General features: G+C 40.1%; 2 protein-coding genes across 11 annotated transcripts; both read right to left on the bottom strand.

The window, feature by feature from the left end:
• Positions 1-24,363: 24,363 nt before the first annotated feature.
• Positions 24,364-32,025, bottom strand: KCNJ8 (potassium inwardly rectifying channel subfamily J member 8). Of its 2 annotated transcripts, XM_074902326.1 has the most exons (3): positions 31,638-32,025; positions 30,930-31,376; positions 24,364-27,191 (listed from the first exon to the last, which is right to left on the bottom strand). In XM_074902326.1, the coding sequence occupies exons 2-3, from the start codon at positions 31,292-31,294 to the stop codon at positions 26,291-26,293; spliced, it is 1,266 nt and encodes a 421-aa protein (XP_074758427.1). In that variant the 5' UTR covers positions 31,295-31,376; positions 31,638-32,025; the 3' UTR covers positions 24,364-26,290. The 2 variants fall into 2 exon arrangements, with proteins under 2 accessions (XP_074758427.1, XP_074758428.1); XM_074902327.1 differs by lacking the exon at positions 31,638-32,025 and having other exon boundaries at positions 30,930-31,552.
• Positions 32,026-44,091: 12,066 nt separating this feature from the next.
• Positions 44,092-120,435, bottom strand: ABCC9 (ATP binding cassette subfamily C member 9). 9 transcript variants are annotated; one of them, XM_074902318.1, is made up of 42 exons: positions 120,307-120,435; positions 113,663-113,737; positions 111,927-112,092; positions 108,861-109,002; positions 108,370-108,491; positions 107,433-107,599; positions 106,502-106,744; positions 100,133-100,327; positions 97,441-97,605; positions 95,763-95,918; positions 92,918-93,052; positions 91,479-91,641; positions 90,769-90,809; positions 89,694-89,836; positions 86,827-86,935; positions 85,319-85,429; positions 84,286-84,358; positions 82,573-82,678; positions 80,982-81,020; positions 77,465-77,503; positions 75,802-75,900; positions 74,299-74,383; positions 73,723-73,803; positions 72,621-72,758; positions 72,017-72,142; positions 71,379-71,475; positions 69,069-69,316; positions 66,962-67,110; positions 66,101-66,170; positions 65,135-65,292; positions 62,384-62,476; positions 59,582-59,684; positions 57,265-57,366; positions 54,314-54,434; positions 53,207-53,337; positions 52,573-52,651; positions 49,571-49,679; positions 49,231-49,334; positions 48,385-48,518; positions 47,957-48,019; positions 46,633-46,802; positions 45,676-45,815 (listed from the first exon to the last, which is right to left on the bottom strand). In XM_074902318.1, the coding sequence occupies exons 3-41, from the start codon at positions 112,069-112,071 to the stop codon at positions 46,665-46,667; spliced, it is 4,722 nt and encodes a 1,573-aa protein (XP_074758419.1). In that variant the 5' UTR covers positions 112,072-112,092; positions 113,663-113,737; positions 120,307-120,435; the 3' UTR covers positions 45,676-45,815; positions 46,633-46,664. The 9 variants fall into 9 exon arrangements, with proteins under 9 accessions (XP_074758417.1, XP_074758421.1, XP_074758424.1 ...); XM_074902316.1 differs by lacking the exon at positions 46,633-46,802 and having other exon boundaries at positions 44,092-45,815; XM_074902322.1 differs by lacking the exon at positions 57,265-57,366.
• Positions 120,436-144,179: the final 23,744 nt, after the last annotated feature.

Genomic DNA, 144,179 nt, shown 5'->3' with positions numbered 1-144,179 from the left:
CCTGTGTCAAATGCACTTGGATGATGCCACAGGAATTAAGCTGAGTGTAAATATCTTCCACAAAACCTCTCTCAATAACATCAAAGCAAACTTAGAGGAAATGAGCCCTTCCTGTAAATACCACTGAAAACCCCATTTTATTAGCTGTTTGTGGTATTAAACATTGTGTTTCTAGAACATTTACACCACAGCTAGTAACAAATAAACCAGATTACACTGAAGCTTTATCATTTGTCATTGCCTTTGCCAGGTAAATTAGGCTTTTGCTCAACAACAGCAGCTCTACAAGTTGACAGAGAGTTTACAGGTTCAACAACAATGGAGGGCCATCCCCATGCTGCAAGTTCATGGGAGATAAGAGGTTGTAGGGGCACAGGACCTGGGTATGGGTGGGCAGTGTGGGACCCCTTAACAGGGTCCCTGCACCCCCTCGGGGATGAAGTGAGGTGGCGCAGCGGGGCCGGCGCCTGCTTGCTTGTGCCAATGCTGCTGTATTGCACCCATCTCGGAGCTGTTGAGGCTGATAAACTGGGCAGAAAAGTACCCCTCTCCCCTGCTCTTTAGAGAAAGTCCCCCTTTTTCTTTTAACTCACTGTGCTGTCAGAGAGCTGATTCAAGAAGTGATTAATGCAGCTCAAACCATTGTTTGTCACTTTGCCCTGACTCTGACTAGCATGGGAAGTAGAAAGCATGGGTTTAATTACCTTGTCTCTGTAGATTTTATTCAAAACCGTCAGATCCAGGCTTTAACTCTTTGAGTACCTAATGATGTTGGTAGGCAAGCAGTGAGGGTTCGAAAACTCCAAACCTGTTTCACTTCTTTACAAGGGAATTTGAACCTGAACTTAGGTTTTCAAAGATAGAAGAGAGAGAGTTTGAATTTCCTGTTAATCAGTTCACACAGCTGCCACTCAAACTGTTGATGGAAAAGGATAGTTATTACTTGCAAAGTCCTCACCCCTTGATTCTGGCATGTCACGAACACAGATCACAGCATCCTTACTGTATACCTGTGCAAAAGATTCTCCCTAGCACCTGGATGTTTGTAATCATTAGAAGAAAACAGAGACCATCATGATGTCCCTGTATCGGTCCATGGTGTACCTTGAACACTGCCTACTGTTCTGGTCCTCTCAGTTCAGAAAAGACCTGGTAGAACCAAAAGGGTCAGAAACACAACAAGGATGATCAGTAAAGTGGGAAGACTAAATGAGGTAGGACCCCTGAGCCTGGAAAAGCAGTGCCCAAAGGAGCATATGACAGATGTTTAGAAGACCTGTGTTGGCTGGCTAAGAAATTGCTTCTCACTGTCTCTTTAATGCAAACTAATGGGCATCACCTCAAACGTCAGAATGGGTTCAGAACAAACAAACAGATGTGAGAGAGGCTGAAAGAACTGGTACTGTTCACCTTAGAGGAGAGAAGGCTTGGGGAGGAGGAACTTATCAATGTATATGAATATCTGAAGGGAAGGTGCAAATTGGATGGAGCCAGGCTCTTTTCAGTGGTGTCCACTGACAGGACCAGGGGCAATGCACCCAAGCTGAAACACAGGAGGTTACGTCTGAACATCAGGAAACACTTTTTCACTGTAAGGGTCATCAAGCATTAGAACATGTTGCCCGGGAAAGTTGTGGAGTCTCCATCCTTGGAGATGTTCAAAAGCCATTTGGGCCTGAGCCTGGGTAACAGGCTCTAGGTGGCCCTGCTTGAGCAGTGGGGTTGAACAAGATGACTTCCAGAGGTTACTTCCAACCTTAACCATTCTGTGATTCTGTGACCCTTCAAAAAAAATATAGTTAAGCTGTCATTCCCTGCTGCAGCATCTAGTGGATTCTATCAATGTATACATATTCAGAAAGTGATTTGACAAATTCAGAGAAAAAAAGTCCATCAAAAACTGGGGTTGTGAGACCACATGTCTGCCTCAGAAGGCCTTTGGACAGCAAAATATAGATGCTGGTAGATCTTCCTGGGGGTGTGTACCATTATCCTCTCCTATACACCCTTTATGGGCCACATTCAGGACACTTTCCTCTGGAAAAACGCCAGTGTTCTACTGGATAATAAATAGGCCGAGTGTGGTTCCATCTCCCAGCTCAACAAAACCTTTTAATGGCAATTCCTCACAGCAGGCATCTGTTGTATTAAGCCATTAAGAAGAGATACCACATTTGATCATAACTAAACCTCCCCTAACCTACCAAGTTAGAGGAACATTTGGTCTGATTGAGTACATATGCCCTTTTGTTCTTATACAGTGTACTTATGTTTTGTTAAGCAAAGCTCCTGGCTGCCCTAGCTATGCCCAAACTCACAGCAGGAAACCATAAACAGAAAAGCAGATTGAGGAGACACTGCAAGCCCTTACCAAATGCTGAGGTTCGTGGGGACAAAACCTGAATGCCATCTGTCACCACAGTAAAAGGACGAACAATGACCCACAGACATAGGAATAGGACTGCAGTAAGTAGCAGCAAGGAGCTACAGTTGTATTGTTATTTGACAGTTGTAAATCCAACATGGGAATAAGTCAGAGATGTTTGTCTTTAAAAAGAAAACTGAAAATCTGGGGCGATTGAACCAGTGTCACAAAAACTGCTAAATAAAATAAGGAGCCTAAGGAAAACTTAAATCTATTCAGTTTATTGTAGTGTGGCTTTAAAAGGCATACAGGTAATTTCTGAAAGAAAAGTAGTCAAAGATTACATTAAAGTGATCCTTAATCTGACAAAGTCAGGACAAGAGCTGGTAGCTAACATTAAAGAAACACACATTCAAGTGAGAAATAGAACAAGGATGCCTGATGATGATAGTGATTACCCACAGAAGCAAACTCCCTCAACAGCTGTGACACTTGTGCCTGTAGACTGGAGGTCCCAGCAGGGAGATCTGGGCCCTAGCATTCCTCCACATTGTCAGGGCAAAGGATGCTATACTCCTTCCTTGTAGGCTTGGGAAAACAGGCTAGAGATATCTTCCACTTTACTAAAGTCTGACAAATTTGCCTCTTCCCAGGTATATTGTTTCTGTTACTTGAAACTCATACTTTTGTGTTGCCTTAGTCCAAGATCATTGAGTCTTTCCAAAGATGAAGCTAATTTTCATCCTTTCTTTCACTTTTCTCCTCAGATTAATTAAAAAAAAAAAAAAAAGTGCAAATCTAATTGTTCTTCATGCCTGAAAATATGTTACACCTGGAACTATGTTACAGAGTTTTTGCAGATGAAAACAAGGTGTGTGTCCATTTCTTCCTCCTCTCTCCTTAGTAATTTTTGAATCCTTTGGCTACCATCAACCACAAATGATAGAGGTTTCAAGGATAATAAAGACACTGCAAGTTTTGTGAAAATAAGTATCCAAGTAGAAGAGAGACTATTAGTATTTTTACTGAGGAAAGAGTTGTAGTGTAAGCCTATATCCTTTTAGTAAGTAGAGAACCTGCATAATAGAGTGCCTGTATAAATAAATGCATGGATATGCCCTGGAAATCTTACAACCTTGGACGCCAAAGTAAAGTAACTAAAACCATAAAATCCTTATGAAAGGAGGTGTCATTAACTTGGCTACTCAGGGAATTGCTTGTTTCGCTTTGAAATCCTGTCTCTCAAAAATGGCAATAATTTAGATTATTGTTACAATCTCTGATCATGTCAAGAAGTCTTTTTTTACATATTCATATTTGATGTATATATTAAAATAGCTCTTCTGTAAAATGGTAGAGAGCATGGCTTTCTGATTGTGAGTTTTTACATACTTTTTTCTATTATAAACTCCATGCCTTTATAAGCAGATTTGTTGACTAGAACTTCTGCAATGTTTTCTGCTTCCCAACCAGAAGAATAGACTTTCTAGTCTCCTTTCTTTCCTTGTGGAAAAGGACTCAAGCAATGAAAAAGTATCCTCAAAGCCCCAGAACCACCTCCACTGGGTTTTATTTGCTGCAGGAGACAAGGGAAGCAGACTCTTACTGGCATGTATGGTTTGCCAGTTGAACCAGCTCAGGACCTGGTGTCGATGAGAAAGTCAGCTACTGAGCCCATGCATAGCATAGGCTAAACTGAGGGTCTTTTTCTTGATAAGAGAAATCTACACTTACAGGATCAAAGAACTGGACAAGGCTGTGCAGTCTTAACCCTTTTTTCTAGGATTTGAATGGGGCAGTTGAAACATGACAAAAATTCTCTGTATCAGGTTGAATGATCATTTAAAAAAAAAGTATCTCTTCTTCCCTCAACTGCTCAACCGCAGACTGCTCACCAATTTTTGTCTGAGAAGTGCCACTGGTTTTGATCTAGTGGTTTACCCTCTCCAATCTCTGTTTTCCTGGGGTTACAGGACATACAAGAGCTGGTCCCTCAGGACTGGCCAGGACAGATTCAGAGCTCCCTCCCTCAGCCCCACCCATCATGTATATACTGCAGATCCCATTTTCAGAGAGACTCCTCTAGCATGCTACATCCTGGAAGAAAATATTTGTGTGTGTGTGTATTATGAATTAGTTAAAGTTGGCACATAAATTGCTTTTGGAACATTAACTTATGACAACCATTACTTTTTAAAATTTTAAAGCTTGCTTTCTTTCTTTCTTTCTTTCTTTCTTTCTTTCTTTCTTTCTTTCTTTCTTTCTTTCTTTTCTTGCTTTCTTGCTTTCTCTCTCACTTTCTCTCTCTCCTTCTCTCTCCTCTCTCTTTCTCTCTTTCTCTCCTTCTTTCTCTCTTTCTCTCTCTCTTTCTCTCCTTCTTTCTCTCTTTCTCTCTTTCTCTGTCCTTCTTTCTCTCTTTCCGTTTTCCTTCCTTCCTTCCTTCCTTCCTTCCTTCCTTCCTTCCTTCCTTCCTTTTTTTTTAAGAAAAAAACAAAACAAAACAAAACCTGGATGTGTTTAACAGGCAAGTTAACTTTGAAATTGTACTTAGCAATGCTGTCTTTTTGTTGTTTGGAAATAACTGCCTCTAACCTGAATAGATGTAAACCTGTGTTTTCTTTATGTTTCCCCTGCCCCCACTGCTCTTTAAACAAACTGTGGCCAAATGGTTGTGCTAGTGCAGTGTTTCATAACAAAGTAGACTTTCACATGGTGTTGGCTATTTCTAGATCAACACATGTGTGAAAGCACTCCTTTTTATTTCTGTTGGAATCAGATTGAGCCCCTGTTACCAAGTGACTTGGGGGCTCCAGTACTAGGTATATGGGTAACCATAAAAAACCTCACAGATTTGGGTTCATCAAGCTTAGGGCAGGTACTAGGAAGTTGCTTAATGCTCAGCCAGATCTTTCCTTTTTTTCACCTATTTTTTAAAGGTTCACTGATTTCCATCTAAGACCTAGTTTAGAAAGACAAATGATCCAAACAACAAACTATAGACATGTTGCATATAATCTGTCCTTGTTAAGGCAAAGTTCTGCATTATTTCTACAAAGAACATAAAAAGAAACAGAAAGTTTATTTAATGGCTGTTTCGATGACATATTGAACAAAGACAAATCTATGTCTTGATCACTTCAGCCAGTGGCTTTGGAGTACAGAGAAACATTTTTGTTCACAGATGTTGTACACAGAAAAATCCATAAAAACCTTCAAGTTTTAGTGGTGCAACAGAAGGGGAAAGGGACTTGTGGCAAGAAGCTGAGGTTAGAGAGTTCAAGTCTGAATACCCGTAAATATCGGGAGGGTCTATTGCTGTGTTATTTCTGTACCTTAATTTAAGAGCCTCAGTCTGACCATGAGCTGGCAGTTCACCAATATGAACTCTCAGACCCAACCTTATAACTCTCTTGTTTACCGTCAGTGACTCCAGCTTTATTTTACTGAAACAAGGACTATTGGCTGGGAGTTTTTATCTCCTCCTCCTTTCTCCTCCTTCTCCTTCTCCTTCTCCTTCTCCTTCTCCTTCTCCTTCTCCTTCTCCTTCTCCTTCTCCTTCTCCTTCTCCTCCTTCTCCTTCTCCTTCTCCTCCTCCTCATCCTTCTCCTCCTCCTCCTCCTTCTCCTTCTAGATGTAACAAATTTTTAACCAGATCAGCACAGTGCTGTCATTTGTGTGCTTTATGAAATCTTCCCACACACATTTACCTCACCACTTCCTTGAGTATGCATGGAGCCACAAGGAGAATAACAAGCTTCAGCATCTGCTAGGTTAGAATTTTTCTTTCTCCTAGTCATATTTTCTTGTTACTGGGTTAGCCTAGTCCTTAATATGTTTTAAAACTCTCAAGGATCCATCTGCTGAAATGCATGTTAGCTTAATCAAAAAACAAATAAACAGCAAAGATGTGTGGGAAAGGGACCAACCGTACTCACTGTAAACACAGCAGTGTGCAGGATGGACATCTTTTTCCTCTAGTTCTTCTTGTGATTCAAAGTTTTTTTAACCATGAACCAGAGAGTAACATTTGATCTCAGTTTGACTTCTGAAATAGGTCACTGTGTGGTTGGGGAGCAGAGATACGCAGAGATGATGCGTCTGCTTGGAGATCAGCTTATTGTGGCTAAGAAGGAGAAGATAAAAAAGTATAAATCAAAATAAATATCTTTGTCCCTTCTGTGGCTGAAATGGTCTCCCATGGCGTCCACAGACAGCAGAGGATTTGGACAGAAAGGCTGCACTGTGATAATATTTTTCCCTTTGTGGATTACTCAGAGTCTCACATGGGAAGATGAGGAACTTCTCTGAGCACAGACTAATTAGGATGAGTCAACGTTTCTAATTCCACATAGAATAGCCTCTGTGAGAACTGGACAGGTTAGTGTCAAAAGAGGGAGTGCTGGTGATAGAAACATTGCTGGTCAAGGGGAGTGAGAATAAATAATGCACACAAACAGACTCTGGGATCTCATTACAAGTAAAAGCACAAAGAACAACATTAAAATTGTTTAATCTCCTGTTCTTCATGTTTTAGAAACTAGAATACCTTGAGACATGAAGCAGAGAGTGAAGCCTGATGTGTGGAAGAATTGAAGTCTCTAACTTCTGACTCCATTAATGGGATCGTGGGTGGACTTAAAAATTTGCAAACTGTGAGATGACAAGTTCAGCACCAGTATTTCTAGAAGTAAAACAGATAAATAAGTCAAAACCCAATGAAAACAAATGAGTAAATGTTGATATTTTCCTTCCCTAAGAAGAAATACTTGTATTTAAACAAAATGGACATATACAAGTCCAAAGGCCTGATGGGTTGCTCCCACAAGAGCTGGGCAATGTCATTGTGAGGTCACTTTTTATTATCTTTGCTTACAGTAAAAGGACGAACAACTAATCCTGGAAATAATTTCCAAACATATTAATGACAAGAAGGTGATTAAGAATTGTCAGCACAGACCTCCAAAGGGAAAATCATGCCTGCCCAACCTCATAACCTTTTGTAATGAGATGTCCAACTTGGTAGATGAGGGAAGGTAAGTAGATACTGTTTATCTTGGCTTCAGCAAAGCATTTGACACTGTCTCCCATAACATCCTCATAGACACTGATAAAGTATGGGTTAGATGGGTGGACAGTGAGGTGAACTGAAAACTGTCTGACCTGCCAGGATCAAACAGTTGTGATCAGTGACATGAAGTCCAGTGGAGGCCAGTCACTAGTGGTGCACCCCAGGAGTTATTACTGAGGCAAATACTGTTTAAAAATCCTGTTAGTGGTCTGGATGACACAGTCTGGAAGGCACAGTTGTGTCACCCTCGAAAAGTTTGCAGACAATGCAGAACTGGTAGGAGTGGTTGATAGACCAGATAGTTGTGCTGCCATTCAGAGGGACCTCAATAGGCTGGAGAACTGGGCTGAGAGGAATATCATGAAGTTCCACAGAGGGACATGCAAAGTCCTGCCTCTGGGGTGGAAGAACCCCATGCACCAATACACTCTGGAGTCTGACTGGCTGGAGAACAGCTCTGTAGAAAAGAATCTGAGGGTGGTGGTGGACAAGTTGACCAGGAGCCAACAACGTAGTCTTGTGTCAAAGAAGGCCCACAGCATCCTGGGCTGCATTAGGCAGACCACTGCCAGCAGATTGAGGGAGGGGATTCCCCTCTACTCAGCCCTGGTGAGGCACATCTTGAGTGCTAGGTCCAGGTGTATACTTCCCAGTACAAGAGAGACATGGACATATGGGAGCAAGTCCACTGAAGGGCTGTGAATATAGTTAACAGACTGGAGCATCTTTTATTTGAGGAAAAGCTGAGAGAACTGGGACTGTTCAGCCTGGGAGAGAGAAGGCTTGGGGGATCGGATCCATATCTATAAATACCTGATGGGAGGGGATGAGGAAGAGGGAGCCAGACTCTTTTCAGTGATGCCCTGTGACAGGACAAGAGGCAATGGGCACAAATTGAAATACAAGAAATTCCACTTAAGCATTTTCTTACTGTGACGGTGACTGAATATTGAAATGGGTTGCCTGAAGAGGTTGTGGAGCCTGTATCCTTGGAGATACTCAAAACCCAACTGAACATGTCCTGTGTTGTGGTAAGGCATTAGCTGTCTTTTTCTATCTGCTAAGCCACAGAAATGCGGCGTTCAGATCACAGCTAACCCCTGCAGGAGGTTAAAACCTTCACGGGAACAAAAGCACAAATGCCAATACGGTGGCTGCTATTTGTTCAGTTTATTAACTGCCCAATTGCTTTATATACGCCTTTCTGTACATCGCAAGATCTTTAGTTCCCTGTTCTTTCTGTGCATCGTGAGATCTTTCATGTGCCTCTATTTCTTCCTCTACATCGCGAGATCTTCCAAGCGCCTCTCCCTACACTCCTGGGCAACCTGCTGTAGTTCACCCTGCTTTAAACAAAGGGTTTAGACTGGGTGATCTCCAGAGGTGACTTCCAATCTCAACCCTTCAGTGATTCTGTATACTGTCTTATATTGTAGGATTTTGAGAGGGCTATGATATATTGCAAGTGGGGTTTTTTTTCATCGACCAGTGAAAAAATACAAAATAAGCTTGAGAGGAGGAATAATGGCAAAGGAGATCAAAGACCTGATGAAAGTATCACTTGCTTATTGAAATGTTTGCAGTTCCTGTTTGTGATACCTTTGGTAATCCCCAGGGGTGACATGCTATTAAAGTGCTGATAGTTCACTGCTTTCTTATATTTTTAATCGGAAATAATGAATTATCGTGGATCCTGTTTTACTTTCCATTGCAAAAGTCCCCATGAAGATACAACGTATCAAAGGCTGAATCAAACATACCATACCCATCAAAGTCCATATTGGAGATACTATTACACTCCAGATGAAAATTTTCCCCTCAGCATTGAAAAGTAGTGGGAATTGCTTGAATTGTCATAAGCCAGAGGTTTATATGTACTTCAAGTGTTTTGTTTCTTCTTAACTACTCTAAAAAAAAACCTACAAAAGTTGAAACATAACAAATGTAAGGAAAATAACTGCAAAAAAGCACTGTGGGATTTTTTCTCTCAGTGTAAACTATACCAAGCTCACAGGAAAAGAAAAAAATTCTTCAGTAATTACCCTTGAAGTAAACCCAGCCTGAGCTGGAGTAATCAGACTAATATTTTCTATCTATCCTACCATGGGAAACAAGATTAAAAAATGTTGAACTGTAGTGTGGTCTGTTTGTTTATTTAGCACAACAATTTCAGATCTTTAGTAGGTGTCTACCTGCTCCAATTTTGGGGTGCTCCTAGTCTTCTGCCCCTCCACCGCCTCACCAGCTGCTGCCCTGGGAGGGGCAGGATGACTGCCCCCATCTCAGCACTCTCCAATATTTGCCTGTCAGAAAATCCAACATGGTGCAAACCAAGTAGCTCTGTGCTGACGGCAAGGTCCACACCGGTGGGTCCCAGAAGAATGGGAGGACATCCGCCTGGGCCCATACCTCTGCAGGCAGCTAGCTAAGGACATGCTGCCTTCTCAGTGCCTAGGAAAAATCTGTGTAGCTCTGGACTACAGTGAGCTGAAAGGTAGGGATATCTGCAAGACCCTAGGGAAAAATAGAAAGTGAGGCAAACTGACAGTAGAGGTGCACCCATACTTTTGTACTTGTGTGAATGCTTGCCTGGCCTTCTGATGTCAGGAACAGCTGGAAACCTCCTTCAGTACCATGAGGGTTTAGAAGAAATTAGACTTTGGTGGCCTGATGTTGGTCAGTCAGTTACTCACACATCTGTGGTGCTCTCAGCCATGAGACAGCTGTAGTATTTTCATTGCAAAATTGTGGTAGGGAAGATGTCCCACCACCCCAAGAGCTCTGTGGCTTCACTTCCATTCCTGCAGATTAATGGGGCTTCTTTCAGTCCTAGCTAGAAAAAACAGGGATTTTTTTCCTACTTCCTGCTGCATCAGTGAGTGGCCTGGCACACCTGAACAAAAGAAGGCCATTTAATGGTTGGAAGAAACAGTAGACCATGCTCAAAATCTCTCAGAAGGCTCTACTGGAAGGTAACTAGCCATCACCCTCTGGCAGATGAGGGGACCAAGACTGCCCAAGGAGCTAGTGTGTGGCACAAAATTCCCTTCATGTACAGACAGGTGAGGAGATGCTGGTCTGATTGCTCCATGTCATGCTGGAGGAAGAAGGACCTGCAATGCAGAAGGAGACTGCAAGCCAGACCACAGGGGTACAATGAGCCTGCAGCTGTGCAAACAACATCAACCTGTGTTCACTGACTTTCATAAGCACAGTCTGCATAAATACACAAACCCACTGACTCAAGGCTTGAGGCCAGCCAGGACATGATATGGTTGCATTTGGCCAGGACCGGATTCAGAGCTGGTGTAAGCAGAGATGATCCATGGGCTTAGACAAGCCAACTTGCACAATCTGAAGAACTAGGCTCTGCTAAATAAAAACTGAATCAGGTCTTATGATGGTTTTGTGTAGCTTCTTCTGGCTTTCCATCTTAACATAGACTACAGATTCTGTGTTAAGAAGCTCCATGATTTAAGTTATGCAGTTGAAGCTGAGTCCTTATGAGTTTATCTGATGGGGACAGACATTTTTCCATACCTGCATAGAAAATGGCATGGATTGACTTGAGAATTATAGTTCTTCCCTGGCCCTTTACTTGTGTGAATCCCTTTGTCAAGGAAAACCTCTCTGTGTGTGTGTGTGTGTGGTCTCTGTGTCTGTCTGTGTTCAGCTGCATGTGTGTATGTGTGTTCAGCTGCATGACAGACCAGCCACCACGGAGGCTGCTGTCTGCCTGGCTCTGCACTGGTGCAAATCCAGAATAATTCTGGTAACTTCAGCAGAGTTGGTCAGGAAAGACATATGCAGTTAAGGCCAAGATCTGTTCTACTTAATTAAATAAATAAAGGTTAAATATCCTGGAAGACCCATTTTCCAGTGTCCTTAACCTTGTCTTTGCTAGTGACCTCCTTATTTATTTAATTACTTATTTTTGAACTGAGCTTTTCATGGCCATTGACATAAATTTTCCAGCTTTTCTAATACAGAACATCTGTGGTCCCTATGCAGTGTCCTCTATAGGTCATGGGAAAGCTTTATCTTACTAATAAGCTCCATTCCTCTATATATTCAAGCCCAATTGATGGGGCCAAGTGTGTTTATAAATAAATATTGTCTTGTAATGACCATTTCCATATGTCCCAGAGGAATAGAGACTCAGTCCTTTTGAGCTGGCCAGCTGCCTCCTATGTAACAGTGAGAACATTATTACCCGGTCTGGTTAATGTTTGGTTTATGTGGAAATGAACTCCCCAGGGTGACAGGCCAGTGATACTGAAGAATGCAGTGCTCCCAACTACCCTTAATAATCGTGGAAGTTTGTTCACCCATCCACCATTTTTCTCTTCATCAGAGAAAATGATGGGTGTGTTTATTGAATATCAATATTTGTGCCTCACTATCTCTGTCTGCTACAGCCAAAACAGGGATGAAAGCATGAGGAAGGCAAGTGAGTTTCATCTGAACGCTATCCAATATCTTCCAGTACGAGAAATGACCATTGATGTAGGACATTGGTAAGTTATGGAACAATACATTTTCTGGGAAATTCAGAGAATGGATAGCAAAAATATCTGGCGAATGTTTGGCCCTTCTTACTGATGAGTGCAACAAGAAATACGCTGCAATATGCCTTTTCTTCTGAATGAAGCATGACCTAATAGTTCCTTGTCACTGAAGGATGACATACTGTCTCGGTGTCTTATTAACACTGTTCCATCAGAGAGAATATGTTTTTTCTCTTAAACCAGTCTTGATCTGCTCTGCATTCTCTTCCATCCAGGCAGTGGTGCAGCTTCTTTTAAAGGTTTTCAGAAGAAATCCATTGCAGTTTTTAGAAGATGAACTAATGTAGCATATCTGTTAATCTTCACTGCTTAAATTATTCCTTTAGCTACATATATTCATGTGTTTATGTAGATATATACAGACAGAGTAAAGAATGTTTATTCTAATTTTGCATTCTCCCCAAGTTTTGTAGTGTGTGGAAAGGAATGAATGTCTGTAGATTTCTGTGGTTTGATTTCTTGTAAAGCCAGTCTGACAAACAGCATCCAGGCTTGATCACTAGTAAAAATTTATTTCGATGGCTATAATTTCATCCTATCTTATAGTTCTGTCAGAAACAGTTTCAGCTGGCTGTTTCAATTGGTGTGATAAACATATTTCTGGCAAGATTTGGCATGAATCCAATGAAAGATGCCATTAAGAGAAAGACAAATGTAAAGTATCTCTGTTTCAACTTCTGTGATTCCTTGATTTCAGATAGAAAGAAAAGTATGAAAAGTTTAATAGTAGTGTCTTGCCATGACATTAAAATCTAGGTTAAGTCTTTAGATTAAACAGAAAAAGTCTACCATCTTCAGTCAAATTTCAGGCAACAAATATTTAAGAATGAATACACTTCTGGGAGTGGTCAGACGTTCGTATCTCAGAGAGAAATAAACCCCAAACCCACTGATCCTGGAAACCTCAACAGTGAAAGAGGTAAGACATGGAATTTAAACCTTAACTCCCCTGTCTTCTCACAGTCTATTTTATACAGCTTGTCAATAGTATTTTGTTTTTAATATTTCTTGGAATTCAATTGCATCTCTGATTTTTTGCCAGGCTGATCACCAGAGAAGACTGACAGTGCTGGGTTGCTGTGTGGCACCATGGTCATATTGCCTCCAGACAAAGGGTGAAATGAGCCAGGCTGTGGCTCCAGACCAGGAGCTCCATGATGACACTGAGTTGCTCACATGGAGAAAAGAAGTGGGGGATGACAGGGCTGATGATAGATAAAAAAAGGAGGTGTGCACGTGTATGTGGGGGTAACCAAAACTTATGTCTAGATTGACAAAAGAAGAGTCACTTTCCAGGGCTTCATTTTCTTATACATAGAAAACTAAGAATGATCCTTCTCCTTAGCAGGTTGGGGTTTAGCACTCAGTAAAGAAAGTTTATATCAAAATAGGGCATCTATTTTGGGTATCTGGGTGTTGCTTCTTTTTTGTGACAAATCCAATTTTGGCTGATACATGAAGGACTAGATAGATCCTCCCTTTACCATACTCTGGGACATATTCTAGAGGACAATTCAACAGTAAACCAATTCCTGTGAATTAAGTTATTACAACCTCGTTATGTTTTCCAATTTCTTTCATATAATATAACAATGTATGTTAGAAGGGGATGTGTGCACTGCAGTTTGGTTTTGATAGTAATAAGATCTTGCATTGCAATCCTGGTTCTTTTGTTTTAAATGGCAAAGAGAAAGCTGTATCACCAGGAAAAGAATATAAAATACTGTTTGTAAATATTTAATTTCAGGTTTATGAACTAGATAAAAACAGCAAAAAAACCCCAATCACACCCCCAAAATGCTCAATTGATCTATTAATACTGGGATCTGTTCAATTTTTTGTTATGTAAACTGCATGATGGTCTTGTTTTCTGCCAGTGGGAAAAATCTCCTGCGAAGAAATGTGTCTCTTGTTTCCTCTGGGAATGCTCAGTACCCTGGAGATGCTTCTTCGTTGACATTTTGTTTCTCAAGTGATTACTGGGCCTTTGCTCAGATGAGAGAAGTCATTTTTCTTTCCCTGACTTCAAGTAGTACATGTAATTATGTAATTGTAAGGCTCTTTCCTTTATGCTTAAGGCTAAACTGGCCTATGACAGTGGGTGTACGGGGTTTGTCCTCACAGTGTTTTGCTGAGCAAGACTGAGATGGGCTGGAATACTTTGTCTACCTTTTGGTGGCAGGGAGTGTGGCAAGCTCAGAAAACCCCAATTCAGTATTGGTCCATTGTCCATCCCTGTTTTTATACATTCTCCCACAGAGTATTTGGGGGACAGAGCCAACACACTTGAGTGCGAACCAGGGCAGCATCCATGGCATAAGGGGTCAGTGATGATTTGTGCCTGCTGTAACTATGGTGTATTTATTACGGAGCTGAACAAGAAACAAATTCTGTTTTGTTTATAAAATAAAAACACGTATTTGTTCTATCTTCTCTAAATACAGCATAGTTAGTGTGAATAATCTTGTAAAATAACATTGGAATTGCATCTGGAAAACCTAAAGTCCTCCACAGAAGACAGTTAGGAGTTAGGATTTGCAAGATTCAGACTGTGTTCAGATTAAGTCTGAACTAATCACAAATTTTAGCTAACCTGAACCTCTACTTTCTACATGATACTGTTTCCTGATATGAGCTGCTTGCAATCACAGCATTTGGAAGGCACTTTGCTGATACACAGGAAGGACAGATCTAGTAAATGCACATAGGTGATCCAAACAGTGTACCTAAATTTATTTTCATTGTACAGTTTTTACATCTGTCATTTCAAATACCCTTCAGTGTCTGGAGTTCTGTCTCTATCAAAAAGGAGACAATTCTTTCAGAAACAGGGAAAAACGAATCTTGTTTGCTTACTTGATTACGGATTTTTTTTTTTTGTTGTTGTTATTAATTGAGATCCTGTTTCTACATAATCTTTTTTTTACCAGAAACCCATGAAACTTAAGTACACTGCTGCCATATGGAAAGGGCAGCTAGAACCTTACAGACATTTTCTTTTCCATGAGAGGCTGCATTGAAATGTCTAAACAAAGATTCTTCTGTTTGTATGTAAATTTAGGGTTAAATAACTCCCTGGGGCGGGAAGACATGCACCCATGTGGCCTGGGAAGGGCTGCTTTAGGATTAGAAAGACTCCCCTGCTAGACAGATTTATGCTCTGGATACCCTGACAATTTTCACTTTGAGTGCTCTTCCTGCCTGGACTCTGGACACTTTAGCATATATTTAACTTCAGAGGCTTCCTTGAGTATCCTCGTAATTTGGAGGGGACTTCAAGCAAGTGTACAGAGATTCCTGAACTGTTTAGGATTTCAGAGGTGCTCAGGTGTTTCTGTCTATCTCAGTGGGTAACAGCACCCATAGTGTTTTAATTCTGTTCACATTTATTAACAGATGATACTCTATATTTCATGCTTTATTAGGTATCTATGTCTTATCATGTCCCACCCAGCATAGCAACTGGAATCCAGTACTTGCAGATCTCCCTTTCAGAAGTCGTTGCTCTGAAATAAACCACAATCACATTTACTTTAACAAAAAACAACAGTATATTTAGTAGTTTTTAAAACTGAACAGCTAACATCCACTTCTGCTTTCCTTAAAAGCCATCCATCCCTTGACTTCTTCAGTGCATTCCCACATTAGCCTGGTTCCCTAGAGCAGCTGTCTTCTCCCATGAATGATGTGTTCCTTAAAGTCTACAGCAGTAGTTTGGTCTTGGGTATGCCTGGAGTCCTTTGTGCCCTGTTGGTGTCTCTTTACAATACTCCATGTGTACTGAAGATGGCTTGTCCTGCCATTCTTGGGTTTTCTCCTTCTTTTGCCCAGCAGACCTCTGTTGAGCTTATTCATGACAGTGGCACAGCTGACACCATAGGAACTGTTTCAGCTTTGACTTTCCACTATTTATAACAGAGAATCTGGGTCGTTAATGCTCAGTCAGAGGACACAAGGGACTATTCCAGTTCAGAGTGTGTATAAGACACTTACATTCAATAATCAATTGTTTAGCAAGAGGAAAATAAAAAGCCAGGGAAGGGAATCTGGAATCTGGTTTGTCTTTCACAGTTCTTTGAACTGTTCTCTGGTAGCTCCAAGCAAGCCTTCCCCAGGGGGACATTAGACACATGTGCTTTTGAGAGCAAGAAGATCCAGGGCTGATCTTCACTGCTGCTGTGAGGTTCACATGGCCACAGCTTGCGACCCCGCTGGAAGTGAGTCCCTGTCTGATGTGAACGGGGAGGCACATAGCTGTGTGGTCGCTACTGCTTTTCATGACTGAAAGCGCATGTCCTGCACAGCGTGTGCAGCTCCATCTATGGCATCATCTGTGGCTGTGAGTGCTCGTGGAGCTCCCAGGGGCTCCAAGAGTAGGTACCGAGAGTTGAGTCTTTAAAAGCTCAGACTGCTGAATGAAGCCATTTGGTAAGCCTGCCGTGTCTTTGCTAATAAATATTTCACCCCTTGGAAGGTGTATTTGTACCCTCTTTTGTGTGTGTGTCATGACTGATGCTGTTGGGTATATGGATCCACATGTATGGCAGTTTTACTGAGTTGAACTGCCACAGCCTCTTGATGATTTCATGAGCCAAATTACTATGGGCAAGCTTTTCAAAGGGAGGTCTGAAATCTGTTTCTACTAAAACAACCCTTCCTTTCTGACAAAAAGTTCAGGAACAAAACATCAATGATCTTTGCATGTGTGTTTGCACACGCACACTCATACATGCACACATTTTTCCATTACAGTTTATTTCTCCATTACAGTTTATTTCCCCTGTGTAATACTCCCAGTGACATTTCTGAAGTACCCATATGAAATGCCTGGAAATACTAATGGGGAAAGAAAAATAAGTTTCACTTCATAACTATCCTGCCCTGTTTTCTGTCCAGATGGCATGTACCAGTCTTTCTCCACCACTGCATACATATGTAAGTCAAGTTGAAAACTTCAAAGAGGAAAGCGGTCATGTGAAACTCTCTGAGACACTTGACAGAAATCTAAACCAACACACTGCAAAGAGTTACAAACAGAAATCAATCTCGAAACCAATGCTTCTCCTGTGACATCATGTCACATTAATCACTGCTAGGTTGCCCTAATAAGGATGAAAATTCCCCCTTCACAGCCTGTTCTTCCAAACAAAAAATGCATTTTCTGCTGTGTCGGACCTTCCTTAATGTCTGCCAGAACAGATGGAGCTGGTAGCTTTGCTCAAAGGTCAATGTAGTTAGTCAAGGCCCTGGATGGGAGAAAAATCCATCGAAGTAATGACCTTTTCCTCTCTAAAGCACATGAATGGGTCTCTGAGACATGAGGATTCATGACATATATATATAGATATATATAGATAGATATATAAAAATATATGTAATTTGTGTGTGTGGCCGGAGACTAAGCTTTAAATGGAAACTTGGCTGAAAAAACAAAGTAACAATAACCTGGAGAATCCCTACCACCAAATCTGGCTTACCTCTTTATATAAATTTATAGAGATATATATACCTATTTATATAAATACCAAGTTAAACAAGCTTTTCTCCTTTGATTTGCTAATGTACACAAGAAGAATTTAAGTTTAAGGATTTTACTGATTAATTAATAATCCTGTGCTTGAAGAGGAATAGGAAAGAATGTATTAATATACACAGATGTATTATGTTGGAAAGACATAAGGAGTTATCACTAGTTGGTAGCTGTGTGATTTGCAGTGAACTGTGAGCACTGTGCAAGGTGTGCCTACCTACTTAAGATGATCTCTCTATTTTGTGGGCATCGTTAGCAGCCTCTCAATGGGTGAATGTTTAGATTTGAGGTTTGTTCAGTGTTGAGATTTGAAATGGGAAAGATATGGTTGACTTAGTCTACATGTTCCCATGCTAAATTATTATACTTGTATGTGTCTGTGTATGGTCTCACTTTAAATGTCTCCATCAGTAGAGTTTCTGCCACCTCTGCTTTGAAGATTGTTCCACTGACCATTCAGTGCACAGTCAGGAAATCTTTATTTTGGTCATCTTAAATTCTCATTTCTCTGATTTTGTGGCTTTACTCTAATAATTGATATGACTGAAATACATTAGCCCTGGACCTTCTCCAACTCCTCCTGAAAGCAATGTGCAGCATAGCTCTTAGCATTTTAAACATAAGTTTTTCCATTGCTTATAAACATGAGAGGCTTTAAACTATTTTGATGAAATGTTTCAGGAGTTTGTGTATGATTTGGGTTGCATGGTTTCCAGGTTTAATTAAACAGGGGTGAAACATTTGTTAGGATTGAAGCAAGGAAAGAAAACCAAACCAGAAGAGGGCCCATTTTGCCTGTAGCCTTCATTGTCAGAAGGGGTACAAATAAGGGTCATATGGTTCCACTGGGGCAGCTGCTTTGTGGCCTTACGTGGTCATCTTACTATGCTTGGTTTAATTCTGTCAATGTCATATGGGTGACATATGTAGGTTTTCTGTATCATCCTGGTGTTCATAACTTAGGCTGTGACTGAACAAACAAAGCACCTGAGTGTTAACTTGAAATCCTGTGTGATTCAATCCTGGCCTACAGACAGCAAGGGTGTAGATAGAAAAAATGCAGTTGGGTCCATGTTATCACTCCCATGCTCCTAAGGGAATGATGTCAACCTCTTACTCCACATTATTGCTTTTGCAGAGATTGTCTGGCCTCAGTGAAAGTGGGGAAACTTTGTTATTCTAACAAAAAATAAACACATTTTATTGAAGCTTTACATGCTCGGTGATGGGACAGCTTTCCTTCAAAGTTGAGCACTAGTTGAGGTGTAGTACTGAGCTGAACCTCAGTAGCAAATGTAGTCATGATGAACTATATGTTTTCTTGGAATCATTCCTCAAGATGTACCATAATAAATTAGACTGTGGAAGACTTTTTTTTTTTTTTTTTTTAAAAAAAAAACCCATGATGCAATATCAGAAGCACTTTTGTTGTATTTGAACAGTTGATCAAAATGTAAACATACTCTTTGCTTGTGCCTGTTACTTTTTATCTTTAACCAGAATATCTGAATTGATATTTGAACAGATTACTATCCCTGAATGAAAAAACCCCATGACTGATAATGACATACTTAATACCAATATAAACTGAAGGATACTTGTGTCTTTAAAATTAGGCTAAATTAAATATTTTAAGAAGCACATTCAGACTGGTATTCCATTATTCATATTGATATTTAAAGAGTATAAAGGGGATGACTATAAGGAGAGCTTCAGTTCAGAAATCTTACTCTCTTAATTAAACACAAAAGATTTAGAGAATATGGTGAGATATTGTATCTGGAAAAAACAGCACATCACAAACAATTTAATCTTATCTGCCAGGAATAGTATGTGTTTATAACATAATTTAAAACACTAGCTAAGGCTGCGCATAGAACATCTTTTATTATCTGATATTTTTTGAAATGCTGTGAGATGCAAAGCTGGCCTCCCAAGGGGTTAGCAATTATGACTTGCTCTCGCTTAAACTCTTCAGAGTTTCTTTTACTGGGTGTTGCAACCCTTCAGTTTTGTGTCCTGGCCTTGACTGAATCTGAAAACCATGAGAGTCAGCAGAAGCAACCCCTTTTTGACAGACCAACCCAGATCACCCAGCATCAAAGACCTAACATCAAAAAATTTACCCTAAAGGATAATGAGGCTGGGCCATGGAAGGATGCAACTAATTTTCGTGGCTATGGTGGTTACAAAAATAGCGTTTGAGGAGAGCAGTGATGTTCCCTGGGTGAGTAAGACACGGAGTCCCAAACTGTGACAGGCCTTTGCAATCACTCCAGTTCCATTCCTCAATTTACTGATCTTTGCAGTAGACCTCAGACCATAAAACCAAGAATTATAATTTTACTTTGGCCCACACAGAATCTGGCTTTCTCATCCTTGCTACTAAGCCAAAATTTAACAACAGCAGGAAGAAAAGTAAACTCCTGTAATGATAAGATACCCTAATTTTTACAAATTATCCCCAGGGACATTTGTCAGTACTGTTTGAAGGATCCATAATTAGCACTGAAATGCATTTGTCAAAATAAATCAACAATTTGGGAATGCCTAACCCTGTGTTGTTTGGGGTTTTTTTTCATGTTTGCTTGTTTCCTCAGTGGGAGCTTAATTTAAGACTTTTGAATCAGAGGAAACCTTTCTCCACCAAAACTCATTAAGCCTCCCTATTCATAAATTTGGAGTGCAGAAGGGACCATTATATCATCCCATTTGACTTCCTGAGCAGCAAGGCCATGACATCATACACAGCTACTCCTGCGCTGAGCCCAGAAAAGTGTGTTGAGACTAAGACATATCCTCCAGAAAACTACAGTGAGTTTGTTGGTAGAACCAATGTCTTCAGTTGGATCAAGCATTTTTTAGAGTAGGAAAAAAAAAAAAAAAAAAAAAAAAAAAGTAGGTGTTAAATCTTTATAAAGGTGAAGAGAGAATATATCACATTTTTTTGTTTGCCTTTGAATTTTTAACAACCTACATGTTAAAATTATTGGTAGCAATAACTAAATTATGTACAATGTTTTCCTTGAATGCATAGTTTTTTTCTTTCTTACATTGTAGTATGTCTTGAACAGCCCTAGCACATTCCCTTCACTGTTAACTCCTAACTCATCAGTGGTCCGAAAGAAGAGTCCTCAGCCAGAAACCTACTGAATACTTAGTATTTTAAAATATTTCCTTTAATCCAAGCCCCTTGGTGATGTGTCCTAACTGTGAGCACCTCAATCTCAGTGGCTATTTCTCTTGGACAGCACTGATCTCATCTCTGAGAGCTAAATCTCTCTACATTGTCCAATAAGGGAATGTGGGAATATATTTTATCTTTACTGTCCAGTTATCACATGAGAAATCTTTTTTTTTCCAAGTTCAAAGAATTCTTAAGGGAAAGTAGGAGACATAATTCAGAGAGATAGGGCTGAGAAGCATTATTAATATGCTAGGGGTATTAGCAATTCTTGCCTATCACCTTGGATTAATCTGGATGTGATGTAAACACACATATTTGGAAAATATATTTTAACATAAACATTTTTGGGGGAAAAAGTTAACTCTCACCTGACTATGCAAGCAACCCAGACCAGGAATTCAGGTTTAGAGAAGTGGGAATTTACTCCATCATTTTGTATTTCACTGCCATCCGTCACACACGAGTGTCCTTCATTAGCTTGACATGAAGAACAATACCTACCTGTGAAAGACACTGTCCAAAGCACCTGAGGAGCCACACCACTTCCAACTCTGCTCCTAGAGAAAAGTCACCAACCCAGGACACTGACACCAGGGCCCTTGCTGCCTCCAGCCCCAACCCTGCAGCCATGAGCCCCAGCATCGCCCCCCATAGAGTCTAGTGACCACAGCTCCTGGAGTGAGCCACCACTCAGCTCACCGTGAATCCCCAGAATCATGTTTGGTGACTGCAAGCATCTGGAGACCAGGCTGATTCACACTTGTAAGATGCCATGTTGGGGATACGAAACCCTGTTGCTAATAGTAGCACAGCACAGAATCGGAGTCTAGCAGGACATGATTTATTGCTTGATGGTGCCTTCCAAACCTCCACCAGTGTTTTGAAAATATCAGGCTCCACGGGGAATATAATTTGTCAAAAATGATGAAAGCTTTTTTCCTTTCATCATATAATATCTAATGTTCTTTTCTCCAGCCAAAGTTCCTTTCTGGTCTTGGACTAACTACTTTTTCATCTTACAGCAACAAGCATTTGCTAATAATAATCACTGGAGTGTTTGGACACTGATTTCACAAAATGTCCTCAATCTCTAGTTTGTGAAAGAAGAAAAGATACGCAGAATTAGCCATTCAGTCAGCAAGAATGATGTGTGCATACTGCTTTCCAGAGGAAAAAACATAAGCATGATTCCTTGCCTGAACTTTATGCAATATAGATAAAGGTATGTGCTTTTGTGAAGTACATTCAAGATGGCTGTGAGTTAAGTCAAGTCCTGTGCCTCTGAAATGACCTGAGGGACTAGAGTGAGACATGGCATTAGGGCAAAGGCATATTGTATGCATGAGGTATTAACTAAAGCTGAATATATTTCTGGCTCTCTTGCCAGATGTCTTGAGTAGGATGTCTTGAGTATCCCAGAAAACTTGGGTTAACCCTTCTGTGGATGGAGCCAAGCAGCTGTATTCGCAAGGGCAAATTGCTGTGGTGCAACACATGCCCATGAAGCAATATTCAGGAGGGGGATCATTTTACAAGGCCACAGTGATGCCAAGTGTTACAGAGGGGTTCAAAGTGTGGCTTGCAGCAGGCTTTAGGGGGGGGTTGGTACACAGAGAAAGATGCAGCTGGGTGCACTGGAGGGTGTCCAAGGGGAGTGCTTTGAGCAGGCAGGCATGTCATAGCCCTGATGGGAGACCAGTGGCCTTCCTCGCAGTTGTGGGGGTGCCCCAGGGCACCCAAAATACACCCAGTTATTACTCGTTAAGTCATGATCCCACTTCCATGAGCTTTTAATGCTTAGGTGCCTATCCTAACTGCATCTTCAGCAGCCCTGGTCCAACCTAGGCTTGAAGGGCAACCCCGCTGCCTTGCCTGCAGTGTAGACCACCCCAGCAGCCCCACTCAGCCAGGTTATCGCCTCCAGCAGGCATCCCCAAACCCCACATAGAGCCCTGTCTGGTTCAGCAGCACTCTCCTTCATGCCATGGGCACTGAGGGCTCCTCCCTGGATACAGACTTTTTTGGCTCTGGGCAGCACTCAGTGACTATAGGTTGCACATTGTGGCAAGGCTTGGCTGCAGCTGTGTGTCCCCAGTATCTGGCTTCACTGTGGAGTTTGATGGCATCGGTCTGAGTGGGAGGAAAGGAAGAGCCTTGGTGTTTGCGGTCTGCCAGCCCTCCTGCAGAGACCTAATCTACCCACCCTGCTTAGGGTGTGCCCATGCCAGTGTCCTGCCTCTGTCCCTGGCTCACACCAGACCTTTCAAAAGAGAGCTCAAGAAATCCTGAAGGTGACAGCTGCAGAGTAACCTGCCAGAAGGAAAAGTTTCCTCCAAACCCCATTACTCAGAGGCTAGCTTGGACCCTGGAGCATTAAGCTTTATATCACCTGTAAGCACTGTCTGTGTTTGTTTCCTTTCCATGTCCCCACCACAGTAACTCAGAATCTTCTGGGTGTCCAGAGAGAGGACAAAGGGTCTCACTGCCATTTTTCTGTTTAAAATAGAGAAGTTCTCTGAGTTAAGGCTAGAAAGAAAAATTAAAGTGCAGTCCCAGATATTATGCCTGTTCTGGAATGACTTTATAATCACTTTTCTACTCCTAGGAAATAGTTTTGCTCCCCAGTGACATCTGCCTGATAGGCTGTTCAAAGAGCCAATGTTCATTAAATGTGCAGAATAAGCGATGCTGATTAATACAGTTCCAGTTACATCATGTTACAGGGGGATGGGAATGGTAGGGACAAAAATAAGTGTGAAGAGATGGCAGTGGGATGATGCTTATACATTGTTGCTTCTAATTTTCTAAATTATTATCAATGAGAAATATAGACAGTTAAATGCCAGCATGAACTGTCAGCAGTATTTTGTAGAAATCTCAACTGTCTTTCTTAACTTGGCAGTGTACTTTAAACACAGAAAACTTCAAATTTAAAATAAAGCCCCTTTCATCTGATAAAGTTGCTAGGGAGAATAAATAACTACACATATTGAACCGTGGTGCTGCCAGCTTATCCGCTCCTGGCAGGCACGAGGCTGCAAAGCTGGGGCTGAAACCTGTCCTTCAGTGAGGAATGCATCTCCCAGCCCTGAAACCTCCCCACTGCTCTCCATGGCCACTGGGGTGGCTTACTCCAGCTGCTTCTGCTGCTGGCCTCTTCCAGGACTGCAAAACTTGCTCAGGAAAGGGTCTTTGCACTAAGGGGGTTTCTGCAAGGAACAGGAGCACAGCACATATGAACATGATATTCATGACACAAGGGTCTGTCTTGTGTATCTGTTCAGCATCCTTGCACATGACTGAGGTATCTTAGTGCTATCTCAAAAATACCAGTATCTCTACAATAGCCTTACAGGAAAGAGAGTACACAAGGTGTAAAGCAGAGAGAGAGATGAAGGCAAAATAAAAATTGGAAGGAAGAATGTACTTAAGGAGAAAATGAGAAAATTATTTTGGTTAAAAACATCTCAGCTGAAATACTGAGAGAGTATTGAGATAATTTAAAATTATTATTGAAAAGGACTGTGGAAAAGGCTGGGACACAAGAAGGACTAAGAATATAGAAGAATGGATGGAGAATACAAAGGAAAAAAGGGAAAGAAATACGGAAAAATTAGAGGCAGAAAAAATAATTACTGTCACCTTTTTATTTTGTAGTAAATTTGCTTTTGTACAGCATCTGATAGAACCATATCTCAGACAGAAATTCACAGCCCTGGAAATGGAGGCCTGAGACAAGTTGTATATGCTTTACTCTGACTCTTCTTGGAAGTTACAAATGTTCATTGTCTGGACACACAATGGACAGATTAATATCTCCAGATGTTCACCATCCATCCTCTCAGAACATTAACAGGCAGGCCAGGGAATGAATGCTTTTAGCAGAAACTTCAGTTTCCGTTACTGCTTCAGATGAAGTGTTTTGTCAGTGTTTATGTTCTGGGGATCACCTGCTCGAAATGTAGGGAGCCTACACTTCAGAACAATGCCCCTTCGTGCCACCACCTAACAGCACACGTAGCCTGCAAACCTTCCATACAAGTGCTGATGAACTGAATTCCAAAGAGAATGAGAATTCAGCATTGCTTTTGACTATTTTACCCAACAGGAATAAGCAAATAGTTAAAATCACAAAAGCATTTAAGTGGTTGAGTGGATTGGATAGTATAGCGATAGTACTTCTTTCGAGCCACAGACATAATAAGGCAACTTTTGTAAGAAATTTGAACAGGAATTTCCATAATTATACTTCTTATTCACAAAGGAAAAAAGCATGCATCAATTTAGCATTATCAAATGTGATACAATTAGTTGTCATACATTTATTTATTCTCATAGAAAAACTTGTAATGACATTTTTGGGAAGGGTCTAGATAAAAAATGCCCATTTTAATTTGAAGAGAAAAGCTGCTTACCACCAATTCTCAATGCCGTATTATATAAAAAACACAGGTGAGACACTGCTGAAAATTAGTAATTCAGCAGCAGCACCCAAGTCCCCCTGAAAAGTATTCAGATAGTTTTGAAAATACTATTTTTGATATTATTGGCATGGTTCCCTCTCATTCCCATTCATGAATTCTCACTGGCAAAAAGTAACCTTCTGCTGAAGCAAGCAGACTTAATCCTATGAAAAATACTGTAAGTAAAGTAAGTATACTTGTTGCCTTCAGTGTATGAATCTATAAGAGAAAACAAAACAGTATTTGGTCTTCCAAGGATATGAAGAGGATGTTAAAGAGGCATGTGCTTTTTTCAACTTGAATAATTTCAGTGAAATGGGTGCTCAGGTGGCAGCTGGGAAGACTTGAGTTTCTCAGCTTGGGCTACAGATACATTACAGGTTCATGCTTGAGTATCTCACCCTTATCTCAGTCTTGCAGTGCTCTGCAAAAGGCCATGCTGTTTTGCTGTTTTTTTCTGCCAGTGCTGCCCAGAGCAGCACCAGTTTTCCAGTGGAATGGTCAGGTTCCTTCAGCTGACCTGAATTTGCTCTGAAAATGCCTTTATCATAAAGCAACAGAAAGATAAGATACTGGCTCTTCTCCAGTAAAATCATGGAGGAGTTTAGCTACTCCTTTCAAGGGAACAAGGAATTCACCCCAAAAAGATTAATATCCAAATATCCCACACAAAATCTGCGGGAATTGTTGTTTGCAGCAGCTTTGAAAAAACACTCACTGCTGCCTGCAGGTGGGTAACCCACTGATATAAGGAAAAAAACATATTTTGTGACAGCCAGCAGAAGAAGGTAAGAAAGAGACTCTTGGTAGGAAAAATACAATTTAAAAAATTAGGATGCCATTAAAACAAGTATAAATACACATTATATTACATAAGCAAACTGTGTTTTCTTTAGTGTACACGCCATTTTTTATTAATTCATACACTAAGTGCTAAAGTGTTTCCTAATGCCATTAGGTGGTGCTTTCAGTAAGTAATAGAATAAGTAGTTCTCACACAGTTCTTTTCTTCGCTGTGTTCTAATTTTCTTAAGTAAAAGAAAATTTAAACAAAACACCATGGTTGCTTCCTCCTTCTGAAACCCACCAACCTTGCACAAGGCTGTGTATCATGTTTCTGAGGCATTCTGGCTCCCCTCGGGCGTGATAAACTGCACTTTGGGCACGATGAGGGAGGGATTGGTTCTCCGCATGGAGTTGCTCCTCCGGATGGAGTTGTTTCTCCTCATGGAGTTGCGTTTCCGCAGGGAGTTTTGGTGGGACAGCTCACTCTTCTGCAGGGTCTGGATGAGAATGGATGGCTTCTCATCAAGCTCTCTAGCGCTGCAACGTGGCGCTGCCACTTTGATGGTGTTGCCAAACTTGGAGTAGTCGACTGCATACACGCCTTCCTCTTCGGTGACGATGGGCACAAAGCGGTGACCCCACAGTATCTCTTCTGCTATGTAGGAGGTTCTTGCCTGCGTCGTGATGCCAGTTGTTTCTACGACTCCTTCAAGTATCACGATGAGCTCCAGGTCCTGGAGCGCCAGGTCAGCAGCAGAGATATCATAAAGAGGGCTCCGCTTGTCTATGACATGACAAATGATTAAGGGAGCCACAAGGAAAATATTGTTGCTTTCAATGGGGTTATCCACAGGGATGTCTACTTGGTGAATGGGTATGACTTCTCCTTCAGGGGTCGTAGTCTTCCTCACAACCTGTATTCTCACTGAGGCGCTAATGATCATGCTCTTCCTCAGGTCTCCCACTCGAAACATGAAGCAAAGTTTGCCGTTTCGAACCGCAATGACTGCCTGTCGGCTGAAAATCAAGGTCTCAGCCCGCCTGTGAGCTTGTGCAGTTTTCATGAATATGCAGCCCAGCATGACAGCATTGATGATCAGACCCACAATGTTCTGCAGGATCAAGACTGTGATGGCCAAGGGACATTCCTCTGTCATCATCCTGCCCCCAAAACCAATGGTCACCTGAACTTCAATGGAGAAGAGGAAAGCAGAGGTGAAAGACCTGGAGAAGAAGATTGCACAAAATTAACTCTAAGGACACCGAACACAAACTGAGAAGCTAGTAACTTATACTTTCCAGAAACAAACTTAAGGACCTATTTGTACAGTCTGGGTAAACTTAAGCCTTCTGTTAAAACCAGCAAAAGCACTGCATATACAGTGACTGTTTCTGTATGACTGGTGCAGCGTCTGATGGTGACAGAGAAGACCTCAGAGCCTGAGGTCCTAATAGACCATCTGTAACACTAGGTGACTCTGAGAAACTCACTAGATCCTCTGTTCAGGAACACATGTTGCCCACTGTGTTAGCTGGCAGTGTTGTAACAGCTGGGCTTTCCACCTTCTCCATCCCAGGAAGCTCTTGGTGGAGAGTGGTGGTTTTGGCAATAATGAGTAATTGGCTAGCACACCAAGATTCTTCCACCAGTCTGTGCAGAAAAAGGAAACAGGGAAAACTGCATCATTTCACCCATATGATCTGAGTTGTGACCCCCTTTAGTAGGATTTCCTGGAGGGGAAAGGAGCACTCCCAGATTTGTGACACTTCCAAAATCCTTGCTTGCCTTGTGACTGAGCCCACAGGATCAGGCTGCAGAGAGAGGCCAGTGGCTTCCAGGGTCCACTCTGCACATCCTGGCAGGAGGACCACGCTGTGACCCAGAATTTGGGTTTAGCTCACTGTTGTGGCAAGACTAGCTGGAAAATTTCAATACAGAAGTGGGTTGTAGAAGTTTGGGTTAAGTTAAATGTCCCTAATACGTTATAGTGATGGACATTAGAGGATGCTGTCCACAGACTTTTCCAAAACACATTATTTATAGTAGTCCACAATGTCATATCCCCTGTATATACCAGGGTCTTTAATTTCCTTTTGTAAAAAGATACATCCTTCACCAGTCTCTTACATGTAAAATCATTACCTTGGAGTTTATCAGGTAGAATTGAAGTACCCTGGGTCTCATATGAACCAATATCATAGTCACCCTTTTAACACAGTGCAATCTACAAACGTTCGAAGAATTACCATGCTCAACATGGCTTTACCTATGGAAAATATGTCCTGCCCATGAAGATGCTTCTAAACCATTCACTGGATCTGGTTTGCTTTTAAATTAATCTGCTTTTAAATAATATTTTCTTTTTTTCCCTAACCATATTTTCAGTGAACCTGGGGTCATGAGGAGACATTAAAATAGCATAGGCAATATCAGGGATAATTTTCTAAAAAATGAGAAAGTTCATCTTTCAGAAAACCACTCAGTCTCTGCAGAGATATCTTTGAAAGAACTTAGTCTTTTCTTTTTTTTTTTTTTTTCTATATTTTTAATCTTTGGCAGATTCCCTTGTAGTGAGGGATTTTTGCATTTCACTCTGAAGAAGTCAGGGACAAAGGAGTCAATTAATAGAATCCATTGAATGATGTTTTATGTTCATGAATATTTAGTTACATGCAGAATGAAACTTCTAGTTTAAACTTAATTCAGCTTAATTCAACTTAAAGCTCTGTGGTGTAAGTATTCTGATTTCCTTAACAGTACTCCTTAAAAGAAAAAAAAAAAAAAAGGAAAAGAGAATCTACCTTTTTACAGTGGAAGCATCTGAAGCAGCAAATTTGTACAGCATTATGACAATGTGAAGAAGGAGCCAGAAAGTCCAAATCATACTGTTCCCAGGTCCTTCCCCTTAGAGCTCTGTAACAGTTTTCCTCTTTGGGTAATGTTTGCTTTGTATGGCCAAGAGCTGTAAGACTTAGAAATTTCTGCAGTACTTTGAAAAATTAAAGTGCTGTGTATGTTCTGGGAACTGGTTAAAAACCCTGTTTCCTGCATATCTGTAATGACACCTAACCAAGAAAACTCTCCCAAAATATCTGTGGGCCTAAATCTCAGGAAAGTAGGTTAAAAAATATTTGCCATTATTTTGGCATATGTAGCACTGCAATATTAAATATATTTTACATCCAACAACTCACCATTCTTAAAAATGTCAGCAACCATACTGCTTTTCACAACTTTGTCCAAAGTGGTAGCCAGATTTAACAGGATGAAGTATTTCACTATGAATAGAAAAGATTTTCCATGGCTTGGACATGGACGCTTGAGCAGCTGTTGGCTGAAGTACCACCAGGTACATGCACGAGGGAGTGATATGTATTCTTTGTCAGGGGCTAAACCAGAAAGTTACACTGATTCATCTGCGCTACTTTTTGACACCTCTCTAGGCTGTCCTTGCAGCAGAGGTTAGCAGCCATCCTGGAAGAACCATGGATTTGGGTCTGCTTCATCCCAGTGGCACAAAGACCTTGGGAAGATGGTTCAGGCTCTGCAGGGTGGTCCAGGAGCCCCATGGGGAGCCCCATGGGGTGGGCCAAGCTGAGGGGGCCACCAACCAAGTGGAGGGATGTCCTGCTGGCTGACCCTGAAGAGCTGGTGGGGTGTAGCTGCTCACTAATTTAGGTTGGACAAATCCCACAAATCCCAGAAATGCCAGGGGTGACACCCCAGTGGGTGCAAGCTGGGTCATGATGTCTTATTTCAGAGGCAACTGCTTGTGGTCAGTTATTGGAAAAGAAATAAAGCAGCAACAACCCCTCCCTGCCTTAACCTCACAACATAATGAAGGCTAGCTTGGAAAAATCCCCATCTCCTTTAGCTTGGAAAATCCTCATTTAGCACAAGAGTGTCAAAACAAAGGGAGAATGAAATCTCGTCTCCCTCATGAACCAGATACAGTGTTCCTTCAAACCTGGTGAGGTGCCTTCAAACTACATGCAGGAGAAAAGAGGAAAGGGAAGTGGATAGTCCAACATCTCAGCAGACCTTGCAGCCCCCCTCCCAGTCCCTCACAGAACTGCAATGTGTAAAGGCAGCTGATCTGGGGCAGTCTGGTGGTACCAAATCAGGATTTTTCTGCTTAAAAACCTAGTGCTATAAAAAGATTTTTTACTGATGAGATGATGAAGCAATCTTATTGCTTGCCCTGCCTCCAATTAACAACCACTATGTATGTATGTGTCAGTTTATCGGTGCGTTGAAAACTGTCACAGCTTCAGGGACGGAGGGTAACATTTAACAGGTGACATTTAATCTAATTTAAGCTTTCACTGTCTGACACATCATGCACACAGCAGAAACTCTTCCTCTGTCAAACTGCTGGCTTATGGCTTCATCAAGGTATTTTGAAGCACCTGTATTTAGCTGTCGCATGAAAGACATCTTGGAAAACATATAGTTTTGCTCTAAACTGCACTCTTCTTGCTAGCCCTGCCTGATACCCATGGCCAGTGCTCTGCCAGACACCCATGGCTGGTATCTTGCCTCTCAGGCACCGGTCTCAGGATTATCACCTTTTGCCGGCACGGTGAGTGGCTCGCACCACACTGGGGATTCTCCCGCTGCCATAGACAACGTTACAATACATATAACACATACCCACTCTTGTAGCAGGCTCTTATCTCGACAGGCAAGGTATGTTACCCACAGAGTATGGAGACACATGAAAAGCAGCAGGTCTCCCTCTCTTTCAGATCCTGTAAGGAATCAAAGAAATCTACAGTACAGTATTTTCCAAGCCCAGAAGGCTTGCTGAGTTTATGTAATCTAGAGGAAAACACTGCACTTTTCAACTGTCTCAACCAAACATAACAGTTCATGTAAACTGAAAGCTGCATCTTAGGCATTGGCACGACAGCAGGCAGCTCTGTTTCCCCCCTTTCTTCATCCCACCAACTGTACTTTACCTGACACATGTCACACACGGTGTCCACTTTGTGCTGTTCATAGTGCTTTCTGTGCTTGGGTCCATGTCTCCATGGGCGAAAGCCACCAGCCACCACATCATGGCGAAGAGCAGCCAGCTGCACAGGAAGGACATAGTAAAGATGACCAGTGTGTGACGCCACTTCAGGTCCACTAAGGTGGTGAAAATGTCTTGCAGGAATCGCCCCTGCTCACGGATGTTCTTGTGTGCCAGGTTGCACGCCCCGTTCTTGGCGATGAAGCGGGCTTTGCGGGGCCGGTCTCGGATGCGCGGCTTGCGCAGGTTCTCGGCAGCAATCCGTGCCAATACATACTCTTCAGGGATGATACTCTTCCGAGCCAACATCTTCCTGCCACCATAGTCCACTCGGCGAGATGTGAAATGGGGGGTGGTCTCTCTAGCGTGTCTCTGCAGGGCTCACTCTACCCTGCAAAAAGAGAGAACCTGGTCAGATTTGTCACGGATGCAGTACGGCAAGAATTCGCGATTAGGTACCCCCTACCAATAACTATTACATTAAATGTCACTGTATGATTCTACAGTGACCTCTCTCTTTCAGATTATCATTTTTATATGGGCAATTGGTATCAGCTCATAACAGAAACGAAACATGCTATTTTGACACTCCTTGCAGGAAGGGAGGCTGCGGAACAGTCTTGCAAATTTGGTGTAAAGTAACATGACGTACGACAGGTCGGTTCCTCGGGCTGTTTCTCCAGGAGACAGCAGTGCCCAGGTGGGTACCACAACACTGAGCACTAAGTTATTCGCATCCTTCAGGACCCGAAGAATCAGACTTCTCTGGCTGGAACCAAGGCTGCTCTGCGGAGAGACCACGGAGCCTCATTTCTCACGGCGCTCGCCTCGCCGTGCAGCCAGGAGCCCCGCCAAAAGCCCCCGTCCGGTCCCTCGAAAGCATCACCAGAAGGAGCTGAGCCGGAGGTGCGGGACGCGGGGAACGGGACTCCACGGAGCAGGCGGTCGCATTTCCCCTTCGCAGCTCTCCTTCCTTTCCGGGATTAGGCTGGGAACCCTCCCTTTATTCCCAAAGTTTGTTCCCAAACGGGTGACAGCACAAGCCTACGGAAAGCCCGGCTCCCCCGCGTCTCCCCTCCGGCTGGCCCGGCCCACCGGGGAGGGCAGGGACCCCCCGCCCCGGCACGGGGCTCAACCAGCCCCCGCCCCGCCCCGAACCGCCGCCAATTACCGCGGCGGGGCGCGGCCGGGCCGGTTGGGCCGGGCCGGTTGAGTTCGGGCCGGTTGGGCCGGGCCGGTTGGGCCGGGCCGGTTGGGTTCGGGCCGGTTGGGCCGGGCCGGTTGGGCCGGGCCGGTTGGGTTCGGGCCGGTTGGGCCGGGCCGGTTGGGCCGGGCCGGTTGGGTTCGGGCCGGCGCGGCGCACTGAGAGGCACTGGCTTCCTTGCGCGGAGCGATACCCGCCGCGGCAGAGGGGTGATGGGAGTTCCAGGCTCGGCGTGGCCGGTTTAGCGGGGGGCAAGTTGCTCCCACCGTTTGCTTGTACCTTCTCTGTCGGGGCGCGCAAAGCCAACCCCGGGCTACAGCCCGGCAGTGGCACGGCCGCTTGCTTCCTCCGGTAAACCAGGAGTTGTGCCTTTTTAACTTTATCTCGCCGAGACAGCTTGCAGGCGAAGCAAGTGCCTAAGTGTTTGGAGGTCCCAAGCCACAATCTCATGGCCTTTACTGCTTTTGCAAACTTAATTACCTGTTTCTGCAAGAAAAGAAAAAATACATTCCTTTTTATGGGTCACAACTCTTGCTGGGCACAGAGTCAGGGCCGTTGTAATGATCAGGCATTGGCAGATGGGTATTTGTGTATGGGGTGGGTATAGGGGAAATGATACACAATGACAAAAACCAGCAAAACTGCAGCACTTCATTCTTTTTCCCACAGGTCAAGCTTTACAGTTTTGGCTCTTGTGTTTAATAAAAACTTGCATTCTTGGAAATTGCAGGTTTTCTCCAAAGTTTTAGGGTTTGCAGGAGGAAGAATAAATGGTACACCAACTTTATGAAAAGATTTAAATTTATATTTTAACAAAGCAAAGTGCAGAGATTTCATTGTGTCAGATTAACTCCCCCATGTCCAAAGAATGTGTGTGTGTACAGTAGGGAGGTTTCTAAACTGTTCTTCATATTGCTCAAGTGAATGACCTATATGCTATAAAATTTATACAGAACAAAACACCTTACTTTCTCTGTAAACTCGAGAAAGAAAGGAAACGCTTGACAGGCCTGCTTGTGATCGGGAAAGTTTTAAGAGCATTAGGGCTTGGAAAAATTAAGAAGGCACATTTGACAGGCAGTGTAATCCTCAGCTTGAAGATATCCACCCTGTTGAACACATGCACGTGCTCAACTTAAAATAGTTGAGCGATTCCTGGAAATTTTCTAGCACTCTTCTTTTCTAATACCAGATACCGAGTAGTCAGAAAAGAGACAGCCTCAAAGCCCCAGTCATATTAGGTAATTGCTAAACAAATGAAATTAACTTTAGGGAGATGATCAGCTCCAGTCTGAAAAACCAAGATCTAAATTCCCTGTAGATTCTAACCAGAATCTGGGTACGCATCCACAAGGTCACTTGGGTGGGTGTCTGCAGGATCGGCATCACTGGTGCCAGCTATGGCATTTCATGGGCTGGGCTGACATCACTCGGGACGTTGCTCTGCTACAAATGGGGTGGCAGAGACTGGTCTTAGGGGGCTGACTCGTTTGATGCAGCCTCCAAAAGTGCATCTCACTTGGGTGTAACTATTAGAAATAAGATTTAATACACATTAAAAAAAAATCCCTTTTCCTTTTTTATTTTATCATTTTCCTCATCCTTTCTTCCTTTTAAGCTCCTCTGGAGTATTTGTTCCATGGTAGGGCTAGAAACAAGACTGATATTCCCCAGTATAGCTGCTAGATGCATCTGAAAAAAAAAAGAACTGTCTGGGAACTGCATGGAAACCCCCCTCCTTTTTCATAAGATCCTTGAATTGTATTATTTTCTTCTGACATAAATTTACTCACATGTCAAATTGCATGGTTTCCTCTGAAATTATTGAAATCCACAGCTTTAAAAACAGGAACACAGAAATATAAAAAAATGTCACTTTTATTTACTTGCCACCTTAGAGCATAACCCACCACTGTGGCTGTATTCAGGCTTACCCTCCCATTGCTCTGCCAGGGACCCCTCAGGTCTGGTGTGCTTGCTCCTTGCTGGCAGTGACTGGGCCTGTGTGACACAGTTAGTGTGTGGATTAGCAGCTGGGTTGGCAAAATGGAACCAAATCATCACTGAAGGCAGGTGGGAGGAAGGAGGACCATCCTCAAGCTGGTCAGGTGGAACAGAAACTGATGCCAGTGCTGGTGCTGTCAGTGCCCTCTACGATCTCTCAGTCCCCCCTTGTTCCCTGCTTAGCTGCTAGAGGTTTCTTCCCCCTTAATTGGGCACCATGCAGAGGCTGGATTTTTTGTAGCTGAGATAGGAAGGGGTCCCATCAAACACACACAAAGAGTCTTGGCACAACACCAATGTGTCTAAACAAAAGATATTCATCATTTTACCCATCATTGTATTTGGGAGAAAAGTGCTTATGAAATCCCATCTTTCCATCTCTGCCTGTTCAATATTGAAAGAGCTTCCCCCTCACAGGAGGGAATGCCTTCCTCCTCTCTTGAGATTAGCTTCAAGGAAGCCTGCTGGGCCATGACCGCCAGGATGTGAAGATCAGAAGCACCAGAACTATTCCCTTTCCCTGGTTAAGAATTATGAAGCATGATTTTGAGCACAGCATCCACTTCCTCAAGTTACAGTGTATGAATATGCTCTGGAGAGTGACAGCTACTAAAAATGTGCCCCTTTGCCCTTTTAAATACTTGCTTGGTTGCCACATGCACATTTTAGTCTGAGATTTAAGTAATAGCTGGGAAAATCTTCCAAAATGTCTCCTAACCCATTTTGTAAGGAACATAGTGTCTGAGTGCTGTGAACACAGACTTTTCAGGCAAAAAATAATCAGAATTGATGGTGGGTTTGGGTCCAGTTTTTTTATAGCTCATCATGCATCTCCCTTCTTGCTGCTTCATTTCCCCTCCACCCACAAGAGTTACTGATATTATGGTAAATATCACTTTACAATGATGCATATCTAGAAAAGGATTAAATAATGTGCTTAGACATGAATCTGAAATATCTACATTATAGCTGTGTCCAGCACTTTCAGAAAATCCTGGTTTGTAATAAGTTTTGTTTGAAATTCTAATCTTAGCTTAGAGATAGGATGACTTTGCAGGCATCCAGAGATGTCATGCTCTCAGCATGAGGCTTCCACAAAGACACAAATCTGATAAACCATATTCAGATAGCATGGATGAACTCTTCCCTAGCTAAACTGGCAGTAGATCCATCAAACATGAAAGAGCAGAAACTGCAAACTAAGGGCATCTGTTACCCTGAACCAGCTTTTTTTTTTTTTTTTTTTTTTTTTTTCTGTTTCATGCAAAAGCAGCAGACAAAAATAGTCTTTATCATCAAAATACATGGAACCAGTACTCCTCATCCAATATTACTAAATTGCATGGTGAAGTTTGTAGATGTTCTGGGGGTTTTCTGGCAGAGGGATTTTTTGCCATTAAAACTATCTGGTTTGGAAATGATACATCAGCCTTGTTTGATGAAATCTGGTACATATCTGACTTCTCTGTGCATGTCAAGCTATGGGGTGCAGGCTATTGACTCTCTGCAAAGCTAGCAATATGTTGGCAGTTCTCTAAATCTCTGTTATGCTACTTCCAGTGCCAACAAATGGGGCCTGGTGCATTTTTCACCAGGAGTTTAGTATTTTCTAACCCCCTGCATGTAGTCATCAGGTAGTAGATGGGGTCATATGTTGTGGCTTAGCTTCTGTAGTTCAGTGAGCTGAGGGGCACTGCTGGCCATGGCGAAGGTCTCCCCTACCTTTGTATCTGCTCCCTGTGGAGCATGGGGGAGAAAGAGAGACCCACACCATCTTGGGTGAACATCTTGACTGACAGCAGCTATATCCCTAGGGCATGTCCTTAGCTGTTCAACAAAGTCTGAGCTTGCTACAGCTTGAACAGCATTAGGCTGACTGCAGACTATCTGCTCACATCTGGCTCCGTGGGCTTGGTGGGCAGTGATACTCCAGCCACACCTGCCCGGAGATGGGCCCTTGCTGCTGCTTGCAATGCAACACACGCTTCCCAGCTGGCTCCCACGGCCTCTCCTAAGAAATGCTGCTGTCCTCTGAGGGCTCACCTGGTACTGCAGAGGGTCAGCACATGGGCCACTAGCTGGCATCGGTGAGAGAGGGCACTGTCCTAGAGAAATGTATTCAGCCCCATAGTGTGAGAGAGCAGGCGGGGCACAGTTTTGGGCTGGGACTGCAGCCCCTGGCCTCCTGCACAGTCAGCAGTGTGGGAGGAGGAGGGGGGAGAGGAGAGGGAAGATTATCACACCCAAACTACATGGTTCCTACAGTTGTCTCATTTATAAAATCCAATGTCGTTTAGCCTCTGTTTCCCTAACAGCACCTCTGCTCCAGGGACATGCATGAGCCAAGAAAAGGGTAGTTGAAAGAAATGCCTTGTGCTCCAGGGTATATCTTATATTCACTCTGTGCCATAAGCTCTAGCCTCATTTCCCTCTAGAGATGACCACATCATATTAAATCCCTACACAAAACTCAGCAAAATTTCTTGCAGCCCCACACTACTTATCGATCTCCCTATCTTCGTCTTTAATTTTGGCTGTGTGTTTGTTTCTTCCCAGATCTCTTGTTTATAGTGCTGGCTGAAAACCAAAGACTGCACTTTGTGAAGCCTCAGTGCTACAGAGACTCAGGCTGTCACAACACCTCCAGATCAGGGACGCTGGCACCACTTTTACCCAGTCTACCTTTTAGGTCATGGTATCCCTGACCAGAAAAGCAAGGTAATCCTCTTGTTTTTCAGTTCACAGCAGATATTTGCTCCCACGTGATTCGGTTTAAACCTTAGCTTAAAAATACAGAAATACTGTACTGTCACATCTGGGACTTTACCCAAGTCAGTCCCTGCTACAAGATGATATGGCAACAGTCAAAGTGGTACAGCCTTTTTCTGATACCTGGTGCTCTGAAGTACATCTGTCATGTTACGTGCCCCTTCCTGAAGCAGGAGTTTCTTCTAAGGTTCTGGGAAGAGAACAGTTTGGGATTGTTTCTTTGCCTTCCTGTGCCATGATTTATGGAAAGGCTGTAAATCAGTTTCTAGGTAGGCTGAACATGGTTACAGTAAGTCTCTAGCTGTGTTGCTAATTCACCGGAGTGTTCTTTCCCTTAGATGCTTCTCCCCTCTGGCTCACTGTCTATTTCCCTGGTAACTTTTTTCTGTGGAAAAACTGTCTGCTGATCCATCTCTCTATGATGACTCACATTTCTGAGTTTGAGTTTACTGGCCAGACTAACCTCTGAATAGGCTGAATAGAGATGTGAAATCTTTGACTCCTCTAGATGGGTGGGAGTGGTGGCTGCTCCTCCTCCCACTCTTATGATCAGTCATCAGATGGAGGCATCAAATGATTTGAGTTCACTGAGGGGTGAAATCAGTGTAGAAGGACTTCCTACAAGCTCCTAACCTTCTGCACAGTGCCAAGGTGGCTCCCTGCAGCTGGGGTGGAAGAGCTGGTGGGAAGCTTCAGTCCTGTACTTCATTCATATCACCAGGGCATTGGAGAAAACATGAATGAGGGTTTGGACTCCTTAGCATTCTCTTTTTGCATTCCTCCATTTTTTCCCCACAGGTCTACTCAGCAGACTACACTCAAAACAACAGAGCTGTTTGAATGCCTGAGCTGTTCCCAAACTCAAGAGAGTCTCAGAGCTAGGTCTGCTAACCTGCTCCTCAGTGACCAGGCATGGCTCTGTACTTTTCTTGGTGTCATTGCCCTCTTCTTTCTGCTCAATCTCATCTCATATTTCCATACAACATTTGGATTTTAAGTCTAAAATTTCCTCGCTAAATGATATGTCAAAGTGTATAACAAATTTTTAAAATCATCTTCCACTGAAATGTTTTTCCAATTCTTCCATGGTAGGATTTTGGCTTGTGTCAGGTGGCATCTTCCCACCCAGTAGCCAGGCATGGCTTGGATGTGGGATGCCCCAAGCATGGTCCAGAGACTGTTCTAAATGCACAGGATAGATAAGACAACCTTATTTTGGGTTAGCTGTGGTTTTAGACACTTGGGTACTCTCACAGGTGGGCCATGCCACTTTTCCCATTTTATTTAGCAGTGTAGGTGGAGCCTAAGATTTGGATCTAGGAACAGATAAAGCTGCCTCTGGTGGCAAAATCCTGGAGGCAGCCAAAACCCCATAAACTAAGAGTACTGTATACTCCTACAGGTGGGACAAATGATAGCTGCCATTTCTCTTCTTCCGGTGGTATCTGAAGCTTTGTTGCTTCAGATACCAAAGGCATTGAGGGTATCAAGGGATTTTCACTCCATCTCCTTATCCAAACTGTGCTTATACCTCTTGTGTAGCAGGGGCCAGAAGGTTGCTGGCTGGCTTCAGCCTTGGAGTAGTAGAATTTTGTCACTTGTTCTGAGAAGCTCAGAGCTGGCTCAGAGAGCCACACCACCAGCTGAAGGAGATTTTTCTTCTAATTTGTGAAATGGAATTTTTTTTTATATCTCCATCTTTTGTTTCTAGGTCCCCTTGCCTACAACTGAATGATATCTCTGCTGGCTGCGAGGATGAGATTATGCCATTGATGGAAGATAGATGCCATCTCTCATTTTAAGATCATATCACAGAATAACTGGCAACTCTGAGCCCTCCGATCTCAACGCTGTGGTGAGACCTGGAGAAGTAGATAGCCCCAAACCTGAATGATTCAGCCATGAAAATCTGCAGTACTCTGAGCCTCTTAGAACCTCACGTTCCTGCTTCTGATGGAGAGGTCTAATGGTCATAGTGATATTACTGAAAGAGTTAAGGGCTTAATCTAGCTAGTACGATAAAACCACATATAAACATCAAATACGAATCTCTAAGTTTCTGCTTTTCAAAGAATTTGCTGCTTTGGGTCATCTGTAACTGTGATACTGAAGGGTGGTGGTTCTGGACCATGTCATTTACACTAAGCTGCATTAGTTCCTTAGTTACATGGTTAAATATTTCACTGGACATTTAAGTGATATTTATGGTTCTACAGCCAGAAAACCCTCAAGTAAATTAAAGGGAGAGTTAAGAAATGTCATGGGAATAGCTCTGAGACACTCTTATGGGCAGTGGTAGTTGGCACTATTCATTACTTATTTATACCTTTTATCCAGAGGATGTATAACTCTGTAATGTGTTTATATATTAAATGAACTAATACACATACACAGGAATTAATGCACTGGGCAGTGAAATGTGCAACATGGTAATGTAAAGTGAATACTGCTTTATTATGTAGTAATTCATAGGATAAAAATCTGTGTGTTCAATGAAAACGAAAGAAGGCATCTTGCACATGATGAATTTCAATTACACCAAATAGAAACAAATTTATATATGTGTATGTGTATATATATATATATTTTTATATATATATATATATAAAAAATGCTTGTTTATAGTCCTTTCAGAGTGTGACTTATTATATTAGATAAATAAACAGCTCCTGCCAGGAATGTATGTTGTGTTTGCATGGGTACTGTCTAGCAGCAGACAGATGCTATCAATAGTGAATAACTGACAATAACTATGTAGTAAATAGATTAAGACTTTTCTAAAAATTTCTATTCTCTTGAAGGATTACATTTGGAAACTTCTCTAACGGCACAGCATCATACAAGCCAATACTCTAAGCTGTGCTGCCAAGACAGCATCAGCACATTGCTAATTTGTAAGAGTCGGAGAACTTTTACCTCACAACAGTTTTTTGATAATTTGAAAACCTGATAATTTTTCCCCACAATTCCACACAGAGGTCAGTTCTGGAGGAGAAAAACCAGAGCAGTAAAAAGCAATGTGGAAATGATTGGGATGTTTGCATGGCAACGAAGAATTTGATTTACAGTTTTGTTTTTAGACTTTTTTTAGTACTCTCTTAGTTTTGCCTTTGGAAGAATTTATATGCAAAGAAACTAAAGAGCTCTTCACATGCCATCATTGAATTCATATCACAGAATTTACGTAATATATTTTGAATTTAAATTAGGTTTTCAAAAGATACTACTTGAGGTTATAAAATAGTAAATATGCTGAATTAATTTTTGATTTAAAACACGTTTTATGGGAGAATCATTGCTCCAGAGAGATTTTAACAAGTAGTGGTGTGGTTTCACTACATATTTTAGAACTGATTTCTATTGGCGGTATCACACTGGGGATGCTGGGCCATAGTGCTTGCAATAGAAACATATTCCAGCTTTTGCCACTAGGTAATGGAAACATAATAATGAAAACATGGCCCCTGTCCACAGCTTTTTATGAAGGTGGCTGTTTGCCTCAATATATTATATCTCCATTTGTGATAAAATGCCTGCATAGCTTGTTTAAAATGTACATGTGCTGTTTCCTTCAGCTTCTCGTAACACATTAGCAAAACAGCATGTGAATGTATTGTCATCTTTTCACAACAAAGAATGACAGCACGTTACTTTAGGAAGCAAAAAGAACACATATAATTAAATCAAACAATTTATTGTATAAGAAGTTTGGAGAGACCTACTTGACCACATTCAAAATTGACGTCATCTGTATTTTAAGAACAGATAATACAATTACTTTTTGCTGACAGAGGTTTTACATATAATGAGATGCCAAATCCTTTAGACCATGTTCATGTTGTTGCTAATTGAATTCAGTGGAAGTGTATTAATTTATAGTAGAGGCGTTCTGCTTAGTTTACACTAACCTAAAAAGGGCTCATCCAAGTGCTTGAGAAACTTTTGATAATAGTTCTTTCAGCTGAATGATACAGTTGGGAAAATCAGGCATGCTCTAGCAGATAAAGAACTTTTTCAGGTCTGCAACAAAACTGGAATTTATAAACACTTGAGATACCACTTCTGCATATCAATTTGCCTAACAAAGAAAGGATCTCCCCCTGCAGACTTTGCCTTGCTTATGCCCCTGGCTTATCATATCTATCCCAAACTTCTATAGGGAAGTTTCCTGCCTTGCAGGAAATGCTGGTGGATCAGTTTGTCCTCTTCAATTTATACATGGCTAAAATTCCACTGATTGTCTAACTCTCAGAGGCTCCCTGAGGCTATAAAATTAGCAATCAAAAAGGCAGACATCTGATTCAAGCTCATTGCCTGGACTCCTGCAGAGGTGGGTGAGAGACAGGCACCTCCAGTGAGTGAATCATCCCATCGAATGATGTGACATGTATCTTTTCAGAAGAAATCTTTCTTCTGAACAGAAGGAAATGAACCTTGAGTTGCTTGTACCACACACTTCTTTAGAATAAAAGACCACGTGTTTTTGTGTATAAGCACACACACATACAGACAACATACTGTGTATCAAAGAGAAAACTTAGCCAGGTGGTTTTAAGCAGTCTTCATAACAAAGCAAAAGGAGTGTGAACAGTTAGTTGTAAGGAACTCTTTGAAATAACATATAATATTAATCTAAATCAAGTTTGAAATTACAAAAAATCAGCAACCAGCTCAGCCAGCTCAGAATTAGGAATCCTCACAGTCACTGACTTATTTCATTTTTTTTTATTTTTTTTAAAAAAAAGCAACTTTCCTATTTGGTAACTGTATTGTTTGAAATGTTAAGTCTAAATAATTGTCATGCTCCCCAAATCCCTGAAGCATAAATAATAATTAGCAGAACACAAATGGTTCAGGCAAAGCTACTCTTAAAGAGATTCTCATTGTCTTTCAAGCTGCAATTGCCTGGAAAACATCATCAAAATAATTCACCTTAGATGAATCCCAGCATCCACTGTGCTGATGTAGATCCCCAGCAAAGTGAATAAATGGAGAAATCTGTTTTAAGCACTGGATCTTGAGGAAGAAAAAGCTTCCCCTTGCTACCTGTTAAAGGCAGAGGCTTGTGGACCTGCTTTAAGAACTAAAGACCCCCACAGTGTGTTTCCTAGCACAATTAAGTTTTGGCTCAGTAATAAACACAAAGGTTGTATGGGATATTTCTAGTTCAGAAGAAGCAGTAAGTTAGAACTTGTCTTTCTTTGTTGAAAGGCAACATATAGGAAGGGAGCAGTCTCATCCATGCCAACCATTATACATTACTCAAGGAGTGGGAAAGATAACCCACTGGTTGCAAGTTAAAGGTTGAGAAACACTGTTGCGGCTCCACTTTAAAGGGGGTCTACAAGGAAGGATGGGGGGAACTCTTTTTCAGGGAATGTAGTGATAGGACGAGGGGTAAGAGTTTTAAACTGAAAGAGGGTACATTTAGATTAGATATAAGGAAGAAAATCTTCAGGATGCCCAGAGAAGTTGTGGCTGCCCCCTCCCTGGAAGTGTTCAAGGGCAGGTTGGACGGGGCTTTGAACAACCAGGTGTCCCTGCTCATGGCAGGGGGTTGGAGCTAGATGATCTTTAATGTCCCTTCCAACCCAAACCATTCTATGATTCTATAATTGGCAACAAGGGATCCTACTCCTATTTTGCTGCTTCTGTCAGAGAAACACTTAACAGAAAAAGAAATGCAGATGAGATGAGAAATATGATTCAGGATCTCTCACAGAGATGTCCATAGTTAGAAATGTATACATGGCCAGTGTTGCATTCAAAGGTCATTTTTAAAAGGAAGAACTTAATAGTTCTAGAGTATATCATCACAATAATAAAAGCTTGCTTAGTTCAATGCTTGGAAAAAACAACCAACCAACCCCAAAACAAGATGATGCTAGAGTAAGCGTCCCCCTGAACAGGAGGGTGTTATCACAGAAAGCTAAAGCAAGCCAGGGGAATAAGGAGAGTGACGCAGACCTGTGTCAGAGAGAAAATGGAGCAGAGGGTATGGACCTAAATCAGGAAGAATGGGAGACTGTAGACTGAATAAGGAGCATTCAGAGATACAAGAAAGAGCCTCAAAGAGGGTATGATATAAAGAGATGATGAAGAAAAAGAAGGAGGCTGTGGCAAGAGAGTAAGGGCTAACCAGCAGAAGAGGCAGTGTGACAATAGTCAAAGAAGTAAAATTTCCAGACTGATGTTTCCTTTACAATGTATATGTCACAACCTAGGGAAACTGCTCCTAAGGAGTTGTTCACATTTGTGAACTTTACATGAAATTAAATTTGCTTCAAAGACTTTGTCCCTTCTGTACCATTCTTAGTAACAAAACATCTGTGCAACTGTTGGGATTACCCTCCTCCATTAGAGGAAAACACAAAAAAGCAAAGTTCAGCCTAAGCACTTGGTGAGTATATAACATCATATGCACAGTGGCTATAATGCAATGGGATCTAGTATATCTACAGCAGTTGATTTATGTTTGCTATCTCTCTTAGGATTTGTGTATGTTGAATAGGATGAATTGCTTCAGGAACCAAATTGTGCTTTTAAACCTGCTAGGCAGCTGTGGGATACTCTACAATGATCATCAAACATTTTGACCATAGTTAATGTAATACTAGGGCCAATATTCCTGCAAACCTCCCTCAGAATGAATGAAACATGCTGGTAGGTTTTTTCTCATTCCATAATATATTTTCTTTTCTACATGTTTAAACAGCAGTGTAAAGTTCTATAGCTCTGGAGGGATGAATGAGCAAAGAAGGTACTTCTTAAACCTGGGTGCTCCTTAAACCCTGGCTCTGGGACAAATGTAAGAGGAAAGAGGAACTAATTATTGGTCCCTCTTAAGTACTACAAGATACATGAAACAATCCCAGACCCATGTCAGCCATTTAATGTAATGGGAACCAGGAGCACACTTAACTACTTGGAACCACTTAAAATACATCAGGATTGCATTGTCATCAAAGATACACAATTAAACAAAGTTATTTGTACTTCATCTTTATACTGAGTCTGACAGCAATTAATCCAATTAGCTTTTCACTGAAGACAATGAAGTTAAATCAACAAGGATTTTGGCCTTTTGGCTCTGAAATCTGTGTAACAACATGCACTTCCGCTGCAAACATCTGCTTTATTTTTTTATTTTCTTTGTATGACAAAGGTCAACACAGGGAATTAATCCAGAAAAGAGCAAAATCTTTTCACAGCAGTAGACAGGGTAATCACAGAAGTACTTCCCCTCATAAAATGTTCAAGACTGAGCTTTTTTGTTTAGTTGTGTCACACAGCTTTTTTTTTCAATAGTTAAGATAGAAAAATAAAAAGATAAACCACTGTACCATTTTTACACTACCAAACTAAATGTAATCCCAATTTTAAGTCCTTTAACTTCTCCAAATTTCATAGCATTATTTTTTTGCCAAGTACTGTGCCTTATGTTCTTTTAATTACACTAGAAATAGGCTTAAGTGAACCTAGTGTTCTTCCTAAATCTTATAACAGTAGATGAATAATAATCACATTGAATACTACTAGTGAAGATGATTTCTCAAGACATGCCTTTGGAAGTGTGTCTGTAAAACTCCTTCTGGAGGTTTACTGTCCATTGTGCAGTTATCATGGTTCAGAATCTAGCCATATGCGTTAGTCAAGTGCAAGCAACATTTTCAAAGCTGTGTGATATAAATATGTATCCAAATTCACCTAAATTCTTGAAGATATAGTAATAATTTGAAAATGATACCTTCTTGGACTAGATCTGTTTTAGAGATAAGCCAGAAATGTGTAATAGGAAAAGAAAGGTTGTCCCATGATAAAAATTATGTGAAGGACTAAAGACATACAAAACAATTAGTGGTTGGCTAATTACATGCCATTTTAAGTAGAATATTTTAGTGGACATGTTTAAAAGATTGGCTAATATTAAGTTTATAAATTCAGATTAATATAAAGTCTTAAGATACTGGACAAAATTCCTCTATAAGCCTATCGAAGCATGCATAATCATAGAATGATTAGCATCTTTGAATGAAGAAAATCTGCAGAATAAATATGGATTTAGAGACTGACTATAGCAATAAGCCATCATTGCACTGAAAAACAGTAGTGACAACTATAGTGTGCTAACTAAAGTGAAGGACAAGAAGATTTTCCTTATTTCTGATTAAATCCTTTCCCTCTTTCACTGCTTCTCCATTACACTTTATGAACAAAGTTTATGCCTTTGAAATGCGGCAGATTGCCCCAGGTGTTAACAGTTTGGATTTGTTTGGTTGTGTTTTTTTAATTTTTCCCCACTGGGGATAGAATGCTTCTGGGGATCTCTTGTTTCCTTGACAAACTGCACGATTTGATTGCTGGTTCCAGCATAACATATGCAGTTTATAAGAGCAGTGCATTCTTTCACTCTCTATAAAAGAAAATAAAGCCACTAAAAAGTCTAAGAAAAATGCCAAATTCCCAAGAAATAAAACCTTCTGATTCTGTGTGTACATGAGCATGTGTGTGTGCAGTTTAATAGCTTTTGAATGAAGTGACGTTTTTATTGCTTTGAGGCATATGTGTATTGCAATTGGTTTTATTATTTTGGAAGATGGAAGTGTGAAGAAGAAAGCTCTAAAAAAAAGAGATAAAAGTGATGTTACATTGAATAGAAAATATTTGCATTTCATTTGTTTAAAAATAAGCTATTAAAATGCATCATACGATTCTTCACATGTCAGCCCGGACAAATGAAGCAAAGATGCCATCTTCTTGAGAAAGTAGGTTCTCAGGCGTATCATATTCTAAAATGTTCCCTCGCTTCATGACGATGACCAGGTCTGCAGTTAGAATGGTGTGAACCCGATGCTGCCATAAAGAAAAGCAGACAGAAGTTTTCATTATGATAATTCTCACTGCAGTTCATTAATGGAATTCACTAATGCAAGGCACATGAAGTTGGTGAAAGGCTATCCTTGTTTGTAGTGGTATTTGGAGTGGGTTCTTGTTCTTCTTTAATCTGAAGAGATCTCCAATTACTTTTACAGCCTCTGCCACAAACCCTGAAAATACTTAAACATGCACTTCACTTTAGGTCTGTTAATTGCCGTTATGAACAGCACAGCTGCTGGAATAAACCCTACAGTGCCACTAAAATACATCTTCCCCTTTAGGAAATATGGGTGAGAAACATCCTGGGTATGCATGCACTGTCAGGTGGCTTAGTGTTCTGCCCTGCTCCTTGGTACCCCGACTGACTACTCTGCATTTATTTTAGGGCACTTCTGGGTTGTCTCCTTCTGTAAATAAATTTGCTCCCCCTGAGATTAACTTTGTACTACAGGCAATAGCCCCACAGGCAACAGGAATGTAAACAGGCTGAGTTTGTTTTCAGTTCTGTATGAATACAGCCAGTCAGGTATAGGCAGGACAAACTCTAAAAGTGTGATATTTCACTATAAAGGCTGAAGGTCAGGGATTACTTCATGGGATGGATTCCTTTGACATGATAGATTCAGTATTAGCTCTATACCTAAGCTTTAGTTAAATATGATTAGCATAAATAGTCATGAAATTAAACAAACCCAGGAACTACATGATAAACACCTTCTTGCACTGTCATCTCAGAAGCTGTGCAGTAGAAAGGAAGTAGAGTGAAAGGAAACTAAAGAGGTAAAATAACTACCAAAGAGCCAGGAGTCTCGTGACTGAGAGATTCTACTTGTGAGTCTTCACCAAAGTGGTGAACAGGCCGTCCTCTTTGAGGAGTAAGTTTGAGGCAGTGTCACATTCAACTAGAAAGCCCTCAGAAAGGACTAGGACAATATTGGCATCCAAGATGTGAGATACACGATGCTGGAAAACAGAAAAGAAAAACAGGTGGGTGACGGAAGGATCAGCCATGAATGAAGAGAGGAAGGAAATGAAGCCAGCTCTGTGAGGAAAGCTAAATATTGAAGTGTGCCATTTGTCTTGGGACACCAACTTTAGAAAGGCAAAGCAAAAGAAAAGTGAGATTCCAGTCAGAAGGACAATACTGAAAATTTGAACAGCATGTAACTGAAGGAGAATATGCTTACTGTTAGCATCTTCAGCATTTACATATCCAAGAACCTTAGAGCCTATTGTAAATGAGCTAGGTTTGCCTGACACAAACTCGTCACTGACAGACTTGAGACCACAGTCCAGGAGGCATAACGCTAATCTCTAACCGCAGGACTGGATTCCAGACAAAGTAAATGAACTAGCTGTTAAAACATGTATTTATCTCATGGATAAAACATCTGTTTGTTGAGTAAGCCTGCTGTCACAAGGTGGAAGTACTCTTAATGTTATCTAATGTATGTCTGTGCATGTGTATGCATGTACATGTGCATACATATAAAAAAGTTATATGGAACTTTTGGGCACTAGGAGTGGCAGGAAAACAGGAAAAAATATCATAAACTTTAATTGAACAGATATTCATTTTCTGAGCAATTCCCATTGATTCAAATTTTTAAAACCTTTACCATAAACCCAACTTTTTATTCTGAAAGAGAGAAAAGATAATCCAACTTGAGAAACCATACCAAAAAGATTTTGAAATCTCATCTCCTTTTATAAATCTGTGCCATGATTGTACACACTATGCACAGACTTCAGAGGCTAAATTCAAATCTAGATTTTGATGGAACTTTCAATAATGGTTTAAACTATGGATTTGGTTTCGGTTTTTTAGCGAGAATGACTCAAATTTTCCTGGAGACGATGTAGATGCTGAAGTTTGCCTGTAAAGTCCTTCCTCAGACCTAAGTATTTTAGTTTGGCCTACTTGGTAGCAAGATAGCATTTACTGCAAAATTTCATGTTGATAGTATGTATGACTTGTTCTAGTATCTGGGAATATTCTGACCTTGTGTTTTAGGTTTATTTTGTGATGTTTTTAGTTTTATACAGTGTTTAACTGGTGAAAGGCAAGATTAACTGAGGAATAAGGAAAGAGACCTTTTGCTGGCATCAATACTTACTGCTATTGTTACAACTGTGCGGTCCGCAAAGGCAGTCATCACAACCTTCTGCAAAATGTTTTCCTACCAAAGGAAAAGGCTTTCTTTAGTTACTACATCCTTTTACATTTTAATTCGTGTGTCTTCAAGCACATGACAGAGGATCATGTTCCATACTATCTCTGATCTGCGCACCAGATTCTCAGTAATGAAATGCCATATCTGTGAAAGCAGTGATTTTCTAAAACATTTCATTTTGTCTTTTTTCCCTTCACCATAGACATCAATCCCCAAAACACATCAATAGCAATGGCTGAAACCACACACAAGAGAAAAGCAAAAAAGCTGTCAGGTTTTTTTGGCTAAAGAGATTTCATGGCTGAAATTTATGGGAGATGCCTCTTCTCCGTGTAGATCCATGCATCAGTGGTGCTAATTGATATACTCACTGTGGCCATGTCAATAGATGCTGTGGCTTCATCCATGATGAGAATGCTACTCTTACGAACAAAGGCTCGGGCCAGACAGAAGAGTTGCCTTTGCCCTACACTGAAGTTCTCTCCTCCTTCTGTGACCATTGCATCTGTAATAAAATCAGTTACTTTGAATGTTGACCCACTAAAATGAGGTATGTTCGTACAATCAGGACCCAGTGAGTTTGAGTGGGCACCATGAAAGCTCTGCTTGTGCACTATTCCAGGGACAAGCAAAATCCTTGTAAAAGCCAATAAACATGATCTTGAACGAACACTGGAATAGAGTGATACCAAGAAAAGTGAGCACAACTTTTTGGAAAAGGAGAAATATATCATTAAACAAATAGTTGGCACAAATAGTTAGCAAGTCTGGTAGACTGAAGGATAATACCTTAGTAATATGAAATACACATAATGTGGAAGGAAATATGTGAGTTTTCTTCATGATTCAGATCTGAAATTATAAGGAAAATGCTCTGTCAGTGTTCTAGACAAGAGCCACAACTCTGCTGGCAGAGTCAGATTCTGCTTATGGAGTGGAGGTAAAACTGCTCTTTTTTAACTCTTTGCTGACTAGTCACCTCACTATGATGCTGAGGTGCTGCAGGATTTTTCTGCAATGAGTGGAAGACTACTCTTTACCTTTTCAGTGAGAACGTTCTCTCCAGCATAGAGACAAGAATATTCATCAGGTGCCTGTGAACTTCTACCTGATGGTTCAAAGTGTAAGATTCTATGTATTTGTTTATATGTGTGCATGCTCATGCATGCATAATTTCATTATTGGCCTATGTTCTCAGAGACTTCGTTCAGACATACCAAGGCCTCCTGGCAATGACTTGACCATGTTCTTCAATTGAGCAATCTCCAAAGCTTCCCACAGTCTATCATCGGTGCACTTGCATTCTGGATCCAAATTAAAGCTGCAAGCAAAACCATAATAGGAGTCTTAATATTGCAATTACAGCTCTTTCAGGTCTTGTGCAAAGGAATATTTTGGCATTGTGTATGTTACTTGACTTCCCTTGGACAGACTGTGTAGATAGATTGGACTGAGCTAGGAAGGTTCCTGCCCTTTTCCATGCCTTCCTGTTCCACAGTGCCCATCACAAACATGCCATGAAATGCTGCTTGTCACCCCCCAGTGACTTACACCTACCGGATGGAACCACTGAACAATATTGGATCCTGGAGAATAATGGAGAGTCGGGAACGGAGAGTATGAAGAGGCAATTTGCTGATGTCTATTCCATCAATCACTATCCTCCCTGTTTAAAATAACACGCAGAAGACATGTGAAGGAATTGCACAAAGTGTGTGATCTGCAGGTAGCAGACAGAAAGATAAAACAGCTAGTCTGGGCTGGACTCCACATGATGAGGCAGCTTGTCATATAAACCTGATGAGTCTCTCAGCACTGTCATATAAACACTTGGAAGGTGAATGTATGTAGTAACACAAGCCAGAGTGAACCCAGCTTATTAGTGACACTGTTGCCTTACTCTCTTTATTTTTCTCCCCTGCCCCCTCCCTTAAAAGAAATATATGGCTTCCATGCTATGTGATTAATGATAGCACCAGAAGAATAATTTATTATGGGGCAACCTGAGCTTTACAGTCAAACAAAGTGAAAACAAGAGCAATTTATGTAATTAGCCACATCCTGTGCCTTTCTCTGTTCCCCTTGACTTCAACAGTTACAGAAGATATTTGAGACTGTGCACAATTTCTTTTACATTATGTATGTATGCGTCTGCAGTCCATACATCAGAAGCCAAAACTATCCTTTGAACTCTAGAAGGAATGAAGTAGCATTAACTTTTTAACAAGAGGCAGATTAGAAAAACAAAAAAGGATGTCCTACACCAAGGCATTTTAATACCATTCATGCTGGTTCCTACAGCTCAGTTTTATTTCAGTTTTGGTTGTGAATTAGCCACATACTGTTCTGCTAGCATAAGATTACTGGAAGCAGTCACGTTAATCACTCCTTACCCTAGTGTTCATTCCCCAACAAGAAGTTGCTGCAACAGCTGGGATACTTTTCCTTTTCTAGTCACTAGTTCAGGTCAAAAGCATATGGATCTCATCTGAAAATCTGATTTATGATGTACTGGGTGTGGCAACTGCTGGTATTCAGGCAAGGGAGATGGGGGAAATGTGTAAAAGAAACTTGGTTGGCTGCTCTCTTCCCTTGAATCCTCAAACAAAAGCAAGGAACTACTGACTCCACTGGCTTTCCCTGAACACAGAAACTTCCTTCAGGTTATGGGGAAGGGATGGGCCAGGGCAAACTGAATGAGGGTATCATAAAGGGTATTTTCATCAGGCTCACTTCTGCAGTTTCCCTGTGGATTACTTCACTGGGCAGTTGCGTTCTTCCCTGGGAAGTACCTAACATTAAGTTCATCAATTATCTCTCCCAACAGCAAGAATCTAACTGTGAACTGGCAAATACACAGATGTTCAAAGCTGTTCACATATGCCTCTTCTGTCATTCCCAATTGTCATGATACTGCATTTTGTAGGTTCCTCTGATTGGCCCAATTCCAATGAAAGACTTAATCCCCACCTAGATGGACTACCAATAGTCTTACACTTTTATTAGCTGGTGAGAGAAACCAGGATTTAGTTTGTAATGTGCAAAGCCCAATTATTTTCAGACTTTCATAAAGCCTGAATCAGATCATGACTTCAGCATGAGACATTAGTGTTTGCATAAACTTAAGCAATTCCTTTTCTTCACAAATGAAGACATGAGAGAAGGTTAGCAGGAGATGAGGTGGAATAAATTAATATGACATGCTTTGGGAATAGGGGAATGCATTTTTGATAGAAGCCATGGTGCTCAAGGAAAAGAAAAGAGCAGATGAGGAGACCTAAGGAAAAAAGTAAATTAGAGAGGAGCTGAGAAAGTGGGAAAGTAATGAGGGTGACCAAACAAGACAGAAGAGGAATGAGAGGTAGTTTGAACAGAGGGAAGAAAAAGGAAACACTAAAGAAAAAAGAAGGAAGCGAGAATAGGGGAGTAAAACAGAACATGTACAAATTTAAAGACATAATAGAGACATAATGGGCCAAGATGGACAACATGAATGAAATCTTGGCTCTAGAAGAGTTCCTGTAACTTTTATTAGAGCCAGGGCTCCACCCAGAAGTGGACCAGCATAAAGGCCAAATATGGGTCTAGCTGAGAGAGAGAGGGATGCTCACAAAGGATAAACAGATCTTGATTAGAAAAGACTTAGGCATTCCCATTGGGAAAAATCAGGGATACAGAAGGAACAGGCAAAGAAAAGATACAGAAAGAAGATTAAAGTAGAAGGAAGCTTAAAATTGACCATAAACATAATTATTATTGTTTGCACTATTTATATACCCAGGAACCCCAGTCATGAATCAGAAACCTATTACCATAGATATGTATAGGCACAGAACCACAACAAAAGCAAATATTAGCTGCATCAGACTTGTCTTCCCACATCCTACAGGCATTTTCCTAGAAAATGTTCCTTATGCAATGGCTAAATTAGAAACATCTTTGAAACAAAAAGATGACTTTCCAGTCGGTTTCCATATTCCCGCAACAACACACACGTATATCTGTTATAAATGCCAGGATGCATATTGCTGCATACCAGTCCACGCCAATTAGCTGGGAGAGTGAAATGCTGCAGGAGTGAAACCAGCAAAATATTTCCAAAACCTTTAGTCAATTTCTGCTGTAGTTGTGGGAAACCACAATAAAATAAAAATAAATATCAAGGGAATGGACTTGTGGAGATCTAGTTTCTATTCTGCTACTATTTTGACAGCTATTATAAGATAATGCAGTTATTCTTTCGGAGAAATTTAGAGGCTCCAAAGGGTTGCATATTTTTTCCGACTATCTCAAAAATGGCATATTATTTTGTCAGACCATACACACAAAAAATTTTAAAAATTAGGAGTATAATCTGTGTGTAACATTCCCTGGAAGAACAAAGCGCTACTCACAATAGGACACCGTACTTTGAAGGATCAGGCATAACAAGCCTCATTCTAATCAAGTATCTTCTGAGCCTGAGAGCCATATAAACTATCAAAAAGTCTCCTCACTTCTTCTGAAGAAATAAGGGGGAAGCAGGTCAGGACAGACAACATACTCCAGTGAAAACTAACCATCAAATATGTCCACCATTCTGAAGAATGCCAAAGACAGGGATGACTTGCCGCTGCCAGTACGACCACAGATCCCAACCTGCAAAAGAACACAAGATGTTACTTACAGGGGGAAGCTGTAAATCAGACTAGCAACTGATTTTGGGAAAGCAGGACTGGATCACCCTAGTGGTGAGTAGAAAGGTCCTTCCTAATGGCTGGTGGCAGACCAGCACAGCAAGCACACTCCCCTTTTCTGCTTCTCAGCATCATAAGGACTTGTCCCAGGAAATTTTTGAAACTTCAGCATTTTGATCTGGACTCCAATGTCACTATATGCTGAAATGTGAGATATTCTTACATTTTTACCCAGTTCCAGTCTGGTGTTCATCTAACCTCATTTGGCCACCTAGGCTCACTCTATGCGAGGGAGATGGACTTGGAAAGAAGTGGGACGCTCAGAGGGAAAACTGATCCCAGCCTAAAATAAAATGTCATCAGTTTAAGTTTCTCGACTCATGTCCAGGGACCTCAGAGAGGACCATCAAGGTATATAGCTGTCACTACAAGTTGTTGCTATTCTTGCTCTTCTGCCATCTTAGAAAAGAAAACACAATAAGGAATGAGGATGATAGGTAATTGCTTAACTTGGTACCTTTTGTCCTGGTTTGATATATGCCTTAACATGCTTAAGAACAGGTTTCAGGTTGTTTTCATATCGAACACATAAATTTTCAATCTTGATTTCTCCTTCCTGGGGCCAGTCTTTGGGGACTTGAGAGGGATCTGAAATACCAAACCAAACCAAACCAAATTCAATCAGAGGGTCACCCTTTATGACATTCCCTTTTCCCCCTCTCTCCTGCCTGGGCACTTTCCTGAAGCCACTCCAGAAATGGACTCCCTTTTCCCTGCCAAGAGGGAGCTAGGAACTGCCCGGCAGGTGCATTAGCACTTAGCTTCCAGATCTCAACACGTAAGAAGAGAGGGCAGATGCTGAAATGGCTCTTGGCAACAAAATGGAGAGAAGCTAAATGAGCAGAGAAGAATGTAGTGTCAGTGCAGTGTTAACATGCTCTTTGGTCAGTAACTGGCACAGGAAGGGCAGCACAAGGAAGGATGTTGTTACTGCTGTGCAATACGAGCTGTTGACATTATCACAGCTCATATTTCATCCTGATTTGTAAATACACAGGCAGGTTTTGTCTCCAGACTAAGGGGCTTGTCTTTCCAGGGAAACTTGCTGACCTGTGAGCCTTTTTGGTCTTGCATTTCAAGCACTTCTAAAATACCAGTCAAAGCCAATTTGAAATATGTGGAGTATGAACACCAATGTGCAGTTCAGGAAAGAGTTGGTGAGGTCTGATTGCCAGTGTGACCCAGTCTTGAAGTCCCCATTTGCTGCAAAGATGAGAGATTCTGAAGCATGTGACTGATGGTGCATTTACAATTTTTACCCATATTTTTATTTTCTAAATAACTACATGGATGTTTTGTTCATCCCATCTATAACTGTGCCCTGGTACTTTCTGATTGTGTAGGGCCATGCTCTGTCTTCTTGGCATTTGGTAGTTTTGGGTTTTTTTATGTTGACTAGCATGGGCTACATATCTCATAGCCGCTTTTGGCTGTCCTTGTCACTCAGATCAGAGGGAGTTCCAACACGTCAATGAGAACAGATTTTGGCCACCAAAGATGTGTATACATTTTGCATGCTTTCACAATTACCACATTAAAACCCCAAAAGATTAGAGTGCAATACCCAAGTAGCCATCATAGTTTTCTGACTCCATGTTCAGGAAGCTGTGGACTTTCTTTACTGCACCCATCTGCACCTCCAGATCAGCCAGATTCCTCACCACCCAGTTCAGATAGTTGGTTATCTGCATCACAAAATGAAAGCAAGGACAGGGTTCAGCCTTCTGTCTATTCACCTACCTGTTTGCAAATAAAGGTTGGGTAAATTTGTAAAAGTCTTTGTCCTGACTCAGCACAGTGGGTTTGTTACTGACTTTACAACAGTTCAAGACTCAGTGCAACAGCATCAACTACCTAATAAGCCAGTTGTACTCCAACACAAACAACCCTGACATAGTAATTTAGTGTTCAGTATTCTCATCCTTTTTTTTTGAAGGAGCACTATGGAAAGGTTGTACCTACTGTCTGAAGATGTGGCTGATTAAGGGAATCTCTTGTTCTCAGCATCTAGTAATCAGTACTGAAAGGCATCTTTAAGCACACAAACAGAAAATGAATAAAAATTTGAAGTGTTGTTTGGAAATATGACATTTTCTAATCTTTCAAAGACTGTAACTAAGGATTAAGAAAGTTCACTTTGCGAATATATTGAAAATAATTGATGGGAATTTAATTTCTGTTTCTGTGTGCATATTTAGATAATTAATTTCTCTCTGTGGAAAATGTGAGGTTTTTTAGCATAGAAATATACAACAAAAAACGTATTATCAGCTCAGTGGTATTTCCTTCTTGGTTTTTATTCCCATCTGTAATGAAAAGGATTTGATCAATAGTAAAGGTACTACCTGTAGTAGATAATAGTTGATAATTAGTTGTCTAACAATGCCCAGTGACTTAGACAAACTGATCCCTAGTCAGGACTGACTATTTAAAGCTGAAAATTGTAAAGCAATTTCCTAAACATTTCCTAAATGTGCCTAAGTCTGTACTTAGGTGCTCATGTAAAAAAACCCTGATCTTATTAGGAACAGCTGATTGACAATCACCTTCAAAAACTGAGATACTTTACATAACTGATTAAAGGTCTAGAAACTTAACACAGTGAAAACAACTCGTACACAAATATATTCAGAGAAAGGTTTTGCCGTTTGTTTGTGGGAAATTGCTGAATCTGCCAAGTAAGAACTTTATTATGAATAAATCACCCAGCCCCACTTCTTTTTCACTAACTTAAAAAACTGGTCCAACAGGCATACAGTATATAATTTTCACTGAGATTCAGCAATAACGTTTGTTGTCAATTTAGAGGATTTAGTTGCTTGATTTATCCTTAAATAGAGTTACTTAAGGGGATATTATTTTCTTTGTTGTTTAGAAACCTGTTCATTCAGTGTCCAGCTTTTGAGTCAGGAAGTTACAGAAATGGGTTTGCAGGTAAGATAAACACTGCAGAACTGCTGCTTGAGGAATAGCAGGCTGCAATCACAGACCTGGCAGATTTCATAACAGAGCCTGGCATCTGAAAGGCTCTACCCATTATTTCAACCTTCATCACTGCTGTGCAAGGGAGTTGGCAGTGTTTGTACAAGGGGAGAGAATAAGTTTATGGATGTCTACTGTAAACACAATGTTGGTACAAACAGTTTGCTCTCATTTGGGTCCAAACATAAGCCCTCTCTTAGCTCCAAAGAGAAATGATAGAAAAACCTGTGTCAAGGGACATAGGTAATGATCCAACTGCATTCTAAATTTCATCAGTGTCACTGTGGGGCAGGAGAGAGAGACAGGTAATCACTTGGTGACTGCAGCATTTTTTCCTCTGATATGCCAGACTTCAGCACATGGCTAAATTTACACTAATAATCTGTTTGCAAACACAGACTAAATACAAAGAAGGCAAAGATGATGCAGACATCCTGGTGCTTCCAGATCTCTGCTAACGAAGCAGTATTATCAGGAATGTTTTCAGAGTGCAGCTGAAGCAGTGGGACTGATTCCCAGTTGCTGGCAGATTCTTACACTGCTGCAACAGCGGCACAAAGGGGATCTAAGGTCACCCTAAGGCAACGGCTGAGAACTTTCTGTTGTAACCATGGGCTTGCCAGCATTTACGTGCAAAGCCAGATCTCAGTATTAGACACCAGTATTAGACCCATACCCATATCCCTCCCTCAGACCAGTGCCATAAAGCAGCCAGATTTTTGCTGTGCCAGCCATGATTTCAGAAACTCTTCCTGCCACTATCCTCATCATGCTTTTGTCCCCACTCTCATGGTTAATTCAGTGATATTTCTATTCTCTATTGGTGATTGTACTCACTCTGTGCTCATGATGCACTCTCAGCTTCTCTTACAGCCTAGTACACTAAAACACTGTTCCTTCTCCATGATTCAGCTCAAATAGTTCACTGCTAAGTATAGTGTCAAAATGCCAGCATGCCCCCAAAATCTCGTTGTTCCTAACCCCATCTCCTCTGCTTTTCTACTGCTCCCTGTCATGATGATGCCATGCCCACCAGCCCCAAAAGTCTCAATCCCCAGATCCATTCAGAATTGCATGGGCAGTATTGGGCATCTGAGTAGTTTCCCTCCAAAGGCAGAACTGGTATTTTTGGTTCTTCAGTAATTATTTTATTTGGTCTTTGGTTAAAGATTACCCAGGTTATGACAGTCTGTGGAACAGTATTTTCTGGCAGGCTTTGCTATATACAGGCGGAACCAACATTGTGTTGTGCAAAACAGAGTGCACAGCAGGTCTTCTTACGCATTTTTAATTTTCCTGCTCTGCTTGAGAGCATGCAGGGCCTGGGAATGGTTGTGTTTTTTTAATTGGCTCATAAAACCTGAAGCAAGTCCAAGTTGCCCTGAACTCTCTCAGCTTTGGCTCAAATCCATTATTTGCAAGATTGTTTTTTTCAAGATTAAGAAGGCTGGAAGATAACCATGTATATTTAAAAAAATACTGTAAAATTAATACATTGGTCTGAAAGTTCTTATGCTTTGCCTTGATACATACCGTCAGAGCATACAGGAGACCTAGCCCCACAAACCCCGAGTTAGGCCCTTCAGTGATGGAAGTGACAGCTGCAGTCAGAACTATACAAGCACCAAGGTAATCCTAGAATGAGAGAGATGGGGAGAGAAAGATTCTAGGCAACATTAAAATGCAGCAACAAGAAAATTTATTTCATTGCACAGCAGGTCCACTTTACTGAGGATTATTTCTATACTGATGTCTAGTCCTTAATTCACTCCAAAACTAGGGGAGATAAAAAAAATCGAATGAGCACATAAAAAAATTTAAAATCGTAAGAATGGCGTAATAATGACACCCTTAATTCTACCACTAAAACAAATCAGTTCCACTCTCTCCACTGTCCTTCAGGTCTTCTCAGACATGGGTTTGTGCCCCCCAAAAGAGAAGTATCAGTGACTTCACAAAATCCATGAAGAATTTTGGTAGAATTTATACAGGTCATGCACATGTTTTATTGGCACAAGTGGGCAGACTGACAGACAGTGTTTATGTCATGCAATGGGACACCATGCATGGTGAAGGCATCCCTAAGCCTGCTATATGCTCACAGCCTGCAGTGAATCACCATGTGGGTGCTGGCAGTGTGGACTCTGAAAGCAGTAGAGCTGTGTAGTTGTGGTGCTGCAGTAAGCCTTGCTCTGGCCACAGCACTTTGAGTTTCAGAGTTATTCTGTGGTAGATACCTAAAGGCTCTCAGCTCTGTTGCATGGTGATGACTTGCTTTACAGAAATTGCTGTGTAGGCTGTATTAGAAAGATCTAACTTCTAACAACCTTTGCAGGAGCTTGAACCCATCTTCTTGATGTGTACCTCAGTTTTGAAGTGAATGCCACATGTGATGTCATGTAGTTGTCAAGGTGCCTGATTCACGAGACTGCTGGTATTTCCACTCTCCCACTGCTCCCTGCATTATGTTTACTTTGGATTACAGAATTAGCATTTTCCATCCATTTCTTCTCCTCCTCTCTGATAATATCCTGCCTGGAATCTTTCCTTCTAAGATTTGAAATGAGGGCTTCCTAGTTCAACTGTCTGTAAAAAGTATGATGAGTAGATGACAGACTCAAACTTAACATCTACAGGGAAGTAGAAGCACAATGTTCTTGAGTCTCCATCAGCAGCTGAGACAGAACTTCACAGTCGCTATTAAATCCTACAGACTTTTGAGTGATCTTAGTACCCCTGTGCCAGTAGGCTGAGCTAAATGATAGTTTCCTTGGAAAGACCACATTATTTATAATTCTATGATGAAGCAATGCATATTCTTGTATCAAATTCATTATGCACGTAAGCAAGGCTAAGACCATGAGACATTAACAGGCATTGCCACAGCTTATTCCAGGACTGGCTATTGCTCTGTTATTTATATGTCTTGATTTGGAAGCAAGTAGAGTTGATCTTGGATGCTGTAGGAAGCCAAAAGTTTCATGTACAAGAGCAAGCTTTGCCATCATAAGAAATGGAGCACAGCCAGCATACCAGGAAAAGAAGGTGAGCATACAGCCTTTGATATGAGGATGAATCATGCCCATTACTATTTGTGTCTAGCAGAAGCAGGTCACTGCTCTGTTTATTCACTGCTCTTTTAGTGTCAGATGAATAAGGAAATCACAGTGACTTTGCTTGCCTCTTCTCACCTTGCTGATCAGGAAAGTTCCTGATGTACTGTCCCTGGAGAGCCCCCATAAAAGCCAGGAGCCTATCTCACTGGCAATATCTGCATTGTGCCCGATTGTCATTTGGTTTTCTGTTGGAGTCTAGTTCTACCACCTTTTGTGATACTGAACACTAAAATCACAAACATTACGGCCTCACAGCTGAAGTAGGGTCTTAAATTACAGCTATGGGATTAAAACTGGTGCTGGAGAGATACCTCAGGACCTGGAAGCTCAGCGGTGCTTAAAACAGCCCTGTCAGAATGATGGCATAGTTCATGAAACTACTAGAAAGCCATGCTCTGGTTTGAAAGTAGTTCTTGCAGCAGCAGTTCTGCAGATGCCACACAGTAGTAGAGAAAGCCTTGCTTCAAATTATGTAAATGTTTGTTTTTGCACTCTCTTCAGATGCTAGACATCAAAACAGCAAAAGATGAGGGAGACTTGTATTTTCTTAATCCTGGCCAAGAAAGCTGAAAAACCCCTATGGGTTTAACATAAACAATCCCGATCTATTTTAAGGAACAGTGTGTATAATCTCATTGTGAGATTATTTCTCATCATTATCTTCTCTGCATCAGACGAAGTCTCTGTTTGCTTCCAAGGTTTCAAAACCATGGCTGGGATGAAACTGAACGTACCGTCCTGACCTCCAGCCATCTGTTGGCAGCCGATAGAAATAAATAGGCAATGTTGTTCGTGTCTGTTAGTTCCAGCATACGTTGTTTAAATCTGGCTTCATGCCTGCCAAGAGCAAAATTGTTATATTACAACATGTTACACACTCATACACAAAAGGATGAAGCATTAAACTCTTATCTCCCTCCCCTCCTTCCAAACCAAAACTTTTTGCTCTTCTGCTTTTGTAAATTTTGTGTTAAAAACTCTTCCCTAAGGACCCATACCTGCTGCCAGGGCTTTCCTTAACCAGGCATTGGTTACAATGGAGAGGAATTTGTTAGACAAGAAATTATATTGGACTAGATTTTGGATCAGAGCCTGTCCCCTCAAATGGGGTGAGAGGGCCGAGTTATACTTCCCAGAGCATATCTGCTTTTATAGCTGTGGACTGTGGCTGCTGTTGCCCTCTGGTCCTCTCACTGGTGAGCACTGCTGTGGCCCCTCACTTCTTCCTCGCAAGCTTCTAGCAGGAGCAGAGAGCTTACCAGTCAGCTTAAAATCTGATTTCAGAAGTTACCCGGCCAGCTGCGGAAGTCTTCACCAGTAGTGACATTTCTAAGGTTTCAGCTAACGTAGACTGTAGATTGATCAGTAGATCAATACCTTTCTGCTACTCGGCTCAGCTGTTTTCTCAGCCAGTCACACCTTGCCTAAGCAACTTGGAAAAACTATGAGGGAGAGATATAGATCATTTCCAAGTTACAGAAATGAGTGTCGTTACCTCCACCATCACTTGTTTCCCTCTCACCCACGTAATGCCAGTCAGATTTGAAAAACAGTGCAAGGATGCCAGAGAGCCTAAGAGCCCAGGTACGCTTTGGGAGGGCAGAGGGAAATCTCTGTTGGTCTAAGTGTAGTAAATTCATGGTGCCTTGCAGTACTTTAGGTCAAATGGAAACCATTTTGTTTTTTCATATTCTATTGTCTCCCTCACTTGAATAAACTAGCTGAACTTCACTCAGCAGTTTATCATCTGTTTTACCATGGCAAGCTCTTCCATTCTGGTCTGAGGGCCCTGCTGTGAAGCACCTGTAAATCCTGTTCTGCCAGAAACTTCTTTCTTTCTTTTTTTTTTTTTTTTTCCTTTTCCCACTGATACTTTATTTCCCTCTGTACAGCTTGTAAATACGTCAAGTAACCTCCCCAAAACAACAAATGGTAACAGTAATGACACAGGAAGGAGCAGAGATGCACTGACTATTTTGCTCATCTGCCTTTCTGACAGCAAAACTCCCATTTTTCTAATGGAAAATCTGACATGCTCAATCTGTATCTTTTCATCCACGTCCAGCTGATCTTCTGGGCAGTTTTAGACTTTTATCCTGTCAGATGACAAACAGCAAAGGTCACTGAAATCGCTTTCTGATCCAACTGTACTACTTTGTGGTAAATTATGTGACAAGCTGCTCTATTTTATCCTGGAACATACTGAACTCAAACTGCAGAGGATGACTAACAGGACTATTAGTAAATACAAGCTTGCTGACAGAAAACACTGGAGATTTCAGGTTTGGTTGACAGTGGAGAACAGACAGGGAAATGAAATGGCTTTGATTAGCACCAGAGATCATGGAAAGCTCAAGTGATGGTTATGATGCCTACTCCTTCCCTAGGACTGCCTTTTGCTCTCTGCCATCCAAGACCACATTGCCTTTTTGTAAGGTAAAGAAGAGTTGAACTGCTCCTTAGAAGTGCTAAGCTCCTCTTTCTCAGGAGATAAACGTGATGAAAGGCCACTTTCAACCTCTCAAGATGCATTCAGCATACATCAGCATCAGGCCTTATTTATGACAGTGTTTCAATACATCATTCTGGTTGTTAAAGCTTGTTAGAATATTTCTTGTTGAATATAAGCTTGTTAAAGTATTTCCTGTTGACCACTGGCTCACATGTCTTCCACTCAACATTTTTGCTTTTTCTGCCACAGTCCTTACCATAGCACTCTGTACTAATAGCCTAGGCCCTAAAGCTAGCTTGAACTCATGAAACAGTCTTAAGCTGATCAGATAGATGTGTAAACAGCATTGCAGTGATATCTGCACTGGTTCAAAATTCTACATTGTACAGAATGACTGCAAGTTACGCTTACTGGGGAGCAACATCAAGCCGGCACTTTAACAGTCATGCTAGCTATAATGTAGTGAATATACAAGGAGAATTTGGTCTATATTTCATGTAGTAAGTAGAGAAAAAAATATAAGCATGGAAATTTGGAAAAATTCTTTTAATCTTCTGGAATTTATTTTTCAGTTTTGGTTGACAAGGTTACTGTTGTAGTTTTCTTGGCAAGTCTCTCAAATTTCATACTGACTTTCAGTTGGAGACTGCTATAATGATGTTTCTCTGCTTGAGGAGTGTGTTAAATACAGAAATGATTTAGGGGCACTTGGATAGCACAGCTTGTAGGATAGAGCAAGGAGGTTTGAAGGAGTGGTGCCTGTGCCTGCCTGACAAAGGAGAGCTCCCTGCTGTCCAACTAAGGCATGGTTAAACTAGAGACACTGAAAGTTTAAATATCATATCCTAAAAAATTCATCATCTTAAATTCAGCAGAAAACCAATAGATAAATTTTTGCGTAACTGAAAATATACACAAGTGTTTAAAGGCATGGCAAATCAACACAAAACCAAAATCTCTTCCCTTTTCTGAGACAACATTCAAAGTCCACCAAATTCAACAGTCTTCCCTCAGACATACTTCAAGTAAGCTCCGTGTGCCAGACCAAAACCCAAGCCTCCCTCCAATCATTTGTTTTACTAACCTGAATGCTCTAATGGTGGTGAGGCCTTCAGCTGTCTCAGAGAAGTGACAGAGTAAAGGTAGCTGGGTGCTGTCGTCAAGTTCCTGGAGGTCCCTGGGAGTACGAAAAACAACAGACAGCCCTTACAATGTAAACATCTCCGTAGAATTTGACTGCATAACAGACAAGAACAGACATTTTATGTATTGCACATATTCTTTTCAAGATCACACAAAATAGTATTTCTATAGTATAGAAAGACACTGACGTGGGAATGTCACATTTCAAACATTCTGATTTATTAATAAAATTAATATCATTAAATTCAGAGCAGTTGATTTTAAACTGTTATTTGTGGATCTTCCATCAGGTATTTGTGTATCTGCAAGTTCATCTATTTTATTGCAACTGTAGCAGCCAGCCTAACAAATAGGGTGCCTTTGAATATAAAGCTTGCCTCATTTTGAGAATCTGTAAGTTCCACAATATGCTGAATATAGAATATAACAGACTATAGTAGACCTTCTATTTGTAGTACTAACATTATCACATTGGTTGATATAGAGATATCACTGACAAAGAAATAATATGAATGAGAAATTTCCTCAATTATTCAGCAATGGTATTTTCAAGACCTGCACGGAGCAATGATATTTAGGTCTAAAAAGCTCCAGTCTCCTGAAACAGCAATGTTTTCCAAACCACAGAGACAAATACATCTTTCTGTAACACTGCTATTGGCATAGCAGCCAGTTGTATAAACAGAAGAGAGGCCAGACCATTGATATTTAAAATCTTTATTAAAATCCTACTATGTTTGCACACTGTACTAGATAGGCCAGGAGAAATAACAGCTCCATGATGATGAATGTTACAGTATACAGAACTGAATTTGATGCTTATGTTTTGCTGATAAATATGTTCTCTTTCAAATTTATGATGGAAAATTCACATAAGTTTTTGAGAGATGTAATGGAAAATACAACAAAGGGTCAAAGTGCTGCAAGGAATACTGTAAATATTTGCATTTCTAAAAATTAATGAAGCTTATATGCCTGGAAAGTACTCCATGTAAGTTATAAATACTGGCTGAAGCAATTCCTTCATCCTACACTTCCCAAAACTATTATTTCTACAAATAAATTTGATTTATTAATTTCTATTGTGGATTAAAATAACACAAGTCAACCCTGAATGCTTCATAAGTGATTTAAAAGAGTTTAATTTAAACAGATTTTAAGAAAAACACTTGCTGATACACATTTTCTCAGAAAACTGTAAGGGAATAAAATGAATTAAGTACTTATGGACTTGCAGAGCCAATGGGTGCATGTGTATGTGTGTGCTGATTTACAGAGGAGATCAACCTCTTGCTAGCTTGCATGGTATGGCTATCAGTATAGCATGTGGGAAAACCAGGTTTGGAGATGGATGGAGACTTTACTTTCACATATAAAATACAGAGAGAAACTGTAGCAGTCCCCTGGGGTCTAATATATCAGATTTTGCCCACTCTTCTGTATTTTAAGTAATAAGTTTAAACAGTGTGCACTGCTATGTGTAGAAGACAGGGTGACACTCAGAAGACCACAATGGATTTAACAATGAAAACCAGGTCTCCTAGATTCCTCAGCCACCTTGAGACTGGTGTACTCCCACATACAGCTTTAGTTTGGAAACCTAGTGGTGAAAGAACAAGGTTTCTGAAAAATCTCAGAGAATTTAAGAAAATTATTTCAGAATTAAACATTTTTGTTTTGTGAATTCTGAATATAGAGTTTTCTTACGAATAAATCTCCTTGGATATTCTGAGGAAAGCAGATGAAAAGTAGGGTAAAGTGAAGCTAAATTATTGATATGTTGCTCTGTGCCCATCCTGCTTCATTAAGGGGAATAATTGACACAATTCTTTCTCAGGCTATGTAAGTAAGGGTATTATCTGTGAAGCCAGCTGTACTGGTATGCTCAGTTGAAAATCACCGTGTCTCTTAAAGGGTTACTGAAAAACAGCAGCTAATGCTTTACCATTAAATATACAATGGTACTGGCAACTGCAGAGACAGGGCCAGAAGTGACAGTTGCTAATGATCATAGGTTGTTCTGGCCTTCCTGCAGGTCAGCAGGCAGCTTGATGGGCATATTTAAGTACCAGAAAGTGGAATAAATCCAGCCAGAAATATGGCTGATAAAAAAAAAAAAAGCATGACTGATTGAATTTAAGAACACACTTCAGTGGCTTGCTTAAGATGTTTTACTAAATTATATGAAGAATTTCGCACTAGAAGCACGACTCTAAGAAATCATCACACTCTTTTTGCTGAAAAATTATATATATTATAACCAGCCAAACTGTTCGGAATGTGGAATGTTGCTGTACAGCGTAAATTACTTTCTGTGGAGTTTTTCCCAATATGAAAAAAAAAAAAAGCAGTGACTGACGTTAAGCCAGGAAGTTATTTTCCATTCTCTACTAACCCTCAAAAGGTCAAAGAAGAGCTGGCTCAGTTGATTAAAAAACTTCATGCTTATCCGAATTGAGCCAACAGTGTACAAAAGTGATGCAACTAATGTTACTTCCCCAAATATCCCATTTGTAGTCAGATCAGCTGGAAACATCCTCCAATGTGTGTCTCAAACTCATACCTCAGGATCAAAAGCAGGACTCCACGGCAATTTTCCCATCATTCTAGCTCCTATAAACTCACATTTCATCACAATTCTTATGTACAATTTTTTTAGAAGAAATTTTCAGAACAGTTTTTTAATACATACTTGGAAGCAACTCTGAAGTATTTCTGGATGAAATAAAATGCTATACCAAGAGGCACGAGGGCAACAAGGAACCATGGAGTGGCATAGGAAATCATTCCAATGGCTGACAGGCAGAGTAAGGTGGACCGGGTAAGAGACTCCAGTGTAGGAGGAATATGCTAGAGTGAAACAAAAACCATACATAAGGTGAAAATCACGAGCAGTACCACTATATGCTTTTTCCTATAGAGGACCATAGGGAAAGTGGAATGATACCACTGTGCACTCATTGATATTCTCCTTATTTAAGGGACCTTTATGTTTCTGTGGGCCTACTACTCAAATGTCCAGAGGTTAACAAATGAGACAGTAAGTTTTTTTCTAAAAGTCACTGTTTCAAAGATCATGGGGGAATAGGAGCAATTTCCACCTCATTTATATAACAGGCAAGAAAGAGATAACTGTTGTTCATATCCCAAATATTTAGAGAAACAGAATCCTCTTTTTCATAGCCTCTTAATTTTCCTTCCATGTTCCCATCACCCTTACATTCCGGATTATTGCTCATTCATATATTTTAACTCACAGCCATAGTGAAAGCATCTCTATCTGAAAGCTCTAAATTCACACGTGCTACAGCCAGGGTGGAACATCTATTTGTCATGTGTACTCCCATGTAGTTAAAGTCATTATATTCTACCCTGTTTCCAGTTTGAGCCCAAAATCTGGTGTTTTGCTAATCTACATCTTCCAACAGAAGGAACCAGTCTGCATATGACTAAATTAAAAGCCACCATCTCCCATCATGTTTGTTCTAATGGCTACCTGCCCTCATTACTACAAATGTGAGTTTGTTTATTATCATTCTCAGAGCCTGTTTTTGATGCCTTTCTCTACCAAATGTTTTAATGCATCATCTTATTCAGTAGCAAAGTGAAAATTTACAAAGCCAAGATTTAATAAGCCAGAGTATATTGATAGGTCTACCTGATCAATGATATTTGTATCAGCAGAGAAGCGATTTAGAATTAGCCCCAATGGAGTCATATCGAAGAATCTGTGGAACAAATTAAAAACAAAAAGTTACCTGAAAGAAATTCCAGTTTGGGGTAAAAAGTCCAGTCAGACAGAACACACAGCTGTGTCCATCTATTTTCTAAAACCAAGCAGTAAATATGAATAACATAACAGATCATAATGTCCACATCCTGACCCTCTAGATACTTCTCTTGGCATTTCCCCCTCAAAAAACTTTTAAGTCTCCCCTTCCAAAAACATACCATCTTGCCTCCTGCTCTTTCATCTATGCTCCCTCAAGACTTAAGATCCCTTCCAAAGATCACAGCCTGTCCCTGGTTGCTACTCAGCCTCCAGGATACCAGGACTCAGCTGATTCATGAAAGCACCATGATAACTGTGTTTGTAATGTAGGCACCCTTTTGGCCATCTTGCTGCCTGTGAGAGACTGTCGTTATTGTGCACAGAACCTGTCCCCAGCCATCAGAAGAAGTCTGGTGTCCACATTTTTTGACATCATACCTACTAGTCAGAGTGGGATCAGGGTGCTCTGGAGCTAGAACTGCACTCAAAGTTATCCTTGACACTCTAGCTTTGAAGGTGGTGACAGCTATTGGACACATTTCAGCCAGATAAAAAAAGGGATAAAATTTCACATGTTTTGACATGGATTTTTTTTTCCCTTAATTACCTCACTAGTTATTTTCACTTTTTGAGGTCTTGAAGGAAACAGGGAAAATACAAGAGCTTTTCACAGGAGTATCCTCCAGTTACAAAGAGGACAGGTTTTGATCATGTAGCTTTTCAGGAGGAATGTTATTTTTGCTGTACCTGATTGGTCCAAGGATGATCTTGTTTAGGAGATTATGGTGTAGGTTCTTGGCTGCTGTGAGGCCCATCCACTCCACAGTCAGAGATGTGATGAGGCAAAGGACAATCCCTGCTCCAGAGAGGATGCTGAAGACAGCTACATGATAAGTCTAATAAAATGACAAATACATAAATTCTAGAAATAAACACCCATTTCTCTTTTCTACTGGGAAGTTCCCAAGGTACTTGCTACCAATCAGCTATTATGTCATATCACTTATATTACATAATTATACTAATATAATCTTTGGGAAATAAAAGAACTATGATGGAACTGCTATTCATTAAGTTCACATAATTAGAAGATCTGGCAGTTCTAAGATCCCTCAACATAGTGATGAGTACCCTTCACGATCTTGAAGTGATAGAACTGTGAAGATATACTAACTGGAAAAATACAAAAGTATGCAGATTTTTAGTCAAGAAACTCAGACAACCGAAGTAGAACATCTCAAGAATTAAGACCTTTGAGAGATGTTGGAAAGTTCCACTTTACTAAGTTCAAGCACCACTAAAATTTCCAGAGGAAATCCTAAACAAATCTGCCAGGCCTATAACACATTTAAACCTTCTGAAAGTTCACTAAATGTATTCCACTGAGATATTTGTATACGAGTCAAATTTACAGATATAAGCAGATTGTATTTAAGTAGTACATTTGAAGAATTTATTTATTTTTTTTTCTGGCAGGACATTACTGGACAGCCAGTACTGATGAAAATGGGGTCATTGACTTAGGTGTTAAAAAAATCCAAATGGAAAAGTTTAGTATGAGATTCCTTCCTTTGAAAGGCCAAAATTTTTTCTAACCTCAAACATGCGTCTGTTTCAGTTTTGCATGTTTGAAAAGACTGATAAAATTTGATTTATCATGTTTTAGCATGAAAAATTCACAGAATCACAGAATCATCTAGGTTGGAAAAGACCTAGAAGATCATCCAGTCCAACCATTAACCTCACACTGACCGTTCTTAACTCCACCATATCCCTCAGCACTATGTCAACCCGACTCTTGAACACCTCCAGGTATGGGGACTCCACCACCTCCCTGGGCAGCCCATTCCAACGCCCAACAACCCGTTCTGTAAATAAATGCTTCCTAATATATAGTCTAAACCTTAGCTGGCACAACTTGAGGCCATTACCTCTTGTCCTGTCACTTATTACTTGGTTAAAGAGACTTATCCCCAGCTCTCTGCACCCTCCTTTCAGGGAGCTGTAGAGGGCGATGAGGTCTCCCCTCAGCCTCCTCTTCTCCAGACTAAACCCCCCCAGTTCCCTCAGCCGCTCCTCGTACGACCTGTGCTCCAGACCTTGCACCAGCTTCGTTGCCCTTCTCTGGACACGCTCGAGTAATTCAATGTCCTTTTTGTAGTGAGGGGCCCAAAACTGAACACAGGAATTGAGGTGCGGCCTCACCAGTGCTGAGTACAGGGGTCAGATCCCTTCCCTGTCCCTGCTGGCCACGCGATTGCTGACACAAGCCAGGATGCCATTGGCCTTCTTGGCCACCTGGGCACACTGCTGGCTCCTGTTCAGCCAGCTGTCAATCAATCCCCCCAGGTCCCTCTCTGACTGGCAGCTCTCCAGCCACTCCTCCCCAAGCCTGTAGCGCTGCTGGGGGTTGTTGTGGCCCAAGTGCAGCCCCCGGCATTTGGCTTTATTGAAACTCCTCCAGCTGGGCTCAGCCCATGGCTCCAGCCTGTCCAGGTCTCTCTGCAGAGCCTCCCTACCCGCGAGCAGATCAACACTCCCACCCAACTTGGTGTCATCTGCAAACTGACTGAGGGTGCACTCGATCCCCTCGTCTAGATCATCAATAAAGTTGTTAAACAAGAGTGGCCTCAAAACTGAGCCCTGGGGGACACCACTCGTGACCGGCCGCCAGCTGGATTTAACTCCCTTCACTACAACTCCTTGGGCCCAATTAATCAACCCAATATAATAATCAGTTTCACTATATCTCTGTCTTTCCAATCTAGCTGGCTTCTGTATGAACAGCAAATAATTACTATAAAACATTCTTTTTTTTTTTTTTCCCCCCGTCAAGCTCCAAGATATGGCCCACCTTATTTGTGCTCTTAACATCGTCAACGTTCCTGACTTCATTTGCGTTGTCCATGGATGTCCACGTAGCAAGCCAGTAATCTATGGCTACTATAACTGAGTGTTTCAGCAACTTTGAGAAAATCATCAGAAAGAGCAAGAAAAATCCTCCAGAGGTTAGATATCTCCAGCAGGTTTTCCACGGCATCTTTGTCCTGAGCCTCAAGACAGTTGACATATTATCATCTTCATCTTCTTCCTCTTCTTCCTCTGTGACTCAGACATTTGATCAAGTTAGCTTGGATTCAGTATTAAGAATTATACCTGGTTTTACTGGGTTTGGTTGACTTTTTTTTTTAATTATTATTTTTTAATTTTAACAGCAAAATTCAGTTTGTCATTTAAAAACAGCAGACACTTCAGACATATTTTCATAGGCTTCCTCTGTGCTCTTTGAGGAACTTTATACTGTTAGTCTGACTTTTTCCAGTTTATTTAATAAAATATTTTTGTAAATCAGGTCTTCAGTACTGACTATTTGTAGTAGAGTAGGCCTTTCCCAATCTAGTCAGCTGCTTTTATTACATAGTCAGCAGAGCACTTTGGATCACATGGAAGATTCCAGAAAGATCTCCAAAGCTCTCCATCCAGAGGCTCTGTCATCTGTCACATGAAAAAGTTGAATTTTCCCTTCATTCAAGAGTACTAAAGTTTTGTCTATGATAAAATGGTAATTGTCCACGTTACACTGAAATCTAATTGGTGGGAGACTTCTGTTATGGGAAATATATATTTTGTAGGTGCATAAACATGAGATTTAATTTTTATTTTTTTTCCAGGTAGTAACAATATGCATCTCACAGCCTTGCAGGTCGCACCTGGGGAGGAGAAATGTTGACCTGCTCTTGATAGCCCTGAATGAATTAAATTCTGGTTTTGAACATTAAAAATGAGTTAGTAAGTGATTTTTTGAAAGTTTAAATTCTACACTTTTTGGGACACAGAGACTTTGTGTACATTCCCTAGGTCACATATGGATAACCTAGAATGCACTGTCAGGTTATATTTCTGTCCTGAAGTTACTGATATGTGGTTTTTGATCTGAATGATGTCTGCTTTTTGAAGGCATTCTGTGGAATATATGGACACACCTTTTTTCCCTGTTTTCTGTTATCTCACAAAGAAGATAAAGGTTTTTAGCAAGACTTTCTTGCACAGACCAAAAGGAGGAGATTGGGAATGACCTCAATTTAATCTCCTCCAAGAATTTAACTGATAAAGTGTACTGATGACTGCACGTAGTAAGAGGTGTTCTGCTCAGTTCTGCCAAAGTATGAAGCCAACATAATATTTCAATCTCATGGGCTTTGAGGTCCAACTCTGCCTATTGTACAGTGATTGGGAATCTCATAAAAATGGAGCAATCCAGGACCTACAGACCTATAATTAAGATGACAATCCATCATGAGCATTGCAAGGTGAAACAGAAGGCAGCAGTAAAGAGCCTGTTAGTAGCCAGTATGTATTCTGTGGTCGCTCCAGCCAACATCACCATAATAATTCCTGCAATTAGTGCTCCTGTTGAGCTAAAGTGAAGCCTGCAGTTCACTTCTTCTCTTTCCTGGCACAAATTTACTGCTTGCCAGGCTGACTACTCCCTTTAGGCCTGTCTAGCATCCCAGGAAAGTTTTTGATGGGTCTTGTTGTCAGCTGCCAATATCCAACCATTCTGTCCCCTACCCCACTTTAAAAGTGATGTGAATCTCAATCTGCACTTCTAAAAGCATCAAGACCTGGGGGAAAGAAGAAGCCAAGCTTGAGAACAAAACCTAAAGCTTCTCCCATAAATAGTCTCAGCTAGAAAAATAGCAGGTTAACTCCATATTCAAAAAGGAATTGAAAATAACTACATTTGATCACATGATATTTCAAAATCCCAGAACAAACCATTCACAGATATCTCATGAGGAATAGAGCTACATGTGATCTAACATTATCGTGCCAATGACTAGGCAAAGCTACCTCAATTTGCTTTAAGTACAATTCTTACTGTTGTTTTACTTCCATCTTACCCCTCGATACCTCCAGGCAGTATGAGTTAGCAAAGAAATTAATTTTAGTACACCCTTATCTCTGTACAATGTTTAGAGAAATCTATGGAGACTCTCTTAAACAAGCATATTGTAAACATGTCGAAGTATTGGACTTTCCACTGCTATTACCAAGTGTCATCAGTGTCTTCATACTTTGTTGCTAAGAACTACCAGCTATTCAAGTGGAAAGGCAATGAAGTGTGGTAATAGACTAAATAAAGCAAAATTATAAACCATACCTTCATCTTCATCTTCCAGTTGTGACTTGGATTCTCTAGGGTACATGGCCCTTCTAAGGGTTTTTCTCTCAAGAGTAGTCTGGTCAGCTTCCATATCCTGTAATAAGGAAACTTAATTATTAATTTGAGAGTTTAGCTGTCTGCCACTGTGGTAGCACCAACAGTAACCTCGGAGAGACATTATTTGGATCATTTACCTCACAGAATGCAAAAGCACAGTATTTTAGGATTTATTTTTCAGAAAAGCCTGTTTTATCCACTTCCTTCCCTCTCTCTTTCATTCTTTCATTCCCTCTCTTCTGGAATGATAAAAACATCAAAAGAAGTATTTAAAGAATCCTAAATTTTCATGGCAATAGCTGAATAAAAGCCCATCCCTTGCCTCAGCAAAGGATCACTCGTGTACCACATTTCAGAAGGATGTTTGCCTAATGTATCCTTACAAACCACCCACGGCAGATACACCACACACTTCCTAGACAATCTATTCTGGTCCTTAAAATTTCTTACAGTTCATGTGTTTTTTCCCTAATTAAGGGAAGTTTAAAACTTGTTTTCTGAATGGTTTGGGTTTTTTGAAACCAACTTAAAAATATTTCTTTCAGAAAGGTCATCCTTGCCCAAATGCTCCTATTTACCTTTTCCAATTCTTGATCTTGGCGATTCATTAGAGTTTTCCAGTGTTCATACAGCTCAATATCCTTGTTTTGGATATCCTTTAGTGTCCCTTCTCTAAGTACCATTCCATCCTTCATTGCTATGATCTAGGGGAGAAAGAATTCAACAGGTCTACTCAGAAACATAGACACTACCTGGACCCTACAAGACATTTCTCAGTATTGGTGAGATTACCATTATACAAATTTCTGTGTTAATTTTATTCCATATTTTATTAATAATTTCTCAAGTTTGTTGACACAGCTCATAAACTGAGACTTCTATAAGCCATGCTTACCTGTACTTGTAAAAAGCATGGACAAGACATAGTAAGTAATAGTCATGTCTGCAATTAAGTTATAATTCTCTGGTGGCTTTAAATTTAAAAAAAAAAAAAAAAGTAAAAATATAATTGTTCCTTCTACTATAAAATCCATATTATGTAAAGTGGCAGCCACATGACACATGGAATTAAGGAGGGACTCTATTACAGAGAAAAGTAGTGATCTCATTAAGCATTATGGTGCTAACTTCAAGTGTATATTTTTCATTAGCAAATCTGCATCGTGGTATCTCTTCTCTTACCCAGTCAGCATGTGGTAGATATTGTAACTTATGTGTCACCAGAACAAGGGTCCTCTTGTCTTCTTGCAGAAACTTCAAAATGCCTTCCTGCATTAAATGATCACTTAAATGAATATCCAGTGCAGAGAATGGGTCATCCTGCAATCAAATCAAATTTAAAAATATTAGAACAGAATACAATATTAGTTTTATTTCTTTCAAGAATTTTTTAAAAGTAGAAAGCATCTGCCATTATTAACATTTCATCTGTCTCTTATGACTAAGACCTAGTCAGAGGGCTGTACTACAAAACAGTGAGGTAGAATCCATTGCTCTTCAGTTCATAGCAATGGACTCAGTCAATTTTTTTGTGGCTAGATATGTGCAGTGCTGGTGCCACACTGACAGTGTGGAATAATCTTGATCAAGAACACCAGAACTGAAATTTTTCATCCAAATTTGAAAATGCCAGGATCCAGAGCCAAACCTGGGCCTAATTTTGATGGGAAGCTGGCATGGGAAAGTAAAACAGAGTTAGGAACTGTTCTGATTTTGTCCAAACTAAACTGCACGTGTGCTTGGTCTTCACTTTGAGTGAGTGTGGCTAGCAACAAGACAACATTCAGATAAGGATATTAATGTGCAAACACTTTTTCTCTAAGAACAGAAGTCCTTGGTTAATTCTGAAGAGGCTCAAACAGCCCCTTCATGAACAGTAGCCTTCTGAAATTCCTGACATGCTTTGAAACTAGTAACAGAGAAGGGAATGTTGTTCCAACCCACAGCACTCTGCAGGAGAGCACTGAACCCTCAGTCTGTTCATTGCTCTCAAGGTGCTTTTCCTGGTCAGAAGTCCTGCTGATTTCAGTGGGGCTATGTTATAGTAGGTCACCACTGACAGCGAGCAGAAGTCAGGCAATCTGTTCTATTCTTCCACTGTTAATCTCTGTAGGAAATCTCACCTCTGTCAGTCTCCCAGTATGTTTTGATGCTGCCTCTGGTGGATGTTTATTTCCCATCTCTATAATTTGGATTTAGAGTTGAATACAAATCCCTATAGTCTCAAGGAATGACAGCTTTATTACTAATTTTCCATGCTCCATGTGAAAAAGAAAAATCTTACCAAGAAGACGATGTTGGTGTTCTGATAGAGTGCTCGAGCTACACAGATTCTCTGTCGTTGGCCGCCACTTAAATTAATCCCCTAATGAGTATAATGGATCAGAAATGTGCATCTTTGAATAAACATTATGATAACACTTTGGAAATATAATTTTTTTACAATTATACAGAGTTCCAATTAAAAAAAAAAACTTTGTTAAAATGCTAATCCTGTTGATAAACAAGCATAATCCTCATATACTATCAGAAGAAAAATTGCTATTCATCAACAAATCATGGGTAAGTGTAAATTATCCAGAGCTTCTCTAAGCACAGTAGGATTCTTAGACTGAAAAATGCACCCAATACTAGCATCAAATTCTGCAAGCAAAATATAGGAGACTTTAATCAAAAAATCTCACTTGAGAAACAGCTGAAGAAGGAAAAAATTTTCAAATTTTTTTGCAGTAACCCCTGGTGAATTACAATTATTTACCAGTCTGACAGCCCAATACAGACTAGATCTGTCTGAGTGACATCAGAGCGTGCCTTCTTAATACATAGGCTAAGCAGACATAAAAGGATTCATATCATTTACCCTTTCTCCAATTTCTGTCTGATCACCAAATGGTAGTAAGTCAATGTCAGGCTGCAGAGAGCATGCATCTGTAACAGCTTTGTACCTGTTAAAACAATAAAGTAATTGCAAATATTTAACCAGCAACTTTGCTAAAACAAAAACCTTCAGTTGGAATTCACTGCTAAGCTATTATGGCTCCGTAATGGTTGGATAATTGCAAAAATAAGTAGGGCAGAATGATTATACAGCAACTAATCATGGAGCATTGTAAACTAAGCACTGTAAACGGACATATTTATTAGAGATCTTTATTGGCAAGCTTACTTTTTAAAGATTCAATTACGCAAATTATTGAATACATTCCTCCCTATCATGGAGCTGTTTTGCTGGACTCTGGAGTATTTGAAGCCATTTTCCAACAAGATATTATTGTTCCCCCTTTTAGTGCCTCTTCATTTACTTCAGTGGGATATTACAGGACAAAGGATCCTTACAGTGCTTCTGATCTTGCCAGAACCAGGAAACCACATGCAAAACCTTGAAATTTGTTGTTGAGATTTTTAGGTCTGTGGGGTATCACAGATGATCTGCTAATAAGCAGCTGGGATCAGACTATTCAAGTGGTGTAATTCAGCCTTGCCCCTTTGATATGAGTGAAGTTATGCTGATGGATGCAGTAGCTGAAGAATCTGGTCCCTGAAATTTTAGATGATGATTATCTGGATTTTGAGATTTTTGGTCATTGCTAAGTTTTATTAAGCGGGAATGGAGTCATACATCTTAAAAAAAACACACACTGAGAGGAATAGGATATGGTTTTAATAACTTAAAACAAAGAGACTGTTGCCTTTGAAAACACCAGCAATTTGCTTTCCTTAAGTCAGGTCACTTTTTCCACTGTATTTGTTGCTGGCCTTTTAGAATGACACAAGAAGCAAGTGCTGGATAGGTACAACTGAAGCTGTACACATCAACCTTCACATTCCCTTCTCCTGTATTTCTAAAGGAAGAATTAAGGTTACTTCCTTGAGGCAACCCATCTTCATACATGAAGTGCTTTTGGTAGAGTGGCTTCTCCAGTAATTTGATCACAGCAAAATTAGCACATAAACTCAGTAGGAGCACATCTAGAATCCCTATTTCCAGAGTCCTTTGGCAACCTCAGGCTCCATTAAACCAAATGAAAATATGTCAGTAGTCTCCAAAGAAGGGATTAATCCCACCTAACTTTAGCTGCTTGAAAACTACACATATGGCTTCTGCTGTATTTCATGGAGAGTCAGCTGCTGCTGTGTGATTTCTTACAAACATCTTTGCACTCTGGCTGAAGGGGTAGCCTTGAAAAACTGATTTAAAACAGAAACCTTCCTTTGAGATGGCTGAAGTCAGGTTAGCTAAATCCACCCCAGGGTTAATGTGCCTTGACTTTTTTCAGAATCTACAAACTTCCTTCAGAAGGAGAAGCCAAAAACCTCATTGAAAGAAGCTGCCAGGTGTTTTTGCAAGGGGGTTGATATTTACCTCTGTTTATTAAATGGGCTCCCAAAGATAATGTTCTCCTCCACGGTTGCATTCAGCAGCCACGGCTTCTGGGCTGCATAAGCCACTGAGTATCTGTTTCTATGTAGAAGATAAAGAGCATTAGTAAAAAACAAAGCACCCACATTATGAAATGTCCGAGGATCAGATTTTTAAAAATTAATTTTATGAATGTGCATTTATAAAAATACAGGGAAACACATAGGCAAGGCAACTGTTACAAAGGTGAAGGGAAGAATTTTAAATTAGATGCTTTTGTTAGAACAGCACCCACTCTCTCCCCTGATGGCAAAATCTACGCTCTAGGTTGTAATCTATTCTGCTGTAAATGGCTGATACCTACCTCAATCTAGCAACTGTAATTTCAATCCAAAGGTAAATTATAAGTAATAAAAATTATTAAATTCTCACAGAAATAGTTATTTGGTATTTTTTTCTCTAACATCAAAACAGATAGTGAAAAGGCACTGTTTAAATGGCATCAGTAAGCTTGTTGCTTTCTGAAGATTTAGATTATTTCATGTGGCCCTACACACAAAATACTTTTTTCTTTGAATGCTTTTTTCCTTTAAGTCTATTAGATCCTCAGTAGACCGACATGATATTGGAAAAAAAGGCAGTTTAATACAGACTGGGGAGGAATCACTGCAGTCTCCATAGTATTTATTAGTCATACTTTAAATGTGTCTAAATACCTAATGATGTGTACAATAGGGATATGAACGTTCTTCACTTCTGGCTGTTTTGCCTTTGTACAGCAGCAAAAAAAGGTCCTGTATTTTCAGACATTTTTCTGAGGTGCCCAAGATGTGTGAGGAAGGAGATGTGAACTGGTACCAGCTTGTGGATCAGAACACTTATCTTCCTTCTCAGTTTCTTTGATGGTGTTGGTTCAAATCAAACATTTGATATAACTTTGTATGTAAGCATCTAGGATTTGCTGTTGAGAGAGAGGGTGCTATAGTATGAGAAATAGCTGGTTAGAAGCAGTCAATAGTATTCCCAAAATTATAGGAGTTTTAGCAGTTCAGTATGCACTAATATGAAATATGTCCTCAGGATTATCAGGTAGTAAATCATGGTGCGGCTCCCAACCACAGCTATGTGTGCCACTACTTCTCTATCATTTATGACGTGTTTTTCGTACAGCTTGTCCTTTTAAACCTGCAGGCCCTTTCCCTGAAGCCAGGGGTGGAGTCACTGCTTGATTTCAGTTGGAGAACTGCCAGCTCCCTTCACATGCTTGTGCCTTGCTCCATCACACAGCCATCAAGCTGTGTTGCAAGAAACATGAAAACCAGTGCTGATCAGAAAACATGCAAACACATGGGAGGGTACATGTAATGATGTCTTATATCTAGAGTCCCTGTCTTGCAAGATATGGAGCACACTAAACACCCAGTGATATCAAATGGGAACTGGGAGCACTGAACATCTTTCAGACTGGACTGAGGTAGTGGTACAATGGCTTGAGAAGATTGGGATCCACTGGATTTAACACAGTACATCAGTTAATCCTACAGTAAATTATTATGGACATGGTAAGAAAACACAGAGATGGCTGAAGGGTATAAAGATGAGGGTTTGAGGAAGCTCTGAAGAAATGAATGAGTATATTATGATACACTAAAAACAGAAATAATACCTTCTGGATGCTTCAAAAGAAGGTTCACTTTCATTTACACTGTAAGTTATGGTAAATGACATTTAGTAAGCAGGAAATAACATTTTGTGCTAGCTCTATATATGGGAAAACTGGAGTTAAGTGCACATTTTAAGAACTCAACATCACTTTGGGGGGTTTTGGTTTTTGTTTTTTTTGTTGTTCTTAAAGAGAAAATAAACAAAGTCTAGTTAAAAATATATAACTTTTCTAAATACAACAGTTTCATATATATGTAGTGCATAGTGGCTAAACAGGCAATCTATGTTCTTAGAAAATGTATTTAAAATGAAAAATGTATTGTAAAACCTATCAAAAATGAAATTATTAATATTGCCCAGGCATATAAAAGGTTGACAAGCAATAAGCTTCTCCACACAGTTCCATCAATGACCTGCAAAAGCTGGTAACTACTCTAATGTCAAATTTCTCCCAGAGCAAAGATTAGTTTTGCAGATATGATTTTGCAAACACACTTTTGAATCAGAACTGATTTTCAACCTGTTTATAGCAGTAAGACTGCATCAAGCCATGCATGGCACCACAACACACAGGCTTTTCTTGTCAACCTCCACTTCTTAAGGATTATATCCATGAAATACATTTTGAAGAACATGCAATGTCAGTAATGATAGGAAAGATTTTGCAGTTCCCTCTGTTTGTTAACTGACTTATGGAATGGCAGCCAAAGCAGTTCTGGACCAGCGATGGTGCTCATGTCCAGGCATGGCAACACATCCCTGCAAAGTGCAAAACCTAGAAGAGTAAGTTTATGCTAGGTAAATGCAAATGGGCATTAGAAGGGAATAGAAAAATGACATTAATGTGTTATTCGCCTGACTTGAAAAAAACGCAGATAAAAAAATCTTCCCCTCCCAAGCCTACAAATCCTCCAGATGAAATATTTTACTGCTGAGACAGAAACATCTGCTTGCCTGCTGGGATACGGGTAACTGCAGCTACACTCATAAGCAGACGATCCAAGTCTGGCAAAGGGCATAAAAATTCTAATAGCAGGCCCCTCATAATGCCAGACTCACATATTAAACATCTTCCCAAAATGCTAGAACTAAGACATGTTGCTTTCTGTGCTTCACATCATCTTTCTAAGAACTTTGATAATTCATGCCTCCTAAAGTGTGTTTCCTTCATGCACCTATCACCAGAGAAGATGTTGCATCAGAAGTGAATAAACCCTGTGGATTATCTCAGAAGGGTCAGAGAGCCATAAACTGAGGCTCAAAACAGACATCGCTTCACCAGAGTTGGTCCTTTATTCAGCAGAAGCTTCCAGTCTTCTCTACAGTGGAAAAAGTTACAAGAAAGCAAAATATGGAGTTTAATGAGAGATTAAAAAGAGATCAGAAATTAGGTCAAACAAAAAAAAAAGAAGAAAGCCTAAATACCCTCTATTAAAAAACCCAAACTTTTATCAGCAGAGCATTGCAACAGTAGAGAAAGGGATAATGCGTTCATGTGTAAGTTTGGGAATGGCCTTTGAAGTACTGTTTAACAAAAACTGTACACAAGCCTTGCGAGACCTCTTGCAATTCAATACCAGATTTAACGTGCTTGTGTTTATGATCATATAGAATATCTGAATGAGCAAAGACTAATTTTAGGATCTCAATTTCTTAAACTCTTCTTCCTTGGTTAGAAATTTCATTCCATGCTTAGCTTGACAAATACACTTTAATTCTTTCAAATTCTGAGTGAAGTTTCTGTGAGAACCCATGTCCATTAATAATCTCATGAATAAACACATAAAATACCTTTGCTGAGCTGGGACCTTCACAAATAAAGGGATTAATGTATTTGGTCTTATACTTTATAATCCTACTGAATCTGAAAGAGTGATGCAACTGGAGGGCATGGGAGTGGGCTGAAACTGAAGCTCCTGAGATTTCTAAAGAGAGTATTTTATTTGCCCACTGGGATTAGTAATCTTTGCTCTAATTTCTTTATTTATTGAAATGTGTATATTTATACTGATTTTTATTCTGTACTATAAAATACACATATTCCCTAAAATGGGGTGTGTTAAGTTCAAGTCTGAAATGGTAGGAAAGATCAAACTGATTAGATTGATTAGATATTTTTATAAGATTTTGAATATATAAAATGATCTGTCAGAAATGTATTTAAATCAAAGTTTGAAGGAAAAATTAAAAAGAAACCTTGTTGAAGTTTGGACAACTTTTATGCTAACTCTGGATGTTTTAAAATAGACTAAAGCATCTCTAACCAGGCCCAGATTCCTTCAGCCTACAAAATGAAAAGGGGCAGGGGGTGGCGGGGGGGGAGGGATACAAAATCTCTAGGATATCACTGTAACAGTAAAATGAACCATTTCCTCTGATAATACAGGTAAGAGATTTGAGGCAAGGCAAGGACCCACCATCTACCCAAATTCTATCCAGTAGTTTGGAGGAATTTGTTCCTATCCCTGCAACCAGCCATAGAAGCACAGCAGCACTAATATTCATGCTGACTTTGGCTACTGATGTTTATCTCTCCGATCATGTATCACTTCAGTGTCCATAATGCCCTTCAGTGTTTTCTATGAACTACTGTGGTTGCAACCTTTTGGTAAGCAGTTGTACTTTGCAATCCTTCTGAGGGCAGCAGTGACTTTTCCTAATTTTTCTTGAACCTTTCCATAGCTTGAGGGCAGAACAGGCCATTTGGGAGGATCTACGTTGTAATTCTTGTGTTTCCTGTGCTTTTCACTTAGTACACATCAACCTGTTTGCACAGAAACCAGTTCAATGTACAGAAAATATATACCAAATGAAAATGAAGGGCTTCCACTTAGCTACTCTTCTTTGCTTGTTGGTCTGAGAAGGTTCTGATTGTTTGGCTTGGTGTGGATGAAGGGAATACATGTCTTTGCATATTCCCCACATCTGTCCATTATAGACTTAGCAGTTAATAACTCAGATCTGAAATAGGCTGAGATGAGGTGCTGCATCTGGATAGCCTCATGCTTCAGTGTTTAAGAAGTCTCTCTAGCTGATTGATCACTGGGAAAACAAAAAGCCAGCTCTCTGTCTAAGGTTTGTAAAGTATCTGAGGCATGTCTCATATAAGTGGGAAAAACTGAGATGTGGCCCATAAGATTTACCCTGGCCAAGATCTCTTACAGAAAGATACATTAACATGCTTTCTTTCCCTCAGGTCCCAAACCAGTGACAACCCTGGCAGTACAGCTCTCACTGCAGTCAACTACAACAGCAACAGGGTATTCAAACCCCATGATGGGCTTCCACAGTGATGCATCGCAGGATTACCCCAGTAATGGGGCTGAAATCTTATCCATCATTATTATTACTGTGTTGTTATACCTGAATTTGTTGAGGAATTCACCTAGCCTGCATTTCATCCCTGGATCAGTAGCTGCGTTAGTCATGCATGTGGAACCACATGGAAATGGATTTAAGAGAACAAATAAGACCTTTATTATGGTTTTGTAAAATATAGGATCCACTTAGTTAAATACCTGAAGTATCCTTCTGCATTCATCTGTCTGTCAGGCAGTCTGAAATTATCAGCAAAACATAACCATGTTTGCATCAGCTATATCACAGTACCAAATTATAATTTGCAATGAAAAAAAGTCAGTAAGGCCTGGGATGCTTGCTAAAACCTGAGTTGCCTGGTTATGTACAGACTGCTAATCAACTGACAATATGATCTTAATCTCTCTTGAACAATGTGAAACTTAAATAGTATTTCATAAACTTTCTCTAGTATTTTTCTAAGATTTCTTGTTTTCTCTAATCTTCCTAAGATTCCATATCTTTCTCTAGGACAAATTTCAGTTTTCTCATATCTTTGAAAACAATTGTCAGAATAATTTCAAGGTTCACTCTACTAATTCCTTGACTTTTCTTAAATTACTCAGAAAAAAAATGCTTGATTGTGAGGTCAAAATTTTCATTATGTGTCTCAAAGAAATTAACTGTGGTAAGTGCCATACTCTTCTTCCTTCAAAGCTTAAACTCTCATATAATTAAAACAAAGTCTTGCCTTGGCTCCAATTGTACCTGCTACTCCAGTGAGATTATACATTTAGAATAGCATTGAAATATGGCTAGAGAAGAAAAAAAGCCACACATACTAGCACAGGAAAAGCAAAAATATCCAGCTTGCAACATTGCTGTAAGAAAAAGATGACAAAGGAGGTTACTAGTCAAGGGATGGGGCAACAAAATATTGGTGCCTCTGACAAAATTCGCCCTTTCTTATCAAAAAGCTATTTAAGAAGATTTTGGCTTAGTAGTTTTAAGGAAACAGAACTGATCTTTAAAATCAAAGAATGATCTTGGGTTACAGAACATCCTTTCTACAGCCTCTGCCCAGCCTAAGCTGGAAGAGTCGCTGCTGCCCCACTTAGTTTCTGTAGGAAGTTCTCATTCACTGGGGCTGAATCCATGTGGATCCCAAGGCTTGACCTCACTGGCAGTTCCCTCTTCAGCAACAGCTTCTTCACAGTCTTTACTCTTTAGGTATTCAGTGTACTCAGGCTGCTTTCTGACCATGTTAATGTGAAGAGTAACACTGACTTCTATAGCAAGGCTTGGGCAGATACCAGGGAAAGGGAAAAGTCTTGCTCACATGTTATTATGTCATGTTTTTTTCTACTAGCAGTAGCATCACTGAGTGGGAAACACAGCCTTTCCTGTATGCTGGTACCCCTTGACTGAAGAAGATCCAGCCTGTCATGCTTTAACTGCTGTGTGCAGTAGCAGCATAACAAAGCTGGCTTCAGTTATAGTGAGTACTGAAGCCTATTTGGAATAGTATAAGCTTTCTATTCAGGTCATTTGCTAAGGCTAATATATTAGATATTAATTGCCAGGCTAGCCTCTTTCCCCTCCTAAGGGACTCTGCTCTGCCTGCTCTGAACCATGATAAAACAGCAATGAAAACCCTTCATAAATTTGCAGGTGATGCCTTCCAGAGAGGATCTGGGTGATGATAATCATTCAACATGCAGATCTGAGACATGAAGTTTACATTTCTCACATCAAATCCCATATACCTCCTTCTTAAATTAATACAGCAATTAGTAGCTATATGAAACATACTTGCTCCAGTGAACTTTTCCCTCCAGCGTTTGCATCTCTCCCAGTATAGCAAGGAGAAGTGATGACTTGCCACAGCCAACTTGACCCACAATCATTGTCATCTGACCTATGATAACAATAATAACAAACACATTTTCAAAAAAGAAAAAACTGGTTCTACTCAAGTCCACAAGGCCCAGCTAGATCCAGTTCTACATCACTTGAACTAGTTGATTAAATTCGTTAGTACCCACTACATAAATGGGCAATATTGCATGTATTCATCTGTGGAAGTATACATTAATGGATAGTATAAGTACACACTAATCTCCAAAGGAACGAGACTATTGCTTTGACATAATATTATAGTACATTGCATGGGACTGTGTTACTTTATGGAAGTTATTTAGGGTCAAATAATATAAAGTGGGGAGTAATTATTCAGTCTGGGGTTCCATGAAAATTTGTGCCAATCTAACAAGTTACTGCAACTGAAAGATCCATTACTTTTTTCTTCTTTGCTGTAGTTCTCCTGCCTCTACCACCAATTTTCCACCTTCAGTCCTACTCTGTAGTGGCAATGGTGCTTCTCAGATCTTCCTGTAAACTAACTGAACTCACTAACTGGCCAGTTAGTGCATTTGCCAGGTAAGCTTCTTGCCAGCTGAGGAGCTAAGGGTCTTATTCCTTTCAAAGGAGGTAAACTCTTAGATTGGCTGACCCAGCCTGTGAACTCATGGCCTTAGATTGTGAACTCCTTGGAGCAAAGACCTTCTGCTGGTGTTGTACGTGGCACTGGGCTAGTACAAAGGAGTGTTCATCCAGGTATGGGACATCTAATGCTACAATGAAACAAATGATACAGACTTTGGGATTGCTTAGTAACTATGTGACATCAAAAATGTGTCAGCCTAAAGTAATAAGCTATCCTAAAACTAAGCACTTGATTGGATATAAAAATAAAAGACTACTTAATAACATGAAATACCAACAGATAGTGTTAGGAAATTTACAGCATTAATAACAAAAACAACAACAATAATAATAGAAAATAATAGTTGCTACTTCTCACACTTGCTGTGTAAGTCTTCCAAAACAAATCAACGTTTTGTAAATCTGTGGAACTCCTAGCCAAAAGACATTGAGGGTGCAAGGAATTAAGGAACTAATCTGGACAACGAATTTCATTGAAAGAGAAAATCCTTGAGAATTTCTTGACAGACAAACTGCATGAGGCTCAAGGAATTTCTGAGATGAAAATAGTTGTGAACTGGAAGATGACTATAATGTTGAAGAATGGCAAAAGAAGTATAAGACATGAGTGTTATGTCCCTGTGTACTCACTGGTAGCCACTGCTGGAAATAAAATACTGTAGACAGACTTTGAATGAGTCTGGAGTTCTCCTTTCTTTTTTTAATATGTCTATTAAAAACAATAATGGTTTTTTTTTTGCAACCTTCTTTTTCATATTTATTCTTACTCTTGGCTTTGTTCCTACTATTATAAAACTATATAAACTGTATAGGTATATAAAAAACATGTGATTTTTTGTTTATTTATAGTATTTTAGGTTAATGATATAGCTATAAGACTATACAGTTCATGACCTTGTATACATTTTTAACCTTCAATTTTTCTTACAAAATTCTAAATGTGTAGTTTTGTGCTTTTCAAGAAATTGAATTACAGTTTGATATTATATATTTAATGTTTAAAGTGTGCTTTCATCCTACCTGTTGGGATTCTAATGTTTATGTTGGACAACGTAGCTAAACCACTTCCCCATGAAAAGTATCCATTGGTCACCTACAAAACAATTACCACTTGTCAGATATATAAACACATGAGGGGAAAAAAATAGAATGTCTAGTTTGGATTTAAAATACATTACTAAAATAAATCTGTAATTAATAGACATGGTGAGGTATGCTCATACACAAAAAAAGCCCAAGTTACATTACTAAAGATTGCCAAACTCAGAAAAGTTTGTGAATAAGAAAAGTTATATATACTATATATACTGTATGAAATGCAATAAAGGGATGATCTTGAGCTGAACTCTGTTTACCAGGTACTTTCATTCTGTCAATGTAATTCTAAAGACTAAGAATAATAATCACAAGACCTAACAGGTGACAATCTAAATAGCATAGATTATCAAGAAATGAATCGTTCTGCATATTGTGATATATGTCCACTTGTGAATGCATTCCCAAAGTACAAATTTAATATTCAAAAGATTTATGCTGGGCATAAGAAAAATGTTCCCCAGTGGACCCTAGCCTTTTTGTGCATGCATCCTTTGGAGCTGACCAGGCCATGAAACATTCTTTGAACAGAACACCTATGTGGGGAAAAGTTGGCCAACATGACTTTAAATAATGCCATAATAAATGACATGTCATAGTAATTGTCAAAAAATTACTCAAAAGTTCTGATCTTGGTTCTAAGAGTGAAAGAGAAGTGCATGAAGGGAAAGTCTAAAAGATCTATATTAATTTTTGCATATCAAATTATCTAGATTTTGTTCCTTTAGACTCATGATGCCTCTTTGATTCCTGAGAAGACAGGGAATCACTGTAAAGAACTCGTCTGAAGCAAATTCTTCTCACTTTATTTTTGGATAAAGTGCTAATTTATTTAAGGACTTGTTCTTGCAATGGACAATTTGCCTTTGGAAGAAAAGCAGCAATTGGGCACTATCTGGTACAGTTGCAGGAAGGAGGACCTGCTCCTTGAAAGAATGAGACGATATTGTCAAACCACCTTGATTGCAATATCATCTGTCTCCACAGGACGTGTTTGCTTCTTTGTTGGCTGTTCATAGCTTTCAAGCTGATACCTCAAGGGCTGCCTCCTGTTGATGGCCTTGGTGTGCTACATAGTGAAATGAAGAAAGGAGAAAAGTTGGAATTCTCAAGAGAGGACAGCATTTGGTTCCCTATAAAACAAACAATCCATTTCCCTTCTTTCCACTGTTCTGTGTTACAGGATGAAACCAGTGCTTTTCAATATGTGTGATAATAAAGCTACACTACTGTGAAGCATATAGTGTAATGTTTAAAACACCGTTAACTGAAGAACAGGAAATACCTGATTTTTGGTTTCCCATTCATAACCACCCCAAATTTCAGGTCTATCATCCTCCTCCAGGTAAGTCTGCTCCACTTGAGGTAGCTCCAAACAAAGCTGTGTCAGTAAAAGTGTAACAACATGCAGAGTTCTTGGAAGCAGAACAGCTGCAGGAGTGAGAAGTGTATCAAATTAGCTTGTGCGGGGTACCTCACTAATGCGAAACAGTGACTGTGGAGCCAGCTCATTCAGAGCTACCTGTGGTATTTGTAAGCACCACCGTATTGAGCTGAATTGGTATAATCTTAGTAACACCTTACAGGTGAGCTGTATGATTTAACCTTTACAGATACTACTTTTACTTTTCCCTTTCCCCATCATTTAGACTTTGTTTCTGTCTGTAGGGCTAAGCAAAAGGTGGACAAGAGAAACAAAATAAATGCTGAAACAATTTCAGTTTTATTTCCTTTATTATAACTGTTAACCCAGAAAAACAAGAAAAATGCTGGTTTGGGTTCAGGAACTAATTTAGTTCAGCTCAAAATAAAATTTACTTTGTAATAATCCTTTATTTCTGTTCCTGTCTTCAAGTTTCAATCACATTTCAAATTATATAATCAGTTTGAAACAGTTGAAATATCTAGATTTAGAAAAAACATCAAAATGAAAAAATATCTTTTCCCAAGTCATCTTTCTTGTGTGTTTTTTGGGTTTTGTTTTTTGTTTTGGTTTTTTTTTTCCCTTAAATTTTACTCAAATTTACTGCTCCAGAAACAGCATTTTGGAATTATTTTATGGAATTTTGGTGGTGTTTTTCCCACCTCCAATTCTGAATTTCCCAGAGCAGGAACTGGTCCTACCTAAAAGATGCCCAACATATGATAGATTGTACTGGCAATATACAGTACAAACCCCATAGCCACAGGAAATGCACCTAGGCCTTTTATAAAAACTGAGAAGAAGGATGAATTTGAACCATGTGTAAATGTGTCAAGGTGTTATGAGGTTTTTATTACTACTGGCACTTGAGCAATGTTTAAATGTGTTTTGGGACCCTTCATGTCACAGAAACACAGAGATCCCAACACAGAAGAGGCAAAACTGGTCAATATTACTGTCAGCCTCAAAGCCAAAACTCCCACACCCTATCAGCTAGGCCACTGGCTTTTTATGGGGGTTGTATGTCATAAAAAGGAACTTACAAGTCCTGTGTGCTTCTTACAGGATTCATAAGCTACAGAGCTGTCCCCTCCTCTCCAGCTGTCATCTCCAATCTCATCACTCAGGAGAAACTCATTTAGCTTCTGTACACTTGAAAGAAAACAGGACAGTGAGTTAATCAAACCCAGGTTTCCGTGAATACACTTTCATTTTTGTGCCGTCCAGCCAGCAGGATGTATCAGAAATGTTTCAAAAGTAGTTCATGGGATACTTCTGGTTTTTTATTGGACTGTCTGCCACCCTGATGGCGAGTGAAAATTTGTTTATGTGGAAGAAGGAGAGATGAAAATAATTAAACATTGTACTGGTAGGTGGGAATGAAGAGGAGAGCTAGTCATGGGAGTGCCACTAGAGCTCTGCAGGAATGATTTCCAACTTGGCAGGCTTATTTCCTCTGTGTATTTCTTATGCCTACACACAGTCAGGATGCATAAATGACTCATTCACCCACCTCCATCTTCTGAAAATGACAGGGCACTAGGTGAATCCTGAACACAGTTTTTGCATACACTGCTTGCAAACAGGCCTGACTACTGCACAAATTAGCACAGTCATGGCCAGCTTTGGAAAAATACAGCAAGAGCTTTCTTTGCCTACTTCTTAAAACTGTCCCCTGGGAAATACAGCACACAGGTTCAATCCATTCTTCATCACAGAAAGATTTGATCCTCTTTCTACCCCACTTCCCTTCAGAATGCTGTAAGCACTTGGCTCTTTATCATTCTGGGGAACAAAAGCACCCACAAAAGCACCCACTGGTCATGGTGAAGATATGTTACTTTGCAAAAACTAAAATTAAGGTGCACTGAGCCAGAGACTGAGAAAGCAGAAGGACATATGACTTTCAGATCAGGGATTTGAACATTAATCTGCAAATGGGAAAGCAGTCTTGTTTCCAGGCCTGTCTGAGCACTTTGTATGAAATTATCAATACATGTTCAAACCAGAGAGATACTGGTTACCAAGAAAGCACTGCTCTTGTCATTATTTCTTCCTGCAAGTATACCTGTTCCTATTTCTTCTTTTGAAAGGAAAATCTATGCGTCTCACTCCCACATCAGAATTCCAGTCTTACATAAGTATATCAAGCAAAAATTTATCTTCTTGTAGAAGATATGAGACTTTATTCTGATCATTTGCCTAAGAAGACATCAACTTTGCATTTGAATGAGGACAGGTACCCTCAAAAGCTTTCATGCTATTAGAACTACTCTTTAACATAAAATTGAGATTCTGATCAAAATACAAGCATTTAATCATAACACAAGTGAGCGCATGTATTTGATGATAGAGCCATGTAGTGGCCAAGAATATATTCTTCATTCTTCACTTGGGTGATGTTCATGGGAGAAGGATGTTAGGAAATAAGTTTGCTGAAGGGTAAAGTTTGTCTTGGCAAAAATAGTCTCTAATGTCCTTAGGGGTGGCCAACAGTAATAGGAAACTGTACATACCATTTTGATATTGGAGCTATGATAAACAGTGCAGAGATGTAGAGGCTGGGATGATATATAAAGGGGGCTTGAGGTTTCAACTGGTCAGAAATAATTTTCAACCTAAGGAAAATCTCTCATGTGGCTCTGCTGTTGCTTCAATAAAAGTAAACCCTTTTTTTTTTTTTTTTAAGTGAGTGTGGTGCTGGCAAATGACAGCTGTGGAGCCTGAAGTCCCCTTGACTGTTATTTGTTGTTATTATTATTACCCACCAAAAAGAGGCAGTGGTAGCAGTATAATGCAATACCTTACCAATGTGCTCCAGTCTTGGCAAGAAGGAACTATGTTTCTGGGTCGGAAGATTAGTTCCATCTTCACATCCTGCTAGTGCTTGGCATCTGACATGTTACTGCCAGTCAGGTGTGAGTTTGTGCCTCTTGGGACATATTGGCAGAGTGTATGTCTACATAACTGCCCCATGACCCTGACTTTACATACAGACCACTGGTACAACAGCAAAAAGTCTGAAATTTGATTTACTACCAATCAGCTCCCTTGAGATTAAGTGCTCTATAGCCCAGCATGAAGGAAGTTGTTTTGTTAGGCTATTTGCACAAATAAATGCCTGGATCATAGAAGTTTCTGATGAAGCAACATATTTTATTAATTCCTTTTATTTTTTTTTCAAAAATCTTTTCCACTCCATGACAACTTCCTCACTGTCCTGCCATGCAGATCCCTAACCCTCACAGATAAAACTCACAAATGTCTGCCTTGCCGTGCTGCTTCTCCTGCATCTCTTTACTGCCATTCAGGGGAACACCATTTCCTCTATAGAAGTCCTGTAGGAGTGTTTCCCTTGAGTAACTCATCTTTTGGTATCCAGTGTTCCTCCATCCACTCTTTTTCCTAAGAGTCCATGCTAGTGCTAGACAATGAGAGGCAGGACAACACCAAATTCTCATTTAAAGCCCAGAGCACCCTTTGTGGAGGTAGAGTTAAGCCAGTTGCTCTTCCCTGCATCAGCAGGGCCAGTCTTGCTAGATAGCTTCACGTCAGACTCTCTCATCTCACTCTGTGTCCATGAGAGCCCAGAAAATACTAGGTGAGAGCAATGGTGGGTGGCTACACTGTGAGAAGAAGAGCATATCCCAAGGAAGGACAGTCCAGCTCTGAATCTGGACTGCCAAACCTGGTGATATTAAAAAAAAGAATGGAACATTTCTTTGTCTCTGTATCATGCAGTGAAAAGAAATGGTTACTCTGATTTCTCTCATATTTTTGAATGTCACAGGCCTATCTCTAAATCCTCTTCCACATGAGCAGGTAGAAACAATCTTTTTGTCTAGCACCTCCCTGTTGTAGTACTGGACATAGGTGTTCAAGAGTTGGAGAAACTAGAAAGGCCACTTACCTTATGATAGCCTTGACTGCAAAACGAACCACAGTGGAGAGCAGGAACAATGGTGTGACCAGGATGTGAAACAAGGAGAGTGATGCAAAGGCCTGGGCAGGCTGGAGTGGCCTGTCATTGGTATATGCATAAGTCACAAAGGTCTGTCACATCAGGAAAAGAGCATGTCAGGATAAGGACTCTTGGAAAAGATGGACAAGGACAGCAAGCAAAACATTTTGCTCAACTAAGGCCAATAACTATATACCTCAATTTACTGGGAATCCCAATAAACTGAAGAGAAAGGCGTCTTCTATTAAAGTGAAAAAACTTAAAAACTCACCAGTGATTTCAAGACATTTACACATTTAAGAATAAAAAAAGTCTGTGTAAAATCAAAGCATTTAGTTTTGTAAAGTTTTATAACTGACATCAGGGTTTAGAGGAAACATACAACCCAGAAATATCAGTAAGAACCTAATAAATCTTATGGGTTATTTTCACAGATGCAGGGCTATGGTCATATTTCATCCAATTCTGGTTCATACTGTTGGCAGTAATGCCCTCAGAATTTGGTCTATGAAGACTCCATACTGACCAGCATGCCATAGTTCCTCTAGTGCAATAGGCTGAGATTTAAACCTGGCCGGAGGACAAGCAAAATTTATTTCTCCTTAAACTGCAGAGTACCCTTCCTTGAATACTGAAATGGTGACTTATAAAGCACTTTGAAATAGGAAGGATTTTCACTGATAGACAATAGAAAAGCAAAGCAACCCAAAACCCCTTCATAATGAGAGCTGCTCAAAATGGGTGTTCTTTCAAGTTGCAATGATTTAATTTTTTATTTATTTCTGACAGTAAAAATTTATATTTCCTTTTGGTTTTATCAATCCAAACCACAGCTGGTGAAATACCAGCTCTGGGAATGGGCACTTCCAGGGTCATTATATCCTACAGTTAGCAGGGGCTTATTGACTCATCTGCTGTTTTTATGAGGAATATGTCCTTCAGTAACAATGGTGTCCTTTCTTTCTTTCCCCACCTCTATTTTCTCTCCCTTTTTATAAGGAAAATTGAAAAAAATGTATCTTACTGCAAGAACAGCTGCTATTGGTATGGCTGCATTCATAAAAACTGTGAAAGATAAATAAAATAGGCATCAGATTGTATGAAATAAGAAAAAACTATTAGTTTTAAAAATCAGTTTTTAAAATTTTACAATTAGTTGTATGGCACTAGAAGAATCCAGTTATTTCCAATTCAAGTAATTAAAACTCCAAAAGGAAAATTGCTCTGCATGAAGAAATTTCCTTCCAGGACAGAGAGAAATTTTAAACACACAAAGAAATAAACCAAGGAATTATCTCATTTGTATACTTTAGTGAACCGAGATAAAAAGATTTGTATGAAGAATTATGCAACACAATTAAAACATTACCCTCTCAGCTCTTCTACATTACAGAAAATACAATTTCTTTCAGTCACTAATTAATCTTCACTGTAATCAGAGCTGCTAATGTTATCTGGAGCCTCCTTACTATAAAGTAGCTCATAACTGTAATTTCATAATGAAGGTGACAGAAAAGGCAAAAGAAAATCAACTAGATATGTTCTATATTTTTAAGTTTCTGTGTTATATATTTGTCATGTCTTTTTATTTTAATCACATTCCACATGGGAAAAAAAAAAAAAAGTGTCATAGGCACAGCTGTATTTTGCTTTAGTTGAAGTCAGGAGGAATATTTACAGGAAGAAAAGGATACATTTCCCAGTGCTACAAGTGCTAAAAGCATAGTTACTTACTGGAAAGAGATGTATGAAGTGCAAAGGTTTTGAGGCTGGTGAGTTCCTTCATTCTTGTTTCTTCCACACTAGTACAAAATATGTGCTCCCAGGCATACAGCTTTAATAACTTAATGCCTTTTAGTATCTCATTAGTTTTCTTCAATCTCTCAGTAGAATAGTCCTTCATTTCAAAAGAAAACAAGGATTGATAATAATTTGCAGTTTTGGTGGCAATGCTCTTTTCCCTTCACTTCTGTTCTAAAGTTCATTAAAGATTTATTACTTTGTGATTTTGTACAGGCTTTCAGTTGCCATACTGAGTAAAACAATATAAAATTCTTTGGAGATATTAAAATGCTTAAAATAATGAGGGAAAAATTAAGTGATCCCGTTCTAAAAAGAAAAATAAACCAAAACATCCAAATTGAGGGTGAAACTCAAGGAGGTGGATTAGTAGGTCAGTGGTATCCATAACAATAGATGCAATTACTACATACAGGTAGTAATTGCTGATAAAATATTCATTCCGGGATTCATACAGCCTGGTCATGAAAATAAGTGAGATGTTTGTTGATATACTTAGCTGATTGCCCCTCACCAGAAAACAGTAATCAAAAGTTTTGATAAAATCATAATCCAAAAGATGTTATGAGTCAGAGGAACTCAGAAAGGAGCAAAAAGAAAAATTCAGACTATTTCTGAAATTATGCAAAGATAAATCCTCTGTTGGTATAAACTGGCACAACTCAACAGGATTGAAGTGTGCTGAAGATTAGATACATTTATGTGTAATTTGCTTATTAGTATTAAGATAACAAGGATCTTTAAATATTTCACAACACAAACATCAAAGTTTGATTCAGAGAGTTCAAGGATCATGAGAATAAAGTTAAAAATTAGACAAAGTATCAGAAAACATTTCTAATTGGTAAACTAAATTAGACAGCAAGATAAACTTGCAGCACTGAAGAAAGTACAATAGTTATTAATCCAGCAACACCAGCTGATTTTTAGAGAATACCAAAACTTGGGGTGAGAGCATAAAGCCTCTAGCCATTTCAGAGGGTGGTTGTACATATTCTTTAATACTGTTCTCCTATAATTTATCAGTCATTTGTAGTGTTTGCTAACATCCCAACAAATATAACACCTGAATGTAGGAATAACATCCTTTCATGGAACTGAGTTCAAATGAAACTGCTACTTGGGTGAAAACTACTCTCTGCAGAGAAGGCAGGTTAAAACCTACACACTTTTTTCAGATTTTTGTATGACAAATGTTAGGAAGGAAGAGACACTAAACCAAGAAAAACAGACAGGGAGTGACGATGGAATTAAGGGAGGGCTTCCCCAAACCTCTGCAATGAATGTTCACTAACCACAAGAACAGAATCCAGAACACCTGGTTCCCAGTTCTCATTTCAGGGTCACAAATGTCACTGAAATAATTTACTTACGAGAGTGCTCTTCTGAGCCTCAGCCAGCTTTGTAGCTATGAAGTACTGTATTGGAGCTAACAGTACAATGACAGCAGCACCCACCAAGGCACTCACTCCGAGTAAATTATAGAGTAGGATCACACCCATTATTATCTATGAAGAAAAAATGGAAAAAAAAAAAAAAAAAAGGTAGATTTCAATATGCTGTAATGAGAGCAAGAAAAAAATGTTTGTTCTTCTAATAAACAGTCGAATGGTTCACACAAATCAGCTGAGCCTGTACTTCAGGAGGTCATTTTTGGAAAGTGTGGGAAATGAACCCAGAAGCCCTTATTTTTTATATTAACTACATAGTTTGTGTTACAGCCTGGTCGTCCTAATTCCAGATGAGGTTTCCACAGAACTAATGGAGCACTAAAATGATGGTGCTTGCCCCAACGCAGTTTACAGAATTACTAGTCTCAAGTCTTATTTACACTAGAGCTCCTCACATCACTCTGGAAGTATTCAAAGGTCTTAGGGCTGTCATGAATCACAGCTGCATTCTGTTATAGTGGTCCTCTTGCAACCGCAGACAGAGAAACATCTAAGATAGGCACTGAAGCATGAAGCAGACATGCTGGCAGTGACACAAACCTGAGCCTGTGCATCAATACCATGGAGCTCTGTAGGAAAATACCAAGATGCAACCTTAGCCCTACAAAGAGTCTGGGAACACTTCCCCCAGGCGTTTACCTGAGAATAACTCTGATGCAACTACTGTGATTCTGGTTTAATACAAGCTCTACTACTTAGTATTCTTATTAAAAGCCCCATTTCATGGTATAGAGATGTCCTCAGTGATAACAGACCATACAGAACTAGTTCCCTACTTGGCTTTTTTGTTATCTCTTAGACAAGTCCTGTCTTTAAATCTGCCTTCTTATTATCCAATATCAGAAATAAGAATCAATGGAGTTCAACATTTTGAAAGCATTATTTAACTTTTCATAGCATACCTAGATGCCATTTTCTTACCAGAATAACACAAGGTTACAGGTAGCAATTTGTACTTGGTGTAAACTGAAGCCCTTACTGGAGGCCTGATCCTTCAATGAATTTTTGCCCTTGATAGCAGGCCATAACTGGTGGATACACAGTATATTTTCTAAGACTCATCCCCATCTTAAGCAAGGTATGGCTATATTTGATCACACTGGATGGATACACGCTCAGTATTTGCTACAAGCTATTTTCCTCAAGGAGGGGCAGCCTTGACAATTGCTGTTTCTTGGGATAACCCTTGAAGGTCAACTCCTTTGCACAAGGCAAGACAGGACAGTCCTATCACCTTTTCCAGAGCGGTATAGTTATAATCCAGCTCATAGCTACCAAAGTTAGTTTATTCCCTCTTTTTCCCAAAAAGCAGCCAATTGAGCTTATCAGGCATAAAGACATATTACCACAAAACCAGTGTCATTGGTATCAACTGTATAATATTTTGAGAAGGAAATAGTAAGTATTCACTTTTTGATTTTATTGTTGGAGCAGAGGTGTAAGGTAATTGCTTTTATTAAGGGCTTAAGAGCAGAAGGAGCCCTGTGTAGCCTTGGCCACAGATGCTCATTCACCAAGTGCACTCAAGTACAAATTCATAGGTCATGCTATGCTCATTCCCAGCCAAAGCTTTGGTCAAGCTACTCCTGTGTTTCCTGCCTCTTGATTGCCTGAAGGTGAAGTACAGGAATCAGCAAAATCATCAGGAACTTCCTCAAACCAGCCTTTTATAGTAGCAGTGAGGAAGGCCATTACACTTCTACAGTGGCTGGGACAGACTATTTATTAAAGAGACAAATTAATCATGAATTTAGGCTACAAATAATTATTCACTAGCACAGCAATCAGACCACATGGTCATTTAATAACATTCACAGTATTAACAGCAACACTTCCAAATAAACCTCGATGTGAAACAGTGACTTAAAAATAAACTCTCTGTATTATTTCTGATTTCTGTTGCCATGTAAACTTTTTTGTCTTTTTCTCCATAAGTTATTTTATGATTCTCTAAACCCTACCGAATCCACTAGAAGTAGTAATATTGCTGACTATTATAATAGACTACTGATATAGTTCCAGGAATGTCAGCAAAACAGATCTACTATAAGAGTGGGTTCTATTCCTTTTTGAACTTGTTTAATGTCAGCAGGATCGCCTATAAGTAAGGACCATGCCAATCTCACCCCAAGCTAAAATTCTGAAGGTGCTGTAAGAGTCCAAGCTTCATGGAAAATCAGCATGGCTTAGGTCATTAAGTTATTTAGCACTTTTAAAGATTTCTTTGATCTACCTACAGATCTTTCCCAGCCTTGATCAGAAGCTGATGTTTACAGTAACTAAGCTTGTTTAGATAAGAACTCCTCTGAGCATTTTGTGCAGCACTCTTTCAGTGCTGCTGTCAGTCACTGAGCAGGATTCAATTGCTTTTTGCTCCTGCCACAAAACGCAGTTACAAGTGGACACTGCAAATGCAATACTTAGAGCTAGTCAGATGCCAGTGCTGCTGCCATGTGGCAGAAATAAAAGCAATGACTTGTGTCAGTAGTGGTAAAAATATGAGCAAGGAAAGGATGACAGGTCATCATTCTTAAACTCACAGACCACATCCATGACATGGAAACCCTGCTCAAAAAAATCCTCTCTCTTTACTGCAGAGACAGCCTCCCAGCCTTTGGAGGGGCCATGGTTCTGCTTGTTAGTCTTCCTGGCAAATGAGTGTGAAGTCCAGGTTCCCCTCTGGATTTTGTAGTATTCTCACAGACATATACGTTTTTCAACCAGGTTGGAGGATCTCGGAAACCAGGCCCTTACTTTGATGCTCTACCTGAACAGGCATTGCCCACAGATTGGGGCACAGGAACAAGAACCACATTAATTGATTTGTTTCTATGGCAACCAAATTATTGATTTGTCCCAGCGTCATCTCTCCCATGGACAGGTTGGATGTAGAAAGCCTCAGGATCTTATTATATATCATTGCCTGTGGGAAGGGAATAAAATGGAAGATATGAAAATGGTATAATTCTAAACCAACTGTAGCAGCAGGATGTTTCAAACTGCAGTATCAGTCTTTACCTAATAGAGCCCTTCTCCCAGTCTCTCACCTGAGGCAGAGAGAGAGAGATGGAGACGGAGTGAGAGAAAGCACAAGAGAGAGAACTGACTTAAAAAAAAACTCCAGTTCCTCTTAAAATGTTTGTTGCTTAACACAGACCTAGAAAAAAATGACAACAAAACATCAAAATCTAGAAAACTGGGCAAAGACCAGTTTTTAACAAATATTTAATGAGCCTGCTTTTCTGTGACACTGTCTGTCAAAAAGATTCTTGTTTCTGATAAGATAGTTAAACTCAGGCTATGAAGTTTTAATCAGGGTGGGTATGTATTTCCTTGGGTTTCTTTCCTTTACCTGGCCATCTATTTTTATAAAATTTGTAGGAACTTAGAAGGGTTTAAACTTAATCAGGGCTTATAACTACTAGAATTTTAAAGACAAATATTGTGAGCCCAGTTCTCAGTGATGACCATATATCCAACACTGCAGCTTCAAGGAATTTTTTAAAATAACCTGTGCTCTTTGCCTTGTTTCATCCATGAGCAAGGTAGATCTTGTAGAATTAATCAGAAATTCCTACAGACCATGATGAATTACATCAGCTGCATATCGTCCTAAGAGTCCTCATTTTGGCAAGTGGGACTCAGAAAATCACAAGGAAATAATCAGGTACTCTTTCTTCACCAGGTCTGTACCCCATCTATCCTGGGAGAAGGCAGAAAACATTTGAAACAGCTATGTCAATCACAGTGTGCACAAACCCCAGAAGCTTCTGTGCTGAGAAGATATTCCTAGGGTAAGTTTACCAGCTTCTGTTTTGCACACAGTGCTACTGCTGTCTGTGGAGTTTGGTCTGCAGAGATCCTTGCTACAACCCACCCACATGCTGAGCTGTCATAAACATGACTTTCAGAGAGGGTCAATAGATGCCAGTTTGAGAGACACAGTTTTGGAGATGTGATTCTCCTGTCCCATCCCACAGGTCTCTGTGCAAAAGGGCATAAATAGTCAGAATCACTGCTCATGATACATGGACAATGTTTCTGTAAAACATAGCCCAGCCAAAGATATGCTGCAGGTGACTTCACAGTCAGCAGAGGTAACCTCATAAGTAAATGAACAAAGCAGATACAGAGCCAAAATGACACTGCTTATTTTCATATACCTAATGTCATCTGCAAAGATATGTTCTTACATGCACAGAGTGAGTGTTAAACTTCTACATGTTATTATGATGGGTTTAGTTTTTAGAAAAAGGTATTGCTGCCATCAGTTTGGCTGTCAGTGATACTACTTCTTCCAGTTTTGTGTATAAAAATACAGTGCATATCTTCTCTCAAAAAATTGTTAAATGAGTCTTCAGGTAAAGAACAAGACAAATGAAAATACAAAGCTGGTGTTAGTATTAGTGAATTTTTTGGCAGATTGTGGAAACATCTTTGCTCACCAGTAAAGCACCTCGTAGGTTGATGCCAGTTTCTGTAGTCACATAGTAGGATGCCTGCAGGAATGTCCTCTGCAAGAGAAGGGCCAGGAAGAGAAGAACTGCCAAAACATAAACATTCCTGAGGAATTCCTCTGAGGAAAGATATGAATTTGATGGATTCTTCACCTGAAAAGAAAGGAAAAAATTATGGAAGTAGCATAGGAGGGATTGTATATTCTTGAGACACTGGAAACAAGGAAATTCAGTCATTGCAAATGACACAAATTAGATGGATACAAACTAGACACTCCTCTCATGTTCCAAAGAATTAGGATCTTAGCAGTTATAAAATTAATTGTTTTTAGCAGGAAGAGGACAATGAGATCACCATGTCTGCCTTATCTTTAGTTTCTCCATTGAATTTTGATGATTTGTAGGACAGAAATGCTAGTTCAACCTGCACCACAAAGCTGCAAGAAAGTATTTTTTATTATACAGGATTAGTTACTTATGTTGCATTTGCATATTATAGAAACAATTCCTTCCAGAAATATAGTTTATGACACCTGTGAATTCTGAATAAAATAACAATATATATGCCAGTATTCCACACAAAATGAGGTTTAAATGCCTCAACAGGAAGGAAAAGAAAGCTCCTTTAAATCACTTTATTTGTTTTCATTTTCTAGTTATGTTCACTGTGCTACTCTGTTTCAGGCAGAGAAGGAAATAAATGTACCAAAATACTAAAGAAAAGGCTATTCCTTTGGTATTTTGGAAAATATTGGAAAGTAAGCCATGTACCTACCCTCTTGAAGATTACTTCATCACTCTGGATTACTGTCATCTGCCATGAAACTGCAGTCAGGAGAGAGGCGCCCCAAGCCATGCAGACTCACCTCACTGCAGTGACCCCAGCCTCGCCACACCACACACTCCTCCCTCTGCCACAGGCAGCTGACACCCAGAAGGTGTGTATAATCACCCAACTATTTTTTCAAAAGGTCTAATGTCTGTAAGACACCTAAATCCCACTGAAATAATAGGACTAAGTGACTCCACCAGCCCAAGACTCCTTGAAATGAGGGTTGCTTAAGTGTATGATTGGTCAGATAAATATATTTGAAAACTCTTTTATTAATGTTCTGCTGCATCTAACTTCCCCATGTTTACACAGTGAGGATAACAATAATAAAATAACATTTGTAGATACCCTTATCAATGTACATAAAGTTCTCAGGAATTATGGGGGAATAAGCATAAAATTCAATTAGTTCACATTAATTGAAACTAGAGAGAATTTAAAGGAGAAACACATAATAGCAAGAACAACCAAGAGAAAGTTTATCAAAATCCATAAATCAAAAGCAAATGTATTCTGAAATGTATTCAAGAGAGTGTCACCAAGCCAGACCCTTGGCGTCGTTTCAGTTATCCAATTATTTTAATTTTCCCTTTAGCAGTGTCGATTAAAACTTAAAAAAACCCACAGCTAAAACCACTACACTGAAGAGTACAAAAGATAAAGGAAGCAAACAAGGAACAGATTCTTAAATTCGAGTTCCAGAAACATTTCAAGCTAAAATACCTTGTTTGTTCAACATGCAAAAAAAAAACCATTTTTGAGGCAAAATATGCACTTTGCCTTTTAACTCTGTGGCTCAAATCCAACATGTGGAGGTTCAAGGATGATAAAGACCTTTATTTGACAAGCTGTACAATTAAAGTCTCATTCTTTAGTGTAATGGCTGAATGAGAGTCAGAAGCCAAATTCAGACCATCAGTCAAGAAAACGAATGTCAGAAGTGAGCAGCCAAGACAAAGATATTTGGGTAGTGACAACAGTCAAATGCTTTATCCGAAGGGGAAAATGTTATTCCATTACATACCTATCTGCTCATTCAACTTCAAAACACTCACTGCATAAAGTGTATGGAGATGTTTCCGTATCAGAACACAGGAGTAGGAAAATTTCTTCATCATGTCTTCTCTGCTGTCAACTTGTAAAATCATTTTACCTGTATCCTTTCACTAGCTACTAATAATTTCTTTTTCTTATGATAGAAAATGTTCTGTGTCAGAGGCTTGATCAGTGCTTAGAGGTGATTTCTGAAAGTTCAGTCTCAGTGAAACTTGAAATGAGCTGTGAACTAGCATCTTCTGTGCATCTCTAGTATCAAGAATGCCACTGAATAAAGTGGATGCTTTTCAACTTCTATAAGCCAATGCATTTCATCATAGCAATAAGCAGCATTATCAGTCACAAACAGGGAGTGACTGCTCTCATCTTCCCAGCAGAAAACTGATTTCAGAGACCTCAAACCTGTCAGTGAACTACGAATGGACAGGTGAACAAAAATGAAGAATTTCCAGACTCATCCTTGATGGATGCATCCACCAACAGCGGGTATCCTGCCTGAAATAAAGAGGCACAGTTGAAGAGGAGCAGAAAATCTGTTCCTTCTCCCCAAAACTGCAGGGACACCTCCACCAAGAGGCAGTCAGCTGGGCAACTGAGGGAAACCTGCACTACCTGTGTTGCATTCATACGAAAGACTTCCACTACTCAGGTTTATAACTTGACTGCCTCTCACAAAAAATTACTCAATTTGCTTGAAAGAAACAATGAAATAATACAATGATGATCACAGACACATGAAATCATGCAGCCAGATGTATTAAAAAAGTCTTTCGATCCATGTTGTGAGGTTACCTTTTCTGTTGTATTTGTATTATTTGTTGTATTCTGGAAGCCCTGGACAATGCCAGAAATGCATAATGGCCCAGCAAAACCCAGCAAATCAGCCAAGTAACGGAATGTGCTGCTGAGAAGAATTGGTCGTCCAAAAGCACTGTACATTGCTAACCATATGGAGGGACTCCGATTGGGCTGGTCTGCTACCTTTTTCTGGAAAACAGAGAAACAGGTATCAATGCCCCAAGAAGATAACTCCCAGGCTGTATACAGCAGCTTCTACCTCACTCCTGTCTGGATGCCAAAATGATTCCTGAAGGGTATTTTGGAGTAGATGAGGTAGCAAGCGTATCAACAGATTTCAGACATTCTTCACATCAAATTCAAATTCTACCTTCTCTTGGTAACTGTGGTTTCTCACCTCTAAATCCTAACAGTTTTCTGAGCCTGTGAACATAGGAATGCAAATACAGATTAATCGTACTGGCACATTCCTTGTCACATGTGTGCTCAGAAAAAGGTCTGACCTGTCAAGGCCTTGCTCATATGGGTAATCTTGACTTTCACAGTAGGTGTGAAACCATTCATTCCAGTAAAGGCTTCTGAAGTGAAGAAGGGATTGAAGGAAAAAACACAGACAGACACCTACAAGAATATAGTTTAAATTAATTTATCTGGATTTTTTTCCTATCTCTTGGATGCTTTCCAGGAAGACGCACTTCAGCCGATCACTAATTACTGTGTTCAGAGATGAAAGTAATAGGCTTCATAGGGAGGTAAGATTAAATCAGCTAAGGGTCCTTTCTAGCCTTCAGTTCTGTGAATCTATGCAGTATCACAACTCTTGCCCTAAAACACCAACCGGGAGCTATCTCTGTATCTAGTCAGAGGGGTTCTGGTATTTCGGAGGTCTTATTAATCTAAAGAAGAAAGACTTTTACATAACAGATCCATAGCCTGCAGAGCACTTCAGGCAGCAGCTTTTGGCACTTTAAAAAAGCATCTGTCACTCTTCAAGTAGGACGGATGCCTGAAACTTGTAACCCAAGCCAAGCCCTCCTGAGCCTTCAGAGACATTTTAAGTACAGCCCAGCAATAACACTCCCTGCCCACAGAAAATTAACCAGAGAAAAGCCTGTACCCTGCCTGGTTGCCTCATCATTTTTCCTCTTTTCTGTTTTTCCTTTTATGCCACTTCAACAGTGAGATAGAATATGTGCATGGTGCCAAAAATGTACAAGTGTACAGGAGGGCCAGATAACTGCTTACTGGCTTCTGGAGATTAGGTCAGTCTCTGGTCATACCCAATGCCAAGAAGCTGAGTACACAGAAATAAGCAGCATGGGAACAAATTAGAGGTAACAGTTCAGAAAGTGGTAAGAATGAAACTGCTTCTTCTGATGAGGGAAAGAGCACAAAGGCCTCATGGTAGTTTCTCAGACAAAGGCTCTGAATTTGTTGCCTATTGGGTTTTGAGATAGACTGCACTACAGGGGCTGTCATCATCCTCCTCAAACAAACAGTCTGCACTCTAACAGCTTGATAGGAGCTAAACTAACTTAAAAGGAAAACACATCTTCCATCTTTTGGAAAAAAATTGCACGTACTGTTCTGAGCATTCACATAATGGTAAATTTGGTAAATGGCAGTGGTAAATTCTTATTTCTTTAATAAGATTTTGCTATTTCAATAGCCATTTTCAGTACTACTACAAAGTTCACGTAATTGTCATCTCTACATGAAATCTATTTAATTTTCATTGGAAAAAAACCCAATTAAATTAAACTACCTAATAATGTTGTTTCTTCTTTCTTAATCAGAACTTCAAATTATCTGAGGCATCTAATGAGGAGGGGGGAGAAAGAAAAGTGCATTTTTTTTCTGATCTTAAACTCTATTCCACAATGGTTCCTGAGGCCTAGTGTTAAGGGCTTGTAGTATTGTATGTTGTATGTTTGAATCCTATCCTTTTTTTAGGTGCTGATCTGTTAATCACTACTCATTATAGCTCTCTGATGACCACTGACATATTTCAGTAAATCCACACTTGAAAGTTTGGCCAATGTAATAAAAATCAAATAAAAAGCTCTGTCTGGGCCTTCTGCATCAGAAAAGCATTATTACCATGATTATTTTCTGTAGTTTCCTAGCCCCTTTAAGACACTGTGTCTTGGGAAGCCACCTGAAACCAAGAACTTCTCCTCTTGGTCACAGGAGACTGGAAGGACTTACTTTCCTTTTGGAAGGTGAGAAAAAGAATCTTAAAAAAATATAGTTAAAAAAGATCCAGTTACAGAAAAGGAATAGAGCTGTACTAAAGGGAAGAGTTTCAGCAACATGAATGTGAACTTAATCTGTTTACACAACTATGCATCTTGGTGTTTGTTTACATTTGATTATTTTTGTTGGTAAAGTTAGTAGCAATTGTTGTATGAATTACAGGCTGGACTGCTGTTCTGACCTGTGGCACTTGCTTAGGTTATCTTGTCTTTGTCACCTCCATTTTAAATCACTGTAATTTTCTTTACCTTGGGCACTCAACAGTTGAAATAAGGGCAGTGAAACAGCACTTGCTGGTAAATTAAGCCACCTGTAAGGCACACCTTGGTAAATATGGCAATCTGACTGTTTCCTTAGTGCTGGAGCTGACAGGTTCAGTCTGATGCTGAAGGGCAATGCTCTGTTCCTGTGATTTCTAGCTGTATAACACACTTTCTTTCCTCTTCTTTTTGCTATAACAGGTAAGATCCACAGTGGCACATGAATAGCAAGACATAGGAAATTCTGACGGTCCTTGACTTTAAAAACTGCAATTTCTATTTATAAATACTTTATCCAAAAGTAAAACCTTCTATTGCCTGTCAAGGCAAATTACATGGGATTTTGGTTGATGGGGTAAACCAAATGTAATATCAATGTGTTAAATCTACTTTGGGGTATGTGATATATGATGCATTAGTAAGAGTTTTGAAACATCTAAACCACTTGTATGGAAAACAAACCAAAAGCCAAGCAACAACAGAAACAGGGTCAATTTTTTTTTGGCACGAGGATTATGTGACAAGTACCAGCCACAGATAGTACATTGGTCCAAAAATTTGGCTGTGAGAGTTTCATTGCATATTATTAAGGACTTCTTTATCTTATTAAAGAATTCTTTATCTTCAGCCAAAATATCCATTAATATTGTAGGAATTGTGAATGTGTATTAAAGAGAATATATGAATTTACGTCATGGATCCAAGCCTATGTGTATGATGTGCATTACTGCTTATTCTGCAGAAGAAGCCTTGCTATCCACAATTCTAATTTCTCCAGGATTCTTAGGAAGGTATGATAAAAATACCATAAGCTGAGGTATGTCTGCTTCTATAGGAAACTATCCAGAAAAATCAAGAAAATATATCATGTCCATCTTTTAGAATATTTACTGATGGCAGGAAATAATGAGACAAGGAAAGCCGATTGCAATTTATTTTTGGCAATACTTTGTTGAGGAAGAAACCTCAAACAGCATATTTAAGTAAGAATTACCAAAAGAGCTTATTTTACCTGTAGTTTTATAGTATCTTCTAATTTGAAAGAATGTATGTGATGTTGTTTTCTTATAATAGGCTGTGTTATGCTATGTTGCCACACACAAGCTATCTATAAAACCAGTAACAAATGACCTATATCTTACTGTAAGAGTTGGAATGCCTTTTGCAGTAGCAACTACAAGACTAATAGCCAATTAGAATGTCAATCAAAGTTATTTATCCTTGTATTGTGTTGTTTAATATTACTTAATATTACAATAAAATTACTGATAATTGGCTTTAAAATTCTATAAAATACCATGTAGCATGAAAGTGATATTAAAATTAAATTACTCAATGGTTTGAAAAAATTACTTATAACTAAAGAAATCTGAGTAGTGAATGTATTCATAATAATAAGAACTGCTTGATGAAAATTTTAAAATGTAAAAAAAACATAGAACAGAATAGGCAATTCAGATTTGTCACTGAGAAATATTAGCTTACGTCTCATGTCAGTGGGCAAACCTTCATATGATAGGAGTCAGAAGAATTCTCTCTAAATAGTTGAATACAGGTTTAAGGAGTTGCCCACTGACATCAAAGAAAGCAAGAAAAGATTGAACCTAATGTTCACAGACTTCATGGTTTCACAAGTGGCAATGTCCTATTTTAACAGAATACAGCAGCCATACAAAGTCAGTCTCAGACCCACTGCTTTACACTCCTATCTGCTTGGGAGACACAGGTTTGGAAAACAGTGATTTTGAGAAAACAGTAACCAAATCTAACCTGATTCGATTCCCTCAAGCTATTATTTGGTAGAAAACCTCAACTGCTTTCAATTTTCATAGCATGCAGAAGGGATAGCAAAGCAACATCACGTGAGCTATCTCAATGGCATTTTACAATACAGAATATTCATGGTCATGTTCAGCATCTTTCATCAAAACCTGATAAGAAGGGTTTGGAAAGGAACAGAAGCCTTCTGTCTGCAGGGCCACAGAGCACAGCTGAGATCAGCTATCTTCAGGCACAGGCAGGGATAACCCCACTTAATCCAGAGAATGCTGGGGATGTTCCCCTCTCCAGCTGTGGAAGATTAGTGTGAAATACACACTGACAGCAGAGACAGTGACATATCACCGCTTCCATATTGCAGACCATGCTTCAACCTGAAGAATTTTCCTAATTCTGTGGCTGTTTTCTGACCCAACCACGATCAAACCAACACATTTCTCTGTGGGAGTCAACTGCAGCAAGTTTTACTGCCTGACTCTTTGGATTTGTTTTAGTCCTCTGGTTTACTTTATCTATGAAATATCAGTTTATGTCACGGTTACAGCCTGGTTTTGAATATTAGCATAAATGGGCTTGATGCCGTGGTAATCTTGAGACTAAACAATTATGGAAAGCAAAAAATCTGAAGTCAGCCACCTAAATGTAGGTGCATGTAACCGTATTTATGCAAGTCTTCATATATGCATGACACACACCGAGGGAAGCTACACGCTGAATGCTTGCACTCATGCACATGAGCAATGGCACATTTAGCTTGCCTTTTTTGGCACCTGAGACGCATATTTGTGCAGGAACACAGAGTATCTGCAGATGTAATAAGCTACAGACAAATGCTTGCATCCAGACATCATGCCTGTCATTAAGAATGGCACAGAGACTCAGATCCTCAGGGCATGTCAGTGCCTAAGACTCTCCAGTCTCTTTAAGTAGTATTTAGGTACCAAATGCTTTTTCAAGGAGCTGGCCTAAGGGATGCACTTCCCCTTTGCTATGAAAAGCTCAGTTCCAATAATTCTGTAGTTTTCTGCTTATAAGCAGAAGGGTCTTTGTCTCCAATCTCTACTCTCTGTAAACATCAACTACAAAAGGAAAGAGAAGCAACTTACATCTATTAAAATAGAAAAAATTATACTGATTAAGGTTTCAGAGAGTCCAGAGAAAGTAGAGTGCAGCTCCTTCAGTTGCTGGGAGCATATTGCTGCTCCTCCTGGCTTTCCTTCTTACTGCAGTTTTAAACCAGACACTGCATAGAAACACATTTATCTGGTTTCTGCAGGAACAGGATTTATATACTTTGGTCCTACATGCTACATTTTCCAAAGTGACCTCTGAATGCCTGTATTCTCTCTGTTTATGCTTGAGTATTGATATGTATGTACAAAGCAGGGAGGCAGGCTCTCAAATCCTTCCTCCTTTCTGCAAAACAAAATATTTCTTTTTTGGCAGAAATCACAAGGTTTAGTCACAAATGAATCACCACAGTTTTGCCTAAATGCATCGAGAAGTTTCTCTGGAAACTCCTGCCCTACCCAGTGAGTTTGCCCAACACATGGTTTTTGTACTGTGTCTGGCTGGGATGGAGTTAATGTTTTTTCATAGCAGCCTGAACGGTGCTATGTTTTGGATTGATGACTAAGAAGCTGTTAAGACACAAGTGTTTTGGCTATTCTTGATGTGTGGTTTTGGCTATTTCTCTTTCTAGAGAAAAAAATGAAGATGAGTGCTTCCAGCTGAAACTATGGACAGAATGTCTTCTAATTTAAGATGCTGTCATAAGCAGCTAAGATTTAAACAAAGATTTCACCTTTAAAATGAAATCTAGCAAGTGATAAGTCTGTTATGGGTTTAGTTTCCTGTTGCTCTCAATCTGGCAACACTCTCCTGCTGTAAATTCACGTAAAACCAAACAGTAACCATTGTATTGGAACTTCCTAAGCCAAGTTTCACCTTGGAACAAACTATCCTAAGTTAAAAATTCCTAAAACTAGGATTTCATAGAAGCAGAAAAAATTCAAAGTGACACTATAGTTTCCAAGGCCAAACAGTGACATGAACATTGTTGGTTTACCTTTTGTTCCTCATACGCTTCTTTGAGACAAACATAATTTGTCAGTGCTCTCATTGCAATTGGAAGCTTTCCTATCGCTTTCAGGTCCACAGGTTTCTTGTGAGCAGATATAATAAGAGTATTCATCCACCAGTAAGTTGCCTTTGAGAGCAAATTGACAAATGGCTGCAGAAACCTCACTCCCAGGTCCTGTAGATCTTCTGGTGGCTTTACTTTCTGAGGGTTCATGAAAAAAACATACCTCTGGAGAGGAGAAAATTGACAGTTTGTGCTCAGGAATGATCTTATTAATTATAATTTTTAGTAAAAATTACATATAATACAGCTACAGTGTCAAAGTATTAAAAGCATTTAAACATAATTATACATTGAATTTAAATATAAATTTGCATATAGATAGGAATATTTCCATTTTAACAGCAAAACTGGCAAGAAATTGAGCAATATGGGATGTGGACAAAGCTCTGTAGCCTACCAGCACCACCTGCGTCTATCTGAACAACAACAAAAAATAATTTTTGGGGTATAATTATATTTTAGATTATCATGGGTAAGAATATATGCTAATTTATACATTCACTATATATATAGCTTATCTACATTAACACAGCATAGATTACATACATGCACACATATACCCTTACATGCACAAATATGCATGTATATCTATCTATACAAGTAAGTATGCACTTTCTGTGTGTATACATATACACAGGCACACATACATACCAAGCCCAGGGGACACATGAAGGACATACATTTTAAAGAGATGCCAGGTCCCATCAATTTCCGTAGAATTAACCAGACATTTACCGCTAAGCTAAACTTGGGCCTAAACTTAACACAAGCCAGTGTTACTGGGACTAAAGACCCATCTCCATCCCTGAGATACCACTGATTTTTGTCAGATCCTGATAAAGAAACCACATACCCTAACTCGAATGACATTGATCTCCACCGCCATCAGCAGCCCATAGAGAATGACCATAATTCCAGTGATGCAGAAACGCAGCTGAGAAAAAGGCACACCATCCTGGCAGTATCTGACAAGCTTGATTGTTTTGGTGACAAAGGCCATTATCCAGTAAAGAAAGAGAGCTGTAAAACAGATGCACATGCATAATTTAAAAAAAAATAATAATAATAATAATAATAAAAAAAAAAAAAATATATATATATATATAAATGAACCACACCAGTGCTGCAGATGTTTTAGCTCTCTCAGACAGAAATATTCCATGGCTTAGTGCAATGTAGGCATGGTGAGCCTCTATATCACCAGCCTGAAGGCTGGCAACACATGATGTCAGCCAAAGTCAGGAAGCCAGGTTCAAGAAATTTGCTTTGCACTTCCTTTTCCCAAGTCCCTGTTTTGTTTCCTGGGTTATCAGTCTTCAAAGATGTCCACAATGGTGGGTCTTCACACAATTACAAAAGTCCACTGAGGTAATCTGAGGGGGAACTTTGTTATTAAAATGAAGTAAAAGTCACTTAATTTGACAAATATCATATTTCCTCTTTGAAAAAGCAGGATGTATCCCAAGGGAGCATATGGAAACATGCTCATTTTGAAAAAGAGTTCATAGTTTAATTATCTTCTACATCCTAGCTTGCTTAAAAAATACCTAAAAGCTCATGCTAGAAATACTACAGGCATACAATGCTTTTCCCTTTGTGATCATTTTTAAAAATAGTTTTCAGTGTGTACCTTACAAAAGATGTAATAACTCCTACAATAATACTAGTTTGAAGAGCAGAGAATTATTCCTCTCTTAACACATTTCACCATCCTCTTCAATCTATGCAAGTTGACTTTGGCTAAACTACTGGGTTTTGTAAGAGTATATAAATATCAGACCTAGACTTACCCAACAGTAACTTTGGAAAGTTAGATGTTTCAATATTATGGTAATAGACTATGGATACGGTGGCAGCCACAAATCCCATTATAGCTGGTAGAAAGAGATGCAGATGGCGAGACTTCATTTGCCTGAAAATAAACAAGGTATAAATGAGTGAATTCGGTGTCTTTCTCCACCACTGTTACATTCCCAGGTATTCTGATAATCTATTTAAGAGGACAAATATGACTTTCCTAGAGACAAAAAGATTTTTTCCCATGTGAATGCTTTAACTTTTGTCAATATTTTCTTGCCACTATAGCTTGAGAAGAAAATAACAAAGTGCTAATAATAACTGTTTCACCTTCATCCCATTAAAATTCAGACAGTTCATGAAATGATGCCCTAGATTATTTGGGGAAAAATTCTTTACGCCTTACTAGCCAGCCCATCACACAGTAACACTATACATTAATGAATGCAATTAGCTTGGCTATCCACCAAACACTGTCACTTACGTATCGGAAACTATGCCCTCTGCTATTTCACACACGTGTACAAACAGGAGGGTGAATGTCAGGATCCACCGCAGGTTGTGCCCAGGGAAGTGCAGCCAGGTATTGTGGTGAATCTGGACTTTGGAGCTTTGGCTTCCCCAGCCTGGGAAATGATAGTAATGAAAGAGGAAGGTTATCACAGAGTCAGCCAGTGGGTGATCTGGTTATCAATTTCTTGTTCTAATCCATAGATCACACTTAATAATATACAATCAATACAAAAACTCAACAAGACTATAGGGGCTCTTGTTACTAATAAGATGACCCAGGAGCATCTGAGTTGCCATGCAGCTCCCCATAATTTGAATCTAATCCTGTAGACAATGGGACAACAGACTTCTCACAATTGCAATCAAAGAGAAGAGGTCCCTGGCCAAGAACAAAGGTGAGAAAACCAAAAGAAACATCTGAGTCTCATGCTCACACAACAGGGACTGACAGATATTAAGTGATGGCATCATCGTGTCTTTCCCAGTCACAGACAATAGTGGGCAAAGTTTCCAACTGATGTAAAAGTTGCATCCTCCAATGAGGCCTCAAAGAGATACATTTACTTCAGACGAGTAACATCTATTATCTCTGTTTCAGGACGGGTTGGGATCAGGCTCTCAGGGGATGCTGAACGTTGATTTCCCAGTGTCCACTCCTCAGGCACAGCCCAGACTCCCACCCCTGTGCATTCCTGGCACATTAAAGCTCCCAGCACAGCACCAAGGCTCAGCCGATTTAAACAACAAATTAATCTTGGAGCCTATTTCCATGTCATCACCTCAGATGGCACCTATCCTTTTCAGACAAGAACCCCTCTGAGGCCAGCAACCTGGCAAGAAGAAGGACACCAAGGACCTGAGGATGTGACAGTTCTGGGGCGAGCTGCGGACTGACTAGATGTTAGCCTCTTGTGATGGCAAGTCTTGCCCTGCACGTTGCTTTGGCCTCTGTCCCTTCCCACCCTGGTACAGGGTTGTCATGAGTCAGTTAACCCAAACAGGCACACACGTCCCACTTACTGTAAGGCAACTCTTGGAATTCCCTGACAGACTTGCTGAATCCCACAGCACATATTGGGGAAGTAAAGAAACAAAACAAAAGAAAACAAAACCCACCGAGTTTAAAATCAAGGATATGCTTTTGATACACAAGGATGCAGCATCTCATTGTGCCTAAGGGCTTATCAGGTGACTCAGAAACACATAAACCAGAGCCCAGGTTTATTCATTCTTGGAAACTGTCAGGATTTCGCCATTTCATCCTTGTTTAATAAGCAAAGTACTGCAGGAACAAAACATCCTCTCTTCTCCAAACCCACCTAAGCATTTTCTACAGTTTCCCAAAGATTTTCCTAATCTAATGTGGCTTTCTTTAACCTTGCTCCTATCTTTGTCTGTCCCAAGCTGCTTTTCATTTTTATTTCCTCTTTGCCCATACATCTACACAAACACAGTTCATCATCTATTATTGGTTTTGGAATCAGTCAATGCTGTGGACTCCAGTTGGCTTTTAATGCTCTGTTCAATAACCATTTTTCCTGATAATCAAGAAACAAAATAGAAACCAAATAGTTACATACATAACACACAATTTAAGTTATTACATTTTTTTCCTAACATTGTTAGAAAATAGAGGGAATTTTCAGTGGCTGCAAAACTATTTCAAAATTAATTGGCTAATACCTGTGAAAAAATTGGAGCTGTCTGCTACCGTGTGATGCATAGCACAGAATGTTGTAAAAGATTATCTCTGCCCTCATATCTTGCATTGAGTTTCTATCAGATACTTCTGCAGAATTGTTCAGGGATGACTTGCATCTCATACCAGAGAAAGAGCCAGCACTAGCACAAAGTGTCTGAGAGAGTTCTCCATAACCCTTGGTTGGTTGGTTTTTTTCCAGTCTTAGGTTATTCTTTTGTTAGAACTTTCTTGTATTCTTGTTAGACCTTTATTATTATTATTATTATTTATTTACTTGCTTAATTACTTAATTAGTTTTCAGTCACTGGATCTTGTTATACCTTTGACTGCTAGGTACTGAGTGCCTGAGCCCACAGGTTCCTGTAGCCTATTATTCAATCACTTTAGAGTATTTTTACATAATGGAAGTCCTTAAATCTCTAGTTTTAATATAGTCCCAAACTAAAATCTTCCTCATTGAAGAAATGTATATATGTGACATCAGGAAGGTAACACGGAAGAACTGACATGCCATTTCTTATGCAGTTGTCAGGAGAATATTAATTTTTATTAATACTTATTGCCTTCTGATGGTTATTCAAGTCTCTTTATCTCCTACGATCAGTTAGAATGTGTTTGACAGCTCTGAAAAAGTATTAGATTGCATTGATTTCATCACTGCATTTATTTCATCACTGCAAATAACTGGGATAAAGAGACAACTATAGAGTACTAATTTAGATGGGGCTTTTTACAAGAATGTTTGAGCTAGAGCCACTTCACTGTCCTAAATTCTTCAAGAGAGATTTATAATTTCTTATTTTCATTCCTGTGGAAAAAAATATTATCTCTTTTGCTCTACTTCTGTTTACAAATGTTGGCAAAAGAAGTAATTATTCTGTTTTAAAAGTTTCCTTCCTACACTTCTTCTAGCCTTAGATTCAAATTGCACATTTTGGATATTCTCTGAAATTCACGTAACTTGAAGGGAATTCAGACCCACTGTCCTAAGTCTTCTTATATCTAAAAATAGCAAAGGTTGCAAGTTGCCAATTTCAAATCTGAAGTAAACTTCTCCAGAGAGAAGTTTCAAAGCATTTAGATCTGATTTGTCTGGTTCTCATCCATCTTTTCACGCTGCTTAGTTCAGATTTATATGTAAAATTCCCCAATATTTCAAGCAGGCTGGTGTCACGTCCTCTGGGTCAAGCCCTTCTCTCTCTTCCTTGTTAAAATTAATAAATACAAAGCATCCAATGGCTTGCACCACAGGCCTTCAAGCACATATAAACATGACTGAATGTAAATACATGCTCAAGTGTTTTTAGGATTGCACATCTCTATTGAATAACTCACCAATGAACAAAATCGGGAAGGTGATAAATAGCAAGAAAACATGGGGAACCAAGTTGAGGGCATCCACAAAGCAGACATTTCTTAGGACACCAGCACTGATGTTATAGGCTGAAGCATTGTCATTACCACAAAATGAGAGCCTCATCACTTCCAGAATGTCTGACAACTACAAAAAAAAAAAAAGAACAGTTAACTACCAAGACTGCTAGAATTCCCTCTAGCTAAACACAAAATAAATAAAATAAAGAGATACAGAAGCAGTATACACTGAACAACCCATAGAAAATAATTCAGCTCTATTTTGAAAATTCTTTTGGACTCCATCAAGTACAAGCACATTAGATTGAAGGCTCTGTTTATATTAAATTAATATTATTTATATTTAATTAATATTATTTATAATTATTTATATTTACAATTATAAGAATGATTTATTAAATACACTATGCTATGTCTTCTAGTGTTCATTATACACACAAATGTTATGCTGAAAGGTTCTATGAGAATATAGAGAAAGAACAAGAAAGTTTTGAAAAAAAATATTTGCATTTCTCATAAGAAGACTCAAATTCACATAAGCTGACTCCTGTGCATTACTGCTTCTTTGACAAGCCAACATTCTCCATGCAACACCTCTGTTCATACGATTTGTTGCACTACATTCTCAGTGCAAGCTCTGAACCTTTGATATTTGTGATTTGGCAGTTTTGCATTCACTGATATTTTGCATTTCTTTATTGTCCCATAGAACAATGGTCACATAGACTAGTTATTACAGACAATTGCCAAACTCTTAATCAGAGTAGGTTGTATTGAATATTGCATAGGCAGTAAATCAGTATTTATGCTTGATCCTGCAAATCCTTATGCACATGCCTAGTCTCATCTAAGCACTTCCATGATTTCTTATGAGATTACCTTTGTGCACCAAGATAAACTCATGCATTTGTGCTTGCAGAGTGTGGGCCATAGTATGACCCAGAGTTATGGCCACCTTCTGGCTTTTATCAACCTGTGCATCATTTATTTTTTCATTCTTCTTTATAAGAAGATGGAGTAAGATTGTAATCAAAATGTTCCCTTGCTGATTTCTTCACCTGAAACTTAGACACAGCAAGATAGTGCTGTAGAATAGTTTGTGGGAACTCATTTGCTCACATTTTTTTGCCAAATTTTATATACTGAAATGTAAAGAGTATCTTTAATTCAGCAAAGTATATGTATACTCTGGTGAAAGCGTCTTTCTGCAACAACACTGGCATTAATGAATTTTGTGGAGTCAGAACAATACAGACATGCAAAAAATGCATGAAAGCAGTTTAAAAAAAAAGTTAGTTGAATGCAGAGAAGGCAGCTTGCTTTCTATCCTCAAATAGTTCAGAGTAGTTCTTTGAGTCTATTGTTTAAACAAGGTAAGCATAAACTACTCAAGTACTCCCTTAAAGAGAGCAGGAATGTAGAGATCTTCAAAAGAATACAGAGTTCAGAAGCACTTTGAACCTCTGCTAAACCCCCTTTTGGCTTTTAACTAACTTTTTGCTAGATCTGGAAAGCATAATCCATATTGAAATACATCAGTGAAATTTGTAAAGGAGTTTCATTGAAAAGAATGTGATAAATACAGTCCCTTTTCGAAACATTATCAGCAATTTATTGTCTGAGATTTGCCAGAAGTTAAGCATAGCACGGAGTCATATGGTGGAACACATCCTGCAAAAATGCATGCATGTACTTACTGTGGTGCAAAAGCTGATGGGCAACCCACTCAATCTTCAGTAGAACACAATTTGATGGAGATTTTGGCCCATTCTCTATAATGAATAGAGTGATATGACCACTATCATTCTATCATTTTATATGTATATAAAAATACATTCATAAATGCATATGACTAGTAACACAAAAGAAACATGTTAATATTAATTTTGTCTGAACAGACTGAGAAGTTATTAGCAAAAAAAATATGGAACTTTTAAAAAAACTACACAGAGATTGTTTATTTTTGATTTGTAAAAGCTTGACATGTCTCCTTTAAGAGAAACATAATGATAATGATAATCTCCTGAAAATCGTAAGTGTTGTTTCCTCATTTTTATCAGAGGTCAGAAGTCCAAGGGAGTTCTGCTGGGAATTTTCCTCCCTTTCCCACCAAGAGGACTCTTTTCTGAGACATGGTAAGATGTTATTGTTGTCTAGTAGTTGGACTGGTACTGAAAGGCAGGAAGATCCTGGGTTCAAATGAGCGCTGAATCATTGATTTCCAGTGTAGCTCTTGGCTTCTAGTCAAAAATAAATCTGGGAGAAAGGATTAAAACTGTGTCCAAGAGAAACTAAGGGAACTGATTATTTTTTTCCATTTTTTCTGGAAGGAAAATGGAATATAGGCAGTAGATGTTCCTGTATAACTGCATAGAGATTGCTATCTGCTACCATCCTACCATATCTACGACCTACCATCAGTTTGTAGAGATTTCATATTACACCTCAAACAATAGTCCCTGAAAGCTCTCAAGAAAGATGCATCTTTCAGGAATCACATCCGAATCTTCACAGCAATCTCTGCTAGGCCTAGTTTTGTGATGGAGTATGTCCAATAACACATCTTAAAATCAACTGTCCTTTGTATGTTGACAAGGCTGAGGAAAGAACCTGGTCGTATTTTTAATAGTGATGTAAAGATACAGTGCCCATCACACTGATGATAATTTTCAAGAGTAGGTATAAGCCATCTACACAATATTTTTGCTAAACGTTTTTTACCAAAAAAAGAGGTAGAGCTTAATTGTCTTTTCTTAAAATGAGAGAGAAAATCAAAGAGCCTAAGTTGTTTAGTTTGTAAAAAAACCCAGAAAATAAAAAAGATTGCATTTCCAATTAGATAGGGTAATTGACAAGAAATTCCCAAGTTTTTAAATCAGAAAACACTTCACCATGAATCAGCACATCCAGTGACTGTGTTCATTAAACCTCCACAGGCTTAAAATCTATCGAAGTGTTCTGATCAGTGTCATGATGCTGTGTTGACCAATGCAGCTTATGATCTGGCCTCATAAAATGCTCACCAGGTACAACTTCCCTTTTTAGCAGCACCCACTTCAGGACACACATCTAGGGATCCTAGATGCCTATCACATACTGATAGGGATCCTTCCTTCTGCCCTTCCTTTCTTTCATCCACTTGGCCATTACCACTGTGCTAGAAATGAACTGTGACTGGAAGTGGAAGACTCATGTTCTGCACCTGTTGATGTATGCCAGCTTTCATAGACACTTTCCAGTGTTTACACAGACAGGCTGCTAGTAGTTCTCTGTATCTTCAGGAGTAGCATATGAAAATACACTGCAGTACATTAGAGCTCTAGGAAATAATTTTCTCTCTGGTGTGCCTCACAGGGAGCAAGAAATCACTCCATTGTTCCCTTCCCATTCATTTCTGCTGCAGAATTCAGGTCTGATATGCCCTCCATGGTTTCGCTCATGTGACTCAAAACACTAGACTCTGCTCTGTTTTTTGGAAAACTTACATACACAGAAGGCTCTGGAGATGCACTGATGCACAGGCCCATCACCACAGACATAAAGCATGTCAAGTAGTTTTTATTTCTTTGATGAAGTTTCAAGAATAGGGGAAATATACAGGATGAAATTTTACTGACATGTAAGAAAGGATTCTTTGCATTTACAGACAATGTAAGCGAGACTCCCATTTGATTCCAAGCTGAAATTAACCATTACTTCCTGCTGCATCAGGGCATGCCTCCAGAAGCTCATTTTCATTGGCCTCATGGTCCAACAAGCTGTGTTCATTTCCAAAGGACAGAAAGAAAAGCCCCTAAGTCAGAACAAGTCCTTGATTTCTCTAGACAGTATGGGACATTTTACAACAGCGCTTGCACAGATCCACCAAAATTACTGGAATTGGACCATGACAGGTTTCCAGATCCAATTGCTCATCCAAGGAAACAGTGTAGTCTTCAGTCTTCTTCTAAAGGAAATTTGATAATATAATGGCAAAATTTCTTGTGCCCACACTCAGATCCCATGCTTGCAAAGCTCAGTGTAGCTGCGGATGAACACAATCTTAGGGATGCAAACAGTGAAAGTACTATGTTCAAAAGTGTCAGACTAATTTGAGAGTCTAAGTTGCATTTTCAAAGAGTATTTCAGTATTGGGAGTTAAGGCTAAAGATACCTTTAATAATTCTAAAATTTTTAAAGAGTTTTAAAAAGCCTCAGCTATACTGACTTTTAATGAGTCCCAGTTTTGAAAATTTTCACTCAAAAACTGAGACTGGAAATGAAGACTGTTTGGAATTTCTTGACTGCAGATAACCAATGAAAGGCAGAGTGAAAATACACTATTCCCTCCTCTTCTGTAAAACCATAAGATTTCATTTCATGAAATGAAAATGTGAAATGGTAGAACAACAAATTCAGAAAAAAACATGAAGAACTGCAGTTGTGCCTACTGTTCTAAGTCATCAAAAAGTGCAGCTGAATTTAGAAAGGAAGATGAAACAGTTTTATGACTGATGACTGACCAAATTTGTTTCCTTTAAGAATAATTAAACTATTCCTCCATTGGCTTTAACTCTTCTAGTAAGGCAATACTGGGCTTCAGTCAGAACTAGATCTGTAGAGGTGAACAGAGATATCTTGCATATGTGAGGAAGTGCTGTTTGCTTCGCTCAGTGCTGAGCATTGTGCAAGCATGTAATTCAACACACTGAAGACTTTTTATGTAGTTCCCAAGCACCAGTTGTTGATCATTGCCAAAGAGAATGCTGACCACACTGAACAACAGTCTAATCGTCTAATGAATAGCCATGCTGAAGATCTTTGAATCAGCCCAAAGCAAGTCAGAATACAAAGCTGGCTCAAGGTTTTCCACAGTGTAGCCAAATGTGATTTTCTCCTTACCAAAGATGAGGAGACAGATTTTTAGGCCAGGGTAAGTATGCAGGGAGAGATCAAAGAGGAAAAACTGGGCTGCAGAGCCACACGAGGAGAAATTTGATGAGATTTCTATTGTCAAGGGATAGAAGAGATAAAAGCAGTTATTGCTGAACTCAGAGAGGTTATCATATTCCATAGTAGCAGTTGCCTTCCTACACCTGCCAAGACCCCTTCCTTGGTAACACTGGCAGCAACAAAAAGCTAGGCTTTCTGGAACTGTACATAGGTGAATTAAGCAGCAAAACCAGATCATCCTCAGCAGTCTGCTGCTGTAGGCTACACAGTCTAGTAAAAGAGACATGTAAAAATTAGTTCAGTCTCAGAACTGATAGTCTTAATCACCATGGTGCTGTTCCCAAGATAAGAAGCCCTGCTCACAGCAAGCCTGACATTGGTGCTGAGTAGTTGTAGTTGCCATACTTCAGTTCCAAAGCTGGCTCATGCAGGACTAGCTGAAAGACCCATGAATCATAGGGCATAACAGCAGAGAAATGTCCACTAATTTCTTAGCAAATCTTTTATCTACAGGTCCCAAACGAAGTGATAGTTACTGGAAAGCAAAGGCCTCTTCTCTTCATATGGATTGCCACGACCTTTTCTCTAAGACCATGTTCAGGTTGCAATCTTTGGAGCTAAACACTTCTGTACAGGCAGCTATCTTTGTCTAGTGAACAGCAATGTCTGCAAAATATGGGAGCAGTCCGACTGCCACATTAAAACAACAAAATGTATAACCCAAACAAAAATATTGAGGAGACAACACACGAAAGGGTAGCAAGTTGTTTTGAAAGTTGATCGTCTGAAGTTATTGACCACCATTTTTCATCAGGTTGTATCAGTCTTGCAGAATAACTGTTGAGATCCTCATATACTCATGTAAGAAGACAACGTTACTCATAGTCGTTACAAAAAATTTATTTCCCAGAGAAAATTTCCCTTTCTGTTGAATATAGTAGGCCACCAAATTACGCTGGGGTGATTACACCAAAGGGAGTACATCACAAAACATGTTTCACTACTAATCATAGCAGGAATTTTATACTTTATACTAATGTTACCAAGCATACTAGGTTTAACAGCATTTCAGTCAGGGGAAATCCAGTGATGTGATAAAAAAACATCCATCCAATAACAAGCACATGCTCTCTAAGGGTACCCACTATATTCAGCACCCCAATAGGAGTGTCAAATACCAGGAAATTTTTTATTTTAACATTTGTAGGCTGGGTGGCCTTTGACCTTCAAAGTTATTGACAAATTCCTCACTTGAGTCTTTAACAAACTCTAGAACTGGTCAGAAATTTTCAGAGGTGTTTTTTCTTTCTCCCTTTGAAAATGGCCTTTGCTGAGAAATCAGTTACAAGCTAAAGCCATGAGCAAAACTTCACAGAGGAGGGGAACGGAAAGAACAATCAGAATGGCAGGCACATGATAGTGCCAGTGGAAGGCAAGTTTCAGCTCTCCTTTACATGATTTTAAAATCTGATTCCCTGTTGATTTACTTTAATGAGGATGTGAACTATCTGAACAGTGGTTCACCCTGCAACGAAATAGCTAAAAAAACTTATGTTTTAAGCATTTAAATTTTCATGCTAAAATCCCCATCACTGGCAAATTCAGACTTTCTGGTTTTGGGCTAAGGTGTACAGACATAGTCATAATATAATAAACACAAAACAGTACAGAAGAGAATCAGGAATAAATATCCACTGAGAAGAAGAAAAAGCTTTTGGGAAGAAAAAAGACAGGACAAAGTTGTAAACATTAATATGATGTAGCATTGAACCTAAACACTTACAAATCTCATTTTAACAAGCATAAATGGAGATTCTCAGGGCACTAAGCAAGTTCCTGAGATATATTTTCCATAAGTAATTGTGAAGAAGACAGTGGGAAAATTATGGGAACATCCTCACTGAGTGCAAACTTGTAAGAATTCTATTTAAAGACATTTTAATTACCTCAAGGTCTTTGTAAGTGGACTTAAAAGTCTTCATATTCAAGAATCTCATCTTACCTGGATTATCACTTTTTTCAGCATGCTCTGCAAGATACTTATGACTATAAGGAAAAGAGTATAAATACACTCCTCAGGTGGACTTTTTTGGGGGGAAATAAGAATATTTTGAAAAACATTTATTTCAGGAGTTCTGTTGCATATATTTTAAAAAATATATAAATGAATAGCTGCACTTTCTAATTAAAATGTATTATCTTACAGATCATACTTGGGTCTCAGTTAAGTTATTTTTTTCTGGTCTTACATATAACACGCATTATATACTCATATATGTATACATACATGTATATATATACACATATATAGATATGTGTAGGCATACAGATGCAGGATGGAGAAAGTACTCAGAGTTTTACAAAAGCAGGTAGTTCAAATCTTCTGAATAATTAATTAATTACAAAAGCAAGAATTTGTCCTTTCTTCTTGAATTTCAGAGAGAAAATTCTCAATTAAGGACAAATTATGAACTTATAGCTTTGGATAAGCACAATGGAAGGCCTAACTCTGAGTTTTGCCACAGATTTCAGGTAAGTGCTCTGAATCTTTTTCCTTTCTAGGTATAAACCTACCAGTTTGTTCTTCTTACCTTCCTAAAAGCAATCTATGTGCTCTGTAGTCCACGCATTATTTGCAGAGAGTTCTATTAAGGTCATGGCAAAAAGTGCTGCCCCTTTAAAATCTATTTTATCAAAAATAATCATGTACAAATTCTTTTTCCTTTTTATTCCTATTTCAGCTGTGACACCTCTTCTAAACAGACCCCTCTTTCTTGCTAAGTACTGTCCCAGTTACCTTGGGCCTTAAGGTGATGAATTACCTCTGATACTTGTCAGCATTCACATCACTAACTGGCATATACCAGCAGTCCGATCCAAATATTACTGAAATCAGTGCAAAGAATCTCATTGACTTCAGTAGGTTTTTGGATCAGGCTCCAACTACCAAAAAAATGACAACAGCAGTGGTGCTAAACAGGCTATTGGCACTGAAAAGCATTTCACACAAACATCTGCAGTGATCTCACACATCTAATACATTGCTTTTTTCTTTTGTGGTAAACTTCTTAACACAATGCTATTTCCAACATCAGCATGCTATACTGCCTGCTGTAAAACCTTCGACTTCACATGCCAAGACAGGACAGTTTAAAAAAAGAAACATAACCCTGTGAACAGCAGCAAAGAAAACATCAGCAGGAGGGGACGGTAAAGGCTGAGAATGCCTGCGACTGGAAAAGGAAAAGGAAAAAGAGATTGGAGTTGTAATCCCAGGAAAGAACAAGGAGCAGCTCTGTCCCACAGATATAAAGGGAAGGAGGAGGAGGTAGTTAGGGGGAGATAATGGGGGAGGGTCATCACATGCCCCGTTTGGTTGCTGAATGTTAGATCAAACTCTGTAGCTTACCTTTTTAAACACAAAACCAAAATACCAACCCAAATTGTCACTCGGTTGTGCTATGTGATCAATATCATCCCGATGGCAGGATTTTCCTCCACTTAGTGAAGCCGCTTCAAGCCCTGGAGTGGATTATTTTTAGGCTGGTGATGGGAAGATCAGCTGCTGCCTCCTATCGAGTTTCCAAAGTGCACGAACTCTTCTTGTCTTTCTCATACGCTGAAGGGGGCAGGAAACTGGGAAGAGACAGGCAAGCAAAAAGCACCAATTTTTCGCCTCCTGAAGCTACAGTCCCCTGGGATTTCTTCTGCTTGCTTTATTTTCATTTTTCTCTCACTGGAGTAGTAAGATTTCAAAAGGCTGCGTTACAGTGCATGGGCTATCAGCAGATGGTGATTCTGAAGTAATTGATTTAGACAAGGTAGTCTAACTTTTGGCAGGCTTGCAGAGATTCAGCTTTTGATTTCTTTTGAATTAATATTGGATAATTTGAATTTGACAACATAATTTTGCATGTCTTCAATCATCTTAAGCAGAAGAGAAAAGTCTACTCAGATATTTTACTTTACCCTAGATCCTTCCAGACTCTTCTACTTCAAATACAGAACAAATCCCACTTTTTGATCACACAGATCTGTTTCTTTTGAAACAGAGTTTTTAAAACTTGAAATAAAATTCAAAATTTATTTGATGCTCATACCAGGAATATAATTTTGAATACAATAGCCCTTGTTTCAAGGGATAATATTTTTGTCTGCAAAATACGTTGTATATGTTTACTTAGAGAGAAGGAAGTTCCAGGAGAGCCTACATGCAGTTGGTTGGTTTGTTTGCTCATTTTCTTTCAGTGCCATTGAACCAAGGTACACCAAAGTTCAAATTTTCCATCATGATAGTTTCACTTGAGCCCTACAACTCAAGGGCACAGACAGCAAATATCTGGGACTTGGTGGTGTGTCACAGGACACATAGTAGCACAGGGTGGTTTTGAGCACAGCTGTTCAGTCATTAGGTACCAGAGATGGAGGGCCTTGGGACAAAATTTGCTCGGACCTTGCAGAATCCAGGGGTTGCACCACAATCACTTGAGAGAAAATGACTTCCAGTGGATTGAGGTCAAAGTTGTTTTCATGCATGAAAGGGATTGCAGCGAGCTCTGAGCTGAGAATATAGTTTGATGGCTGAGGCCAAACACTGGCAGGACTCATCAAAATCCTGGCAAACCCAGCTTTCTTCTTTTTCTCTGATGTTTCTTACCTTATGATTGTAGGGATAAGAAAGCCTAAACCTCAGATCTAGAGAAAATTAGTGCCTTTTGGTATCTCCCATTGACTTGAAACATCAACACAGCATTACACTGAGCAACTGCAATAGTCCTCAACAGTCCTCCATGGCACTTGAAACCTTTTACTTGCATTTACTTCCCTTCCCTTTCATGTTCAATGCTTTAGAAAAAAAGATTGTGGATTGAAAACTTCTGAATTATGATACATATCTATATTTCATTAAAGGAGATAAAAAATGAAACCTTTAACTCATCTAATCATCATCTAAATTAACATTGTCATGTGGTATTTTTGAAAATACATGTAATTTTGGACAGAAGTGAGTAGCATTTGTGATCACAATTTTCTTTACCAAAACATGAAAATGTGGTTCATTGTAATTCAGCTCTGTTATTTCTACTGAATTGTTTAAACAGAAGAGGAGAAAAGAGGGTAAAAATAGTATGGAAACAACCAGCATGTTTTATTTTGCTGTTTCTAAATGAAGTGCTTTCATTTCTCTACATGACAAGCTAAAATGTTTTGAAAAGCATTTTTTAAAAGGATTAAAAAAACCCAAAAACCTCTTAAATGTTAAATGTCAGAACACATTCTGCTCTGGTCTGAAGAGATTTTGTGTATCTGGGCTTTTCAATTTGCTGGGATGGGGGGGGGGGGGGTAGAGAGAGAAGAAAAATAAAGGGGGGGGGGAAAAAAAAAGGCAGTAACAGGAATTCAAAATGTTTCAGGGTGTGTTTGGACCTGTAAGTGAATGGGAAAAAAACAAAAAAACATGGGCCGGTTCTCAGGTATCCCTGTGCGCAAGATGCCAACAACTCCCCCAAGTCAGCCTCCAGAAGTCGAGCGCTCCGTTACCGACGCCTCTCGAAGCTGGCCCAGGACCAACCCGGGCCCCAGCACCGGCAGCAACCGGGCGGCGGCCGCGGGCCGCGCCGCTCAGCGGCCATGCTCGGCAGCCGCCGCGGCGACACGGCCGCCGGCAGCGGGGAGGGGCCACCACGGCCCTGGAGTGGCACCCCCAGCATACTCCCGGGGATGAGGGAGCAGGCGTACATGACGGTGGCAGATGGACGGCTTAAACACAGAAGCTGCTTTACCTGATGGCTTTCGGGGGGGGGAAGCACAAAAAATTCTATGTGGATCTTAACAAAACCGTTGTGTTTTGGCTCCTCGCTACAAGGCAGGCAAAATCCACAGCTCAGCTAGCAATGATTTCCACGCTGTGGTGGCCTTCCATCATCTTGACTAGCTAAATGCGAAGGAACCTAAATGGTGGAGGAATAGCAGGAATGGAATTTGGTTTTAACAAATTAGGACTCACCAATGTGAGGGAAATGACCCGACAGCCACTGCAGGTATGGATTCATTTTCCATAGCTCCCAGCTGAGCACTCTCCACCTGAATTGTCTTGATTTATTTAACTCACTGAACGGGAAAGGAAGGGTATCTGTACTTTGGGTAGAGTTCACATAACAAACTACTCTGGTTTCAGTTGACAACAACTGTCTCTGCCAATTTCCATATTGTGCACCAGACCATAGGCCTCCCTCTTTGTGTACTTCGTGGCACACCAACACTAGCAATCAAGTCACTGGACCATAATGAGCTACCACTCATTAGTCAGGTAGCTGTATGCAGGCTCCTAGGCTCTCCCATTTCTTAAGTGAAGAGCTGAAATCACCATCATTTCAGCCATGCATGCAGGTTCTTTTGTTGGAACTGTTGACACTAAAGGAGATGTTTTGAAGAAGAACTCTCATGGATATTTTGGTGAGCAAGTGGCAATAAATTCCTTGACTTATTTTAAACCTACATATATCATTTATACTGGGGCTTTATGCTAATATAGCAATATATAACAAATGGTCAGAGTAAATTATGTGTTATGGTCTATCAAGTCTTTATTTTACTTCTAAATTTGTCACAGTGACAGAATCCCCACAGTGCTGTGTCAGAACTCATGACATCATATAAAAAGATCTATTGACACAGCTTCAAGATTAATTTTATTTGTGCTCACAACCCTATTTAAAAAACTAAAGGTTCGCAGTATTTGTTTTAATTGCACAGTGCTCTTAAAAAAAAAAAAAAAATGGATCTACCAAGAAAATATTAATGAAATAGTAAAGACTCTGTTTTCCATTTTAATTTTCTAATGTAATGGAAAAAATGCAGCCTAGTCTTTGAATAACTTCTCTGTCCCTTTTAAATAATTATTGTGATTAAGCTTGGAGGGGGGGGAAGCAGTAGAAGCTTAGTATTATTTGAAATATTTTCCACAGCTTTTTCTAAAGTTATTATTCCTGGTTTCTATGGGGAAAACTGTTGTGGAAAACATATACAGCAAAAGTTCAACAGAGCAACATAAGTAGAGAAGAGCTCTATATGGAGAACTACAAGAAAACCCCAGACCTCAAAGTTCATCACTATAAAAAGTGTATAAAGCCACAGGACTTGAATGGGGATTTATAAACCTTCTGATCTTTGATGGACAACTGTGCATAAGTGGCTCAATGGTGCGGTCAGAGGCCCCAAAAGCAATGCTATGATTTGCCTTGGTAGCTCTTAATCTTGGCTGAATCTGTGTGCAAAACTGCAGGTTAGATGCTACACACAACATAACTTTTCAGATATCCACTTTTATTTTCTGTTTGATAAAGGTGGTTTTTTCTAATCTGTCACATTGGCAACAAAATACATATGATTGTATTACACTCTTTTTGCTTCAAAACCCCCACAAAACTTAAGAACTGTTCTTTTAATATTGCAGGGCTTTTTGAGGCTGTCAAGAACAATTTTGACATCCCCTAAGCATAGAGGAATTTCATCCTAAATATCATAAAATAGACTTTTTTGTACTATAACATAAATTCCACCAAACTGTTAGACCCATTTGTATAATGACGTTGTGGAGTCTGTGTGTGTGGAGCTGGAAGAAAGTGTTGAATTTTTGTTTTTATCTGTGCTGTATTTAATTTGTGTCCTCTATCCTGACAATGGACAATTCAGACTATTCTTGTGTGTTGCCCAGAAAATCTTCACTTATTTGTAAACCAGCAAACCTACCAGTTAGACTTACCCTCTCTGCAAACAAGACAGGACTAAAATATGAACGGATTAATTTTCTCCCATTTAACAAGACACCTACATTGTTTAGTCCTGTTTACAAATTTTGGCTTTTAGATACATAGTAGTCAGAAACAAAAAGAGGTTTAGGTGTATAATTTCACTGTGAAGGCCTGAAAAGGGGGTTAAATACTAAACACAGAACTCACCTCACCCAGGATTAGATGGCAGATACTTGATTCCTTATGTCTCTGCCCATTGCCCAGGCTCCCTATACAGCATTTGGAGAGAATAAAACATTTTCAGATTATAATTCTTTTCATCCTAGAACAGGTTTTTAACATAGTGGGAACTCATTCCCCTCTGGATATAATGGTCTCACCCCATGGAGAAAGAGTCTGTATGATTGTTACAGGCTTAAGAAATTCTCACACATAGATTTAGGGAATTGGATTCCTGCTGTTATGCATCCTATGCTACACTTGGAAATGAACCTAAATCACTGGAGAATTTCTAAAAATTTTAGCCTATTATCTCTTTCTTTTCTTCTTCTTTGAGGTACGGAAATAAATTTTCAGTCTGAGATATTTTTCCATGTATCTACTTTACACTATTGTGTACAGCAAGAGAATATAACAAAATATAAAAATATGACAAGTATCATGTAGAAGCTATCCCCACCCTTTTTACTAGGCCTGGTAGAACCCACACAGTCCTTCTCCCACAGCCCTTACCATCTCCGATTGTAATTCCAGTTGTCATACTTGAGGATTGCTATGTTCTATGCTGGAATAAAGGTATAGCATAAGGAAATATGAGTCATCAAAACTATAAGAAGTCTCTTTTATAGGAAAAGATTAAATTAATTGCCTATAATAACCCTGAAATCTCCCATCTGCTGTATACAAAATACCACTTTTTTCTTTTCTTGTTATTTGCACCATATAGAATACATTCCTCAGAAAGCCACTACCATAAGAGGATGCATTCAATCCTTAAGAAGATCCATACCTTACATATCTCCTTTTTCAGGCAAGATATGTAGTGCAGTTGCCTTACTTTTCAAAAAAGCATTCAACTGTAAAGGGTCCCACATCTGCCTTTTATCTAAATCCTCATAGTCCAGTCTCTGAAGTTGCATATCTCAAAGCTGGAAGCTTATTAACAAAGTCTGTTCAGGTTTCCGGGAACAAAAAAGAACTACTAAAAATCACTTTCATAAAAAAGGCAAATCCCAAATATACTTAAAATCATTGTGGTCATGCTTTATGTTGTATTTCAGTTGTATTCATGTATGTCATCTGGGTAACTGAACTGCTGCAGTGTAAGTGTAGTAATGGAGGCACTGCCCTGTTCTTTGTGTTATAAGCTGCCCCTGTATGTATTGGGTACTAAACACTGATGTGCGGGATCTCCAATCTTTTCTTATTTTCTTCTTGCTGATGTCATCTGCAACCCTCGCTGGAAAACAGGAGATGGCAAGGTAAGTCCATTTCACAGCACACAGAACTTTTTTAAATCCCATGCTCACATGGAAAATCTGTAATAAAAAATGTCAAAAGGATTAAGATTAATTTAAAATAACTCTACTCCTTTACAGTAGGACATGTCAATGGCAAGGCAGTGAAAGACAATGTCTTAGCAGAAGACACAAAAGCCCATTGATGAAAACAAATAAAAATTTCCTAAATTATCCAGCAATCAGCAGACTGCAAAAACATTATGTCACAAGGAATGGTACTCGCACAGAATCTACCAAAACACTTTCTGAAGCTCCTCAGTAGAATATATCTAAGGTACTTCTGTAATACTTCATGAGCCTGTGACAGCAGTCTGATAGCATGGTCAAAGGGTTCATACAAGTAAAGGAAAAGTGGGATAAATTGTTAGCACACATCTTGGACCACTTCCAAGACAGCAACAAGATAATACCATATGGTACAAAATTATTAAAAAAAAACAACAGTCTTTGGGGTGAAAATAGCAGCTCCTCTAGAACAGTAGTAGTACAACACCACCCTGAAGTGTATAATGCTTCAAGCCAGACTCTTGGCAGACAATATAAGATTTATTAACAAGACTTCAGAGAGATTTATATCATATTTGCTGTAATAAAGCAAATGGTCTGAGGAATGTAGAAGTGAATTAGACAGACATTCATCCATATTAGTTCTCTGTTTTATGTCTTGTCCCTGTAGCAGTCATAGGCTTGTGTCCTGGTTCAGCTAGGATAGGGTTAAGCTTCCCAACAGAGAGAGCGGGGGAAGGGATCTCCAGCCGGGTTATTCATACCATGCTGGCGTCAGGTCCACGAGCGGAACCTTTTTCACCTTGCTCTTTGGCGGGCTCGGTGGCGGGAATCCTTTGTCCGTAAACCAGCTACCGGTATTTCTCTGTATATCTTTTATCTTGCTCACTGTTACTGCCGTTTATTGTTATTATCACTGTTACTGTTGTTGTTCAGATTGTTCTATCACTCTGTTGTATTAAACTCCTTGTTACTTTAGCCCGGGTCTGTGCCTAACTTCCAGCCCGACCGGCCGCGGGTGGGGGAGGGGCAACGGCAACGTGCTCTCCGATCCCGGCAGGAATTAAACCTACACAGCTTGATAGGGAGCACTATCTCACTTCAAGTGGACCAATGGATTCTTTTATAACTTTGCACAGGAAATGCTGACATGCTGAGACAATCTGGAGATCATCAAACAAATATGATCAAAATCACTCTAGCCAAATTTTCAGTTTGTGAATTGGTGTGTAAATTGACTGCACACATGATCCTGTATTCAGCTATTCTGATGAACCGATTTATTCCTCCTCCCTGTTATTTCAGGGAGAGGAAGAACAAGCTAGTATATGTGCATGCATATGTGTTATGTGTAAAGTAATGTACTGCTTATCACTCCAGCAGTTAGAAATGAACCCCATCTATACAACTCAGATCCAAATCTGGTCCGTAGATGTATCATTATGCAGCAGACGTTTCAAACTAAAGTGTGTTTATTTATTTACAGAGAGACAGATTCTGTGGGCCAATTTGCAGCAACTAACTGCTAGATGTGGCTGAGGGATGCCTGAGAGCAGTTGAATATAACTGGTTTTAGATTTGAAACATAAGGCAACAGCTACTAGTGATAAGAATCATATATATATGACATGTTATGTCTGAAAAGGTGAAATAGTATCTTCAGGAAGTCAAACTCCCATTTCTCACTTCAGAAAATCCTGAATGGAAATATGAATTCACGAAACTGGAATGCAATATGCCCAATACACATTTCATACATTGTATTGTGTCCTGAGCAGCTGAATGTATGTGAAGTCTTATTTAGAGTAAAAAACTTCCAAACTCCTTTATCCGTTGCTATGGCAATATTATGTTGTTGGAAAAAGTAGCTAATATTCTGAATTATGTTATTCCACAGAACAGAGAAAGAACTGTGAGAAAAAGTGAGGGGAAGAGAAAGGAGAGATACTTTAGAGGATGTCTCCAGGATCATTTGTGTCTTTGAAGAAAAAAACAGCTGCACACCCTTCTTACTTTCATTGAGCAGACTCTATTGTAAGACAAGGTGGCTTCATTTGAACTGGATATTTGGCTAAAGTAGCTCACAAGGTGAGATCCAAGGGAGAAAGAGAGAGGAATATGGTCATGTTCAGGAACAAAGAAGACGAGCAGGTCCACTGTGGAGCAGGTGTGTTCTGAAGTTTCTCAGATCTGCATGCTACCTAATGCTTACACACAGCCCAGGTAACTAGTGTTTAATTAAGCTGGTTCAGTACCAGCTGGTAGGAAAACCATGACTAGCACAGTTGACTGGAATTTTGCTTTGAGAAGCTTTTGTCTTACTCATTCAAAAAAACCCAAACTATGTTTGTAATGTTTTTACTTTTTACTTATGAAAAATACAGCTTTTTTTTTTTCTTCTTCTTTCTATCTTTTCTCCCTTTTATTTCCTCTTTAGTAGCAAAACACAGAGGAAGAATGTGGAAAAACTTTTTTTCTGGAATTTTGGGTGGGTTCTTACTATCTCCTATTTGCTGACATGAAAATGATGATGAAATTGTGAAAAGACTTATGCATGAAAAATTTGTCCTTGATTCCTATGTCATTTGTTTCAGCATCTTCAAAATGCAAAATGCTAACTTAGGCCTCATATTTTGAAAATCTTCTTAAGAATCAGTCATAGCACTGTTAAGTACACTCCCACTGAAGTTGGGAGGAGATGCAGATTCCTGGTACTCCTGAGTATCAAATTTTCTGGGAAATTTTCTGAGCTAGAAAGAGAGAGATAAATTAATTGAAGCAGAAGAAGGTGGGGAATGTATGGGATGATGCAGTTACTTCATGTCCTAATGCATTTGATTATGCCCCAATAAAATGGGATCCTGATAAATAAAACAGACTGAAATACTATTTTATAATAGATAATATTCCCACTACATTTACCAAAGTTTCTGGGCACATTTTGAACAGTAGCTTCCTCTCCTGAAAATACGCATTTCGGCTTTCATCATGAAAAGTATGAAGTTTGTAACAATGGCAGAATAGTTTCCTCATCAAAACATTCTGTGTTTCATCACTAGGTATCACCAACAAAAGTGTTCAATACAACATCCATGATCTTACCTACAACAACATTTCCTCTAGGCCTTTTGAAGCATGTATTGAGGTTGCTGGAATTTCAGAAGCTAAAACATTATGTTCATTCAATAAATAAAATGCTAAAGCATTAATAGTCTCAAAGTTATAAACTTTATCTTGCACAGGCAGAAGCTGAAGAAGTCTCCCAAGGAAGGTGAGTTTGCCTACTGCTGCTGTACCTTCCTGCAAGTTCCTGGCCTGTAACTGTTAATAATGATCTTGCTATCATTTTAAAACAACCTTGTTTTCATACATAGTTTGAAGCATTCAACACTGGTACCAAAACAAAGTGTATTGAGGCATCTTCCATCTTTGCATGGAGCTGTGGAGTAAGTTCCTCCTTTCTATCAATAGTGCTTGCTACCAGACCAGTGTCATTCCCTCTGAGCTCTAAGAAAAACATCAATGAAGACAAAAGTTCTTGGCTTGAGCTAACAGAGTACTTGATTAGGGAATAGTGGGAAGACAGACAAGAGGAAAATTAGCCTGCAATTATATTTACATGAGCAATTTAGCCTGAAGACATAAGTGGTGGACAGAACTGTTGGATGCTTGGGGTCAGTGTGGCTATAGTAAACACCAGGAGGAGCTATGGCTCCAGAATGTTAATCCCCTTGCAGCTAACTCTGCACTTTCTGCCTGAGCACAATTAATCCATCCTAAGAAAAATACTTATTTCCATGTCAAAGATATATTTTTAGGTAGTTTTCACATTTAGCAACAGTTAAAGGAGATGTAATGCATTTAAAATACTGTAACAGGTAAGAGATCTAATTGGCACCATTCACTGGACAGGTCCTTGCAAGTGCTGTATTGTCAACAGTTATTAATGTTTTCCAAGAGTCCTTTCCTTAGAGACAAGGCATAGGAGTGATGTCTGATTTGCTTAGACTTCCCAGGAAAGCTCGTACCTGCACTTGGACAGAGAACTTTGTTTCAGATCACTTAGAACAAAAAATTGTGTATACAACTCATGCCATATAGTACATGCAAGTTGTAGCCCAAGTAGTTGAAAGCAGACCAATGTGTAGCACTGAAGGGTAGAACATTTAAAAGACCAGCTCTGGACCAGGCTCAGACTGTGGATTAGAATATGATTTGAGGTTACATGGTAGGACAGATTGAGGTTTTAGGCCCACATTACCAAAGCCTCCTGAACTGTTTTCAGAGATTTTATTGAAAAAAAGACAAAAAACTTGCAAAGGCAAGGGTAAGCATATCATAAGAGAGAAGACAATAAGATGACTAGATGGTGCCTATCTCTATAAAGTAGAGGTTTCTTAGGCCAACTCTTTTCTAAAGACATAGCGAAGAAAAAGTCCAGAGTACATGAGTCACCTAATGTCCCTTCAGTCATCTCTTGGCCATAATGGTCAACTGTTCCCCTTGGGAGGCACTTCAATCAAAATTGCATGATTGAAGCTTATCACTACCAATCAGGGTTAAATCAATCAAAACTGCATGACTGAAACTGTTTTGTTTTTTTTTAAATCTAAAATAATTTTATATTACAGATATTTTTAATGTTCTATGTCTTCATTAACAAAATAAAACAATTCTTTACTCCACAATCAGCGTGGTACTTCTTTCAGGTAGGGTTAATAAAAAAATCAAGATTTATGACAGATGCTCTATGGCTGTATGTCTCTACAAATACATATTCAATGACTTGCTTTCCCAGTAACAATTACGAGTGAAATGTGGCTCATGCTCTTGTATGGTGTGAGAGACTGAAATGTCAAAGGACTGTACCAAAGCTTGCTTGTGTCTATGCAAACCTCCAAGAGAAGCTGCTGCGGCCTGTGAACTGGTCTGGGGGATGCTGCCCAGAGAAGCAGGAGTGTATCGAAGGATGCACCCCCCCACTTCCTTGTGGTTGCATTGTCTGGACTCTTTAGATAAGCCTCAAAGGGGCAGAGGTGTGCTGAGCTGGCTCCATCCTCTAGCCGTTTATGGCTCTATTGTCTAGGCCAGACACCATGCATGCATTGCTAATGAACTGGTAAGAGGCAAACCCTCCTGTCCTTGAAGCCAGATGCAACAAAACCTGTTGGACCAGAGAAAAAAAACTTAAGGCGAGCAGATATGCCGATCAGTGGGTATGATGAACTTAAAAAGGCAGCAGAAAATCAGGCTCATTGTGCATCCACCATCGAAGACAGATCCATGTGCACCCACCATCGAAGAACTGAAGACTGAGGACCAATGGGATGCCACTGGATCCATGGTGGTGACTGTTCTTGCAGCCCTGTCCCACTTCCGTGCTTTGTTTCTTCCTTTTCCTTCCATTCTGTCCTATTGCTAGCCCTCTTCACCTTTTTAATAAATAAAAACCTGGTGTGGGTATACGACATTTGACCTTGTTTGTGTCTTAATCTCGCTCTTGGGATTGTTATAATCAGACAAAGCCAATTTTTATAAAAATATATATTTTTATTTTGGGTTCAATCAATTTAGGGTGGGAAGCAATAGGCAAAGCAGCGCTGGGAGCATGGAGAGCCGCAGCTCTGCCACACGCACACCGAGTTCCAAAAAGCAGCGTTTTTTATACTCTCGTGCCATCGTCTTTGTCCTGGGTTACAGTGTATTCATGAGCTGTCGAAATCAGGTGGGGCAGTGTTTCATTGCTCCCCCCCCCCCCCTCCAGACTATCTTTCTGCTAATGGCCCGTCGATGCCTTGCAGCATGACTCATTATCCCATTGTGAGATGCTCTACCCAGAGGGAGAAAAACAGCATTCCATCCTGGATATAACCTGAGATTCTGAGTACCAGATCTCTCTTTTCCACCGGATTTCCAGAGGACAGGAGCTACTCAGCCACCACTGGACTTTTCTGAGGAAGAGCAGACCTTTTTTCTATGGGATCACTGCTTCGGGGGGACTGCAGCCACCTTTCTACCAGACTGCTACCACCACCCTGACTATCAGGGTGTCAGGTTGTATCCTGACTCTGTCAGTTTAACACAGTGTTATTTGCCTTTATAATTTATTTTTTTTCCTTATTAAATTGTTATTCTGACTTGGTGTCTCCCACTAGTTTGTTTTCAAACTAGCACATATTTTGGCGCCCAACGTGGGGCCAGGCTGTTGAGAAAAGTCAGAATTACAATTTTGTATTGTAAAAGCCACCTACTCGCTATGATGTTCAACATGCTTACATGGGTCTTGTATCTAGCTCTCTATATTTTTCCGCACATGGGGAACTATCTGCCGATTTTAATGCTCCTGTGTAGACCAGGGTATGGTATAAAATTTGCTTTATTAGTCTACTATGCCTACTTCATGATAACCTCCAAGGCAGTGAACATAATTTGGAATATATACTCAACTTCGTCTGCATGTCCTACTTTAGGCTGCTACATCTGGGGCCTCAGCAATCATACCCATACCCTGGGGGGAGGATTAAAGAGTGTTCTTTTCCAGCTTTTCAGGCCGGACACAGCAGGTTTTGGAAATATTGAGTTCTCTGTGGATGTTAAAGATGGCATAATCTTCTTGTCAGTTCTTTTTTCTTTTTTCTCTGTGACCTGCACTGTGTACACCATGCTTAGGATCAGAGCTATGGCACAGCATCCTCAGGATGAGAGGGAAAAAAAGAGCAGAGCAACAAGCACCATGTCTACACAGACTATCACAGAGGAGAAAGAAACCAGATACAAGACAACAGCATCCATGTCTACGCAGACTGACACAGAGGAGGAAAAAACCAAAGGCGCTGAAAGCATCTCCACACAAACCATCACTGAACCAGAACAGCCTAAACCGATTGCAGTTGCCCCCGTGCAGAAGAAGAAATCAAAAAGCAAATCAGTCCGCATAGTGACTGATGAGGATGCAGCAGGACCTTTGCACCCAGCAGAAGAGGCAGAGCCAGAGATCATCACTCGGTTGCTATCCCTGGGTGAGCTGCGTGACTTGCGGAGGGAATTCACCCGCCAGACAAACGAGTCTATCCTGGCCTGGCTGCTCCGCATCTGGGACGCTGCAGCCAATGACACCTTTCTGGATGGAAGTGAGGCCAGGCAACTGGGATCTCTGTCCTGGGATGTGGTCATTGACCAGGGGATCGGGAGAACCCAAGAAACTTTCAGCCTCTGGCAGCGACTGCTGATGAGTGTAAGGGACAGGTACCTTTGTAAAGAAGACCTCCAGGTGCAGCAAGGAAAATGGAACACAATGGAACAAGGTATCCGGTGCCTGAGGGAATTGGCTGTGCTGGAAATAGTTTTCTCAGAAGATGAGAGATTTCCTAAGAGCCCAGATGGTGTCCAGTGCACGTCACAGATATGGTTGAGGTTCGCACACCTTGGACCAGAGATGTACTCCCGTTACTTGGCAATGCTGCAATGGAGGGAAGGCGAGGACAGGGTGGGTGTCTTGGTCAACAAACTGAGAATTTACGAGGACACTGTCACAGCCCCGTTTCGCACCCATGTCTCCTCCATAAAAACAAGGCTGGCTGAGCAAGTCCGAAGCTTGATTGAAGAGGGCCATCAGAAACTGAAAAAGGAACTTAAGGAAGAGATTTACCACATCTTGCCAGAACCAACAAAAATCTCTGCCATTAGGAGCAGGCATCCCCCAACCAGGGAGAGAGGATACACCCCACGAGGTAATCTCTGGCTTTTCCTTCAGGAACATGGAGAAGACATGAGTAAGTGGGATGGAAAACCCACCTCCTCTTTAGCAGCCCGGGTACGTGAACTAAAAAGAGGGACAACTACCACAAGAAGCTCATCTAGAGTCAACACTGCCCCAGTCTCTTGCGCACAGAATTCCAGACACTATAGGGATGATAATATGACTGATCCTCTTGAAGGGACCTCAGGAGCATATTCACCGGAGGGAAGCAACATGTACCATGACCAGGAATAGAGGGGCCCTGTCTCTAGCCAGGTAGAGGAAGGGGATAATCGGATCTTTTGGACTGTGTGGATCCAATGGCCTGGCACATCTGACCCACAAAAATACACAGCTTTGGTTGACACCGGTGCTCAATGTACTCTGATACCATCAAGGTATGTGGGAGCAGAACCAATTTCTATTTCTGGGGTAACAGGAGGATCCCAGCAGCTGACTGTACTGGAAGCTGAAGTGAGTTTAACTGGGAATGAGTGGCAGAAACACCCCATTGTGACTGGCCCAGAGGCCCCGTGCATTCTCGGCATAGACTATCTCAGAAATGGATATTTCAAAGACCCAAAAGGACATCATTGGGCTTTTGGGATAGCTGCTGTGGAGGCAGAAGATATCAGACAACTGAATACATTGCCTGGCCTCTCAGATGACCCCTCTGCCGTGGGACTGCTAAGAGTTGAAGAACAACAGGTGCCAATCGCCACAGCAACAGTGCACCATCCGCAATACCGTACCAACAGAGACTCTGTGGTTCCCGTCCATGAGATGATTCGTAAACTGGAGAGCCAAGGGGTGGTCAGCAAGGCCCATTCACCTTTCAACAGCCCTATATGGCCTGTGCATAAGTCCAGTGGAGAATGGAGACTGACGGTGGATTACCGTCGCCTGAATGAGGTCACACCACCATTGAGCGCTGCTGTGCCGGACATGTTGGAACTTCATTACAAGCTGGAGTCCAAAGCAGCAAAGTGGTACTCCACTATTGACATTGCCAATGCCTTCTTCTCCATTCCTTTGGCAGCAGAATGCAGGCCCCAATTTGCTTTCACCTGGAGGGGTGTGCAATACACCTGGAACCGACTGCCCCAGGGGTGGAAGCACAGTCCCACCATTTGCCATGGACTGATCCAGACTGCACTGGAAAAGGGTGAGGCTCCAGAACATCTGCAATACATCGACGGCATCATCGTATGGGGAAACACAGCAAAGGAAGTGTTTGAGAAAGGATAGAGAATCATCCAGATTCTCCTGGAAGCCGGCTTTGCCATCAAAAGGGGCAAAGTCAAGGGACCTGCCCGAGAGTTCCAGTTCCTGGGAGTGAAGTGGCAAGATGGATGACGTCAGATTCCCACTGAGGTCATCAATAAGATCACTGCAATGTCTCCACTGACCAGCAAGAAGGAAACACAAGCTTTCCTAGGCACCATAGGTTTTTGGAGAATGCACATTCCCGAGTACAGCCAGATCGTGAGCCCTCTCTACCTGGTTACCTGCAAGAAGAACAATTTCCACTGGGGCCATGAACAGCAGCAAGCCTTCGCTCAGATCAAGCAGGAAATTGCTCATGCAGTAGCCCTTGGCCCAGTCAGGACAGGACCAGAGGTGAAGAACGTGCTCTACACTGCAGCCGGGAACAATGGTCTGTCCTGGAGCCTCTGGCAGAAAGAGCCTGGTGAGACCCGGGGTCGACCACTGGGATTCTGGAGCCGAAGCTACAGAGGGTCCGAAGCCAACTACACTCCCACAGAGAAGGAAATCTTGGCCGCCTATGAAGGAGTTCAAGCTGCCTCAGAGGTAATCGGCACAGAAGCACAACTCCTCCTGGCACTCCGACTACCGGTGCTGGGTTGGATGTTCAAGGGAAAGGTTCCTTCCACACATCACACCACTGACACCACATGGAGCAAATGGATTGCTCTCATCACACAGCGTGCCCGTATTGGAAACCCTAATCGCCCTGGGATTCTGGAAATTATAGCGAACTGGCCTGAAGGTGAGACTTCTGGATTATTTTCTGACAAAGAGGAAGAGCAAGTGACCCGTGCTGAGGAAGCCCCACCATATAATGAGCTACTGAAGACTGAAAGACGTTACGCCCTCTTCACTGATGGTTTCTGCCGAATTGTAGGCACTAACCGGAAGTGGAAAGCTGCAATATGGAGCCCCACACGACGAGTTGCACAAGCTACTGAGGGACGAGGTGGATCGAGTCAGGTTGCAGAGCTCAAAGCCATCCAGCTGGCTTTGGATATTGCTGAATGAGAGAAGTGGCCGAGGCTCTATCTCTACACCGACTCATGGATGGTAGCTAATGCTCTGTGGGGATGGCTGGATCGCTGGAGAAAGGCCAGCTGACAACGCAGAGGGAAACCCATCTGGGCCGCTGAGATTTGGCAGGACATCGCCACTCGAGTAGAGAAGCTAACCGTGAAGATTCAACACGTGGATGCGCATGTACACAAGAACCGGGCGAATGAAGAATATCACAACAACGAGGAGGTGGACCGAGCTGCCAAGGTGAAAGTATCTCAGGTGGATCTGGACTGGCAGCACAAGGGAGAACTATTCCTAGCTCGTTGGGCCCATGATGCTTCTGGTCATCAGGGGAGAGATGCAACCTACTGATGGGCCCGTGACCAAGGGGTGGACCTTACCATGGACAGCATCTCACAGGTCATCCACAGTTGTGAGACCTGTGCTGTAATCAAACAGGCCAAGTGGGTGAAGCCTCTGTGGTACGGTGGACGATGGTCAAAGTACAGGTATGGGGAAGCCTGGCAAGTTGACTACATCACCCTTCCCCAAACCCGCCAAGGCAAACGCTACGTGTTGATCATGGTGGAAGTAACCACTGGATGGTTGAGACCTACCCTGTGCCTCATACTACTGCCCAGAACACCATCCTGGGCCTGGAAAAGCAAGTCCTGTGGAGACATGGCACCCCTGAGAGGATCGAGTCAGACAACGGGACTCATTTTAAGAACAGACTCATCAACACCTGGGCCAGAGAACACGGTATCGAATGGATATATCACATCCCTTATCATGCACCAGCTGCCGGGAAAGTTGAACGCTGCAATGGACTCCTTAAAACCACCCTAAAGGCACTTGGTGAGGGGACCTTCAAAAATTGGGAAGTGAACTTAGAAAAGGCCACCTGGATGGTCAGTACCCGAGGGTCCATCAATCGAGCTGATCCCGCCGAGTCTGAACACTTGCACACAGTGGATGGAGATAGAGTCCCTGTGCTACACCTGAGAGGTATTTTAAGAAATACTGTTTGGATTAATCCCACCTCAGGTAAAGGCAAACCCATCCGTGGGATTGTCTTTGCTCAAGGACCTGGTTACACTTGGTGGGTAATGCTGAAAGATGGGGAAACCCATCGTGTACCACAAGGAGACCTAATCTTAGGTGAGAACTGTGTGTAGGGTTCATTGTATACATATATGTGGGGGGGCATGTGTAGAGTTTAAGGAAGGTATTGATTTGGGATGATGGAGGTGATAATAGAATAAGGGGTGGATTATGTCCTGAGTTGCAGTGTATTCTATTACCATCCTCATGAGCTGCCGAAATCAGGTGGGGCAGTGTTTCCTTGCTTCCCCCCCCCCCCCCCCCCCCCCCCCCCCCGCCGACTATCTTTCTGCTAATGGCCCATCAATGCCTTGCAGCATGACTCATTATCCCATTGTGAGATGCTCCACCCAGAGGGAGAAAACCAGCATTCCATCCTGGATATAACCTGAGATTCTGAATACCAGATCTCTCTTTTCCACTGGATTTCCAGAGGACAGGAGCTACTCAGCCACCACTGGACTTTTCTGAGGAAGAGCAGATTTTTTTTTTTTCTCTACAGGATCACTGCTTCGGGGGGACTGCAGCCACCTTTCTACCAGACTGCTACCACCACCCTGACTATCAGGGTGTCAGGTTGTATCCTGACTCTGTCAGTTTAACCCAGTGTTATTTGCCTTTTTTTTTTTTTTTTCCTTATTAAATTGTTATTCTGACTTGGTGTCTCCCACTAGTTTGTTTTCAAACTAGCACAGTCTTTAACCAGTCTCCTCCCGTCAGATAGTTGTCCTGCTCTTTTCCATTGGTCATTTGGGTTGCTGGGGTGCATGTCCTCCTCCTATTGGGTCTTTTGAAAATCTGTAAGCCTTGGTCTCCTGGCGCGCTTTTCTCCTATTGGATCTTTTAAAAGCCTCATGATCTCATCCTTTTGGCGGGCTTTTCTTCAAACAGCAGTTACATGTCAGCTCTAGGTGGGGTTTCTGAGACACGGTTACATTGTTCCAATCCGAATGGCCCACTTTACATTTAATTGTTTAACATTTACAGATCATTCAAGTGTACCTACCCCCTTGCCCAGCCTAGCAAATTAGTTACAATAGTTTATTACAGCACCCGCCTTGCTTAACTTAGCAAATTAGTTACCATAGTTTATTACAGTCCGCCCCCCCCTTTTTTTTTTCTTTTATACCCTAATTTGCTAGTTAAGCTTAAAAATAGCTTCTCTAGCAGCCCCTAAAAAGGTGGTATCTTCTAATTCAGTCTCTAGTTGGTGTTCTTCTTGTTGGGTTAAATCAGTATATTGTTGCCTTAACATCATGAGTTGGACAGCTTCAATCCTATTCTTAACAAGGTTAATTAATTTGTTAAAGATACAAAGTCCAAAAGTGAGAATTAATAAAATAATCAGGGATCCAATTAAGGTAGTTTTATCTCCTAAAGGACTGAAAACTTCATTCAAAATTATCATTTATCCGTATATTGCAATACCAGGATCCCATATCATTTCTCCATACACAGGTTTGATTATAAAAGCTGTTTCCGTATAATTTAGCATATTCAGTTTTATTTTTATCTGACCAAAATCCCTTGAATCCTTTGCTATGTCCCTGTTCATTAAGCCATAACCATATATAAATACCTCTGTCTTTGTTGATCAATTTATGTGTAAGTGTCCACTGGCATTTACTCTCCCCTACATCAATTCCTCCTTTCTGAGTTCGGTTCACACAAAATCTGCCCTGATTTGGAAACTGGATTGGCCATGTTCCGTTTTCTTCCCAGGTAGTATTGTTAATATCACTGTAATTACTCACAATCTGCGATGGAGTAAGAGGTACAGAGACCCACGGCCAGGTGAACAGTCCTACAGGTCCTCCACAGACCCAACAATGGCTTAGATTGAAAATTCTGCTTATTGTCTTGGCTAATAAAACAAATTAATTATCTTCAAGGGGATCATATGGAGCACTTCGATTTCTGTATTCATTACAGGGCTGATACACATAATTAGGAGAAAAAGGAAACCACTATAGTGAGGTCCGGTATGGCACATTTTTCTGTTTGTCCCTAGACCCATTGGGTTGCTGCCAACGGTCGGGTGTTTATCTTCTTAACAGCAAAAATGGAGGCCAACCCCGTCTTGCCCTCACTTTCAATTTATTTTTAGTCTTCTCCTTTTTGTTAATCTTATTCAATTTCTTATTCAACTATATACAATGGCTTATACGCTTATTTATAAAGCAGACACCACAATTTATTATAACAAACTCAGGATTTTACAAAACTTCATAACAAATACCTTAAATTTTTCTTGTTACCAATATAGAGTCCTTCTAATTATTCAGTTAGTCTTAATGAGTCCATCCATTTGTTGATTCCGCTGCATTTGAAGCTTTAGGTCTCCTGGCATTGATTCAATCTTCCACTGAGGCTTTTCTGTAACAGGTCCTTTTACCCTGGAAACTTGAGTCCATCCTCTCTCAGCAGTTCTTATAGCGGTTTTTGTGGTTAATAGTACTAGGAATGGTCCTTCTTATCTATGAGATAAGCTTTCCTCCTTCCAGGTTTTAATCATTACTTCATCTCCAGGGTGTATTTTGTGTACTGCAAATCCTAAAGGAGTTGTCTGGGCTAATATGATCCGAATTAAATGCTCTTATAATTCCAAATCGTCGTATAATTTGTTCCAGTACTATTTTAGTTACTGACTGAGCAGTTGCTCTGGTGGTAGGAAAGGCTTCTACTCAGTGAGTTAATTGATCTACAATTACCAGCAAATATTTATGTCTCCCAACTTTTGGCAGTTCTGTGAAATCTATCTGGACCCTCTCAAAGGTTGATAAGCTGTTTTCCTTCCACCAGCTGCGGTCTGTCTCATAGTTCTTTTATTAATCTTTTAACATGTTAAACAACCGTATGTAGTTTGTTTTGCAATTTCATATATTCCAATGCAGCCAAAATATCTCAAGAAATGATCACTCAAAGCCTTAGTGCCCCAAGGACTTCATTTTCTACAATTTGTAATTTAGATTTTGAAACCTTTAATGCCTTTTTTTATTTTTTTTTACAAAGTTTAGCAGTTCTATAGTCTCCATCCTGACATCATTCTCAGTTTGTCCAGCTATTAATAAATCATCTACATATTGTAAAACCTTTATTTTTGAGGATGGCTTGAATGTCTGCAGTACCTTTTTTTTTTTTTTTTTTTTAATGCCTGCCCAAAAAGGTTAGACGATTCTGTAAACCCTTGGGGAAGCACTGTCCATCTGAGTTGTTGTTTTCTATTATTAGATGGATCTTCCCATTCAAATGCAAAATAGTCTCTGTTCCCCTTGTCCAGGGCGAGCAGGACCAAAATGCATCCTTTAAGTCAATTACACTGTACCAAATATAGCTAGGGGTAGTTGGTTAAGCAGCATATAGGGGTTTGCTACCACAGGGAAACGAGCCACAGTTTGCTGATTTACAGCTCTTAAATCTTGCACCAATCTGTAAGATCTGTCTGATTTTAAAACCGGTAAAATAGATGTATTATATGGAGACATACAAGGTTCCAATGTGCCTTTACTTAATAATTCGTCTATAATTGGTTTCAGCCCCTCTTGACCCTTTAGGGGAATGGGGTATTGTTTTATCTGAATTGGTGTTTCCGGATCAATTATATCAATTTTAATAGGCTTTATTTTAAGCTTTCCAATCTCTCCTTTTCTATATCAGACTTTAGGATTTATCTGTTGCTCGTCTTTTTCCGTTAATGTATAAATTTTCTTATTTTTCTTGTACTATTATTTTTTAATTTCAGCTTCTGGTAGCAATAATAAATCCCCTCGGAATATTTTTTACAGTTGATTTTTATTCCCCCCCCCGCACCCCTATTTGCTAAAAATCCAAACTCTTCTCTCTGGGGCTTCATTTTATTTTTATCAAGCACTCCTTTGACGTCTTTGTCCCCAGAAAATAGAGCTCCGACTCCGTTATTCTTCTGTAAACATCCTTTTATCCTGCTCCTGTTTTCGACAGTTCTGCTGTAAATGTCCTTTCTTTCCACAATAATAGCATGCTAATTCGTTTCCTGTAATTACTGCCCCTTTCTTTTCACCACCCAAAGCTGCAGGTAAATCCATTAGAATGAGATCTCAGAGGTTTCTCTGACTGCTGCAAATATTTTCGCCTTTGCTTTCTGCTTTTACACTTTCTGTGTTTCTTTTAATAGCTCCTGCAGACTCCGGTCTTGCCAATTGTATACTTTTTCTAACTTTTTCCTGATGGCACCTTACGAATTGGCTACGAATTGAGTGGGGGGTTTTTTGTTGTGGTTTTTTTGTTTGGGTTTTTTTGTTTTGGTTTGGGTTTTTTTTAATAAAGCCTCTCCCACGGGGCGTGTCGGGTCTACCCCCGAAGACATTTGTAAATTCTTTCTTAATCTTTCTAGCCAATCAGTGGGTGGTTCATCTCTCCCTTGATGTTCGCTAAAGACTATATTAATGTTTTGCCCCCGAGGAACTGCTTCTCTAATGCCGGCCACTGTTAAATTTCTAAGGTCCCTCATATTCTGTCGGTTCTTGATGACCCTAATTAGGGCGGACACTGGGCCATTTCTGATCTGCTTGATTTTGCAGTTCCCACAAACACATTCTGGCTGGTCTAATCATTTGCCTTTCCTCGGTCGTAAATAAAATTCTTAAAATGGTGTAAGTATTGGGACCTAAAAATTGATCTAACCTCTCAGCTACTCCGAGAGGATCATCTAATAGAGTCCCCTTTTTTTAAAAAAAAAAAAAATTTCGTACATCGGAGGTGTTTAACGGGACTGCCACAAATCCGATGCCTCCTTGATTGCCTCTGAGGGGTACCTCCCGTAAGGGATATAAAGACGCTCCCTCAGTTACGGCAGTTTTACTTCTTGTACATGCAGCCGGAGGTAGAAGGGGAACCGCCGGGGTTGTTAAAGCCGCCGGAGCAGTTAAAGCCGCCGGAGTTGTTAAGGCCGCCCGGGCCGGGGCCGTCAAAGCCGCCGGGGCTGTTAAAGCCGCCAGAGTTAAGGCTGCCGGAGTTAAGGCCGCCTGGGCCAGGGCAGTCAAAGCCGCCGGGGCCGGATAATTAAAGTATGGAGGCGGCCAGTTATCTAGTGGTTCCCATTCATCATCTTTCTCTATCCCTTTCTTGTTCTTACCCCTTTTTCTTCAGATTTTACATCCTTTTTTTAGTGTAGGTATTGAAGCTGGATAAGGACATGAAGTCCCGATCCACAATTTTGCATAATCGCTTTCTTCTCGACTAATATGTTTTCTTGAGTAAACATATGTACTGAAAGCCTGGCAAATCTAGTCTTCAAAAGATCCAAAAGTAGGCCAGAAGACATGTGGTTTTAAAGTTTTCTTCAGCCATTCAACCATACAATATTTGGACTAATTTTAATTTACTTTTTCCTTTTCTAGGACCACTTTCGTACCAATTTCTAATCATTATGCCTAACGGACTATCTGGTGGTATATCCAGTAATTTACTCATTTTTTTTCTGGTGCCGGGTTCTGGATTCCTTTTGACCCATCTAGGGGTTTTACTGTGGCAACTCCTACAGCCCTTGTAGGGGGTTGGATCCAGAGAGTTGGGCATCTTACCCATCCATATATCCTTTGGGAATTTTCTAAGGCAATTCCTCTCGCCTTGGGAGTTTTCTATGGCAATTCTCGCCTTGGGAATTTTCTACAGCAATTCCTCTCGCCTTGGGAATTTTCTACGTCAATTCCTCTCGCCCTTGGTTACCGGTAAGTGTCCTGTGGGGGGGCTGAACCCTTTACCCACCCACGTACCCCTAGAACCCATGCTCCCACCCACGAGTCCTATAGGATCCGCTTCGGTCCTTCACCGGCCAAATCCCTCACGGGAGTTTGGAACCGTGGTTAGAAGACCTCCACACTCGATTTGGAACTCAAATCCTGGCTCCAAAACTACTTTCGTTTGCAGAATGAGGTTCCGTCTCAATCACACTCTCACACACAAGCAACCAAATCCCACCCAACCGAATGGTATCCCTTATACTCATGACTCCTTCGTCTGCATTTGGATCTTCGTGCACCAGAATTACGGGTATTTAATACTGCAGTCTTTCCTTTGGAGCTCCAATTCCTTTGACTATCGCTTCTCTTTTGTCCGTTGATCTCTGGAGACTGACCCAGACTGCTACTTTCGAGCCATAATCTGTGGGGCGCCCCTCGAGAAGCCACAGTCCAGGAAAGCACACTGACACCACATCAGGGTCACCAAATTGTTATAATCAGACAAAGCCAATTTTTATAAACATATATTTTTTTATTTTGGGTGCAATCAATTTAGGGTGGGAAGCAATAGGCAAAGCAGCACTGGGTGCATGGAGAGCCGCAACTCTGCCACACGCATACCGAGTTCAAAAAAACAGTGGGTTTTTATGCTCTTGTGCCATTGTCTTTAACCAGTCTCCTCCCGTCAGATAGTTGTCCTGCTCTTTTCCATTGGTCATTTTGGTTGCTGGGGTGTCGCGGATGAAAGTATTGACACGGTAAAGATTTAGAAAAATAATCTAGATTTATTAATAACTAACAACTATTTGTCAATACAAAATAACTCAGACAGAAAAGCGACTTATTCAGATTCTAAAATGACAAGATTCACTCTAACTTACTTAACGGTACCTTAATTTATACACATATGTACATGCGCATACACAAACCAGACATATACGTACAGAAACAAAGGGGTTTGGGTTCGGTAAAATGAACACAAAAGGGACAAACACACAGGAACAAGGGTAAGGGTACATACCCACACACACGCACACCCACCAATAAACAGGTGAAATAGAAGCTAGCTCAAAGAAAATTTCCCTCTCGAGTTTAGAGCAAATACTCACAATGCCTTGGCATTCCTCAACGGGCGATAATTGAGACTCAAGCAGGGGGACTTCGCCCTG

Source organism: Athene noctua, chromosome 3 (genome assembly GCF_965140245.1).
Source record: "Athene noctua chromosome 3, bAthNoc1.hap1.1, whole genome shotgun sequence".
In the NCBI taxonomy this organism is placed as follows: domain Eukaryota; kingdom Metazoa; phylum Chordata; class Aves; order Strigiformes; family Strigidae; genus Athene; species Athene noctua.
The sequence above is the reverse complement of the archived record's forward strand: the minus strand, read 5'-3'. Positions and strand labels throughout refer to the sequence as shown.

Excerpts from the sequence above, each read along its gene's own strand:
- KCNJ8 (XM_074902326.1), bottom strand. The coding sequence starts at position 31,294 with ATGTTGGCTCGGAAGAGTATCATCCCTGAAGAGTATGTATTGGCACGG. Across the intron at positions 27,192-30,929 it reads CCGTGTGTGACATGTGTCAG|GTCTTTCACCTCTGCTTTCC; the intron begins GTAAAGTACAGT and ends CTTCTTCTCCAG.
- ABCC9 (XM_074902316.1), bottom strand. The coding sequence starts at position 112,071 with ATGAGGCTCTCATTTTGTGGTAATGACAATGCTTCAGCCTATAACATC. Across the intron at positions 74,384-75,801 it reads AGCCCATTTAATAAACAGAG|GTACAAAGCTGTTACAGATG; the intron begins GTAAATATCAAC and ends TTGTTTTAACAG. Across the intron at positions 62,477-65,134 it reads TACTTCAGAGTTGCTTCCAA|GGACCTCCAGGAACTTGACG; the intron begins GTATGTATTAAA and ends TCGTACTCCCAG.